The following is a 138,901-nucleotide window of genomic DNA, read 5'->3' on the forward strand; positions in this document are numbered from 1 at the left end:
GGGCAAAACACTGCAAGCGCTGTTTTTTTTGCAATAGCAGCATCCACTATTTGCTGGTCTTCCAGGGTTAGGTCATTCCAGAGCTCTGGGTCATCAAGGTGATCTTCGTCATGTACTTCATCTTCTTGTTCAATGGGGAAACACACCATTAATGCTTTTCTCATGTTGGCAGCATTGTCACTAATGATATTGTGAAATGTATCTTCAATGCTGTACTCACCACATATGGGCTCAAATTGCTCACAGATTCTTTCGGCCGTGTGTGGGCCTTTGAAGCGGTCACAGGCCAAGAGATTGGAATTGAGCTGTATCCTCTCTCCATCTTTCTCCATACAGTGCACAGTGACACCAAGGAACCCCCTCATCTTCCGGTCGGACCAAATGTCCACTGTGACTGAAACATGGTCTGTGTTGCTCAACTGAGTTTTCAGTTTTGAACATCTCTCTGTAGCGAGGTTCTCTACTTTTGATGTCCATGTTCTTTTTGATTTATTTCACCTTTATTTAACCAGGTATGCTAGTTAAGAACAAGTTCTCATTTGCAACTGCGACCTGGTCAATATAAAGCAATGCAGTTCGACACATAACAACACAGGGTAACACATGGAATAAACAAACATACAATCAATACAGTAGAAAAATCTATATACAGCATGTGCAAATGAGGTAGGAGAAGAGAGGTAAGGCAATAAATAGGCCATGGTGGCGAAGTAATTACAATAGAGCGATTAAACACTGGAATGGTAAAATGTGCAGAAGATTAATGTGCAAGTAGAGATACTGCAGTGCAAAGGAGCAAGATAAATAAATAAATACACTATGGGGGTGAGGTAGATTGGATGGGCTATTTACAGGTGCAGTGATCTCTGAGCTGCTCTGACAGCTGGTGCTTAAAGCTAGTGAGGGAGGTAAGAGTCTCCAGCTTTAGTTATTTTTGCAGTTCGTTCCAGTCATTGGCAGCAGAGAACTGGAAGGAGAGGCGGCCAAAGGAAGAATGGCTTTGGGGGTGACCATACCTGCTGGAATGCGTGCTACGGGTGGGTGCTGCTATGGTGACCAGTGAGCTGATAAGGGGGGCTTTACCTAGCAGAGACTTGTAGATGACCTGGAGCCAGTGGGTTTGGCGACGAGTATGAAGCGAGGGCCAGCCAACGAGAGCGTACAACGAGAGCGTTCTACAACACACTGGGCTGTACTCACTGTCAACCACTGACAGAAAGTGACGAAAACTCTTGTTTTCCACAATTGACAGAGGCAAGTTGCAATCGATAACCAGGTCGGACAGTATTGCATTGTTGATAGCTTTCTGCTGTGGATGATTCCTGCTGTACTGCCCTACACGGTTCTCCATGAACTGTGAGATTGGAGACTGTTGTGGTTCACTTGTGCCACTGTTGTTCATCTGGTATTGTTCAAATCTGTAAGCATATAAAATAAATATTGAGCGGGGCAGTAGCACAATCTTGCCTGGTCTCAATCTTGGGTGCAATGATCATGTTCTCGCACTGGCTGACTGCGTGAAGGCTCATTGATTTAATGTTATGTTAGCCTACATGCTATAGTAGCAAAGTTATATATAACTGTCGGCTATATTAGCCACGACTTACCGTTCTTTGTGCAGCTTCAAATGTCGAACAAAGTTGGAAGTTATTGGGCCTCCATGTGTAATTTTCTTCTCGCATGTTCTGCAAGTTGCAATCTGCCTTTTGTTGACTACAGCGTAGTCTGTATATACAAAAATAATAATTTGGGGTATCATCTTTCCAAGGGCTCAATCTGAATTCACCCGCCGACATTCCTCTGCATGGCCACACGCAACTTTTTCTCAGCTGGCACAATTTAATTGGCTGCTGTCCGATTCAAACTTTAATCCGTTAAATGAAGAGTTGATGCGCTGTACACTTTTTTTAATAGCATCATTTTTATATATTTGGGCTTGGGGAGGGTTATCAAGTCAGGTCGAGTCATAAGGCTCAAGTCCAAGTCAAGTCACAAGTCATTGGTGTCAAAGTCGAGTTGCAAGTCATCATATTTGTGACTCGATTCCAAGTCATGTGACTCGAGTCCACACCTCTGGAAATCTGTCTGATTAAGATCCTGATGAGTTGGAGCTTGTAGAAGGGTGTCATGGGAGAGACGCCAGGTGTTTTTTGCTGGTTCACCACCACAGTCATTGATGAGGGGCCAATGTGTTTTTCTACAGAGCACATAATGTACATGCTTTTAGTATGTTTGGTGAATAACCAATCCTCCTTACTTTAATTTCTCTGACTGAAATTCTGAGACTCATCTCGAACATCCCTGTTTATTTATTCATATGGATAACATCAAAATAGATTGAAGTTCAGAATATCTAAAAGACCACATCAGTATGACTCATTTCTGTTATGAAAGGCACAGTACAGGTTAGAATATGACGTGTGTTTGCATTGTGGGAACATTGCTCCCAGTTAGAAGAGGAATCTATGAAGCGCATATACACAGATGGCTAGCCATCCACTGACCATGTGGGAGAGTAATGATGATGAGTAATGATGGTAATGAGGAGATTACATGTTGTTAAATAGTGTAATGAGTCTGATGATATGTAAAGAGTCACTGATCCCTCATGGAGGCCTTATGGCTAGCTGGTGCACATCCTTCTGTCTTTCTGCTCCCAGGCCTGGGCTATAGGCTTTAACTTATATTGACATTAGTTGGTCATGCTACGCTTTATTCACTGACGTCTGGCGCACACACACAGCCTTGCATTTAAACTTTGGATGTGATATCGGCTGATCTTGTAACAGCAATATTGATCCCTAAGTCTTGAATAAGCCTCGATTCAGCTACCATACCAATACATTCACAGATTTCACAACACACTGTGTGCCCTCAGGCCCCTACTCCACCACTACCACATATCTACAGTACTAAATCCATGTGTATGTATAGTGCGTGTGTATGCGTGTCTGCCAATGTTTGTGTTGCTTCACAGTCGCCGCTGTTCCATAAGGTGTATGTTTCTGTTTTATAAATCTAATTTTACTGCTTGCATCAGTTACTTGATGTGGAATAGAGTTCTATGTAGTCATGGCTCTATGTAGTACTGTGTGCCTCCCATCTCTGTGAAGAGACCTGTTGTGGCATGTCTTGTGGGGTATGCATGGGTGTCTGAGCTGTGTGCCAGTAGTTCAGACAGACAGCTCGGTGCATTCAACATGTCAATACCTCTCATAAATAAAAGTAGTGAAGAAGTCAATCTCTCCTCCACTTTCAGCCAGGAGACATTGAAATGCATATTATTAATATTAGCTCTCTGTGTACAGCCAAAGGCCAGCCGTGCTGCCCTGTTCTGAGCCAATTGCAATTTTCCTAAGTCCTTTTTTGTGGCACCTAACCACAAGACTAAACAGTAGTCAAGGTGCGACAAATCTAGGGCCTGTGGGACCTGCCTTGTTGATACCCTGCTAGGTAAAGTCCCCCCTTATCTCAGCTCGCTGGTCACCATAGGATCACCCACCTGTAGCACGCGCTCCAGCAGGTATATCTCTCTGGTCACCCCAAAAACCAATTCTTTCTTTGGCCGCCACTCCTTCCAGTTCTCTGCTGCCAATGACTGGAACGAACTACAAAAATCTCTGAAACCGGAAACACTTATCTCCCTCACTAGCTTTAAGCACCAACTGTCAGAGCAGCTCACAGATTACTGCACCTGTACATAGCCCACCTATAATTTAGCCCAAACAACTACCTCTTTCCCTACTGTATTTATTTTATTTATTTATTTTGCTCCTTTGCACCCCATTATTTTTATTTATACTTTGCACATTCTTCCACTGCAAATCTACCATTCCAGTGTTTTACTTGCTATATTGTATTTACTTTGCCACCATGGCCTTTTTTTGCCTTTACCTCCCTTATCTCACCTCATTTGCTCACATCGTATATAGACTTGTTTATACTGTATTATTGATTGTATGTTTGTTTTACTCCATGTGTAACTCTGTGTTGTTGTATGTGTCGAACTGCTTTGCTTTATCTTGGCCAGGTCGCAATTGTAAATGAGAACTTGTTCTCAACTTGCCTACCTGGTTAAATAAAGGTGAAATAAATAAATGCAATAAATAAATAGTGTTGTTAAGAAGGCAGAGCATCGCTTTATTATAGACAGACTTCTCATCTAACAGGCTGACCACACCGCTCGCGTAGCAAAATACATTTAGAAATCTATGTTATTGGTTTACAGTTGCAGTTCCCTATAAGCATGCTGAAATTCTGTTGTCAACTCGTTTACTGTAAAATAGCATTGTATCTGGTCAAGCACAATTTTTTTCCAAAAGTTTACTAAGGGTTGGTAACAGGCTGATTGGTCAGCTATTTGAGCCAGTAAAGGGGGCTTTACTATTCTTGTGTAGCGGAATGACTTTAGCTGCCCTCCAGGCCTGAGGGAACACACTCTCTAGTAGGCTTCAATTGAAGATGTGGCAAATATGAGTGGCAATATCGTCTGCTATTATCCTCAGTAATTTTCCATCCAGATTGTCATACCCCAGTGGCTTGTCATTGTTGATAGCCAACAATTATTTTTTCACCTCTTCCACACTGACTTTATGGTATTCAAAAGTACAATACTTCTCTTTGATAATTGGCTCCGATATACTTGGATGTGTAGTGTCAGCGTTTGTTGCTGGCATGTCATCCCTAAGTTTGCTTATCTTGCCAATGAAAAAGTCATTAAAGTAGTTTATCATTGGGCTTTGGAATGAATGAGCCATCTGATTCAATGAATGAAGGTGCCCCAAACCTTTTTACTATCATTCTGTATATATATACTATCATTCTTTTTGTTTCTTTGTTTCATTTCTTTTCGTTTAGTTCAGTCACATGATTTCTTAATTTGCAGCACATTTGCCAATCAGTTGGGCTGCCAGACTTAATTGCCATTTGTTCGGTAAAGTTCATATTTATATCCAACAATCTTAGTTTACATTGGCGCGTTATGTTCAGTAATGTTTTGCTTCCAAAACATCCGGTGATTTTGCAGAGAGCCACATCAATTTACAGAAATACTCATCACAATAACTGTTGATGACAATACAAGTGTTATGCATGGAATTAAACTTCTCCTTATTAATGCAACTGCTGTGTCAGATTTCAAAAAAGCTTTACAGCGAAAGCACACCATGGAATAATCTGAGTACAGCACTCAGAGATCAAAACAAGCCATTATTGATACCCGCCATGTTGTGGAGTCAACAGAAGTCAGAAATAGCATTATAAATATTCACTTACCTTTGATGATCTTCATCGGAATGCACTCCCAGGAATCCCAGTTCCACAATAAATGTTTGTTTTGTTTGATAAAGTCCATCATTTATGTCCAAATACCTCCTTTTTGTTCGCGTGGTTAGTTCACAAATCCAAATTCGCACTAGCGTAGAAACATGTCAAACGATGTATAGAATCAATCTTTAGGATGTTTTTATCATAAATCTTCAATAATATTCAAATTCCGTTGTCTTTAGAAATGAACGGGAACGCAGCTCGCTCTCACGGCCACGCACGTGATTTAGCTCATGGCATTCTGCCAGACCCCTTAGTCAAACAGCTCTTATTCGCTCCCCCTTCACAGTAGAAGCCTGAAACAAGGTTCTAAAGACTGTTGACATCTAGTGGAAGCCTTAGGAAGTGCAATTGGACCAAATTTACACTGTATCTTGGATAGGCAAAGACTTAAACCTACAAACCTCAGATTTCCCACTTCCTGGTTGGATTTTTTCTCAGGTTTTTGCCTGCCATATGATTTCTGTTATACCCACAGACATCATACAAACAGTTTTAGAAACTTCAGAGTGTTTTCTATCCAAATAATAATTTGCATATCTTAGCTTCTGGGACTGAGTAGCAGTCAGTTTACTCTGGGCACCTTATTCATCCAAGCTACTCAATACTGCCCCCCAGCCATAAGAAGTTAAAGTCGCAGCTGAACATTCGTCTCACTTAATGATTGTACTTGATTGAGCGAAGACCACCTATATTAATGAACTTTGTCATTTTGTATCATTTAACACTAAAATATTTTAATTATTCTCCCAGATGTATTTGTGTAATTCTACATTTCTAATTAGCAACACTTCTACTCCTTGTTAAAAAATGTCAGTGTAGTGTCCTGAACTATAATAATAAATAAGCCATATCACTCAGCATTTTGTGGCAGGGCAGGCACTTTGTTGATTCTTGATGTTCAGTTGTAGAACTTATGTTTTTATCTAAATTATTTATTTTAACATAAATTGGTTAAAAGACGCTGGAATTGAGAAATATGCCCCATGACTTCTTACTAGCAATACCTTGTTTTAGAGACATTTTAAAAGCATGCTTATCCAACTTTTTGTGTGTGTAATTAGGGCAAAAATGTATATATTTTGACTGGTATATACTTGCCACAGTGGCTGGTGGACCCAAAAATGTATTTCCCACCATGCTCATACCAGATAACCAGTCAAAGATAAATTAGAGATAGAAAAATAATTGCATTATTAATATACACTGAGTGTACTAAACATTAGAAACACATTCCTAATATTTTAGGAATTCCCTCAGAGTGCCCTTTGGCCCTCAGAACAGCATCAATTCACATGGACTCTACAAGGTGTCGAAAGCGTTCCACAGGGATGCTGGCCCACAGTTGTGCCAAGTTAACTGGATGTCCTTTGGGCGGTGGACCATTCTTGATACAAATGGGGAAACTGAGCATGGAAAAACCCAGCAGCGTTGCAGTTCTTGACACATCGCCACAGTGTTCCCTCCAATATGTATTTGGAAGGCTTTTTTAGAGCATTTTTTTGTTTGTTTTAAATGTTTAGAAAAACCCAATATTACACCAGAAAAGTTGCAAGCTAGCTAGCTAGCTGTCTAGTACATCTAGTCTCTAGACTAGGCTTGTGTGGGCCTGGCGTTTTGGACAATGATGTATATGAAACCTGGATTGCTATTTACAATGTATTGGCAGTTGAGGCTTTCAAGCCACCGGTCGGCCATACTGGCACTCCCCAGTAGGAGCAGTCCTCTTTAGGAATGAATGGAATTCTACAGTATTTCCAATAAATGTTTAGATGACAAAGTAACATGGATTTAAGTATTTTTTGTTTTTGTTGTGGTGGGGACAGTAACAATAGTAATCTCAACAAAGTATATTACATTTTTTGTTTAGCTCACGTTTTTTCCAAGTATGCACTAAGATATCTGTAGTAGAATAAATGTGCCAGGGCCTCCTGGGTGGCGCAGTGCTAGCTGTGCCACCAGAGACTCTGGGTTCGCGCCCAGGCTCTGTCGCAGCCGGCCGCGCCCCGGAGGTCCATAGGCCGACGCACAATTAGTCTAGCGTCGTCTGGGTTAGGGAGGGTTTGTCCGGTAGGGATATCCCTGTCTCATCGCGCACTAGCGACTCCTGTGGCGGGCCGGGCGCAGTGCACGCTAACCAGGTCACCAGGTGCATGGTGTTTCCTCCGACACATTGGTGCTGGCTTCCGGGTTGGATGCGCGCTGTGTTAAGAAGCAGTGCAGCTTGGTTGGGTTGTGTTTCGGAGGACGCATGGCTTACGACTTTCGTCTCTCCCGAGCCCGTACGGGGGTTGTAGCGATGAGACAAGATAGTAACTACTAACAATTGGATACCACGAAATTGGGGTTAAAAAAATAAAATAAATGATAAATGTGCCAAAAACGAATGTAGAAAATAATTCATTAATTTCTATACCTTTCAAAATATTTTTTCACGTCGGTGGGGGAGTGCCAAGTTGTCAGCACGGTGGCTTCAACAAGCGCAGTTTGTTGATGTTCCCACTTGTCTGAATTTTCCTTGTTTTACTATCCTTGTGAGGACTTCTGGTGCCCACAAGGATAGTAAAACCAAACACACACACAGACTCATGTAAACTATTTTGTTTCCACTCTCAGATAGTGGATTGGTTCGTACAGAACTCTCTGACTGAAGCACATCCACAACAGGAAGATTTTGCACAGCGACATGAAAGCACAGGTATTAAACTGCTCTCATATTCAGTTAAAAGCCACATAAGCACAGATACAGCTTATAACAACTTGATCTACACTAATCATTGTTTTGTTTCTGTATTGCTTTATAGAATATATTCCTTGCCAAGAGTGGGATGAATGCCAAGCTGGGAGACTTTGGCATCGCAAGAATGTTAAACTAGTGAGTTACTATGATAGTGGCAGAAGACGCGCAGCTTGAGAAGAGACTACTGGTATTTTCCCCATGACTTTTCTCCACGATTGTTGATTACAGAGAGCTGCAACATGGTTGAGAAATGCTATTAACATTTTACAGCCTGTACAACCATACAGTTATATTGTTATAAGGTGAGAAAAGAACATCGGTGTGCAAATAATGAGTCAGGATCACTATATCACTTTTATATCTTTTTAGATTAAACTGTTGGCTAGTGAGTCCAAGTTTGTTTGATTGTGATTGGTTAGTACCATGGAGCTAGCCAGGACCTGTGTGGGAAGCCAAATTTACCTTTATCCTGAGATCTGTGAGAATAGACCGTACAACAACAAAACATATGTACTGTATCATCCTCCCCTATTTTTCTCTCTGTGTCTAGGCCTACAAAGTGAAAGCCAAAATGTCAGTGTTTTAGTGAAGTGAACTATGGAGGGTCTACCTGGCACGCCCACATGTATGCTCTAGTTGGCTGGCCCTCGCTACATATTCGTCGCCAGACCCACTGGCTCCAGGTCATCTATAAGTCTATGCTAGGTAAAGCTCCGCCTTATCTCAGCTCACTGGTCACGATAACAACACCCACCCGTAGTACGCACTCCAGCAGGTATATGTCACTGGTCATCCCCTAAGCCAACACCTACTTTGGCCGCCTTTCCTTCCAGTTCTCTGCTGCCAATGATTGGAACGAATTGCAAAAATCACTGAAGCTGGAGACCTATTTCCCTCACCAACTTTAAACATCAGCTATCTGAGCAGCTAACTGATCGCTGCAGCTGTACATAGCCCACCTGTAAATAGCCCACCCAATCTACCTACCTCATCCCCATATTGTTTTTATTTACTTTTCTGCTCTTTTGCACACCAGTATTTCTACTTGCACATCATCATTTGCTCATCTATCATTCCAGTGTTAATTTGCTAAATTGTAATTACTCCGCTACTATGGCCTATTTATTGCCTTACGTCCTCACGCCATTTGCACACACTGTATATAGACTTTTCCCCCGCTATTGTGTTATTGACTGTATGTTTGTTTATTCCATGTGTAACACTGTGTTCTTGCTTGTGTCGCACTGCTTTGCTCTATCAGGTCGCAGTTGTAAATGAGAACTTGTTCTCTAATAGGCTACCTGGTTAAATAAAGGTGAAATAAAAATAAAATGTTATTCTGTTATATGTTTAGACAACCTAAAAAGTATACGCTGTGTGTCTAAGATCAGTAGGTGGTGATATTTTACCTGATTGTTGTGTGGGCAGGAGGGACTGTAGAGCATTAGCTAGCGGTCTGATCAATCAACTATTTGGATGTAGCTACATCAAACCTTTGTTCTGCTCTCCAGGACTGGGCTGTTTTGATACTAGCTGGGGTTACAGAGTTTCACTGTCACCAACACCCACAGTGTAATGCTATGTGTTTTTTGCCATTTCCCTTCTATTAGCACATTTCTATTGGTTCATTTATTTAACTAGGCAAGTCAGTTAAGAACACATTCTTATTTACAATGGACAGACTACCGGGGAACAATGACTTCAGGGGCAGAACGACAGAGTTTTACCTAGTCAGTTCAGGGATTTGATCCAGCAACCTTTTGGTTACTGGCCCAACGTTCTAACCACTAGGCTACCTGCCGCACCATCAAATACACCACAAACATACAGTATTTTACTCCTTGTGCATTTTCATATAATACTGGTTCTTTCTGTTGCTCAGGGAGCTCTGCACCCTGACATCCAGTAAGCACTGCCACGCAAGTGTACACACAAGCACACACAGTGCCTTCAGAAAATATTCATACCCCTTGACCTAAGATAGAATAAGCCTACCACTTCACGGCTGAGCCATTGTTGCTCCTAAACGTTTCCACTTCACAATAAACACTTACAGTTGACCGAGGCAGCTCTAGCAGGGCAGAAATTTGACCAACTGTTGGAAAGGTGGCATCATTTGACAGTGCCACATTGAAAGTCACTGAGCTCTTCAGTAAGGCCATTCTACTGCTAATGTTTATCTATTGAGATTGCATGGCTGTGTGCTCAATTTTATACACCTGTCAGCAACGGGTATGGATGAAATAGCTGAATCCACTCATTTGAAGGGGTGTCCACATACTTACTTTATATGTACTGTACTTCTTGAAACCGTCTTCTCCCCTTCATCTACACTAATTGAAGTGGATTTAACAAGTGACATCAATACGGGATCATAGCTTTCACTTGAATTCACCTGGTCAGTCTAAGTCATGGAAAGAGCAGGTGTTCCTAATGTTTTCTACACTCCGTGTACTGTACATTCCATCAATCATTGATTCAGCCATGTCGTCAAGGTATGTATTGATATTTATGTTGTGGCGTATACCATTTTATTGCAATACATTTGTCTCTCATTAACCATGTAATAATAACTGAAAACACAATATATTTTTTTGACTAATTTTAGGCTCTTTGAGTTTGACACCAATCGTTTGGATGGGCTCCTGTTACTTCATCTATCTCAGAAATGAACTGTGCTTTAATTTGGTAATTTTGCACAAATGCTAAACATTTGATTCAACATGGCCAAAATATTCCATTGAAAGAAGTGTAACATTGCCATAAAATCTAAATAACCCTCAAATAATTGCGGGCCGTTGAAATACGACACTCATGGTATTTGGCTCCAGGTAGACAATTGTTTGTTTGTTTATGAGTAAGTAAGTAAGTAAGTAAGTCATACCCCTTGCCTTATTCCACATTTTGTTTTTACAGCCTGAATTCAAAATGTATTTAAAAATATAAAAAAATTCACACAACTACCCCATATTGAAAAAGTTAAAACATGTTTTTTTTTAATTGTAGGAAATTTAAATGAAAATGAAATACAGAGATGTCTAATCTACATACTGTAAGTATTCACACCCCTGAGTCAATACACGTTAGTATATTGTGAGTCTTTCGCGGTAAGTCTAAGAGATTTGCACACCTGGATTGTACAATATTTGCACATTATTCTTTTTGAAATTATTCAATCTCTGTCAAGTTGGTTGTTGCTTATTTCTTGACAGCCATTTTTAAGTCTTGCCATAGATCTTTACGGTGGTTTAAGTCAAAACTGTAACCAGTCCAATCAGGAACATTCAATGTAATCTTGAAAAGCATCTCCCGTGTATATTTGGCCTTGTGTTTTAGGTTGTTGTCCTGCTGAAATGTGAATTTCTATCCCAGTATCTGTTGGAAAACAGACTGAAAAAGGTTTTCCTCAAGGATTTTGACTGTGCTTAGCTCTATTCCGTTTATTTTTATCTGTAAAAAAACTCTGTATTCCTTGCTGCTGACAAGTATACGAAAAGTGGTACTCAGTGATGCTATTTGCCCCAAACATAACACTTTGTATTCAGGACATTAAGTTAATTTCTTTGCCACATGTTTTGCAGTTTTACTTTAGTGCCTTATAGCAAACACCATGCATGTTTTGGAATATTTTTATTCTGTACAGGCTTCCTTTTCGCGCTGTAATTTACAGTAGGTTATTATTGTGGAGTAACTACAATGTTGTTGATCCGTCCTCAGTTTTCTCCTATCAAAGCCACTAAACTCTGTTTTAAAGTGACCATTGGCCTCAGTGAAATCCCTGAGCGATTTCCTTCCTTCCTTCCTGTATCTTTGTGGCGACTGGGTGTATTGACACACCATCTAAAGAGTAATTATTAACTTTACCATGCTCAAATGGATATTCAATGTCTACTTTTCAAATGTTTTACCCATCCACCAATAGTTGCCTGTCTTTGCAAGGCATTTAGAAAAACATATTTTCACTGACATTACGGGGTATTGTATGTAGGCAAGCAACACAATCTCAATTTAATCTATCTTTAATTCAGACTGTAACAACAAAATGTGTAAAAGGTCCATACTTTCTGAATGCACTGTATCTGTGGTATTTCTCTGTTTCCTCCTCTGATAGGTAGACTCAGTGATATGAACTCATCATAAAAAGTGAGGTGACTTTCTTCTTACAGAAATTAACATTCAAATATTTTCTGGTTGAAAGAGTTAAACAAAACTTGCACAAGCCAAATGTGCTAACTCCTCACACTTTGCAGAAGTCTTGTGACTTCTTGTTAAGAACAGATATAATTAGATGCGTGTGGGTGCGTGTTCACTTCAGGGTATTGTGCTGTTTCCTCACTCTGTTCTGGATGTTTCTAGGTGATTGAGGAGGAGTTCAGCCACATGATGTTGCACAGAGAGAGCTGCTGTAGGCCCACAGGCTAGAGTGGGGGCCGCTCCAGCACAGACCCCAGATACACACACAGTAGGGACATAACGCTAAAAGATCTGTGTTCAAACCTCCCCTTATCAGAACCATTAGCTTTTATCTGCTTAGTTTCAGCCACACATTACCCAACATATAGTTTCCTTCTTGCATTCAGTAGGTTTGGCTTCACAGTAGCTGTGGGGAAATGTTGACAGTAGCACCACCTGGTGGTCAGTATCATAGCTTGCTCTCCATTATCTGAAGATCCTAATCAGATTCCATTCGCTCTAGCTTTTTGGCATCAAAACCAGTTACACCGAACTGAAATGTGAGCCCATTTCAAAGATTCCTGGGCATGAAATGTAAATTACGTCAGCCATATCTCTCAATCTCAGAGTACAATCATCAGGTGAATATCATTAGACTGTTGTCATTCTCAATGGAAGCATGCCAGTGCTGACATCTCTACTAAGTCTTCTCTACTTTTGGTGGCCTTAACTTCATGTTGTTTTGCAATTATAATATTGACACAGTTCCAGTGAAACTTTCTGCTTTTCATCGGCAGGTTTTCTTATCATAGTCCTTCATTTATAAACAATTTTTCTCCACACAGATATTATATATGGAATAAACGGGATATATTGTATAAAAATACTTCTTTGTTTTTAGAATATTGATTCTGAAATAATATCCTGTCGGTGAGCCAACTGGTAAATGCAGAGGGTCTTTTACTCAGTTATAAGGAATTTCTATCGCTTTACAAGGTCCCTGTAACACCTAAAGATTTTGCAATTGTTTTAGATGCCATTCCCTCAGGTGTTGCTATGTTATTCAGGAACGTGTCAAGACCTGACCCTCAGAGAGTACCTTCTATTGACCCTGTTGACACATCAGTAGGAAATATTTGTTTCTCTTTTGGTCCATTCAACAACAGAGCGATACAAACCCTGTTTCAGCAGGATGTTGTATCTACTATATACCTTATGTCATGCCTTATTGGAATGCATTTATTGATAATATCTGTTGGAAAAAGGTTTGGATGTTGCTACACATACCTACTTGTTAACAAAAATTAAGGAAGTTTCCTTTAAAATTATTCATAAATATTATCCTGCCAACCACTATATGAAGAAGTTTAAGGAAAACATCAACTCAAATTGCTCCTTTTGTAATGACCTCCCAGAAACAGTGTTGCATCTTTTTTGGCATTGTTCCCTCACGTGCTTTATGTATTGATTTGTTGTTAAAAAAAAAGAAGAAAAAAAGGAAAACGTGCATTTTATTAGGCTACAAATCAGCGGTGTAGCCACGGGGAGCCTGGGTCGTGGTCTACCCAGTTTGATCTCAGGCCTACCCCAAAAAAGTTCTTATTTTTCAATATACATTTTATTTGTATTTATTTTATTAAATTTTTAAAAGAAATGCATGTGATATTACTTTTGTATTGGGCAATTTTAATATCATGTAACAAAGAAAGTCCGCGACAATCAAGTTGTCGACTTTTGGTTACATTAAAAAGAAAAATCATAAAGGTGCGCTAGTTTACTGGAATTGACTCACCAGCTAAGGCAATTTAGTCGTTCTAGCAATGGCAAACCAAATGTCGATCGCTCGGTTTTTCAAAGAAAGACGTATGGAGGAAAAATAGTGTGTGCCAGAAAATAATGTGGATCAATCTACCGATAGCTTCCAGAATGAGACATTAACAGGTGGTGCCAGGATAGAAACAACCGCTAATGCCACATTGAGCCAGGCATGCTTGCCTACCCCACCGTCTCCTCTCGTTCTTGATGCTGTGGGCGGGGGTGAACTTGCAGTAGGTCCACCGACAGATTTGTCTGCCGTTGATGAACCAGCCTGTCAACCAAAGCTAGTAAAGTTCCCTTCAAGTATGATAAATGGTTAATCACGTTGCTTTTCTTCAAGGTGGTATGACCAGTACGTGTGGATTGAGTATAGTAAAGCAAAATATGCAATTTATTGTACATTTTGTGGGCACTTTCCTTGGGCAAATGTCGAATTCAGATTTGTACGAGATGGATTTAAAAACTGGATACTCACAAGAAATGTTTGCTGCAAACACGAGAATAGCAAATGACATGCTAGTGCCCTTACAAAATGTGAATCCTACAAGGCGACCCATGGGCCTAGAAGTCGTGGGAGTGTGTGGAACCAAATACATGATGATGCAAACATGGATTTTATAGAAAGAAACCGTGTACATGTTAAAGTGGTCATAGATATATTTCTAATGTGTGCAAAGCAGGATATTCCACGCAGAGGGCATAGAGCAACCAAAGAGGTCAAATACAACGGTCACTTTTTAGAAATCTCCAATTTCACCTCAAAGTATGACTCAGAAATACAAAACAGGCTTAATGAGCTACTTCGCAATGCCACTCTTATGAGCCCCGAAGTTCAGAACGAGTTGCTGGAGTGTGCAGCATCATTGTTACTGTGCAGGATAAAAGATTAAGTTCATTATGCGCCTTCCACCTATTTTGCCATACTAGCAGATGAATATAAAGAACAATCTAAACAATAACTTATTACTGTGTGCATCCAATACATTCATGCTGGACTGATTAAAGAAAGAGCTGTTGGATTTATGGAAACCACTGATTTGTCTGCATAAGGAATTTCTCAGAAAATACTTGAAGTGTTGCAACCCCTGGAGTTGGATCCCACTCTGTGTGTGGGTTTTTGTTTCGATGGAGCTTCAGTCATGTCAGGGAACAGAGGGGTGCATGTCCTACTAAAGCAAACATTTAAGCAAGCGGTATATGTGCATTGCAACTCTCACTGTTTGAATTTGGTTCTGTGTGCCACAGCAAAATTGTTGGGACATGTCAGGACTTTTTTTTACACAGTAAACCAGCTACACACTTATGAGTGGATCCCACAGACATGCTTGATTCATAGAAGTACAGAAAGAGTTGCATCCTAATAGACCATGTATCGAGCTAGAAAGATCCACAGATGTACGTTGGAGTTCAAAATCAGGGTCTGTGAGTAAAGTGCTTTTACTGATAGATGTCATTTTAGAAGTTCTTGCAGATTTTTCAGAGGCTTGTGAACAAACCAAATTAGAAGCCAATGCCCTCTTACAACAAATCCAGAACAAGAAGTTTTTATTCCTGTTAGTCACGTTTAGTAAATTGTTTGACACTAGTGATTTTGCTACAAAGGGATTACAAAGCTCTACATTATCTGTGATGGACTGTATTGGTTTAATTGAAATCCTCAAAAGCTGCTTTTTACATTCAGAGATAACTCAGCGGGAGACATTGATAAAGATCTCAAGCTAACTGAAGAGATGATTAAGCATGATATTAGTAAATGGGATGTGAGCACATCACGGCAGCGAAAACTACTTGTAAAATTGGCAGACAGTGTAGTCACAACTTCATTAGGGAAAACATCCAGCATCAAGAGTGACAGTGACCTGCGGCAATTTTGGAACAATATTCTAGACAGACAGATTACTGCGTTAAACTCAAGATTTCAAAAAGACACACATGGGATCATGCAAGCGGCAGCCTCTGTTTCCAAAGAATCCCAAACCTGCAGCCTTAAAGAGCAGCCAAAGACCACATGCGATCATTATGCAATATCAATTGAGGATGCTGAATTCACTGTTTTTATTCAGCAGTTGAGTTGCAAAATCAACATGGGAAAGAGTGATTTTTCCTCCATAATGAGTGTACTTGACAGCTGCCCTGATGATATTTTCCCTAATATAAACTCTCTGTTAATGATCATTGTCACACTTCCAATGACACCATGCAGTGTGGAGAGACTTTTCTCAACAACTAGGATTTTAAAAATCATCTTCGCACATCAATGACAAGCGCCCGGCTGAACCACTTCAGTTTGCTGTCTTTTGAGCGTGAACTGACAGAAACTTTGGGTTATGATGAAATCATCACCATATTCAACTCAAAGCCTCGACGTCTGCGCCTTGTGATGTAGGTCACGCCTTATGATACGTCTACTAAAGGTAAAGTACCTTTGTATAGTACTACTGCCTGCCGTGGTATAAATGGTAACATCAAATATAGGCTTGTTTGCCCATCGAGATTGAAGTGCACCTGAAGATGAGTTTTATGTTGTTAGCAACTGGTCTAAAGTTACTGTCTTATTTTAATATTCTGGGATAGGTCATTATTTGTATATGTAACGAGGTTGCTCCAAGTACTATGCACTAGCATAAAACTATTGTATTACAAAATAATATACAGTGTACATCGCAAAAGAAATGTAATAAACAAGTAGAAAACACCACTTATTTTAAATAAATATTGAGGGTCTGATTCTAGTGGCATGACAAACACAAATATTCTCACTCTTATCCATAATAATGTTATGTAGACTAGCCTACACGCACTGTATCTGTGAGCTGTTGGCTAGAGCGCCAGAGTCGACACATTTGCTATTTAACGCAGCAGTTTCTGTGACAAAACTATCCGTAGAGTAAAACATGCGGTGGAACCACATTGAAATTTAGATTTTTATTCGGTACATGAAAACTGAAGCATAAAAGGTACCGTTTTTGTGCACTATGCCATCACGCACTGATTTGTATCTGAAAGAAGTCAGTTTGGTGGAAACATCACTGGTGGATTTTCATTATGGTCATTATGCAGATTTTAGAATATTGGATGGAAACCTAGCTATAGTCAATATACACTGAGTGTACAAAGCATTGAGGAAACCTGCTCTTTCCATGACAGACCTGACCAGGTGAATCCAGGTGAAAGCTATGATCCCTTATTGATGTCACTTGTTAAATACACTTTTTAATTAGTGTAGATGAAGGGGAGGATACGCTTTGAGACAATTGAGACATGGATTGTGCATGTTTGTCATTCAGAGGGTGAATGGGTAAGACAAAATATTTGATTACCTTTCAATGGGGTATGTATGGCGCACCAGTTTGTGTCAAGAACTGCTAAACTGCTGTTTTTTTCACTCTTAACAGTTTCCTGTGTGGATCAAGAATGGTCCACCACCCAAAAAACATCCTGCCAACTTGACACAACTGTGGGAAGCATTGAAGTCGACATGGGCCAGCCTCCCTGTGGAACGCTTTTGACACCTTGTAGTGTTCATGCCCAAGAGGGGGAGTGGGATCAGATATGCAACTCAATATTGGGAAGGTGTTCCTAGTTTGGTATAGTCACTGTATCGACTGTGTTATGTTAACAACAGTGAGAATGGTATTATAAATGTGTAGTGGTGTTATGCAAATGAGTTACTATTAAGTATTAAATGAGTTACTTAAGTATTAAAAGTAAATGTAGTTACTAAAATATACTTAAGTATCAAAAGTAAAAGTATGAATAATTAATAAATTCATTCTATGAAGCCAATCAGACGGCACACTTTTTACATTTTTTAAAAATAGATAGCCAGGGTCACACTACAATATTCAAACATTGTTTACAAACAAAGCATTTTTGTTTTAGTGAGTCCGCCAGGCCAGAGGATGTTCTCTTGATAAGTGTATGAATTGGTCCATTTTCTGTCCTGCTAAGCATTTTAAATGTATGGAGTAAAAAGCACATCATTTTCTTTAGGAATGTAGTGAAGTAAATGTTGTCAAAAATATAAATAGTCAAGTACAGATACCCCAAAAAACAACTAAAGTAGTACTTTAAAGTATTTTTACTTAAATACTTTACAGCACTGATGCAGATATCACGTAGATGTGATAAAGAATGGTAGGGAATGGGAGAGAAACATTCATGTCAATATGTTGTCGTCTTTACCTCAGCGTCAGCTCTCTGTCATCTAATTTTAATATTGCTGTCTGATGTGCTGCAACTGCCGCAGATACTACACATATATGAACCTGAATGCCCATCCTGCCTCCTGCTCAGGCTATCGGTACCGCTCAGCGTCTGCTGTGGAGGGCCGCAGGCCCTGTGGGTCAAAAGAGGAAGGTTCAGGGGTCAGATTCACAGATTTTTAGTTACCATACATCTGCAGCATATCCAGTTTTTCTAGTATTTATCAGAAGCCAGCAAACTGCTGTTTCAGTGTAATACAGCCTGAGACTCTCCAGCTGTTTCTCTGCCATAAGCTTGTACTGGTTGGCCTCCTGTCTCCTCTGGAGGGATTCATTACGAGCAGCAGGAGCCACCCTGAAGGCCAAACATACACACACTAACAAATGCCTGCAAACCCTGTGTGCGTGAGTGCAGAGTTGGATGGTGAGACGGGCATTGCATGACGTGCAATTTTGTGTCGTTCTTATCAGAATAAAGCTACATGATTGGTGCTACATATTGGAGTTCCGTGTCGATGACTGATGTACACAACGCCAGAAGAGTACTGTTACACATGCTTTTCCACCACCATTTCTCGCATAATTAATTTGAAGAGATAAAAAGATCCCACCATGCCAAACGAACAAATTATCTGTCATTATTTATACAATTATACCCGAAACTGTTTCCATTACAGCTGTAGTGATTTGTTTTATACAGTATGACTTTGCACGCATGGAAACGTGGTTATTGATATTAACAGAACAGACATATTTTCAGCCCAGACACATAGAGCCACCAGACAGAGACACCCCAACCTGCCCAGGTAAGACCAGGGTCTTAATGCCTTACTTTCACATAGAAATGTATTGTGTAGAAAAGACATGGCATGCACAAGAAATTACCATTTCAGCTCTATATATTAGATTTCAATCTGCAACATTTAGGATATTGAAGGAACCTTGAGACAGATCATTCAGATGAACAGTCGGAAGAGGAAAGAACTACATTTACATTTACGTCATTTAGCAGACGCTCTTATCCAGAGCGACTTACAAATTGGTGCATTCACCTTATGACATCCAGTGGAACAGCCACTTTACAATAGTGCATCTAAATCTTTTAGGGGGGTGAGAAGGATTACTTATCCTATCCTAGCTATTCCTTAAAGAGGTGGGGTTTCAGGTGTCTCCGGAAGGTGGTGATTGACTCCGCTGTCCTGGCGTCGTGAGGGAGTTTGTTCCACCATTGGGGGGCCAGAGCAGCGAACAGTTTTGACTGGGCTGAGCGGGAACTGTACTTCTTTAGTGGTAGGGAGGCGAGCAGGCCAGAGGTGGATGAACGCAGTGCCCTTGTTTGGGTGTAGGGCCTGATCAGAGCCTGGAGGCTACAGAGCACAAAGACAAGAAAGGAATGGGAAGATATGTAGTCAGTTGTACAACTGAATGCATTCAACTGAAATGTGTCTTCCACCATAATTTGCAAATAAATTCATTAAAAATCCTACAATGTGATTTTCTGGCTTTTTTTTCTCATTTTGTCTGTCATAGTTGAAGTGTACCTATGATGAAAATTACAGGCCTCTCATCTTTTTAAGTGAGAGAACTTGCACAATTGGTGGCTGACTAAATACTTTTTTGCCCCACTGTATCATCCTAACCAACTTGCCCACTAAATACACCTCTGCTGTTTTCAACCAAGATCTCAGCGATCACTGCTTCATTGCCTGCATCCGTAATGGGTCAGCGGTCAAACGACCTCCACTCATCACTGTCAAACGCTCCCTGAAACACTTCAGCGAGCAGGCCTTTCTAATCCACCTGGCCTGGGTATCCTGGAAGGAGATTGAACTCATCCCGTCAGTAGAGGATGCCTGTTTTTTGTTTGTTTTTTAAACGCCTTCCTCACCATCTTAAATAAGCATGCCCCATTCAAGAAATGTAGAACCAGGAACAGATTTAGCCCTTGGTTCTCTCCAGACCCGACTGCCCTTAACCAACACAAAAACATCCTATGGCGTTCTGCATTAGCATCGAACAGCCCCCGTGATATGCAATTTTTCAGGGAAGTTAGAAACCAATATACACATGCAGTTAGAAAAGCCAAGGCTAGCTTTTTCAAGCAGGAATTTGCTTCTTGCAACACACACTCAAAAATGTTCTGGGGCACTGTAAAGTCCATGGAGAATAAGAACACCTCCTCCCAGCTGCCCACTGCACTGAGGATAGGAAACTCTGTCACCATCGATAAAATCACTATAATTGAGAATTTCAATAAGTGTTTTTCTACAGCTGGCCATGCTTTCCACCTGGCTACCCCTACCCCGGTCAACAGCACTGCACCCCCCACAGCAACTCGCCCACGCCTTCCCCATTTCTCCTTCTCCCAAATCCAGTCAGCTGAAAGAGCTTCAAAATCTGGACCCCTACAAATCAGCCAGGCTAGACAATCTGGACCCTTTCTTTCTAAAACTATCTGCCGAAATTGTTGCAACCCCGAATACTAGCTTGTTCAACCTCTCTTTTGTGTCGTCTGAGATTCCCAAAGATTGGAAAGCAGCTGCGGTCATCCCACTCTTCAAAGGGGGGGACACTCTAGTCCCAAACTGCTACAGACCTATATCTATCCTACCCTGCCTTTCTAAGGTCTTCGAAAGCCAAGTCAACAAACAGATCACCGAATATTTAGAATCCCAACTGCACATTCTCTGCTATGCAATCTGGTTTCAGAGCTGATCATGGGTGCACCTCAGCCACGCTCAAGATCCTACACGATATCTTAACCGCCATCGATAAGAAACAATACTGTGCAGCCGTATTCATTGACCTGGCCAAGGCTTTCGACTGTCAATCACCACATCCTCATCGGCAGACTCAATAGCCTTGGTTTCTCAAATGATTGCCTCGCCTGGTTTACCAACTATTTCTCTGATAGAGTTCAGTGTGTCAAATCGGAGGGCCTGTTGTCCGGGCCTCTGGCAGTCTCTATGGGGGTATCACAGGGTTAAATTCTTGGGCCGACTCTTCTCTGTATACATCAATGATGTCGCTCTTGCTGCTGGTGAGTCTCTGATCCACCTCTACGCAGACGACACAATTCTGTATACTTCTGGCCCTTCTTTGGACACTGTGTTAACAACCCTCCAGATGAGCTTCAATGCCATACAACTCTCCTTCCGTGGCTTCCAACTGCTCTTAAATACAAGTAAAACGAAATGCATGCTCATCAATCGATCGTTGCCTGCACCTGCCCGCCCGTCCAGCATCACTACTCTGGACGGTTCTGACTTAGAATATGTGAACAACTACAAATACCTAGGTGTCTGGTTAGACTGTAAACTCTCTTTCCAGACTCATATCAAACATCTCCAAATCCAAATCTAGAATAGGCTTCCTATTTCGCAAACAAAGCATCCTTCACTCATGCTGTCAAACATACCCTCGTAAAACTGACCATCCTACCGATCCTCGACTTCGGCGATGTCATTTACAAAATAGCCTCCAATACCCTACTCAATAAATTGGATGCAGTCTATCAGTGCCATCTGTTTTGTCACCAAAGCCCCATATACTACCCACCACTGCGACCTGTACACTCTCGTTGGCTGGCCCTCGCTTCATACTAGTCGCCAAACCCACTGGCTACAGGTCATCTACAAGACCCTGCTAGGTAAAGTCCCCCCTTATCTTAGCTCACTGGTCACCATAGCAGCACCCACCTGTTGCACGCGCTCCAGCAAGTATATCTCTCTGGTCACCCCCAAAACCAATTCTTCCTTTGGCCGCCTCTCCTCCCAGTTCTCTGCTGCCAATGACTGGAACAAACAAAAACCTCTGAAACTGGAAACACTTATCTCCCTCACTAGCTTTAAGCACCAGATGTCAGAGCAGCTCACAGATTACTGCACCTGTACATAGCCCATCTATAATTTAGCCCAAACAACTACCTCTTCCCCTATTGTATTTATTTTGCACCCCATTACTTCTTCTTTGCACATTCTTCCACTTCAAATCTACCATTCCAGTGTTTTACTTGCTATATTGTATTTACTTCGCCACCATGGACTTTTTTTTGCCTTTACCTCCCTTATCTCACCTCATTTGCTCACATTGTATATAGACTTATTTTTCTATTGTATTATTGACTGTATGTTTTTTTTACTCCATGTGTAACTCTGTGTTGTTGTATGTGTCGAACTGCTTTGCTTTATCTTCGCCAGGTCGCAATTGTAAATGAGAACGGTCCTTCTGTAGCTCAGTTGGTAGAGCATGGCTCTTGTAACGCCAGGGTAGTGGGTTCGATTCCCGGGACCACCCATACGTAGAATGTATGCACACATGACTGTAAGTCGCTTTGGATAAAAGCGTCTGCTAAATGGCATATATTATATTATTATATATTATTCTCAACTTGCCTACCTGGTTAAATATATTTATTTATTTTAAGTACAGATGCATCTTGCATTTTTCTAAACTGCAGGTTAAAGTTTTGACCAAGGGCTATCTATTCTTGCCACAGGTTAAAGTATAACATAAGCAAGCATTGACAAGATGTAAATTATTTGGGCATTGAAAATGTTTCGGTATCGTTGTTGCTTGGAGGGACTTTAAAGAGTAAATAAAAATTATATACAAAATACAACAAGTTTACGTTTAAGATTCAGACAAATTAACAATACATTTACTTTTTTTGTTTAAAGCAGTGTTTGTATAATATCTACAATTCTGAACCATAGTTCCATAACAGAGCAAGAAAAAAAATCACAGTGAGAAAAAAAAGCACAATGTTTGATCCCTCTGCCGTATTGGACTAGATATGAGGACCAGGTGCTTTTTGAGTGTAAACATCAATAGAATTTCCAGCAAATCCCTTCACTGGAACTCTAGCAAGACAGAGTAAGTTAGACAAGCATCCTTACTTATTCCTATGAATAAAGCCATCAAAGGTCTCATAGACCATCAGTTGCCCAGCCAATCAGGCCTGTGAGTGCAGCAGAGAGGAAGGGTTTCAGTCTGAGGGGGGAGTGATTGGTTTTCCCTCATCACTCCAGCTTTCCCATCAGAGATTCCATGGAAGACAGGAAGCTGGCGTCAAACTCCTGGTCGGAGAAACGGTCTACAGACCGTCGAGCATTGCGCCGGATCTCCAGCCGTGCCGACGGCGACAGTGCCAGGATGGTCTCCATGGCAGTAGCGTAGCTGTCCTCGCTGTCGGCCAGGAAGCCAGTCTGGCCGCCCTCATAGGGAACCACAATGTCCAGCTTGGGGCCGCCGGACTTGTGAGCCAGAATGACTGTCCCTGCAGCCATACATTCTACCACACCTGAGACAGGAGAGAGAGGATGCAGAGTAGGAACTGGGATCAGATGAATATGTTTGGAATGTATAACACTTCTCTTAAAAACAGAAGATAATAAGATGGTATAGATAAAAATGAATACCTATGCCAAAATGCTCATTCCACATGGTGTGCAGACCAATGGTGGCATCCACCAGCTCCCTCTTTAACTCATCAAAGGGAACGTTAAGTTTAAACTCAACTCTTTCTGTCACACCCAGCTCCTGGCACAACCCCCTCAGCATCAGCACTCTATCATCATCCTCCTGGTTACGGCAGCCACCAATCAACACCAGCCTCAGAGAATCCCGCCCTCCTGGACCTACCCCTTTCCTGTCCAGAAGCTTCCGGAAGGCCCTAATCTGCAGCCGGTGGTCTTTCTCTGGTCGGAACTGACCCACGGACACTATCGAATGGCACTTCCTGTCATCGAGCCCCTCCCCTTCCACCTCATCCTCCAATGGGATGTTGAGGAAGGAGCGGACGTCACAGGGAGGGTAGACCACACCGGTGCGGCTGGGTGCGCGCCACAGGGCCAGGATGTGGCCCAGTGTCCAGGTAGAGTTGACCATGACGACGTCGCTGCAGGAGCCAGCTAGGCCGTAGATCAGAGCAAAGGCACAGTAGTACATCACCTTGGCCATACTAAGAAGAGGGTTAGCAGAGATGTAGTCTGCATTGTTGAACCTGTTGGGATTATAGGAGGGAGTGTATAATCACAAATACTGCAGAGGAAAATTACAAGTTTGATAACAAAAACATCAACCAAACTATTAACGAATACATTATCTGTGTCACAATAAATAACCATATCAACATGCTTTATGCAATTAAAATAAACAGTTCCGACCTTGGGTTTCTCTCTCTCACCACAGACAGCATGTCAGTACTGACGGTGGGGTAGTGCACATAGCTGCCCACCCTGCATCCTCCCAGGTAGCGGAAGATGGGCAGAGTGAAGGCATAGCCCATGGAGTCCATATAAAGGTCTGGTACAAAGGCAGTGAGGGCCTCCCAGCCCAGGAACATTGAGCCCATGCTCTGCCCCAGCAGGGTGAAGTGGGGGTAGGAGCTAGCCTCCACCAGGAGACGGTTCTTCAGGAATATGAAAGTCACTGGATGAGGCAGCCTGACGTTGAAGCGTTGTTGGGCGCCCTCGAGGATCTGCTCCCCTGTCACCCCATGGTCACCGGTGTACACAACGAATGAAACGTTTGGGTATCTACAGGAGGGAAGACATAGAAGAGACATAACATATCAAGAAGATAGGTTATTAAGCTCCACTAATGCATTAAAATCTAACTATAGGCTCAGACTGCGTAAACCTACCTATTCTGAAGAGCTCTGAGGGCACACCAGAGCACCCGCTCCCCACCCCCTCCTGCATTGCAGTAAGGGTGGAAGAAGGCCACAGTTGGGGAACTGTTCTGAGCCAGGCGGGCTTTCCGACTCCTCTGCAGCCATATTCGGACACCCATGACGAGTAGAAACAGGAGCAGCGCCAGCACCAAGCTCAGATACACGCATGGCAACACCATGGACCATAGTAATCTGTTTTCAAGACAAAACATTTACATTTACATTTAAGTCATTTAGCAGACGCTCTTATCCAGAGCGACTTACAAATTGGTGCATGCACCTTATGACATCCAGTGGAACAGCCACTTGCATCTAAATCTTTTTTTTGGGGGGGGGGGTGAGAAGGATTACTTACCCTTACTTACCCTATCCTATCCAAAACATAATAAAGGTTATACTACTAATTATAACACCATGGTGGCTGGCTGACTGGTTCTGAGTAGCTAGCCAACTAGGAATTTAACTAGTTTTTGACAATGGTTTGTCTATACAAATTACTCCGATTGTAAAATGTCTTCTCTTCATAGATATGGCTACTAACTAACGTTAGGTAGCTATGACGGTCACTTCATTCTTTATTCATATCCAGTTTCTGTTGGCGAGAATTGTAAGGTTAGACAGGTGTCAGAAACAAAGCAGCATCGTTTATTAATGGATTATTACCTGATTAAGTCACATAAGCACAGAGACAGATGGTCACGATGATGATCATGGCCAGCCATCTTGACAACACAACACAACACAAACTTTGACACCGGAAGTGCTTGTAAAAGCTTTCTCAAAAATATGTCGTTTCATCCACCGTCATAAACTTCTACACTTTTTCTACAATTAATATTCTTAAAATGTGATTTGAAACCGAACACCAACCTTAACCACACTGCTAACCTTAAAGTAAGACCAAAAAGCAAATGTTAATTTTCAAGAATTTATACGATATAGCACATTCTTACTTTGCCGCTGTGGTAGGTAACGTTAGTGATAGCCCAAAGATGTTCGTCTTTTCCTGTAGCTGTCTGCTCCTCCTCTTCTTCTATGGTATTATGGCGGTCTGCAAACATACTCGTAAGATAGCGGTGCATGCCTGCCTACTGTTCTGGAGTGTGAATTCACTAGCTTTTTATATTTGTATTTGTCATGGATTCCTGGGGTCCAGCAAAATTAAGACTGTTATACAATTATACAAACATTACAATACATTCACAACAGATTTCACAACACATTAAGTGTGTGCCCTCAGGCCACTAATCTATTTCCACATATCTACAAAATATCTACAAAATCCATGTGTACGTGGGTGTACAGTGTGTATGTTATCGTGTGTTTGTATGCATGTGTCTGTGAATATGTTTGTGTTGCTTCACAGTCCCCGCTGTTCCATAAGGTGCATTGTTATCTGTTTTATTAAATCTAATTTTACTGCTTGCATGAGTTACTTGATGTGGAATAGAGTTCCATGTAGTCGTGGCTCTATGTAGCACTGTGCGCCTCCCATAGTCTGTTCTGGACTTAGGGACTGTGAAGAGACCTCTGGTGGCATGTCTTGTGGGGTATGCATGGGTGTCTGAGCTGTGTGCCAGTAGTTCAACATGTCAATACCTCTCACAAATACAAGTAGGGATGAAGCCAATCTCTCCTCCACTTTGAACCAGGAGAGATTTACATGCATATTATTAATGTTAGCTCTCTGTGTACATGTAAGGGCCAGCCTTGCTGTCCTGTTCTGAGCCAATTGCAATTTTCCTAAGTCCCTCTTTGTGGTACCTCACCACACGATTGAAAAGTAGTCCATGTGCGACAAAACTAGGGCCTGTAAAACGTGCCTTGCTGTTAAGAAGGCAGAGAAGTGCTTTATTATGGACAGACCTCCCTATCTTAGCTACTGTTGTATCAATATGTTTTGACCATGAACATTTATAATCCAGGGTTACTCCAAGCAGTTTAGTCACCTCAATGTGCTCAATTTCCACATTATTCATTACAAGATTTAGTTGAGGTTTAGTGAATGCTTTTAGTTTTTGATATTTAGTCATAAGACTAACTTATTCCTTGCCACCCATTCAGAAATTAACTGCAGCACTTTGTTGAGTATTGCAGTCATTTCAGTCGCTGTAGTAGCTGAGATGTATAGTGTTGAGTCATCCTCATACATAGGCACACTGGCTTTACTCAAAGTAAGTGGCATGTTGTTAGTAAAGATTTTAAAAAGTAAGGGGCCTAGACAGCTGCCCTGGGGAATTCCTGATTCTATGTGGATTATGTAGGATCGGCTTCCATTAAAGAACACCCTCTGTGTTCTGTTAGTAACTCTTTATCCAAAATATTGCAGTGGGGTGTAAGGCCATAGCACATACGTTTTTCCAACGGCAGACTATGATCGATAATGTCAAAAGCTGCACTGAATTCTAACAAGACAACCCCCACAATATTTGTATTATCAATTCCTCTCAGCCAATCATCAGTCATTTGTGTAAGCGTTGTGCTTATTGAATGTCCTTCCCTATAAGCATGCTGAAAGTCTGTTGTAAATTTGTTTACTATAAAATAGCATTGTATCTGGTCAAACACATTTTTTTTCCAAAAGTTTTCTAGGGGTTGGTAACAGGTTGGCCATTTGAGCCAGTAAAGGGGGCTTTACTATTCTTAGGTACAGGAATTACTTTTGCTTCCCTCCAGGCCTGAGGACTCACACTTTCTAGTAGGCTTAAATTGAAGACATGGTAAACAGGAGTGGTAATATGATCCGCAATAATTTTCCATCCAAATTGTCAGACCCCGGTGGCTTGTCATTGTTGATAGACAACATTTTTTTCACCTCTTCCACACTCACTTTACGGAATTCAAAACTACAATACTTGTCTCTCATAATTTGGTCAGATATACAGTGGGGCAGAAAAGTATTTAGTCAGCCACCAGTTGTGCAAGTTCTCCCACTTAAAACGATGAGAGAGGCCTATAATTTTCATCATAGGTACACTTCAACTATGACAGACAAAATGAGAAAAAAAGATCCAGAAAATCACATTGTAGGATTTTTTATGAATTTATTTGCAAATTGTGGTGGAAAATAAGTATTTGGTCAATAACAAAAGTTTATCTCAATACTTTGTTATATACCCTTTGTTGGCAATGACAGAGGTCAAACGTTTTCTGTAAGTCTCCACAAGGTTTTCACACACTGTTGCTGGTATTTTGGCCCATTCCTCCATGCAGATCTCCTCTGGAGCAGTGATGTTTTGGGGCTGTTGCTGGGCAACACGGACTTTCAACTCCCTCCAAAGATTTTCTATGGGGTTGAGATCTGGAGACTGGCTAGGCCACTCCAGGACCTTGAAATGCTTCTTACGAAGCCACTCCTTCGTTGCCCGGGCAGTGTGTTTGGGATCATTGTCATGCTGAAAGACCCAGCCATGTTTCATATTCAATGCCCTTGCTGATGGAAGGAGGTTTTCACTCAAAATCTCACGATACATGGCCCCATTCATTCTTTCCTTTACAAGGATCAGTCATCCTGGTCCCTTTGCAGAAAAACAGCCCCAAAGCATGATGTTTCCACCCCCATGCTTCACAGTAGGTATGGTGTTCTTTAGATGCAATTCAGTATTCTTTGTCCTCCAAACACTTTTTTTTACCAAAAAGTTATATTTTGGTTTCATCTGACCATATGACATTCTCCCAATCTTCTTCTGGATCCTCCAAATGCTCTCTAGCAAACTTCAGACGGGCCTGGACATGTACTGGCTTAAGCAGGGGGACACGTCTGGCACTGCAGGATTGGAGTCCCTGGCGGCGTCGTGTGTTACTGATGGTAGGCTTTGTTACTTTGGTCCCAGCTCTCTGCAGGTCATTCACTAGGTCCCCCCATGTGGTTCTGGGATTTTTGCTCACCATTCTTGTGATCATTTTGACCACGGGGTGAGATCTTGCGTGGAGCCCTAGATCGAGGGAGATTATCAGTGGTCTTGTATGTCTTCCATTTCCTAATAATTGCTCCCAGTTGATTTCTTCAAACCAAGCTGCTTACCTATTGCAGATTCAGTCTTCCCAGCCTGGTGCTGGTCTACAATTTTGTTTCTGGTGTCCTTTGACAGCTCTTTGGTCTTGGCCATAGTGGAGTTTGGAGTGTGACAGTTTGAGGTTGTGGACAGGTGTCTTTTATACTGATAACAAGTTCAAACAGGTGCCATTAATACAGGTAACGAGTGGAAGACAGAGGAGCCTCTTAAAGAAGAAATTACAGGTCTGTGAGAGCCAGAAATCTTGCTTGTTTGTAGGTGACCAAATATGTATTTTCCACTATAATTTGCAAATAAATTCATAAAAAATCCTACAATGTGATTTTCTGGATTTTTTTCCCTAATTTTGTCTGTCATAGTTGAAGTGTACCTATGATGAAAATTACAGGCCTCTCTCATCTTTTTAAGTGGGAGAACTTGCACAATTGGTGGCTGACTAAATACTTTTTTGCCCCACTGTACTTGGATGGGTAGTCAGCATTTGATGCTGGCATGTTATGCCTAAATTTGCTAATCTTGCCAATGAAGCAATTACCAGTGGGTTTTGTGATGAATGAGCCATATGATTCAATGAATGATGGAGCAGAGTTTGCCTTTTTGCCCAAAATTTCATTGAAGGTGCTCCAAAACTTTTTCCTATCATTCTTTATCATTTATCTTTGTTTCATAGTGTAGTTTCTTCTTTTTATTCAGTTTAGTCACATGACTTCTCAATTTGCAGTGTTTGTCAATCAGTTGTGCAGCCAGACTTATTTGCCATTACTTTGGCTTCATCCCTCTCAACTATACATCATTGTCACGCCTTGGTCATTGTATCTTGTGTTTTTGTTATATGTTTGGGTAGGCCAGGGTGGGACATGGGTTTATATGTTGTATTTCGTATTGGGGTTTGTATTAATTGGGAGTGTGTATTATTAGGGGTGTGTCTAGTTAGGCTTGGCTGCCTGAGGCGACTCCTAATTGGAGTCAGCTGATTCTCGTTGTCTCGGATTGGGAACCGTATTTAGGTAGCCTGAGTGCGCGTTGTATTTCGTGGGTGATTGTACCTGTCTCTGTGTTAGTCACCAGATAGGCTGTAATTAGTTTCACTCGTTTGTTGTTTTCTTCTTCAGTTATTTCATGTACCGCATTTTCTTCATTAAAAGTCATGAGTAACCTACACGCTGCATTTCGGTCTGACTCTCTTCAAACAACAGACGAAGTTCATTACAATCATCTTCTCTTTTTCTTCTAAGGTTTTATAGCATACTACAACTAATGTTGTGTTGCCGCCGCCACCACCTGGACGGGGGTAAAAAAAAACGTATTTTAAAAATGCCATTACACTACTAATAAAAAAGTTACAAAACTTCTCACTCCTTCAGTCATTCAAAAAACTAATTGTCAAGCTCTGTTGAGGTGCTGTGATTGGTCCACATTTCGTTTGTTTAAATAAGAAGTCAGGCTTAAAGCAATACACACTACTTGAGGCTGAAATAGTTAAACACAACTAGTATTCAGAAATACTTTATTTTAATTGGAGGTCAATGGAAAATTTAAAGACATTAAAAGTGCCATAATTATGGGAGTTTTCACATGCACTTGCTGTGCAAAATACATGTTTTGCAGACAACTACTCAAGGCTATATAGAGACAGTGACATCAGTAGACATTATGGTAAGGTTACAATTTGGCACAAGATTAGTAGAGCTGATGAGATAGATATTCAGAGGTCTTTGGCTATTAAGGCCAAGAGGCCTCAGTATTGGTTCCTTCATAGTCATGTTAGTTGTTCACTATTGTGAGTTGTGTCTTCTCCATACAGAAGACTGGAGAGACTCTTGGTCTGGATCTTGAAGTTCCAGTGGCATGCTGGGGTGCAGGCATAGAAGATGAAGGGCACCCTGTGTAGTCCGAAGATATTGTAGCAGGGCCGGATTACCTTGAGTCCAGGTCCGTACATAGGACCCCTACAGCAGTCACACACACCCACCCTGGGGACACAAAAAAAAACACACACCATCAATGAAACAGTCATCTCTTTTACCTTAAAACAAACATGGAGTTCATCCTTTATACTGTGTATTTATTTAGTTGAATCTGATCAGGGTCATGTAAATAGGCTACCTGCTAAGGGCCATCTGTGCCTCAGGGGGAAGGCTGGCGTAGCGCAGACAGGTGTCTGTGAGAGAGAGGGTCATAGTGGCTGAGTGTTGCAGATCCTGGGGAGAGTTCCAGCTGCAGCTCTTCCAAAAGTAGGGGTGCATGTAGTTGTTGGAGATCCTGAGCTGGGTGAGGGAGAGGCGCAGGGCCCCACAGGGCAGGCCAGGCAGCTGGTTCCCCTCCACATTCAGGTACTCCAGAGTCCTGCAGACAGAGGTGTTCTGTTATATTTAAATAATAACACAAAGTGGGTACTTTACAAAGGTGGTGGGGGTAAGTGAGTTACCCCCATACAATATAAGACCTTGGAAAAAGCTCCATATCATGGTCTTTGAAGACTTACTGCCTACTCTAGACTGTACCTGAGTTTTCTGATGTCATTTGTTAGGGATGAGAGAAGGTTGTAGGATACATCTAGAAACTGCAGGGTGGGCAGCTGGTACAGCCTGTAGGTAGGACCAACAGCACAGGACTCAGATCTGGGAGACCGACAGACTTCTAACAGCAGTGTAGGTTTATAACACTGTGGTATAACAAGTTCCCAACCCTGTAGCGCCCCCTTGTGGCTTACTCTGACGGCAGGGAGGTGATCTTGCAGAAGGAGATGACAAAGGTTTTGAGCCTGGTGAGTCTGTGGATGCCGGTTGGAATCTCCTCTATGGGGTTGTCTCTCATCTTCAGCACCTCCAACTGTGTGAGCTCATACACCTGTTTAAAGAGAGAGAGAAGAGATATTTGGAAGTTGTCTTGCCATGGAATTGCAATGACATTTTGCAACATGCTCAGAACCCCCTTTTTAGATAAATAGGCTCTAAAACAGGGTTCCCCAACTGGCGGCCTGCGGGCCTAATTTGGCCCACGGGGGATTTTATTTGGCCCCCCAACTTTTCGGAGCATTTTATTTTTTTTATTTTATTGTTGGACATAAAAGACTGTAACAACACCAGCAAATCAGCTCCACGTGATTTTAATTTTGGAAATCTGTTTCAAAGTATTCCTGAAATATAATAGAGAGATATACTGTATGTGATCGCATACAAATGTAAGCAAGGTTTGAAATTATTCGTTTTAGTCAAATATCTAGTTGATGATCACTGCTCTAAAACAACCCCAGTAAGACATGCTCATGGTTTGCCTCAGTTCATAAGGCATCTCACCTCCACTGGGAAGATAGTGAAGTCATTGAAGGACAGGTTGAGGTAGAGCAGGCTCTGGGCCAGAGGAGTCAGATCAGGAAGCAGGGCAATGAAGTGGGCCTGAGAAAACACACAGTAAATCAAACACACAGTCAAGGTTCAGAGAAAAAGGGAAGCTCTAGCTTGCATATTCCTCTTCAACTTCCTGTTATGCTAAATTTGAGACAGTCGTTTCATTTCCTTTTAATGTTAGTCAGAATAAGTGATGTCTGTGTTTCTGTCGCTCTCAGTAATGCTGCAAAGAGTCTGAGAACAAATGTTTTCAATACATAAGGAATAAATGATAAAACAATAAGAAAAGGATACATAAATAATTGGCAAAGAAGAGACTTGTAGAATTTGACACACACACACCCACACAAACACACAACACAGTAAGCAACACACAGCACCTTCAGGGTGAGTGCCTTGCCCCCCTCTGTCAGACAGTCCAGTATGGCCAGCTCAGATGGGTTGATGCCCTCTCCAGAGTGCCTGAACGGGGAGTGGGTCCGCCGAGAGCCCTGGAAGTGCTTGGTAGTCACAGAGTTCAGGATCACCTCCGTTCCTGCTCAAAGGAAAAATGTATTTATTTGCTACAAGAAAAACAGAACTTGGCTTTGTATAAACAACTCAATAGTGTTAGTTTTGTTATAGTAAGTTAGAATGCAAACATGTTCTTGCCTAGGTATAGATTTTCCTGCTTCTGAACAGCTTGTCTTTCCCCTGGGGGTACCCATATCTCCACAGACTTCTGTTCAGACCTGCAGGTCCCATCTCCCAAACAGCTCCGCCGACACATCATCTGAGTTTGCACCTCCATACGGATCAATGCTGCCAGCTCTTATCAGATAACACAACAAATGCTAACAACACACACAATACGCATGAAGAAACAGTACACCTCTGTAACTTACACAAGCAAGCATCCTTGTCACACAATACACACTAAATAATACACTAGTACTGGTGCATAATGAACACACCACAATCTGGATTATAGCCTACTACAATGGTAGGTAATCTTTTAACATATTATATGCAGTATGTACCGCATATGATTTGCTTCTGTGGGATCCTGCTCTTGGCCTCTGGCAATTTCTCAGTGGACATCAGCTGCTTGGACACCTCAGTCTGCTGCCCTTTGTGCAGCTCCATCAGGAAAAGCCCAACCAGCTTCCTGTAGTTGCAGCGAGACAGTGCCACTTTCTTCAGGCCCTCTAGTGACTGAGCCCCACAGCCGCCATTAGGGTCCCGCAGAAAGTCATTGAAGCTAAAACTAGGGGGAAAGGGGATGTATCTGGGGTCTGTCTTGAGGAGGTCGAGGAGGGGGATTTTGGGGAGAGTGCGTGGAGGTTTACAGGGGAATCCCTCAATTATTTCAGGTATTAGCATGGATGGGACCGAGGTCAGAGGAGTGGGAGCCACCCTAAAGGCTGCAGGGTCATAGTCCCAAAGAGGAAGCATGTGGCAGCTTGACTCACTCCGCCCGGTGGCACTGTCCTTCAGATCCCTTCTCTCTGTTGAGGGCAATGAGTCTATGATTGTACCTGGAAGAAACAAATGCAAGTTTCCCATGGCACTTTAACAGTTGGATCAAACGTAGATAGTGCTGACCAACATTTTTGTTATTTTTCATTTTTTAAACAACTAATTGACCAACAATTCAATTATTTGAATTCCATTTCATTCATTTTTATTCTGTGAGCTCAATGCACACATTGCAGTCTCTCTAGAGATAAATCAGATCCAGCCTGAACTGTGTGATGTTGTACGGAGTTGTAGTTTCGAACAGGCCAATATTCTCCATAGCTTAGCTCATAAAACGTGGTAATTAACTACAATTACCATAATCCATTGTGCATCTGCTTGTCCAGTCTGTGTTTCTTTTACAAATGCACAATTGTGAGGGGATATTGAGAGCAGTAGTTGTTCGCAAGGTATCTCTACCTGAAAATACATGATCTAAGTGATTAATAGTTGGTATTCAGCAGACATAAAAGTATGCCTTACTTACTTTGAAGAACTACAAAATAGTGATTTTGTCAGAAAGCACAGGCAGCAGTGAAAACATGTGATTTACACAACTGAAATATTTTATTAACATAAAGTAATGTGAACAAATGGGTAATAAATTCTAAGCAGTCATTTTACATGCATAAGTGTCATATATTGCCTTCCTTTCACCTACACATTGGGGAGAAATAAGAAAGATCAGTTCCGTAATTCTTTGTATTTTGGTTGTTCTCAGAGGAGGCTCAATTTGCCCGACTGACATAAATTGTCTGCCTTTTGGAATGTTCTTGCAATTGTCTCATAAAACGTGTCTAGAACATTAATATTGTATATTCTGAGAACATGGCAACCATGTCCTGTGTATGTTTGGTGGGACGTTGATGAAATATTCTTCTACCCTGAAAAAAACTGGGCACATGAATGTTCTTGCAACGTTCCATAAAAGGCATCAAGAACATTAATGTTGTATACTGAACAAATATATAAATAAACAAATATATAAACGCAACATGTAAAGTGTTGGTACCATGTTTCATGGGCTGAAATAAAGGATCCCAGAAATGTTCCACACGCACAAAAAGCAAATTTCTCTTAAATGTTGTGCTGGGGACAATAAAAGGCGACTCTAAAATGTGAGGTGACTGCAGGAATGTCCACTAGAGCTGTTAACAGATAATTTAATGTTTATTTCTCTCGCATAAGCCGCCTACAATGTCATTTTAGAGAATTTGGCAGCACATCCAACAGGCGTCAACCGCAGACCATGTGTAACCACGCCAACCCAGGACCTCTACATCCGGCTTCTTCACCTGCGGGATCATCTGAGACCAGCCACCGGACAGCTGATGAAACTGTGGAATTGCACAACCGAAGAATGTCTGCACAAACTGTCAGAAACCGTCTCAGGGAAGCTCATCTGCGTGCTTGTCATCCTCACCAGGGTCTTTACCTGACTGCAGTTGGGCGTCGTAACCGACTTCAGTGGGCAAATGCTCACCTTCGATGGCCTCTGGCACGCTGGAGAAGTGTGCTCTTCATGGATTAATCTCGGTTTCAACTGTACTGGGCAGTTGTGTGGGCGAGCGGTTTTCTGATGTCAACGTCGTGAACAGAGTGCCCCATGGTGGCGGTGGGGTTATTGTATGGGCAGGCATAAGCTACGGACAACGAACACAATTGCATTTTATTGATGGCAATTTCAATGCACAGAGATACCATCAAAAGATCCTGAGGGCCATTGTCATGCCATTCATCCACCACAATTACCTCATGTTTCAGCATGATAATACACAGCCCCATGTCGCAAGGATCTGTACACAATTCCTGGTAGCTGAAAATGTCCCAGTTCTTCCATGGCCTGCATACTCACCAGACATATCACCCATTGAGCATGTTTGTGATGCTCTGGATCGACGTGTATGACAGCGTGTTCCAGTTCTGCCCATATTCAACAAATTCGCATAGACATTGAAGAGAAGTGGGACAACATTCCACAGGCCACAATCAACAGCCTGATCAACTCTATGCGAAGGAAATGTGTTGCGCTGCATGAGGCAAATCGTGGTCACACCAGATACTGACTGGTTTTCTGATCAAAAGTATCGGTGACCAACACATACATATCCGTATTCCCAAGCATATGAAATCCCTAGATTAGGGGCGTATATGAACTCTAACTCAGTAAAATCTGAACTTGTTGCATGTTGCTTTTAGATTTTTGTTCATTGTATATTCTGAGAACATTGTCACCAAGTTCTAGATAAGTTCTGCTTGACATTAAAGGAACATTCTCCTAACACCAAAACATTCTAAAAAGGTTCTAAGAAGTTTTTTGCTAACATAGATAGAATGCTGTTCCCCTAACTAACAGAAAACTGGACACTCAAACATTAGGGGAACATTGGGGGTAACATTACAAATACGTTCCCTCTCCCTAGAATTGTCAACTGGGCAGAAAGATCCGTTTTAAGCTGCTGGAATGACTTTTCAGTTTCACTTTTTTGTATCGTCCAATGGGGCAACCCCCGAGCAAACTGAACTTGCGGGACTGCTCAAATCACTTGTCCCAGGCAATAGGGCAATCCCTGTATTACAATCCCTGTAACCTACCTGAAAGTATAGGCGAAGGAAGTGATTTCACAATGGGGGGATTCTTTTTAGGGGGCAAAGGCCTCCGAAGAAGCCGTGCACGTTCTGATGGCATAGCGACTCCACGGTGAAAGCTTCTATTTCCTGGCAAAAAAGTACAGTAGCTAAGTTTACTGTATACATTTACAGTTGCATAAATGTCTGACAATGACATTGATTTTCATGAGGAGGCTGCAGGCTAATCAGAGGGAGCAAAACTGGCAAGCCTAGTTGTTGGCAACATTAAGAAATCAGAGAGCTAAGCTAACCAACCACAAACAACCAGTCATATAATAATAGCAACCAGTAGCCATGAATCTACCAAATAATGACATTTGAAACACGTTCAATATAAACATCACATTCTTAATTTCACATTTAGTTAACTAGCTCGTTTAGCTACATCATATTGTCCCTTTTTGGAGGCAAACTTACCGCTGAGATTTCCCTGGCCTCTATGTAAGTGGTGGAGAGTCGACCTCCCGATTCAGCAGAGCCCTTGGCAACCGCCATAACAACCGTCAAACAAATCAAGAGTCTGAGTCAAAAAACATTTAAAGAAGATTTTTTTTGTTTTAAATAGTCTGAGTCAAATTGGGTGCGTGCATATAATTCCGTTAAGAATGAAAATAGTAATGTAATATGATCTATATGTATGCTTGATTGTCTACTACACTAGTGTATGCAAGGTAGAGTAGGTTACTTTCTAAATGTTATCCGTTACAGTTACTACTTACCTGTCCAAAATTGTAATCAGTAACGTAATTTTTGGATTACCCAAACTCAGTAATGTAATCGGATTATATTCAGTTACTTTTTAAATTACTTTCCCCTTAAGAAGAAGACAACTGTAACGGTTTTCAGTAGGAAGGATCGGACCAATATGCAGCGTGGTACGTGTGCATGTTAATATTTATTTAAACTGAACACAAAACCAAAATAACAAGCGAAAACGAACGAAAACGAAACAGTTTTGTCTGGTGCAGACACAGAGACAGAAAACAACTACCCATAGTGGGAAAACAGGCTGCCTATGTATGGTTCTCAATCAGAGACAAAGCTAAACAGCTGCCTCTGATTGGGAACCATACCAGACCAAACACTAATTCAAAAACATAGAACAACACATAGAATGCCAACCCCAACTCACGCCCTGACCAAACTAAAATAGAGACGGAAAAAGGAACTAAGGTCAGGACGTGACAACAACAATGCATGTTACCAATTGAACGACATCTACTGCAGGATAAATCTATGTTAAAGTTTACATAGCTGGCAGTATATGGATGTTATATTTTACTTTATGGTTATGTAGGCTTCTTCTAACCCATCGCTTTTTACTAAATTTAATAATATGATTAAATTGTAATTTTACATTAAAAACAAAAGTCTATCAGAATTCCAGTCATTCCAAAAAATATGATACCCCTTGATCTTCAAGAATAGGACTTGGAAATATGAAAGTATAGATGAGCCAAATTGTTTTACCTGAGCATAACCAGAAAACTAAGGACTTATTAGCCAGCCCTACTCTGTTGTTTATGATTTTGTTGTCATGGAGGACAGATTGGGCTCATTGATTCGGGTTGAAAAATAAATGCTGTGCTCATGGAATGGCATGCTTTGAGCACTACTGAAAAGTGCTATTTACATGTGAAAAATTAATGCCATGTGCTGTATTTGCTATAGGCCTATTGTTGACCTTTTTGTTGGTGACACTTTGATATCTTGCGGGCAGCTGTTTAAGTGGCAAATCTACAGATGAAACAATAACAAAACGGTCGCCCCGCCTGGTTTAGTAAAAAGCTGAGGGATGGGCCTGGAGAAATGTAACCAATAAAAGCCTCACTTTTATTCTATATGCTGGGATCCGCACTATGCATTTGTTGCAAGAGCGCATATTTCACTGGCTGTCCACTGGTTTCAAAAACTATGATTGATAGGCAGCTTAAACTTCTTGAATTCAATCATTATTGGATTCAAATACACATTTAGATTTGTGAACAGTCATCCACAACAACCCAAATCCGTAAGGCGCAAATAGCTAAATCAAATAAATGTTTATTTGTCACATGCACTGAATACAACAGGTGTATGTGGACGAATGTGGCAGGGTCTACAGACAATCACGGACTACAAAAAGAAACCAGGCACATCACAGACACAGACGTCTTGCTTCCAGACTAACTAAACACCTTCTTTGCCTGCTTTGAGGATAATACAGTGCCACCGACGTCACCCACTACCAAGGACTGTGGGCTCTCCTTCTCTGTGGCCGACATGAGTAAGACATTTAAATGTGTTAACCCTTGCAAGGCTACAGCCCAGACGGCATCCCTAGCCGCGTACTCAGACCATGCACAGACCAGCTGGCTGGTGTGTTTACGGACATATTCAATCACTCCCTATCCCATTCTGCTGTCCCCACACGCTTCAAGATGGCCACCATTTTTCCTGTTCCCAAGAAGGAAAAGGTAACTGAACTAAATGACTATCGCCTCGTAGCAGTCACTTTTATCATCATGAAGTGCTTTGAGAGACTAGTCAAGGATCATATCACCTCTATCTTACCTGTCACCCTAGACCCACTGTAATTTTCATACCGCCCCAATAGGTCCACAGACAATGCAATCGACATCACACTGCACACTGCCCTTTCCCGTCAGGAGGCTGAAGAAATGTGGCTTGTCACCTAGAACCCTCACAAACTTTTACAGATGCACAATTGAGAGCATCCTGTCGGGCTGTATCACTGCCTGGTATGACAACTGCACCGCCCGCAACCGCAGGCCTCTCCAGAGGATTTTGCAGTCTGCACAACACATCACCAGGGGCAAACTACCTGCCCTCCAGCACACCTACACCACCCGATGTCACAGGAAGACCAAAAAGATCATCAAGGACAACAACCACCCGAGCCACTGCCTGTTCAGAAGGCGAGGTCAGTACAGAGGCATAAAATCTGGGACCGAGAGACTGAAAAATAGCTTCTATCTCAAGGCCATCAGACTGTTAAACAGCCATCACTAACACAGAGAGGCTTCTGCCTACACACAGACTTGAAATAGTTAGCTACTTTAATAAATGGATCACTAGTTACTTTAATAATGCTACTTTAATAATGTTTACATATCTTGCATTACTCATCCCATATGTAATGCCGCTCGGTCATTGATCATCCATATATTTATATGTACATATTCTTATTCCATCACTTTACTTGTTTTGTGTGGATTAGGTAGTTGTTGTGGAATTGTTAGATTACTTGTTAGATATTGCAGCACTGTCGGAACTAGAAGCACAAGCATTTCACTACACTCGCAATAACATCTGCTAACCATGTGTATGTGACCAATAAAATTGTATTTTATTTGATTTGTGGATACCTTACCATGAAATGTTTACTTACAAGCCCTTAACCAACAATTCAGTTCAAGAAATAGAGTTAATAAAATATTTACTAAATAAACTAAAGTAAAAAAATCGAATCAATCAATAGGCAACACACTAAATGTACATAACATTAACAAGACTATATAAAGGGGGTACGGGTACCGAGTCAATGTGCTGGGTTCAGGTTAATGGAGGTCATTTGTAAAGTGACTATGCATAGATAATAAACAGCGAGTAGCATTAATGTAAATAGTCCGTATGGCCACTTGATTAGTTTAGTTGTTCAACAGAGAACAGTCCATGACTTGGGAACAGTCTATGACGGGAGTTTTTGACAATTTTTCTGGCTTTTCTCTAACACCGCCTAGTATATAGATCCTGGATGTCAGGAAGCTTGGCCCCAGTGATGTACTGGGCCGTACGCACTACCCTCTGTAGCGCCTTCCGGTCAGATGCAGAGTAGTTGCCATACCAGGCGGTATTGCAACCAGTCGGGATGCTCTCGATGGTGCAGCTGTAGAACGTTTTGAGGATCTGAGGACCCATGCCAAATCTTTTCAGTCTCCTGAGGGGGAAAAGGTGTTGTTGTGCCCTCTTCACAACTGTCTTGGTGTGTTTGGACCATGATAGTTTGTTGGTGATGTGGACACTAAGGAACTTGAAACTCTCGACCCGCGCCACTTCAGTCCTGTCGATGTTAATGGTGGCCTGTATGGCCCTACGTTTCCAATAGTCCATGATCAGCTCCTTTGTCTTGCTCACATTGAGAGAGAGGTTGTTGTCCTGGCACAACACTGCCAGGTCTCTGACCTCCTCCCTGTAGGCTGTCTCATCGTTGTTAGGGATCAGGTCTACGACTGTTGTGTCGTCAGCAAACTTAATGGTATTGTAGTCGTGCTTGGCCACACAGTCGTGGGTGAACAGGGAGTACAGGAAGGGACTAAGCACGCACCCCTGAGGGGCCCCAGTGTTGAGGATCAGCGGGGCAGATGTGTTGTTGCCTACCCTTACCACCTGGGGGTGGCCTGTCAGGAAGTCCAGGATCCAGTTGCAGCGGGAGGTGTTTAGTCCCAGGGTCCTTAGCTTAGTGATGAGCTTTGTGGGAACTAGGGTGTTGAACGCTGAGCTGTAGTCAATGAGCACCCTTCTCACATAGTGTTCCTTTTCTCCAGGTGGGATAGGGCAGTGTGGAGTGCGATTGAGATCATCTGTGGATATGTTGGGGTGGTATGTGAATTGGAGTGGATCTAGGGTTTCTGGCATGATGTTGATGTGAGAGCAGAGGTGTGATTCACATCAATGCGCTATGTAGATATCAATAACAGGTGATATCCGTATCGCCATTGACTACACTGCTTGTCACGCTCGTCGAAAGGAATGGACCTAGGCGCAGCGTTGTGAGCGTACATTTTACTTTATTTATAATGTTGCCAACAAAACAAGAAATAACAAACATAAAGCTACATAGTGCTCGCAGGCCACTATACATAGACAACTACCCACAATCACAGGTGGGTAAAAATGGCTGCCTAAGTATGATCCCCAATCAGAGACAACGATAGACAGCTGACTCTGATTGGGAACCACACTCGTCCAGAAACAAAGAAATAAAGAACATAGAATGCCCACCCAAACCACACCCTGACCAAACAAATAGAAACATAAACAAGCTCTCTAAGGTCAGGGTGTGACACTGCTGTCATCCTTACCTCCAAGCGTTTATTCAAGTTGGATAATCTTTGGATGCCGACAGCAGTTGCACCATTGGAAGCCATAGCTTGGACTGTAGCCTACAAAAGCCTATTCCTGCTCTTTTCCCGCGATCCATCGAACACATTTGGTGTGTCATCATAGTGGTCTCTGACTTGTGGTCAGACTCATTCAGGTGGAACAAACTTAAACTTGCCCTTTTTCTCAATGCTGATATGAATGTCTTTAAGAAAACCGAGAAGTGTCAAAGATTTTTTTCGCAAACATTCTTTCTGAATTTAAAAGTAATCCTCAAAGTAATCATATAGTTTTTCAAAAGTTTCTGTAATCTGATTACAATATTTTTGCTGGTAATGTAACGGATTACAGTTACTGTTTTTTGTAAACATGTACATGTAATCCATTACTCCCCAACCCTGAGAGCATGCCAATGCAAATATGGCAGAAAAGGTATGTATGACAATGTTACATGAAGTGTGAAAAATAAGTATTGTCTTTTATCAGTAAAATATATTCTCAGCTCAACTTGCCCGACAAAGGCTGAAGAACATATACACATCCAGGTACATTTTTGCAGGTGCTGGAGTTGCTCGCCCGACTGCCATAAATGCCATAATTTGTCATTTTTTCACTTAAACAATGGGGAGGAACCAGAAAGATCAGTTTTAGGTAGTTATGAGTCAAATAAATTCTCAGAGCAGGCTCAACTTGCACGACTGCCATAAATGCCATAAATTGTCTATCTTTCACATAAGCAATGTGGAGGAACCAAAAAAAATCAGTTTTAGGCTACTGGAATATTTTGCCGTTTCTTTTTTTCATTGGGGCAACCTCAGAGCAGGCCCAACTTGCTCCCACCTTGATAACTCCGTGGCAGGCAGCATATTGCCATATAAAGACACAACGTCTTTCATTTCTCTTAGTGAAGTTGTCCTGGGTTGCATGTCACTTCCTTCCAAGTACATTCGTTGTCAGTTGATTCTGAGGGGGAGACAGTGCACTGCCTGTCAAGCAGTGAGAGCAGCCGACACACTGAAGGAAGGAGAGTGAGTCAGAGACCACACAGACAGGACTTCCAGTCAACTCACCTCCCTAAGGTAATTCAATCTCCTGACCTTGGGGCCTCTCTGTGTCCGTGTCTGTGTGTGCCTCTGCATGTGTCAGTATTTCATTGAATCTACTGGGAGTATGGTCTGTGACTGCATGTTGATTTTGATGAGGATGAAGATGAATGATGATGATAAGGATGATGAGTTTCTGTTGCTTTAACAGTCCACAAGTGTTCATAGATGGTGTCTTCCTGGATCTGAGGGCACCATCTGTAGTTTGTGTTGATTTACAGTAGCCTAACAGTATCCTCTTGCTACTTTATCATCCAAGGACTGTTGTTACACAGTCACATAATACATTGATACAGTATTACCAAAATTGTTATATAGCCCTAAGTGAATTCTGATGTTCACAGGAGAAGCATTGCCATGTCATGACTTTAGTTTTAGTATCAGCATGGTGGCAGGGAGGAGAATTAGTGTAAATCATAGCATAGTGTTTAAACAGGAAGTTAGTTGGGTTGTGGTTAGCCTTGCTGCAACTGCTGAAAATTCTAACATGTGAAGCCAATAGTAACTTAGTGAAACATTTACATTTTCTAAAAGTTTCCAACATATCATCACTATTCATCCAATAACGTTAAGCATGTAGAATTTGCTGGCACATACACATCTGTAATCTTCAACTCACCACTGCTGTAGTCATTTAGAAATGATGAACAATAAATAACACATACTATATGTTGTCTTTCAATAGTGCTTGAATAGTTAATAACACACTACACTTAAAGGGGCAGTGCAGTTAACTTAATTTTCCTTTTTTTAATGATTTTAACAAAATATGAGGTCGAAAATAACACTCTTAAATTGTGCAAAAGATGATAATGCCATTTTTGTGTAAGAGCTGTTTTTTAAAAAAAAGCCTGAAATTTCAGCCTGTTTAGGTGGTGCAAATCTTTTGGCCCACATCGTGATTATAATAGATCAGTGAGTGTTCATCTGGGTAAGGTGGTGGGCTCTAGACCATCCTATCAGCCAATCAGGGCTGTGCATGTAAATATCTTAAAATGTGTTTCCTAACATCCACATGATCAGACTGAGCATTTCAAGGGCCAAAGGAGGCTCAGGGAAATAAATGATAACAAATATATTTGGCCGTTATTTTCATTAAATAAACAGTCATGATTTACAAATAAAATTACAAAGACTGCATGGGGGCTTTAAAGGAGTGGGCTTTTTCATACAGAACAAATGAGAGAAACTGAGTGAGCACAATTAATTGATGTATGGAGATTCATTTGAGTGACAGACAGATTGGCTTTGATAAATGTCCACATCATAATATTGTTCCAATAAATCTCTATTTCTCTAACTAATCCATGCAAACGTACCTTTTCATTTGATTATTTTCTTAGTACGTAATGAATAACCTGTCTGTTTATTAAAAGAGACCAAGATTTGCATGTGAAATCCGCGGTACCATGACTGATGTTTGTGGGTATTGCAGTTTTACTTCCGTAAAGGCCCTTGATGATTTTAGTGGCTGAGACCATAGGGAATCCTTGATGATTGATGATGGTTTTAAGGATTTCAAATCAAGGAACTGGATTTGCTTGATGAAAGATAACACCCCTCATGATCAAATTGCAAAGACACATTTACTTCATCATCTAAAAGGCAGGTGGCCTAGTGGTTAGGCCAGTAACTGAAAGGTTGCTGGATCGAATCTCTGTAGTTCTGCCCCTTAGCAAGGCAGTTAACCTACTGTTCCCCGGTAGGCCATCATTGTAAATAAGAATTTGTTCTTAGCTGACTTGCCTAGTTAAATAAAGGTTCACTATTATTATTATTTTTTTAAAGTAAAGCCTGGGTAAAGGTCAGCCTTAAAAAGGCAGTAATATCATATTGTTAGATTAGTGAACATTACACTGTGCCATCCAGTGTGTGGTTAATTGAATAATCATAGAGTGTTTCAGTGCTGATTGGAATGTAGTGCTTACAAAGTTACAAAGCTGGTCATTCTGAACCATGGTGTGTAAAGACATCAGTTTCACTTCTGTTTCTGACCTCTATAGCTATGGTGTGAGAAAGGGAACAAAACCCCGATTTCCTTGTTTTGACTTATTTGAGCATTCAAAACTGTGCTACTACATACCCACTGGGCAAAACGTGGTTGAATCAACTTTTTTCCACATAATTTCAACAAAAATTTGTAATGTTATGATGTTGAATCAACGTGGAAAACTAATTGGATTTGCAAAAAGTCACCCCAACTTTGAACCTAAATCCAATGGCATGATGACATTTTTGTTGATTTCACATTGAAGTCACAGAAACTCAACTGAAATTAAATCAAAACTAGACATTGAAATGATGTCTGTGTCCAGTGGGTACATTGTTGAATATAAATGAATAATGGTCTCTAGACCCTTCTCCACACTATATGTTTAGAAAACCATCGATACAATCTCTAGGAGCCAAGCTGATTTGTCTTGGGTGACAATGGAAAGAGAAACATGTGTCACTCATCTCCAAACTTCACACCTCTGAGGCAAGCAGAGCAGACCTAGTTTGAAGTAGGTCTCTGTCTCTAACATGACCTTTTATCTCTCGCTGTATCTGTGGTATACAGCTTTAGCAGCCTCATTGAAACCGCACAGTGAATGGCAGCCATTCTTCCTGTCTGTTATCACTACAGCTACATCTACTCCCCTCTCAACTCAGACTGGGGCCTGAAATGTATACTCAGTCCTAAGATAGATGAAATAAAGACATGAATAAAGATATGAATCGTGTAAATGACCTCACCACTTTAGCAGAAGTAGGAAGGAAGTAGCTTGCTAGAAGCAGGATGTTTCACAAAGAAATAGACATCAGAGCCCAGAACCTCTGGGTAGAGCACATTTTTTGGAAATTATCACAATGACAAAATGCTAAAATTGAATATTTATTCTAGTTCCTCCCTGTTGAGTATGTTCAGTACCGTATGGTTTAGTGAAAAAAAGGTGAAGTTATGTGTAACTGGTTTCAGATTCCACAAGATGGCTGCTCCAGCACAGATCTCTCAGGATGAGTTGGAGGAACTGAGAGAAGCCTTTGCTAAGATCGGTGAGAGCCTGACAGGGAAATTCATTGTAGACTCACTTCACTCTCTCACTCTTATCCTGGGTCCCTGATTATTTTTGCATTCAACAAGGCTACATTCTATGTGACCTTTGACCTATATTTCTTATTCCAGATGTTGATTCTCACGGCCACATTGGCACAGATGAGCTCAATGACCTGTTCAAAGCTGCCAACCTGCCATTGCCAGGATACAGAGTCAGAGAGATCATCCAGGATCTTACCAAGACAGGAGACCTGCATGACGGCAAAGTCACCTTCAACGAGTTTGCCAATGTAAGCTCAGAGGTCAATAGGTCAAAATAAATGACAGTTTCAGAAAGTCAATGTCAAAGAAGAGCAGACCACACCTTGAGACATCTTGACATGACACCAGAGATACATGGTCTCATCTCTTCTCGTTCACTAAGGTGGTCCATGGACTGAAGAGCACAGAGGTGGCTAAAACCTTCAAGAAAGCTATCAACAAGAAGGAGGGCATCTATGCTGTAGCAGGAACCTCAGAGCAGTCCAGCTCAGGCACACAGCACTCCTACTCAGGTGACTGTCCCTACTTGTTTCACTGGCTGAGAATACCCCCAAGATATCTACTTCAGTCTGTCTAGATACATCTGTAGCCAACATCACACAGAAAGCACGTATCATTCAAATGAGGCATACAGAACCACATCTATCTCTATATGTGGAAAAATCCATTAGTACAACAAGACTTCCTGGTCTGTGAAGTTACACATCTATACGTCTCTAATTGGCCAATGTATACAAATATTTCTCCATAAATACAAATACTCCTACATGTTTAATGTTGTGCATTCCCCCCATGCCCACACATTTCTCCACTGACAGAGGAGGAGAAGGTGGCTTTTGTGAACTGGGTGAATAAGGCATTGGAGAAAGACCCAGACTGCAAGCATGTCCTCCCCATGGACCCCACTACTAACGACCTGTTCACTGCTGTCGGAGATGGGATCGTTCTATGGTACTTTCTAACTGGTCTCATGGACTTACTTTAGAGTATGTGCAACCTTGATGATATAAATCAATCCCTACGGAAATATTCCATTGGTATCAACCTATGCACCTCTCCTTCACCTGGTAGTAAGATGATCAATCAGTCTGTTCCGGACACCATCGATGAGAGAACCATCAACAAGAAGAAGCTCACACCCTTCACCATCCAGGTAACCTTTTACAGACTGTTCAACACCAGCTGACTCAGAGGACTGCAGCTTTGTATGACCCATTGACAGCCATTTCTTTGTCATTATATACAGTATATACTGTATGCCATGCACAGGTATCTATACTGTTTTGTGTGCTCTAACAGGAGAATCTGAACCTGGCTCTTAACTCTGCGTCGGCCATCGGCTGCCACGTGGTAAACATCGGAGCAGAGGACCTGAAGGAAGGCAGGCAGCATCTGGTCCTAGGCCTGCTCTGGCAGGTCATCAAGATCGGCTTGTTCGCAGACATTGAGATCAGCAGAAACGAAGGTGTGTGTGTTAAATGTTTATTTGAATATGGATTTTCAATGTTTTGGTGTGTTTTATAACTTTATAACATGTGAGTGTGTATGTATATCTACAGTACTGTACATCACTTGATCTCTGTAGCTATGTATGTTAAAGAGTGTGTTATTTCAATGATGTGTGTGTGCAGCTCTGATAGCCCTGCTGAGGGATGGGGAGAGCCTGGAGGACCTGATGAAGCTTTCCCCAGAGGAGCTGCTGCTGCGTTGGGCCAACTACCACCTGGAGGAGGCCGGCTGCTCCAAGATCAACAACTTCAGCTCTGACATCAAGGTGGGTCATACGCACCATGTCTATCCTGGATCGTCATATGACTGTCAGTCCTGAATCGTCATTTGACTGTGTTGGTACTGGATTGTCATATGACTGTGTCGGTCCGGGATCTTTTTGTGCATTTGTGATTGTATACATTTTTTGTTTTGCATAACAGGATTCCAAGGCCTACTACAACATCCTGAACCAAGTGGCCCCTAAGGGAGATGAGGAGGGAATCCCTCTGATTGCCATCGACATTTCAGGGATAAGGGTACATGGTCATCCCACCCTATAAAACATCATCCATTACGATTCCATTTTAGGCAATCTGGTCAACAGACAGTGCTGTTCTTCTTTTTTGGTTAAAAGTGCCTTCTAAATTGACCGTATTATCAATGAGTGATGCATCATAGATACAGTAGATGTTGCTGTTAAATCTCTCCCTACCGCCCCCTGCAGGAGAAAGAGGACATAAAGAGAGCAGAGTGCATGTTGGAGCAGGCTGACCGTCTTGGCTGCCGACAGTTTGTTACAGCAACCGATGTAGTCCGCGGCAACCCCAAGCTGAACTTGGCGTACATTGCCAACCTGTTTAATAAGTATCCTGCCCTGAAGAAGCCAGAGAACCAGGACATTGACTGGAGCTCCATCGAGGGTCAGTGTTGGGACCATCCCAAACCATAACCTAGTTCCTGAGCATCCCCTCTTCCTGATAAAATAATATAAACCATATATACAGTACAAGGCCTGAATCGGTGTGTAATGTTATGTCACTTACAGGTGAGACCAGAGAGGAGCGCACCTTCAGGAACTGGATGAACTCCCTGGGGGTCAACCCTCGTGTCAACCACCTCTATGTGTAAGTATAGTACAGGTCACTCCATCTTATTATACACCATTTCCAACCATTTCCAATCATTTGGAAACCACACGAATGTCATGTGTGTGCATGTTTTACAGGGACATAGATGATGCTTTGGTCATCTTCCAGCTCTATGAGAAGATCAATGTGCCAGTGGATTGGGACAGAGTAAACAAACCCCCTTACTCCAAACTGGGCAGCAACATGAAGAAGGTGAGACTATGAACAATAAGTGTTCGCCCACAGTGAGATCATGATTAAACTGATCAATTGATTGAATTATTATTCATTGATTTATTATGCATTTGTCTGTGCCAGTTGGAGAACTGTAACTATGCAGTGGAGCTGGGGAAGAATGAGGCTAAGTTCTCCCTGGTAGGAATTGCTGGACAGGACCTGAACGAGGGCAACCGAAAACTCACCCAGGCCCTGCTGTGGCAGCTGATGAGGAGGTAATGCAACAGAACATTCTTAAAAATGCTTTAGATATTTTTTCCCCTGTTCAGGTCATGTGATCAGGAAAAACTCATAAGCAGGCTCAGTGCCTACTCCATAATTCCACATTTAGAAGGATCCATCTCTTTCTCTCAGGTACACGCTGAACATTCTGGAGGAGCTTGGTGACGGGCAGAAGGTGAATGACGACACCATCATCACCTGGGTCAACGACACACTCACACAGGCTGGCAAAGGCACCATCTCTGGATTCAAGGTAGGCTGTAACTCTGCTGTTTAACATTTTCTGACCATGGTACCTTTTTTGAAGTACTAGACTTCATTCTACTTTTCCAAGTAGAATAAGTAAAAAAATAAAGCATCCACCACAGCAATAGCTCAGTGTGTGTGTGTACCTCTGTAGGATGGGTCCATAGCCACCAGTATGCCAGTCCTGGACCTGATTGATGCCATCCAGCCAGGCTCCATCCGCTATGACCTAATCAAGGTGGAGGACCTGACTGAGGAAGAGAAGCTCAATAACGCCAAGTACGTACCATATGATGACAACATTTGAGTACTAGCTTGATGAAAGAGATGACATGTTCAGGACAACAGCTAAGATGTCCCCTAAATCCTGCCTGTCGTCAGGTATGCCATCTCCATGGCCAGGAAGATCGGAGCGCGGGTGTACGCCCTGCCTGAAGACCTAGTGGAGGTGAAACCTAAGATGGTGATGACAGTGTTCGCCTGCCTGATGGCCCGGGGCATGAAGAGGGTGTAGGGGTCACAACCCCACAGAACACATCACATGAAGAGGTGATCAGTATAACAACCATAATCAGGTTATAGAAGATATTAGCTCACTAGGTCAATACTAATTCAGTAATGTAGCTAGTATGTCTGGAAATCAGTGATTCAAAACTCAGGGCTAATAATGAAGAGCAGAAAACAAATAATAATACTGTACCTGGAGTTATACTGGAAATATACAAAATATATTTTTTAAATGTAGCATCTTATTTTGATATAAGATTTAGCTCTTTTTTAACATAGAAACTTCTTTACTTGATGCTATTCATTTGAAATTGTGACCATTTTGCTTTCAGACTAACATTTGTGAAAATATATCAGGGAAACAGATTTTTATATAAATAATTGAAAACGAATGTTGTGTGTCTTGGTTTTGTTCACATGTATTATAATGCTCTACACCTGTATGAGCAGTTCCCTTACAAATAGTTATTATGCCTTGAGAACCTATTCATGTCATAAATCATCTAGTTCCCCCATTCAAAACAGAATCCAACATTCCTGTATCTGCATGTACTGTATGTCTCACCATGTTCAGCAGAAAATACAATCCAACAACCCAGATGGTTCATTACATATCCATTTAATGAAACAAAACCAACAAGCATCAATCTATGGAGGGAAAAAAACAGTTTCAAAATCTATTTTCAAAATATGTCCATCTTTGTCCAGAAAAGAGAGACGAAAAACAGTAACTGAGTTCAAAGCTGGACTCCAAGCAGGTATTGGTGAGATCGTGAGGATTGTCTGGGTGGTTATACAGCCTTGGTCAGTTTCTCTTGGTTGGGGCGCTATTTAGCGGGTTGTGCCTCTGTGGGCTTACTACCTGGGGGGTGTTATTTGGCACAACAGGCTACTGCCACGTTCTATGTACTATGAAAGCGTTATTTGGCAGGTTTGACCTCTGGGGGGATTTCTCCTGTATCCAGGGTTTTGAGGAGGCGGAAGAGGCCAGCTGCTTCCCGTATGCGGCTGAACTCAATGCAAAAGGCCTGCACCTCGATGAACAGGTCCTGTACGTTTATGATCTTGTTCCGGATCAGAGACTGAAGGAACACACACACCAGGCGCACCAGGCGGTTCTGCAAATGGAAACAGAGGTTTTACATAAACATCTGGACCACTGACTAACACAGTGGAGCACTGACTAACGTTAGTAAAAGAAACAGTCATCTTGAGCAGGGACAACCCACAAATGAACTTCCTGTTACAAATGTCTGTGAAAGAAAGTGGCATGCATCCTCTGGTAAGACAAGCATTTCAATGTTACTGAAAGGCCTAACAGTAAGCTACAGGCTCTTGTCAAGGCCCTTCCACAGTCCTCCTTACCTGCATGTACTTGTCTTTGATCTGTTCACATGTGGAGATACAGTTGGAGATGTACAGGTGAATGAACTCTGGAGGGAGGTCCACAGCAGTTGTCAGCCTGTGCACACAAAGAATAACCTCACATAAATAAACAGAAAAATAAACACATTTTAAAACGGATTGTAGACAACTGAATTGTATAAATCAAATTATATCCAAAGTCCACACCTATTGACCACCTCCATGGAGTGCAGAGACATGTCCATGTTGACCAGGACGGAGAAGTACTCCGTGATCTGGCTGGACTGCATCAGTTTGAGAAGCATCTCGATGGCCACCAGAGGGTTGTTTTCCACCAAGTCAGGCAGCTTGGCCGGGGTCAGACCGATATGGTACACCAGCTTCGGATCCTTCTCCAGCTCACTCAGGAGCTATAGGGAGAGAGCAATATTTAGAGAGACATTCAGGTTGAACTCCCAAGCGAAGGTCATGTTTGAAATATATAAAATACAGTTGAGTAGACAGTGTACCTGTCTACTCACCTGTGACTGCTGCTGGGCAGACAGTGGGCTCTTGAAGGCCTTGGCCATGATGCGTTTGATCTCCACACCCGTGCTGTTCTTCACGCACATAGAGCGGTCCCACTGCACACGGTGGTCGGGCTCCGTGGGGTTTAGCCAAGCCAGCTCATCCTCACACACGTGCAAGGGAGGAGGCGGCCGGATGAACTCTGGACGAAAGTGACCTGGGGGAGGTAGGGTCACAGGGAGATATTACAGGCTGGCTATGTGGCTTGTCTTAAGTGATACTTGGGACATGGTATATACTTCATAGTATCATTCCTGTGTCATTACAATACCAAGCTAATGAAGAGACATACCCCACATGACCAGAAGTATGTGGACACCTGTTCGTTGAGCATCTCATTCCAAAATCATGGGCATTAATATGGAGTTGGTCCCCTCCCTTTGCTACGACAAGAGGAGGCATTGTCATGCTGAAACAGGAAAGGGCTTTCCCCAAACTATTGCCACAAAGTTGAAAGCACAGAATTGTCTAAAATGTCATTGTATGTAGCATTAAGATTTCCATTCACTGGAACTCAGGGGCCTATTTCTCCTCCACCAAACTTCACAGTTGGCTCTATGCATTCGAGCAGGTAGCATTCTCCTGGCAGCTGCCAAAGCCAGATTTGTCCATCGGACTGCCAAATGGTGAAGCGTGATTCTTCACTCCAGAGAACGCATTTCCATTGCTCCATCCATCCGCCGCTTGACATTGCACATGATGATCTTAGGCTTGTGTGCGGCTGCTCAGCCATGGAAACCCATTTCATGAAGCTCCCAACAAACAGTTACTGTGCTGACGTTGCGTCCAGAGGCAGTTTGGAACTCGGTAGTGAGTGTTGCAACAGAGGACAGACAATTTTTATGCGCTACGTGCTTCAGCACATGGCAGTCCCGTTCTATTAGTTTGTGTGGCCTACCACTTCACGGCTGAGTTGTTGCTGCTCCTAGACGTTTCCACTTCACAACAACAGCACTTACAGTTGAAGGGGGCAGCTCTAGCAAGGCAGACATTTGTCTAACTGACTTGATGGAATGGTGACATCCTATGCCACATTGAAAGTCACAGATCTTCAGTAAGGCCATTCTACTGCCAATGTTTGTCTATGGAGATCGCATGGCCGTGTGCTCAATTTTATACACCTGTCAGCAATGAGTGTTCATGATATAGCCAAATCCACTCATGTGAAGCGGTGTTCACACACTTTTGTCTACAGTTGAAGTCGGAAGTTTACATACACCTTAGCCAAATACATTTAAACTCAGTTTTTCACTTCCTGACATTTAATCCTAGTAAAACTTCCCTGTCTTAGGTCAGTTAGGATCACCATTTGATTTTAAGAATGGGAAATGTCAGAATAATAGTAGAGAGAATGATTTATTTCAGCTTTTTTTTCTTTAATCACATTCCCAGTGGGTCAGAAGTTTACATACCAAGTAGTAATTGAGTGTATCATTGCCTTTAAATTGTTTAACTTGGGTCAAACGTTTCAGGTAGCCTTCCACAAGCTTCCCACAATAAATTGGGTGAATTGTGGCCCATTTCTCCTGACAGAGCTGGTGTAACTGAGTCAGGTTTGTAGGCCTCCTTGCTCGCACACGCTTTTTCAGTTTTGCCCACAAATGTACTATGGGATTGAGGTCAGGGCTTTGTGATGGCCACTCCAATACCTTGACTTTGTTGTCCTTAAGCCATTTTGCCACAACTTTGGAAGTATGCTTGGGGTCATTGTCCATTTGGAAGACCCATTTGCGACCAAGCTTTAACTTCCTGACTGATGTCTTGAGATGTTGCTTCAATATATCCACATAATTTTCCTACCTCATGATGCCATCTATTTTGTGAAGTGCACCAGTCCCTCCTGCAGCAAAGCACCCCCACAACATGATGCATCACGGTTGGTATGATGTTCTTCAGCTTGCAAGCCTCCCCCTTTTCCTCCAAACATAACGATGGTCATTATGGCCAAACAGTTCTATTTTTGTTTCATCAGACCAGGGGACATTTCTCCAAAAAGTACAACCTTTGTCCCCATGTGCAGTTGCAAACCGTAGTCTGGCGTTTTTGCAGCGATTTTGGACCAGTTGCTTCTTCCTTGCTGAGTGGCCTTTCAGGTTATGTCGATATAGGACTCGTTTTACTTTGGATATAGGTACTTTTGTACCTGTTTCCGCCAACATCTTCACAAGGTCCTTTGCTGTTGTTCTGGAATTGATTTGCACTTTTCGCACCAAAGTACATTCATCTCTAGGAGACAGAACGTGTCTCCTTCCTGAGCAGTATTATGGCTGCGTGGTCCCATGGTGTTTATACTTGTGTACTATTGTTTGTACAGATGAACGTGGTACCTTCAGGCGTTTGGAAATTGCTCCCAAGGATGAACCAGACTTGTGGAAGTCTAAAAAAAAATCAATTCTGAGGTCTTGGCTCATTTTGATTTGCCCATGATGTCAAGAAAAGAGGCACAGAGTTTAAAGGTAGGCCTTGAAATACATCCGCAGGTACACCTACTCCAATATACCCAAAAGATACCAATTAGCCTATCAGAAGCTTCTAAAGCCATGACATAATTTTCTGGAAATTTCCAAGCTGTTTAAAAGCACAGTCAATTTAGTGCATGTAAACCTCTGACAATACTGGAATTGTGACACAGAGATTATTTCACGTATAATTCAGTCTGTAAACAATTGTTGGAAAAATTGCACAAAGTAGATGTCCTAACCGACTTGCCAAAACTATAGCTTGTTATTAACAATAAATTTGTGGAGTGTTTGAAAAACGAGTTTTAATGACTCCAACCTAAGTGTATGTAAACTTCCTACTTCAACTGCATATAGTGTATGTTTTTGTGTCAACATACACTTTACTTATGTCATCCATAAACATAACAGACAGCCTAATACCAAACTGAATGATGAAATGCTCCACTTACTCTCCAGTGGAGGTCGAGGCCCAGTGACCAGAGACTCTGTGATCTGATTGGCCACTGAGCTGTCGAACCCAGAGTTGGAAGAATCTGGATCCGGGTCGTTGAGGATGCTGGGGAAGCTGGCCTTACTCTGGGTGGGTAGTTCTGACTGGCGCTCTGCAGGTTAAAGGGGAGAGAGAGGAATAAGAGAGTTTATATATGAAGCGTTAGAATTGCTGCATAGTAAAGTGTAAAGAACTGTCTGTTGTACTACAGTAAGGATATGAGAGGTTTTATGTCTCAACACAAGCAAATCTCAATAGGTGGATTCCTAACCAAGAAATATACAATTCCCCATCATACGTAACTATTTTTGAGTTGTCTAAAATTCTTGAGATTCAATAACCATCCTCCATACAAGATACATGCGAAGTGCATACATTCAGGTACTGTACCTGCCAATGCCAACTGCAGCCCACTAATGTCTATGGACTGTGGCATGTTCCCCACGTCCATGCAGGACACCTGTCTGGGGGTCTTCTTGAAGAGTTCCCTTGGAGGCGCCAGCATTAGCTGGGAGAGGAAGAACTTCTCGGGCTGTGTAATGGGTGGCAGGAATCCTACGAACAGTCACATGATCAGGATATACTTGAGTTGATATGATGACAGCAACACACTGCTGTTAAAAACTTTGGACAATACTTCTTACTATCCAAATGGGATACATTTGATATTTTAGCAGACACTCACCAGACAGTTGTTTCTCCTGCTCATCCCCAACTGGGGAGGGGTTCAGCAGGTGCGCAAAGACAGCGGCAAAGGGATTGGCGGCCAGTGGCTCTGTGCGGTACATCTCCCAGAGGAGGTAGAGGGCAGTCAGGCGCTGTGCAGAGCTTGGCAGAAGGTCCGGCTGTTGCAGTAGCATCACCAAAACCGATCCTACTCGGAAATGTTCGGCCTTCGCGAAGTAATGATGAAAAGCGGATGATAGACTTTCGAAAGTGTTGGTGCAAGCTTCCTCTGAGATGATTCCCAAGAGGTTTGAGAGCTCCTTCGGGGCAAGTGTCATTGTACCTATGTTGTTGATAGCTAGCTTTTAGCTATGTGACCAAAATGATAAATCACTGCTTGCAAGGAGTATTTTATAATTGTACGTAGGTCGCGTTATTCAGTTCATACTTAAAACGAAGCTAGATACATTTCCACAAACTCCACAGGAGTGCAGATATGGGCAGCTAGATAAATTAGAAAATGCTAGTTAGCTTACTAGCTAGCTTGTCACCAACGTCATTGTAAAAGTAAGTTATACAGCTAAACAAATTCGACCTTGATCAACTAAAAAAATGCATACCAGACTTACTGGTCGTAAAAGCATGAATGTAATTATTATCAAATGTTTAATAAGAAGTAAGTTAGCTTTTCTCAGCTGTTCTTCCATCAGTTTCCACTTCGTTCACAACATTGCAGCGTTGAGTTTTGACCTTTGACTCGACCCCGGTAACACCGTGCATTTCGGGAGATGTAGTAAAGAAGATGATGTGTTTATTTCTGCTTGCTCTGGTATTCTCGTGGACACAAAAAACATTTTCTACAAATTACAGATAACACATTACTTAAAAATGTGGTGTAATTGATTTATTGTTTTGGAAAAGCACTGCAAAAAATAATTTCGTGTCAGAGACGGAAGAGGAAGCGAGACATCCCACTCGCTGTTTTATTTCTGGTTCACATACAAGTCGATAAACAAAGCAGACCAGACCCAGTTTCTATCGCATTGGTTTCTACGGGAGAGCCACCGTCAAGTAGACCGGAACTGACCATGTTTTAAACGGCCTGAACAAAGAGAGAGGAAGAGGCGTCCATGTGAGGGAAGCCTTTTTTTGTATGGAGGTCTATGAGAGAGTGTCGAATTACGTGAGGCTGATTTGATCGACTATACGTTTTGTAATGCTTAGACTGTTACAAATGTGCTGATAAGTGGATGCATGCATGTGGCATTCTGTCAACTTTGAGAAAAACTACTTGGTGCCTGTTGTGCGCACGCGTATCATTGGTTTGAATGGTCCTACCTGATCTTCCCTGCTTTCAATCATTGAAAATCAAATCAAATGTATTTGTCACATACACATGTTTAGCAGATGTTAATGCGAGTGTAGCGAAATGCTTGTGCTTCTAGTTCCGACAATGCAGTAATTACCAATGAATAATCTAACCTAACAATTCCAAAACTACTACCTTATACACACACAAGAGTAAAGGGATTAAGAATATGTACATAAAGATATATGAATGAGTGATGGTGCAGAACAGCATAGGCAAGATGTAGTAGATGGTATCGAGTACAGTATATACATATGAGATGAGTAATGTAGGGTATGTAAACAAAGTGGCATAGTTTAGTGGCTAGTGATACATGTATTACATAAAGATGCAGTAGATGATATAGAGTACAGTATATACATATACATATGAGATGAGTAATGTAGGGTATGTAAACATTATATTAAGTAGCATTGTTTAAAGTGGCTAGTGATATATTTTACATCAGTTTCCATCAATTCCCATTATTAAAGTGGCTGGAGTTGTCAGTGTGTTGGCAGCAGCCATTCAATGTTAGTGGTGGCTGTTTAACAGTCTGATGGCCTTGAGATAGAAGCTGTTTTTCAGTCTCTCGGTCCCTGCTTTAATGCACCTGTACTGACCTCGGCTTCTGGATGATAGCGGGGTGAACAGGCAGTGGCTCGGGTGGTTGTTGTCCTTGATGATCTTTATGGCCTTCCTGTGACATCGGGTGGTGTAGGTGTCCTGGAGGGCAGGTAGTTTGCCCCCGGTGATGCGTTGTGCAGACCTCACTACCCTCTGGAGAGCCTTACGGTTGTAGGCGGAGCAGTTGCCGTATCAGGCGGTGATACAGCCCAACAGGATACTCTCGATTGTGCATCTGTAGAAGTTTGTGAGTGCTTTTGGTGACAAGCTGAATTTCTTCAGCCTCCTGAGGTTGAAGAGGTGCTGCTGTGCCTTCTTCACGATGCTGTCTGTGTGGGTGGACCAATCCAGTGTGTACGTGATGTGTTTTGAGGACATGTATTAACGGTTGTATTTACATTGTTAGAGCGGTCACTCCCCTATCTTGTCAATATAATAGATATTATTTGCCTGAGTAAACTCAGAGAGGAAGAGGAACCGAGAGGCCCAACTTGGCGGAAAATCTGTTGCCCTCCAGTAGGTGGCGGTTTTTGTTGCCCCGATTAAGCAATGATTTTTTTGTATGGATGTTAAGGAGTGTCGAATTTGGTCACCCAAAAAAATGAATGGCTTGTTTGCTACGTGGGTTTTATTTTGATCAAATGGACATTTCTTGATGCTGAAGTTATAAAAAGTATACTGGTAGAAGTAGTGACATCCTGGCAAGTTTGAGAAAAAACACTTTATATCGTAGTCATAGTCTTGAGATGGCTATGCATATTCATGTCTGAGGCTAGTAGCATAACGTCTCTTTCCATTAAATACAGGTGGTTGACGTCAACAACCCTCATCGAATATTCAAGAAAGGATTACAATAATGAGATGTATCTTCTGTGTACAACATAAAACACCAAATAATCTATGCAGAGCAGAATTAGGACGATATCCGCTAATTATCAAAATCCATAAAATAATTGTTAAATTATACAACCACACAAAAGGAAGCAATTCCCAAAACTTCCATTACAAAGCCATCACCCACAGAGAAATGAACCTGGAGAAGAACCCACGAAGCAAACTGGTCCTGGGGCTCTGTTCACAAACAGACCCCACAGAGCCCCAGGACAGCAAGACAAATAGACCCAACCAAATCATGAGAAAACAAAAAGATAATTACTTGACACATTGGAAAGAATTGACAAAAAAACAAGCAAACTAGAATGCTATTTGGCCCTAAACGGAGAGTACTCAGTGGCAGCATACCTGACCACTGTGACTGACCCAAAATTAAGGAAATCTTTGACTATGTACAGACTCAGTGAGTATAGCCTTGCTACACAATTGTAAATACAACCTATATTTATGTTATTTATTTTCCCTTTTGTACATTAACTATTTGTACATCATTACAACACTGTACATTTGTACATTCTGTACATACATTTGAAACGTCTTTATTATTTTGTAAGTGTAATGTTTACAGTTAATTTTGTATTGTTTATTTCACTAAGTGTTTATCTATTTATCTTGCTTTGGCAATGTAAACATATGTTTCCCATACCAATAAAGCCTTTAAATTGAAATTGTATCCACCAATATTTCTTTCGTGCGTTTAGAACGACCCGGATGTGAACCATTTTCCGTTGCCTTTTAGTACCCACAAGTCTTTGCAACTTCCTTTCCGACATTTCTCGGGTAGAGTGAGTACTGCTTTCACAAATGCGTGTTATTTATCTAACGTCATCCTTACCGTGTGTTAATATAGTCCAATGTTTTAATTACGTAATTGCAAGAGGAAACACTGATCTCCCTAAACGATTCAATTGTGGTTGAATATTCCCAAATGATCAATTGTGCGTTTTTAAATAGAAACGTAACGTTAGTCACTAAGCAGTCTCTGCTAACGCACGTCTACAACCAGTAGTCAGCTAAACGGAGCTATTGTGTCAAATGTCTCGGTTGTAAAGCGTATTAGTCCTTTGTTTAGGTCTGTCTGGGATCCCCAATTTCTGTTTCACAACATTCCATTGTTACTGATGTAAAGTTAGTCAGAAACCAATTGTTGTTGCTCGCTAGTTAAACTAGCAATCCAGATCTATACCATTGTCATTAGCTAGCCGGCTATATTGCCTGGCGTCAGCAGCCAGATGTATGCCAAATGATGTATACATTGTTTATGCCCCACAAACATGTATCCAGATAGCGAAAGTTAATGGCATTGTAAACCCATGAAATTTATTTTCTACAACGTTCTAATGTATCACTAATGAAACTTCACGTGGGATTGTTTACGTTCATGTCAATGAAAGAAGGCTTTAAGTGGAACTGACAGCCTTCTAACTATTTTGCCGATATAAAACAGACAATCATATCATTCAACTATCAAATTAACAGTTTGTTACAAAACCAACTTTATAAGAGGTTTTAAAAATAGATTATATTTGACTTAACATTTCATGACGTCACGTACACGAAGGCATTGTTTGTTTAATATACTTACGCAGTTAAACTCATGATTAATATAATTCGCCAATACATTTATTGGTGGATCAAAGAAATATCGGGTTGTAAATCACAGATGGCCTGGTAAATTGTTTGCTGCTTCCATTCGGGATGCACTGTTTCAGTTTCAATTACTCTTATTTTGGACCAAAATGAACGAATGTAACTAAGGCTGTAATTGTCAATCCAATCAAACTAGCAGGGCAATAATCACATCTGCCAAATGAATTTGTATTTGTCACATGCGCTGAATACAACCGGTGAAGACCTTACAGTGAAATGCTTACTTAACAAGCCCTTAACCAACAATGTAGTTTGAAGAAAATACCTCAAATGAGACAAGATTAGTAACAAATAATTAAAGAGCAGCAGTAAATACCGGTATTGAGGTAATATGTACATGTAGGTAGAGTTATTAAAGTGGCTATGCATAAATAACACAATAGTAGCAGCAGCGTGGGGGGGTGCAAATAGTATGGGTAGTCATTTGATTGGGCTAGAGTATCATTCGCGAGCTGCTAGGAGGATGTCATGTCATTGGAGGAGTAGGTGCGTGACTGACTTTTTCCCTCATTTTTCAGTGGCAGGTGTAATTTGGTTATCTAGCAAGAACGTGAACGACTGTTGTACGGTTTGCATAGCTCTTGCGTTCACAAATTCACTCTGGCTAATTACTCTGATTTCAGATCACTCTCCTCCGAGTGTGCCAGAGCTAGGCTGGACAATAGAACGAGTAAACGTTCACCCAAGGCTGAAAAGAGCGTTGGCTAAACTGGAGCGCTAGCCCATGGCAAATGAATGGAATCGAACGTTAGCAGAGCCTGTTTTGGCTGGAGTGATGCTTAGAATTTCATTTGGAACAAAAAATATATAACTTTTTTACTTTTACCACAATCTGTTCCTCTGACGAAACTGGGGGGGAAAAACTACTCGTGTAGAAAGTGAACATCCACACCTCGATTGTGCGTGTAATGAGAAAGTAAAGAAAAAATGAGAACTTCTGATTATTTCTGGTTTAGTGCTCGATGACAAACGAGCTCGCTACCCAGACTTACATAATTACAAAGAGATTCTCCTGATTTAAAATGGTGCCCGACTTGAAAAAATCTAAATATACACATTGTGAGATATTTGGTGAAATAGACAGACATGTCTATATTTCCCCTATAGGAATCAATGGGACGACCTCAAGAATTGTTAAATAAATAAAAATGTATTATTTTAACTAGGCGGGTCAGTTAAGAACAATTTCTTATTTACAATGACGGCCTCGGAACAGTGCCTAGTTAACTGCCTTGTTCAGGGGCCGAAAGACAGATTTCTACTTCGTCGGTTCGGGGATTCGATCTGGCAACCTTTCGGTTACTGGCCCAACGCTCTAAGCTACCTGCCACCCCAGGTTTCATGAGTAATTTTTTGTTTACACTTTAACTATAAATGACGTGAGCAGGTCTCATAGACAAAATAAGCTGGGAATAGAACATTCGGAAGGCAAGTTGGTGCCACGGTGCTCAATAGAAGTAAAATTAGGCCTGCTTTTTCGTGATTACTTTTAAATGACGGCAAGCAGCTGGGAAATATGGTCATATTATGAAACTGGATTCCAGAGCGGATGCAATGAACTAGGTTTTTTCATATATAAAAAAGCATTGTTAAAAATGTAATGTGTCCAGTCTACCAGAGCGTAGAATAACTGATGAATTTACTGAAGGCACAACACCGGCTGAATATGACTGGTGTCGGTAAACGTAGGCAAAACATTTTTATAGTTAGTCATGAATGCTCTGGATAACATGTAAACAGACTAGCTAACCAGCTCTGCTAGGGCGAGTAAGATGGTCAGTGCGGTGTTCTCAAATTTAATTTGTGCCTGGAAGTAGCTAGCAAGCCAACTTGATGAATTTAACTTGGGTGCTTGTTTGTAGGCAAGCTGCAGAATGATTTATTTATTTTACCTTTATTTAACTAGGCAAGTCAGTTAGGTTGTCAGGATGTAGTGTATCAGTGCAATTTTTAGGGCCAACTAGTTTAAAGTTTGAGAGGTTTTGTCTAATGTTCGGTTGTTGGGTTTTTAGCTCATCTGGCTCTGGCTAGCATTAGTTGTTGATGTGCAGAACTGAGGGAGGGAGCATACCTTTTCAGGGTTGTTTGATAAATAAGACTAAAGTTCCCATATGTAAGAGGACATATTTGCAGAACTCCATTCAGGTGTATTTTTTGGCGAGTGCGTTCTAATGACTTAAAGTCACACTGTTGTAACGGCTGGTAAACACACAGTCTAGTTCAACGTGAATGATGTACAAAATGCCTACTGTATCTCTGGTTGTCCATGGTGAACCACTCTGCGTAGACTCTGGCCCTGGACTAGACAGTTTTTACAATTTTATTTATTTATTTACAATGGTCTATATGAACAGATTTAATGTTGCTAAAATGTTGTCAGTTCCATTTTAAGCTCAGTGCTGACTTTGTAGGGGGCCACTCTCCTTTTAACTGAATAAACAGTGGACACTTGAGGATTGCATGTCTTGTCTCTGGTTATGAGCTAAAGGTTAGTCAATGTTTTATGTGATGTCTTTTCTTAGATGGCGCCAAACAAGAAGGGCGGTGAGAAAAAGAAGGGGCGTTCTGCCATCAACGAGGTTGTGACCAGGGAGTACACCGTCAACATCCACAAGCGCATACATGGCGTGTGAGTACACTGTCTGGGGGCATGGCACTGAGTTTGCTGCTATAGAGTTATGGATGTGTGCGATCTACACACTGTTTCAAATCAAATGGATTTATATAGCCCTTCTTACATCAGCTGATATCTCAGTGCTGTACAGAAACCCAGCCTAAAACCCCAAACAGCAAGCAATGCAGGTGTAGAAGCACAGTGGCTGGGAAAAACTCCCTAGAAAGGCCAAAACCTAGGAAGAAACCTAGAGGGGAATCAGGCTGAGGGGTGGCCAGTCCTCTTCTGGCTGTGCTGGGTGGAGATTATAACAGAACATGGCCAAGATGTTCATAAATTACCAGCATGGTCAAATAATAATAATCACAGTAATTGTCGGGTGCAGCAAGTCAGCACCTCAGGAGTAAATGTCAGTTGGCTTTTCATAGCTGATCATTAAGATTATCTCTACCGCTCCTGCTCTCTAGAGAGTTGAAAACAGCAGTTGTGGGACAGGTAGCACGTCCGGTGAACAGGCAGGCAGAACAGTTGAAACTGGAGCAGCAGCACACGGCCAGGTGGTCTGGGGACAGCAAGGAGTCATCATGCCAGGTAGTCCTGAGGCATGATCCTAGGGCTCAGGTCCTCAGAAAGAGAGAATTAGAGAGAGCATACTTAAATTCACACAGGACACTAGATAAGACAGGAGGAGTACTCCAGATATAACAAACTGACCCTAGCCCCCCGACACATAAACTACTGCAGCATAAATACTGGAGGCTGATGCAGGAGGGGTCAGGAGACACTGTGGCCCCATCCGATGATACCCTTGGACAGGGCCAAACAGGAAGGATATAACCCCACCCACTTCGCCAAAGCACAGCCACCACCACTAGAGGGATATCTTCAACCACCAACTTACCATCCTGAGACAAGGCCGAGTATAGCCCGCAAAGATCTCCGCCATGGCACAACCCAGGGGGGCAGCCCAGACAGGAAGATCACGTCAGTGACTGAACCCACTCCAGTGAGGCACCTCTCCTAGGGACGGCATGGAAGAGCACCAGTAAGCCATTGACTCAGCCCTTGTAATAGGGTTAGAGGCAGAGAATCCCAGTGGAGAGAGGGGAACCAGCCAAGCAGAGACAGCAAGGGCGGTTCGTTGCTCCAGAGCCTTTCCGTTCACCTTCACACTCCTGGGCCAGACTACACTCAATCATATGACCCACTGAAGAGATGAGTCTTCAGTAAAGACATAAAGGTTGAGACCTAGTCTGCATCTCTCACATGGGTAGGCAGACCATTCCATAAAAATGGAGCTCTATAGGAGAAAGCCCTGCCTCCAGCTGTTTGCTTAGAAATTCTAGGGACAATTAGGAGGCCTGCGTCTTGTGACCGTAGCATACGTGTAGGTATGTACGGCAGGACCAAATCAGAAGCCCATGTAATGCTTTGTAGGTTAGCAGTAAAACCTTGAAATCAGCCCTTTCCTTTGAAGGAAGAATTCTGTTTATTTTCTTTTTTTTTAACCTTTATTTAACTAGGCAAGTCCGTTAAGAACAAATTTTTATTTTCAATGACTGCCTAGGAACAGTGGGTTAACTGCCTGTTCAGGGGCAGAACGACAGATTTGTACCCTGTCAGCTCGGGGGTTTGACCTTGCAACCTTGCGGTTACTAGTCCAACGCTCTACCCTGCCGCCCCTATGCTCTTTGTTACTTTGATGGCTGGTCTAAGGTAATTTGGTGGGCTATCCCACTGAAGTGGATTAAAGGGAATGGTGGAGGTAAAATTATCAGAGGCAGTTGACACTTTCGATTTTGTACATGCTGAATGTTGGAAGTGTGCTGTTGCTTATGGGAAAGAATGTGAGGTGCCAGTGTGACTGGGCTTAGGCTACGTTGTGACTATTTTTCTTTCTAAGGTCGTCATAGGTGGATAAGCAGCTGGTGCTGTGTAGTGTTGTCCATTGCTGGATGCTTATTTTGGAACTGCAATAAGGGTCCTTTTCACAAGGGCTTCCGTTGTTATATTGCTTAGAAAAACAGACATGGCTTGCTCTGACAAATGTGATTTTATCAACCTCTGATAATCCTGTGCATGTAATTAACGTTGCTTCTTGCTCTATCCTGTCAGGTCCTTCAAGAGGAGGGCACCTCGTGCTCTCAAGGAGATCCGCAAGTTCGCCATGAAGGAGATGGGAACCCCTGATGTACGCATCGACACTCGCCTGAACAAGGCTGTATGGACCAAGGGTGTGAGGTAAGCAAACGCTTGTGTTTCTTGCGACAGAGGCCGTAGCCTGCTGGTCACTGGTACAGAAAAGGTTATGAGCTTATCTTGATTGACTGATATATTTCAAAACTGATACTTGAAACTGTCATCCGTGCAAATCTGAGTGACACTGAGTTGAGGGTACAGTATACTACAGGTTAATGCTTTAAGTGAAATAAGTTTTGGGATGATATGCACTTAATCGTAGTATGAACTGGACTATATTGAATTCCACATTTCCTGTGCAGCCTTGTCAAATTCAGTGCTTCCTCTGCAATGGACTGCACTGGCCAAAATGGCTGCCATAGTGAAACTAGTTCATGGGCCTCGCATTCATTTTCCATGAATGTTGGGGATAAATTTGTGCTAATGACAATTGATAGTTGATTTCAGTGATGCACATTGTATGTCCATTACGCCTAATTGAATTGAAAGTTGAAAATCAGATTCTCTCCCAGTCTCTATTTCATCTCTATTTTTCCCTCTTCCCCCCATCCCTCTCTCAGTAGAAAAAAACACACTCGCCCCTGTCCTATCTGCTTCATACAGTGTTGTTCTGATATCAAGGAGTAGAGGCTAGTTAGCCCGGGCGGATATCCACTTTGACCGAGCCAGCGTCAGTGCTGGCTTCAGAGCGAAGTAATATCCTGTTATGCTTGGCGATGGGTGTAGAGTTGGTGCAATTAATACAAGTTGAGGCGTGTAAAGTTTTCCACAATGCCATGCACTAAAACTGAGCACATTTCTCCATGTTAACTGATATTTTGTATGTTATTTCAGGAATGTCCCATACCGTATGCGCGTGCGCCTGTCAAGGAAACGCAATGAAGACGAGGACTCTCCCAACAAACTGTACACCCTCGTCACATACGTTCCTGTCACAACATACAAAGGTAAGTCCAACATTTGCTTGGCTGTGTGCTGTGCTCACTGCTGAATAGTATCCACAAGTGTACTTGCATTCCTGAGGTTGGTGATCTGGCGTATATGAAATGAGCAATACTTGTATGTCACCCACTGGGTGCAAAATACCCCCGTGGATGACCTTAATGAACAAATTGTGGCAGGCTTATTTTCAGATCAGCTGCATGCAAATGGTAATACAAAGTGGAGGACCTGTAAATGCTCCAACCCAAGCTCAGAGCTAGTCCTGTGCTGTTCCTCAATTGCCTGTTGAAGATGTCACTGATTCTGATTGTTTTCTTTTCTCTACAGGTCTGCAGACGGTCAATGTGGATGAGAACTAATTATTCACTGGTGTTGAAATAAATGTATAAGAAACTACAGTATTGGATATTATTTTCAATCTGAGTTTATGCACCCACTACTTTGGATTATTGGTGGAGCAATTGCATTAAATTATATATATATATTTTAATCTAGAGCAAGTGTCTGATTAGTGTAAGGATATAAAAGCATGTTTTATATATTTTTTTACCTTTTTTATTTAACTAGGCATGTCAGTTAAGAACAAATTCTTATTTTCAATGACTGCCTTCCCCGACCAAACCCTAACCCGGACGATGCTGGGCCAATTGTGCGCTGCCCTATGGGACACCTGCATTGCATGTGCTTTTGAGGGTCTTCAAATCTCCTTGGTGAATCAGTCTATGCCAGGTATTCCCAAACTGGCGTATGGGGGTACGCCAAATAAAAATGCGATTTAACATAAATAAATAAAAACATATGTATATATATATATATATATATATATACACACATACACACACACACACACAGTTGAAGTCGGAAGTTTTAGCCAAATACATTTAAATTAATTTTCACAATTCCTGACATTTAATCCTAGTAAAAAATACCCTGTTTTAGGTCAGTTATGATCACTTTATTTTAAGAATGTGAAATGTCAGAATAATAGTAGAGTGATTTATTTCAGCTTGTATTTCTTTCATTACATTCCCAGTGGTTCAGAAGTTTGCATAAACTCAATTAGTATTTGGTAGCATTGCCTTTAAATTGTTTAACTTGGGTCAAACGTTTCGGGTAGCCTTCCGCAAGCTTCCCGCAATAAGTTGGGTGAATTTTGGCCCATTCCTCCTGACAGAGCTAGTGTAACTGAGTCAGGTGTGTAGGCCTCCCTGCTCGCACACACTTTTTCAGTTCTGCCCACACATTTTCTATAGGATTGAGGTCAGAGCTTTGTGATGGCCACTCCAATACCTTGACTTTGTTGTTCTTAAGCCATTTTGCCACAACTTGGGTAGAGGTCGACCGATTGTGATTTTTTTTTTTTTGGAGGACAAAAGCCGATACCGATTAATCGGCTGATTTTAAATAAAAAATGTATTTGTAACAATGACAATTGCAACAATACTGAATGAACACTTATTTTAACTTAATATAATAAATCAATTTAGCCTCATGTAGATAATGAAACATGTTCAATTTGGTTTAAATAATGCAAAAACAGTGTTGGAGAAGAACGTAAAAGTGCAATATGTGCTATGTAAGAAAGCTAACGTTTCAGTTCCTTGCTCAGAACATGAGAACATAGGAAAGCTGGTGGTTCCTTTTAACATGAGTCTTCAATATTCCCAGGTAAGAAGTTTTAGGTTGTAGTTATAGGAATTATAGGACCGTTTCCCTCTATACCATTTGTATTTCATTAACCTTTGACTATTGGATGTTCTTATAGGCACTTTAGTATTGCCAGTGTAACAGTATCCTCCGTCCCTCTCCTCGCACCTCCCTGGGCTCGAACAAGCAACACAACAGCCACCACATCGAAGCAGTGTTACCCATGGAGAGCAAGGGGAACAACCACTCCAAGGCTCAGAGCAGTGACGTTTGAAACGCTATTAGAGCGCATGAACTAGCCAGCCATTTCACTTCGGTCACACCAGCCTCATCTTGGGAGTTGATATGTTTGAAGTTATAAACTGCAATGCTTGAGGCACAACGAAGAGCTGCTGGCAAAACTCACGAAAGTGCTGTTTGAATGAATGTTTACACGCCTGCTTCTGCCTACCACCACTCAGTTAGATACTTAGATGCTTGTATGCTCAGTCAGATTATATGCAACACAGGACACGCTAGATAATATCATCAACCATGTGTAGTTAACTAGTGATTATGATTGTTTTTTATAAGATAAGTTTAATGCTAGCTAGCAACTTACCTTGGCTTACTGCATTTGTTTTAACAGGCAGTCTCCTTGTGGAGTGCATCGAGAGAGAGGCAGGTTGTTATTGCTTTGGACTAGTTAACTGTAAGGATGCAAGATAGGATCCCCCGAGCTGACAAGGTGAAAATCTGTCTTTCTGCCCCTGAACGAGGCAGTTAACCCACCGTTCCTAGGCCGTCATTGAAAGTAATGTGTGCTTAACTGACTTGCCTAGTTAAATAAGGTGTAAAAAATAAACATACTGATTTCCGATTGTTATGAAAACTTGAAATCGGCCCTAATTAAATCGGCCATTCCGATTAATCGGTCGACCTCTAAACTTTGGGTCATTGTCAATTTGGAAGACTCATTTGCGACCAAGCTTTAACTTCCCGACTCATGTCTTGAGATGTTGCTTCAATATATCCACATAATTTTCCATCCTCATGAAGCCATCTATTTTGTGAAGTGCACCAGTCCCTCCTGCAGTAAAGCACCCCCACAACATGATGCTGCCACCCCATGCTTCACAGTTGGGATGGTGTTCTTCGGCTTGCAAACATCCCCCCTTTTCCTCCAACCATAATGATGGTCATTATGGCCAAACAGTTCTATTTTTGTTTCATCAGACCAGAGGACATTTCTCCAAAAAGTATGATATTTTGTCCCCGTGTGCAGTTGCAAACTGTAGTCTAGCTTTTTATAGCAGTTTTTGAGCAGTGGCTTCTTCCTTGCTGAGCGGCCTTTCAGGTGATGTCGATATAGGACTCGTTTTACTGTGGATATAATACTTTTGTACCTGTTTCCTCCAGCATCTTCACAAGGGCCTTTGCTGCTGTTCTGGGATTGATTTGCACTTTTCATACCAAAGTACGTTCATCTTTAGGCGACAGAACGAGTCTCCTTCCTGAGCAGTATGACAGCTGCGTGGTCTCACGGTGTTTATACTTGCGTACTATTGTTTGTATAGATGAATGTGGTACCTTAAGGCGTTTGGAAATTGCTCCCGAGGATGAACCAGACTTTTGTAGGTCTACAATTTTTTTGGGGGGTCTTGGCTGATTTTTTTGGTATTTATTTTCCCATGATGTCAAGCAAAGAGGCATTGAGTTTGAAGGTAGGCCTTGAAATACATCCACAGGTACACCTCCAATTGACTCAAATGATGTCAATTAGCCTATCAGAAGCTTCAAAAGCCATGAGATCATTTTCTGGAATTTTCCAAGCTGTTTAAAGGCACAGTCAACTTAGTGTATGTAAACTTCTGACCCACTGGAATTGTGATACAGTGAATAAGTGAAATAATCTGTAAACAATTGTTGGAAAACTTACTTGTGTCATGCACAAAGTAGATGTCCTAACCGACTTGCCAAAACTATAGTTTGTTAACAATAAATTTGTGTTATTTAATTAGTTATTGATTTATACTGCTTTAAATGACATTTTATGTATTTCTATAAAATCCAAACTGGAATCTTTCCTCAAAAGAAAGGTTGTAAAAGTATGCTAGACATTTATAGAATAAATCATACCTAGTTTGATGATTCCGTCATAATCAGTGGAAAACGTTATTGATTTATATAGCTTTAAATGGCATTTTATAGATATGTTTTTCTCTAAAATCAAAACTGGAATCTTTCCTCAAAACAAATGTTGTAAAAGTATGCTAGACATTTATAGAATAAATCATACCTAGTCTGTTGAATGGCCGAATGTGTGAATATAAAAGCAACTTTACCTCAGTGAATGTTTGAAGGGATAAAGGACTATAAAACGTTTGGGAACCACTGGTCTATGCAATACATTGAATAAGACAAGGATGCAACATTGTTTTTAATGATTTACAAAGAAACCATGTCCGATATTTTGCAGCAGACACGTTAAAGAAGTGATAAATGGCCTGATTTGTGATAATGCACATCAAGTGAACTTGTGAGTGTGCACTATGAATAACATCAAGGTGCATCTGTAGGCAATTAGAAGGCATCAGACTGGTTCTGGAATAACCAAAACCTCAATTTAACACCACTACTGATTTGAAATGGAAAAATCAAGTTCTCTATATAGAAGACTTATTCAACTAAATCTGAGGCACAGCAGTTCCGTTTGTTTAGTATCAACTGATTTTAAGAAAGTGTGTAGGACTTTAGTCTATAACATAATACCGGTCACTTAGACTTAAGGCTTGAATGAAGAAATATGCTTGGTAGAATAATAAGGCTCAAACAGTTTTAGAACACCTAAAATAAGACTTCTTAAAGAACAAAATAATTCAATCAATACAGGATAAACACTATTGATTAATGTACCGCATTGTTGAGGAGCTAGCACAAGTATTTCACTGCACCTTTTATACTTGCTGTAAACCGTGACGAATGTGATTTGACAAAATATATAGGTGCACATTTTTAATGTGTCGCACATAAAAGCAAGATTCCAATGTCCATTATTGTATGACAAACATTTGGCAGTTAATAGTTCTTGACTCCTTGGGCTACATATAAAAAAAGGAAAATGAAAAAGCTTGCCAAAATGATACCCTGCAGGCGTACACGCATAACATATTTGGGCAGAAAAGAAAACTTGTCTGCTCTACTTGATTGGACAATATGGCAAACAAGTGTGTCACCAACCAGGCAGCCAATGTTAAGTCAAGTAATATGTCACTAAAACTGGGCACATTTGAGTTTGTTCCCATTTCATAGACCGGATGAAGCAGAATGAAAACGTGTGTATAAATACTGAGCAACGAAAAATAACCCTTTTCATGGTGCTATGTGTAGTGCATGGTGTGTGACGTTCTCACAGTAGTATATATGATTATGACTGATGCATCATGTAGTCTCTTGATTATCATGCATGTCTTGGTTTTGGTTAACCTGCTTTCAGACAGTTGTTGATCCCAAAAGACAAGGCCACCTTTCTTCACGGCTAAATCAGGAGAGGAAGACCTACACATCTACATTACTTCTCCTTTGTGCTCGACCAACGACTCAATATAGGCACATACGGACTCTTGGTACCCACTCATCCTTTTAAGACGGAGGACACAGACAACACTTATTGGGGACAAAGGTGCCTGGACAGCTAGATAAGAAACTAGATTGGAAGCCCAGTATTGGGTCACACTGTGGTTCTCACATCAAGGTTCTGTTGGTCATGTTGAATTCAGCTGGTCCCTTGCTGGAGCATAAGCAGACCAGCCCTTTCATGGTACTGTTTCACTTTTGCCTCAGCCACCTTTGCTGACAGGTCCATTGGTTTCTCAAAGAAGTTGACTAGCTGCTGTTCTGTGAGGAGAGAAGCCAGGATCTGAGCGTAGCTGACCGCCCACTCGCTCTGACTCTCAGACCCTGAACTCTTGCTGGTCCCCTCCTTTCTCTCTCCTTCTTCTTCTTCTTCTTCAGTGCTGAAGACAGGATGGTCTTCTTGACTCCCCTCCCTGTGATCGTCCTCTACCTCGTCCCCACCCTCGCTGCTGACCTCTGACCCTGAACAGCGGCTGCGGTGCCCGACCTCGCCGATCTGCAGCACCAGGCTGGTCACTGTAGCGATGGCCTGAAAGAGCTCATTCTCGTCTGGGTTGCCATGGAACATGCTGTAGAGGGTCTTACAGAACTGGATGAACTCCCTCTGTAGAAAACAATAATACAAGGTTATTGTGACTTACTTGGTACCTTTCAATGACTCTTTGTTTAATAGATCCCTGATTGAATTAAATGTTTTATTGTATGTACCTGGTTCATTGGAGGTACAGGTTGCTCCACATCCTTCTCCTTCTCTTTAGCCAGGTCTTTCAACATCTGTTTCAACTGTTCCTGAAAGTCTCTCATCTCCCCTTCAACATGAACACACACATCAGGAGCTACAATCAACGTGATAATCTAAACAGACCTGCGCTGTAAATGTGAATCTGGAACAGTGTGTGAATACTTACCATTGGGCAGCTCTACATGGAGTGGTCTGGTAGTGGACAGCTGAGGGCTCTTCAGTGGAGATGGGTCATCCTCACTCTCAGTCAGAGCTACAGGAAACAGTCCCATTATGAAGAATGTTCATCTCTAGTTAATTCATCAATCAAATATATTTTATAAGGTCCTTTTTACATCAGCAGTTATCATAAAGTGCACATGATATTTAAAGATAATAGCATGTCCAACTAAAGTACATGAAAGAGAAGCACAACACCACAGGAAGGATATGTGACCCACCTGGAGGTATGTGCAAACGATACAGTAGTCTGACCTTTTCATTCAGTTCCTCAAAGTATAGTGTATCTGAAACGGAGAGACAAACACACAGAAATGTCATTGGCCTTAAATCACAATGTGTGTCAATAAATGAAAGGTTAGTGCTTATACTGTCAGTAAATTCTAGGTTAGTGTTTATTCTGAATGATAGAGGGCCACAGAGGGAGCCCTTCAGATGTGTGAGTTTAAGAGGTGAATTTACATCATCTTGATCTTCCTCAACTTCAGTGGTTCTCACTGTACTGTACACAACATCTACTCCTAAAAGCCTTGGCTGGATATTGATTCCCATAAAAGCTTTGTGGGCTGAATTCCAGATGCCCATAAAAGCATAGTGGGCAGGTTTCCAATGTTCATGACTTATATGCCTTACAAGGGAATTTGAATGTGAGATAGCCTGGTGTTTGTTTTCTTGGTTTTTGTATATACTCGCAGGTACAGTCACGCACACAAACTCATATTACACACAGTCTCTCTTCAAGCACTCACTTACTCTCCCTCCCTTTAGACAAACACCCTCCCTCTCTTTCTCTTTCTCTTTCACACACAAACACTCGCTCACATACCCAGCCACCCAGCGAACTCTCTGAAGGTGATGAGTGAGTCTCTGTCCTGGTCCAGTAGCGTGAAGGTCCGGTGGGCAACGGTGTCAGTATGAAAGCCACAAAGCCAGGGAACCAGCAGCATGTACAGGCTCTTAAACTGGACCCGGTCCACTCTGTACTGCTCTACATAGGGCCGGCCTGGGTCATGGTGCTGGAGGGCCAATGTGGTGCCCCCATCGCCCCAGTACAGGTTGATGAAGTGCTCTGTCTATAAGACAAACAGAAACAGAAGTGTTGTTGTACAGTTGGACTATAAGCAGAGGATGTTATTATTGTGTTCTGGCAATGCCTTTCTTAGTGGTCCTGGGGAGATAAATGAAGGTGTATTGAATTGAACTGAAGTACCTTGAAGAGGTCGTAGACATCAGCCAGGTTTTCAGGGGAGAGAGAGACATCTGGGGTCACCACCCTGAGCTAAATACACAGAGAGGGAGGGGCAAGGTCAGAGAAGTTTGGAGAGGAAAAGCATAAGGTTTGTGACTGTTTATGTGAAATGAGAGAACCACCGCATTCTCCTTGGTGGTGTCCTCGTGTGCTTGGAGAACCTGGATCCGGTGTCTGCATCGCAACTTCTCTATTTGTCTCACCGTCAGGTCTCCAAATTTCTGACAAGACAGAACACACAACGAGAACAAAGATCAGCTCCACACTGTCACTACAACCCTCTGGTGGTGTGGAGGGAGTATTGCAGTGCTGTCTTACCTCATAGGAGTCAGCGATGAGGTCAGTGATCAGGGTGTGTTGTTTAACAGGCGGTCTGCCCTCCTCTTCCCCACTCTGAGACGAGAGAGGGTGAGGGGTAGGGGTAGGGGGAGATGGATCCTCATCGTACTTCACCTGGTCCAGAAAACTGTAGACAGAGCCAAGAGTAAAAATAAAAGGCATGATTAACTATTAACATCCCACACATCAGGGTTGGCCAATCTTGTCTACAGAGTGCCTGTGTGTGCAGGCTTTTGTTTCCGTCAAGCATTACCCAGTGAGGATCATGAGTGCCTGGCTGTCATCTGCACTAGCACACAGTGCCGTAGCATTAGCATCCAGCACAGCTAGCCCCAGCTGGAAGATGGCTTTGATGCCGTGAAAGAAGAAGCAGTCTACCACACAGACAGCGCTGCGGAAGGGAAGCACGCTGAGGAAGAGGGTGAGAAACCAGGACAGGGAGATGGAAGAGAGGGGGGAGAGGTCGGGAATGTGCTCGGCCAGCTCGGGAAGACGATCCCGGATCAGCTCTTCAAACACTGACTGGTCCACCTGAGCACCTGCAAACTCAAACACAAGTGGAAATCTACAATATTCTAGATAAACACACACATAGAAGCATAAAATAAAACATATTTTTTTATCCCATCGAAGGAAATGTTTTTTTTCTCATGGAAATACTATGGGTGCATACTCATGATGTATACTCACTGTGAAATATCCCAGATAAGTTATATTTTAAAGACTATTTGAGCCAGGAAGTTGCCTGGAGATTAACAATCTATTTTCTAAGGAGAATAAGTAAACAACTGTCCTTTCAAAGCAGAACAGGCCAGACACTCATTCAGACAGAACAGTTAAAGGAAGAGGAAATGACTTTGAACGCATTTCATATGCGCCATAAATAAATAGCAACACAAAGCAGAGGAAATTAGCTTGTGTTTCAGCACACGCTTCACATGGCTAAAGAAAGCCTTTGGATATTGTTGGCTCAAATGGCAGTCGGGGCAGAAAAACAGCCCTAACAGAATAAACATGCCACAAGGAAACCATATTCAAATCACCTAAACACCAGAACAGCTCTACAGGAAAATGCATGTGTACTAATAGTCTCTCTGCTGTGTCTTTGATAGTACTTCTCTAATGTACAATACTAGCTGAAGTAAACAAACCATCGCTGTAGTAAAAGTACTGTAGTAGCAGTAGCAGTGGTAAACCTATACAGGTCAGTTTGACATCTCACCTATGACTCTGCGGTTGAAGTAGTCAGGTAGCATTCTCTCACACACAGCCACTAGCAGTGAGAAGGCCTCCTCCTCTTTAGTGTACAGCAGCAGCACAGATGCCAGGATATTCATCGACTAAAAAGACAGACAGGCAGACAGTCAGTTATATTGTCTGTAACTGTATGGTTATGGACACTGGACACACTATACAGTTGACTGTACACATGTGCACACACTGTGACATACTGTATGGTGGTGGGTACCTTACCTGGCAGTAGCCAATCTTGGGGTTGCGGTGGGCATATGCGGTGAGGACACGGCGCAACGCGGCAATGCCTTTGACGTTCTGGAAGGCAGGGTGGTCTGGCAGAGAGCGGTGCAGGTCTCTCTCGATCTCCTCCGTGGCCAGACTGCTTTGCCCCATAGACTCTGTCACCAGCCCCGAGTAGTAGCCTGGGTGGGATGCCAACTCTGATGAAGCATCTGCGTTTCCAGGGGGAAAGGTATCAGTGTTACACAGCAACAGCATATAACTACATATATGAAGGCCTGGTCAAACAACATCCCCTTTCCCTTTCCTTTCCATCTAAAAGGAATGGATAAATCACCTTTCCGGTTCTTTCAGATCTGCAAACACCAAAAAGGTAGGGATTACTTTGGGATTACGCAAGACTTTAGTTCTGGGTTAACCGAGATGACTTTGGGACAAGGCTTGTTTTTTTTTAAACTAGCTCTTTCCCTTTGTTGACTCCCCCTCTAGGATGTGAAAGGATGCTTTCAGATCATTGAGAGGGAGTAAACATGGACCTAGGATAGTTTGATATGGGGCCAAATAAAACAGTCTGTTCAGTTCTATCCCAGTGAGTGGTGAAGCCACAATCGGTTGCCTGTCTGTTTCTGGTGCAGTGTGTGCAGAGTGCTCACAGGCCTAATTGCTTGTTTCCATTGGAGATGTGGTCACAAGTTATTTGTATGCCCACTAAATCCTGCTGCTCTGGATTCCATATTACATTCAATTTGATGCTAACAGTTATGGCAAAGTAGGGTCCCAGAGAATGGACTCTACAATGTTCTAAAAAAGGGAACTGCTTGCCTGGTAAAAGCCACTCCACAAACTTTAAGATAAAATGGCACATACTAGAATTGCTAGGTATGGTACAGTACACAGGAAAGGAACGGAAAGTAGGCAGTAGAACAGAACAGCACTCTCTCTCTCTCCCTCCTGGAAGCAACGTCAGCATAAGAACTGTTCGTCGGGAGCTTCATGAAAAGGGTTTCCATGGCCGAGCAGCCGAGCAGCCGCACACATGCCTAAGAACATCATGCACAATGCCAAGCGTTGGCTGGAGTGGTGTAAAGCTTGCCGCCTATGGACTCTGGAGCAGTGGAAACGCGTTCTCTGGAGTGATGAATCGCGCTTCACCGTCTGGCAGTCCGATGGACGAATCTGGGTTTGGCGAATGCCAGGATGACACTACCGAACCGAATGCATATTGCCAACTGTAAAGTTTGGTGGAGGAGGAATAATAGGGCTGCTTTTCATGGCCCCTTAGTTCCAGTGAAGAGAAATCTTAACGTTACAGCATACAATGACATTCTAGACAATTCTGTGAATACAGATTTGTAGCAACAGTTTGGTGAAGGCCCTTTCCTTTTTCAGCATGACAATGCCCTCAAGCACAAAGCAAGGTCCATACAGAAATGGCTTGTCAAGATCGGTGTTGAAGAACTTGACTTGCCTGCACAGAGCCCTGACTTCAACCCCATTTAACACCTTTGGGATGAATTGGAATGCCGACTGCCAGCCAGGCCTAATCACCCAACATCAGTGCCCGACCTCACTAATGCTTATGGCTGAATGGAAGCAAGTCTCCGCAGCAATGTTACAATATCTAGTGGAAAGCCTTCCCAGAATAATGGAGGCTGTTATAGCAGCAAAGGGGTGGACCAACTTATTAATGCCCATGATTTTGGAATGAGATGTTCAACGAGCAAGTGTCCTAATACTTTTAGTCATGTAGTGTATGTGGCCTGTTGATATAGTAACCAATAACCTCAGACTCCTCCGTCCCTCACCAGAGAAGGTCATCCATAGCTCTCCCCGTAGCGACTCTGGTATCCCCATGGCAACCAGCTTCTGGATCTTCTCTGTGCGGAACATGTGGACGCCTCGACCGTACTCCGGGAAGTGGTCCTCCCATAGACGCTCTTTCACCTGCTCCATGGTCTACAGGACACACACATAACCTTCAGCAAATTGAATATAGTACTGTAAGCACATTCTTAGCACTATTAACCGCAATAGCCGTGGCCTGTATTAGGAGGTCAAGTTACCCATGATGCCAGCCAGGGGAGAACAGGGATCAATATGTGTAAATAATAAAAGAGATGTACAGAGTCACAACTTGATCCCAGACCTGCCACTTTATCACATTTAGCATACCCTGGTTTCCAGTCTGTTTCTGATTCGTTCTACTACATTTTTGGTATGACAACAACAAAGGAGTTGCTGTGTCGTTCTTGAATTACGTTGGCATTAGTTTTTTATGTATGCGGGTACATCTACCCATCCTGAATCTACGAATATGGTAGCTTAATGACTTTAAATAATTTTGTGCGACCATTAGGAGTGAATCATGAATCATGGTAACACCAATGAGACAATTTAGGTAAATTAGTATTTTATGAAATTAATGCCACAAAAGTTCCTCAATTCTTTAAAAATAATTTACTAAACCGATATGATTCATAATTTTGCTCACAATGTTATTTACCTTAATTTAAATTGACTAACACCAATACACTTTGGAACAAATAAATCAATCATGTACACTGTTTAGCAGTGTTATATGTGTTATATGTTATATGTGCAACCAGAGGGAAAAACATTCTATAGACCACCTTTCCTCCACACACAGAAACACGTACAAAGCTCTCCCTCGCCCTCCATTTGGCATATCTGACCATAATTCTATCCTCCTGATTCCTGCTTACAAGCAAAAATTTAAGCAGGAAGCACCAGTGACTCGATCTATAAAAAAGTGGTCAGATGAAACAGATGCTAAACTACAAAATTGTTTTGCTAGCACAGACTGGAATATGTTCCAGGATTCTTCCGATGACATTTAGGAATAAACCACATCAGTCACTGGCTTTATCAATAAGTGCATCGAGGACGTCGTCCCCACAGTGACTGTACGTACAGTTGAAGTCGGAAATGTACATACACTTAGTTTAGAGTCATTAAAACTTGTTTTAAACCACAAAACAAATTTCTTGTTAACAAACTATATTTTTGGCAAGTCGGTTAGGACATCTAATTTGTGCAATGACACAAGTAATTTTTCCAACAATTGTTTACAGACAGATTATTTCACTTATAATTCCCTGTATCACAATTCCAGTGGGTCAAAAGTTTACATACACTAAATTGACTGTCGCTTTAGAAGCTTCTGATAGGCAAATTGAAATTATTTGAGTATATTGGAGGTGTACCTGTGGGTGTATTTCAAGGCCTACCTTCAAACTCAGTGCCTCTTTGCTTGACATCATGGGAAAATCCAAATAAATCAGCCAAGGCCTCGGAAAAAAAAATCTCAGAAAAAAAATTGTAGACCTCCACAAGTCTGATTCATCCTTGGGAGCAATTTCCAAACGCCTGAAGGTACCACGTTCATCTGTACAAACAATAGTACGCAAATATAACCACGATGGAACCATGCAGCCGTTATACCGCTCTCTGTCTACTAGAGATGGACGTACTTTGGTGCGAAAAGTGCAAATCAATCCCAGAACAGTAAAATACCTTGTGAACGTACCAAGCCTCCCCAGCTTCCCCTTCACCCAAATCCAGACAGCAGATGTTCTGAAAGAGCTGCAAAACCTGGACCCGTACAAATCAGCTGGGCTAGACAACCTGGACCCTCTCTTTCTAAAACTATCTGCCGCCATTGTTGCAACCCCTATTACCAGCCTGTTCAACCTCTCTTTCGTATCGTCCGAGATCCCTAAAGATTGGAAAGCTGCCGCGGTCATCCCCCTCTTCAAAGGGGTGACACCCTAGACCCAAACTGTTACAGACCTATATCCATCCTGCCCTGCCTATCTAAAGTCTTCGAAAGCCAAGTTAATAAACAGATCACTGATAATTTCGAATCCCACCGTACCTTCTCCATTGTGCAATCCGGCTTCCGAGCCGGTCACGGGTGCACCTCAGCCACGCTCAAGGTACTAAACGATATCATAACCGCCATCGATAAAAGACAGTACTGTGCAGCCGTCTTTATCTACCTGGCCATGGCTTTTGACTCTGTCAATCACCGTATTCTTATCGGCAGACTCAATAGCCTTGGTTTTTCTAATGACTGCCTCGCCTGGTTCACCAACTACTTTGCAGACAGAGTTTAGTGTGTCAAATCGGAGGGCATGTTGTCCGGACCTCTGGCAGTCAGGGTTCAAGCCTTCCTTTTCCCTGTATATATCAATGATGTCGCTCTTGCTGCGGGCGATTTCCTGAACCACCTCTACGCAGACGACACCATTTTGTATACTTCTGGCCCTTGCTTGGACACTGTACTAACTAACCTCCAATCTAGCTTCAATGCCATACAACACTCCTTCCGTGGCCTCCAACTGCTCTTAAAAGCTAGTAAAACCAAATGCATGCTTTTCAACCGTTCGCTGCCCGCACCCGCCCGCCCGACTCGCATCACCACCCTGGACGGTTCCGACCTAGAATATGTGGAAAACTATAAATACCTAGGGTGTCTGGCTAGACTGTAAACTCTCCTTCCAGACTCATATTAAACATCTCCAATCAAAAATAAAATCTAGAATCTGCTTTCTATTTCGCAACAAAGCCTCCTTCACTCACGCCACCAAACTTACCCTAGTAAAACTGACTATCCTACCGATCCTCGACTTCGGCGATGTCATCTACAAAATAGCTTCCAACACTCTACTCAGCAAACTGGATGCAGTCTATCACAGTGCCATTCGTTTTGTTAACAAATCACCTTATACCACCCACCACTGCGACCTGTATGCTCTAGTCGGCTGGCCCTCGGTACATATTCGTCGCCAGAACCACTGGCTCCAGGTTATCTATAAGTCTATGCTAGGTAAAGCTCCGCCTTATCTCAGTTCCCTAGTCACGATAACAACACACACCCATAGCACACATTCCAGCAGGTATATCTCACTGATCATCCCCAAAGCCAACACCTCATTTGGCCGCCTCTCCTTCTCGTTCTCTGCTGCCAGTGACTGGAACGAATTGCAAAAATTGCTGAAGTTGGAGACTTCTATTTCCCTTACCAACTTTAAACATAAACTATCTGAGCAGCTAACCGATCGCTGCAGCTGTACATAGTCCATCTGTAAATAGCCCCCCCCCCAATCTATCTACCTCATCCCCATACTGTTTTTATTTGATTTACTTTTCTGATATTTTGCACACCACTATCTCTACTTGCACATCATCATCTGCTCATTTATCACTCCAGTGTTAATCTGCTAAATTGTAACTATTCACTCCTATGGCCTATTATTGCCTACCTCCTCATGCCTTTTGCACACACTGTATATAGACTATATTTTTTCTACTGTGTCATTGATTTGTTTATTGTGTTATTGGCAAGGAAGGAAGAAGCCACGGCTCCAAAACTGCCATAAAAAAGCCAGACTACGGTTTGTAACTGCACATGGGGACAAAGATCGTACTTTTTGGAGAAATGTCCTCTGGTCTGATGAAGCTGTTTGGCAATAATAACCATTGTTATGTTTGGAGGAAAAAGGGGGAGGCTTGCAAGCCGAAGAACACCATCCCAACCATGACGCACGGGGGTGGCAGCATCATGTTGTGGGTGTGCTTCGCTGCAAGAGGGACTGGTGCACTTCACAAAATAGATTGCATCATAAGGCTGGAAAATGACGTGGATATTTTGAAGCAACATCTCAAGACACCAGTCAGAAAGTTAAATCTTGGTCACAAATGGTCTTCCAAATGGACAATGACCCCAAGCATACTTCCATAGTTGTGGCAAAATGGCTTAAGGACAACAAAGTCAAGGAATTGGAGTGGCCATCACAAAGCCCTGACCTTAATCCTATAGAACATTTGTGGGCAGAACTGAAAAAGTGTGTGCGAGCAAGGAGGCCAACAAACCTGACTCAGTTACACCAACTCTGTCAGGAGGAATGGGCAAAAATTCACCCAACTTATTGTGGGAAGCTTGTGGAAGGCTACTCGAAATGTTTGACCCAAGTTAAACAATTTAAAGGCAATGCTACCAAATAGTAATTGAGTGTATGTACATTTCTGACTCACTGGGAATGTGATGAAAGAAATAAAAGCTGAAGTGAATAATTCTCTCTACAATTATTCTGACATTTCACATTCTTAAAATAAGTGGTGATCCTAACTTGTTTTATTTTACTAGGCAAGTCAGTTAAGAACAAACTCTTATTTTCAATGACGTTCTAGGAACAGTGGGTTAACTGCTTTGTTCAGAGAGAACAGATTTTTTACCTTGTCAGCTCTGGGATTTGATCTTGCAACCTTCCAGTTACTAGTCCAATGCTCTAACCACAAGGCTACCTGCTGTCCCGACCTAAGACAGGGAAGTTTTACTAGGATTACATGTCAGGAATTGTGAAAACCTGAATTTAAATGTATTTGGCTAAGGTGTACAACCTCCCACTTCAACTGTACATACCCCAACCAGAAGCCATGGATTACAGGCAACATTCAAACAGAGCTAAAGGGGAGAGCTGCCGCTTCCAAGGAGCGGGACTCTAACCCGGAAGCTTATAAGAAATCCCGCTATGCCCTCCGACGAACCATCAAACAGGCAAAGTGTCAATACAGGACTAAATCGAATCGTACTACACCAGCTCCGACGCTCGTCGGATGTGTCAGGGCTTGCAAACTATTACAGACTACAAAGAGAAGCACAACCGAGAGCTGCCCAGTGACATGAGCCTACCAGACAAGCTAAATAACTTCTATGCTCGCTTTGAGGCAAATAACACTGAAACCTGCATGAGAGCACCAGCTGGTCCGGATGACTGTGTGATCACGCTCTCCTTAGCCGATGTGAGTAAGACCTTTAAACAGGTCAACATTCACAAGGCCGCAGGGCCAGAAAGATTACCAGGACGTGTACTCCGAGCATGCGCTGACAAAGTGTCTTCACTGACATTTTCAACCTCTCCCTGTCTGAGTCTGTAATACCAACATGTTTCAAGCAGACCACCATAGTCCCTGTGCCCAAGAACACTAAGGTGACCTGCCTAAATGACTACCGACCCGTAGCACTCACGTCTGTAGCCATGAAATGCTTTGAAAGGTTGGTCATGGCTCACATTAACACCATTATCCCAGAAACCCTAGACCCACTCCAATTTGCATACCGCATCAACAGATCCACAGATGATGCAATCTCTATTGCACTCCACACTGCTCTTTCACACCTGGACAAAAGGAACACCTGTGTGAGAATGCTATTCATTGACTATAGCTCAGCGTTCAACACCATAAGCTAAGGACCATGGGACTAAACACCTCCCTCTGCAACTGGATCCTGGACTTCCTGACGTGCCGCCCCCAGGTGGTAAGGGTAGGTAACAACACATCCGCCATGCTGATCCTCAACACGGGGGCCCCTCAGGGGTGCGTGCTCATTCCCCTCCTGTACTGCCTGTTCACTCATGACTGCATGTCCAGGCACGACTCCAACACCATCATTAAGTTTGCTGATGACAACAGTGGTAGGCCTGATCACTAGCAACAATGAGACAGCCTATAGGGAGGAGGTCAGAGACCTGACCGTGTGGTGCAAGGACAACAACCTCTCCCTCAACGTGACCAAGACAAGGCAGATGATTGTGGACTACAAGAAAAGGAGGACCGAGCACGCCCCCATTGTAATCGACGGGGCTGTAGTGGAGCAAGTTCAGAGCTTCAAGTTCCTTGGCGTCCACATCACCAACAAACTAACATGGTCCAAGCACACCAAGACAGTCGTGAAGAGGGCACAACAAAACCTATTCCCCCTCAGGAGACTGGAAAGATTTAAAATGGGTTCTCAGATCCTCGAAAGTTTTTACAGCTGCAGCATCGAGAGCATCCTGACAGGTTGCATAACTGCCTGCGGCCTCCGACCGCAAGGCACTACAGAGGGTAGTGTATACGGCCCAGTACATCCCCAGGGCTAAGCTTCCCGCCATCCAGGACCTCTATACCAGGCAGGGTCAGAGGAAGGCCCTAAAAATTGTCAAAGACTCCAGCCACTCTAGCCATAGACTGTTCTCTCTGCTACCGCACGGCAAGCGGTACCGGAGCGCCAAGTCTAGGTCCAAGAGAATTCTAACTAGCTTCTACCCCCAAGCCATAAGACTCCTGAACAGCTAATCAAATAGCTAACCAACACATCCTCCGAGAGCAACTTCTCCCAAACATCCAGGAACAGTTTGGTGACAAACAATGCCTTTTCCAGTATGATGGAGCACCTTGCCATAAGGCAAAAGTGATAACTAAGTGTCTCGGGGAACAAAATATTAATATTTTGGGTCCATGGCCCGGAAACTCCCCAGATCTTAATCCCATAGAGAACTTGTGGTCAATCCTCAAGAAGCGGGTAGACAAATAAAACCCCACAAATTTTGACAAACTCCAAGCATTGATTACGCAAGAATGGGCTGCCATCAGTCAGGATGTGGCCCAGAAGTTAATTGACAGCATGCCAGGGCGGATTGCAGAGGTCTTGAAAAAGAAGGGTCAACACTGGATATATTGACTCTTTGCATCAACTTCGTGTAATTGTAAATAAAATCCTTTGATACTTATGAAATGCTTGTAATTATACTTCAGTATACCATAGTAACATCTGACAAAAAGATCTAATATCTAAACTTTGAACATTTATATTTGTGTCATTCTCAAAACTTTTGGCCACGACTGTACATATTACCTGGACACCGGTGCCCCCACACATTGACACATTGACTCTGTACCGGTACTCCCTGTCTATAGCCCAGCTATTGTTATTTACTGCTGTTCTTTCATTATTTAAAGAGCAGCAGTAAATAAGGTGGTAACACCAATGACATAAAACTGAGTGACACACATTATACTGGTAAAAATAGGGTATTTTAATAGCCTTATTTGTTTTTGTTGATCTATACAATATATTAAATACTTTTGTTCACTGTCTAGGATTCAAAATAGTAGATAGATATCTCTAAATCCCCAAAACATTTCACTATACCTCTCTGTACATATCACCAGTGGGACAAGACAATTTGCTTGCCTCCAGTAGTTTTTTACAATGAATACAAATAAATGTTTTGCAGTATAAAGGACTTACATATGCTCTTATTAAATAACAGTCAAATAAATAGAACATTTATTTGTAATGTTTTTGTAATTTTAAAGTGTTTTTACATGGTGCCAAAATCAAGGGACAGCATTTACCACCGGAATCCAAGAATCACCCTATTTCAACTAGAAACTGGAAACCAAGCGAAACCTTAAACCAGTCCTAATTCACAATGCTAAACATCAAGCCTATGTAACAGTATAACTTTATACCGTCCTCTCATCCATACCCGGGAGCGAACCAGGGACCCTCTGCACACATCAAAAACAGTCACCCATGAAGCATCGTTACCCATTGCTCCACAAAAGCCGCAGCCCTTGCAGAGCAAGGGGAACCACTACTTCAAGGTCACAGAGCAAGTGACGTCACCGATTGAAACACTATTTAGCGAGCAGCACCGCTAACTAAGCTAGCCGTTTCACATCTGTTACACCTAGACTGAAAACACATTGGCCAATGTAGTCCTGATATGGCTGCAGACACCATTATTATGGTATCTGCTATCTAAACACCATAATAATAGAGGCCCTATTCATATCAGGGCTACAGCCTATGGTGCGCCAGTTTCCATACTCACAGCCGTGCTGTTGTTGGGGTCAGGTTGAGAGTGATGGTAGCATGCCATCAGAGCCTCTGTGTTCACTGTTTGACGTAGTGCTCTCTCCTCGATATCCTCCCCGTCACAGTACATGGTGTCATAGCAGAAGGTGTAGTAGGGAGACGAGGAGGTCTGGAGCAGCCAAACACCAGAATTAGTCAAATATACACAATTAATATGCAGCAATTCTGCTTTGTGGACTAGGCCTGTTGGGCATCACCATGAGATGTGATGTGTGTAATTGACAACAGACATTTAGCAGTTAGTAGTGTTGCTGTAGCATACCAGAGATTTCTTGCTGCGGAACATGGAGTGTTTCCACTGGAGGGCTCTGAGGCGTGATGTCAGGCCGTCCACCAGGCTGTCTCTGTCCTGCAGCTCGATCAGCTGGAAGGCTTTCTTACTCCTCACGCTGACGATCACTGGGTTCGGCAGCAGGCTGGTGCTCTCCGCCTTCTCTATGGAGATCACCTGACAATAAAACAGGAGGAGACAGGGGTCAGAGGTGAACAGCCAAAGAAATAACTGTAGCGCTATTTACTTGTAAAACAGTAATAACACAGTAATAAACTATGAATAGCTTTTATGTATAGCAGAGCCATACATACATTTATATATAGCTTCATGTATGACTGACTGGTATATAATGTAGATAACCATGGTAAAGCTAAAGGTGTAAACTCTAACACTTCCAACAACACTGTGTAAACAGCAGTAGCCACATTCCACCTACGTTACACTTTAACCAGCAGAGAAGCAGGGTCAACATAGTATGTAGCCAAAATACACCACCGCTCCAAAATACACTACCTCTAGCACAAAATACACTGCAGTACACTGATAAAGGCTCTCCTCTGGGAAGGCTGGATTAACCTTAAGAGCTTAGCTAGGGGAACTAGTGAGGGATTTTTGTGTGAGACCTTTCTATAAATCAAATAGGGAGGCACTGCAATATGGTACAATGGGTACCTCTGAGAGAGGGATAAGCAGGCTGCAGTGGCCCTCCTCTCGGCTGGCGAAGCATAGGTAGCTGTCGGTGGTGAAGAGTGTTCCTGTCGTGTGACAGCGGGCATGGGGCGTCCACACTGAACACAGCGCCACCTCCTGAAGACGTTCGCCCCGTGGTAGCCGAAATAGAGCCAGGACATACGTCCTTAACGCCTGCTCCTCCAGAACCCTGAGGGGGAAGAGTTAGAGGGACACTCAGAAAGAGATACTTAGCTGGCAGGGGGGAAACAGATACAGTGAAACGTTCTGTTGCAAATGAGTGACAGCTAGGAATTCAACCTCCAGGATAGAGAGAAGGAGACAAACGTAAATGATAGATTGTGGGTGAATCCTCAAGGCCTTGTTGCCTTTAGTGACCTAGACATTTCTGACAGAGAGTCAGGAAAACTTGAATGGTAATTCCACCCATTTTCAATCTCATATTCATTATCTCCAGCACAATACAAGTGTCTACATATGTGGAAATGGCGTATTTCTACATTTACTTCTACTCAATGACATCATCAAAAGTTTAAACATTTAAAAAACATTGATTTTCAAACACTATGAGATTCACGGTGACGTGGGGAGCAGGAAAATACCATCCTTATGGCTAGAAACTCATTGCAGGTTTTAAAAATCACAGTTTCTTTACTTTTAATCGTACCCTGGTGGTTTAGGACATTTTGTTCTTATCTTTTTAACCAATGATCATAGAATCGCGTTTTCAAATCAAATCTTATTTGTCACATGCGCCGAATACAACCTTACCAACTGGAGCCTCGCGAGTGGCGCAGTGGTCTAAGGCATTGCATTGCAGTGCTTGAGGCGTCACTACAGATCCAGGTTCGACCCCAGGCTGTGTCACATCTGGCCGTGACCGGGGGTCCCATAGGGCGGCACACAATTAGCCCAGCGTAATCCGGGTTAGGGGAGGGTTTGGCTAGGGGGGGCTTTACTTGGCTCATCGTGTTCTAGTGACGCCTTGTGGCGGGCCGGGCACCCGCAGGCTGATTTCGATCGTCAGTTGAATGGTGTTTCCTCGACACATTGGTGCAGCTGGCTTCCAGGTTAAGTGGGCGGGTGTTAAGGAGAGCAGTTTAGCGAGTCATGTTTCGGTGGATGCATGACTCGACCTTCGTCGCTCCCAAGCCCATTTGGGAGTTGCAGCAATGAGACAAGATCGTAACTGGATCACAATTTGATTTTTCGAAAATGGTGGAGAAATAGATGGACAAAAAAATTAAATAATAATAATTTACTAATTAAACTAAATGAAAAATAGTAACACAATAAATTAACAATAATGAGGCTATTTACAAGGGATACCAGTACTGAGTCAATGTACGGGGTAGTCGAGGTAATTGAATACCCCGTACCGGTCAAACATTTTAGAACACCTACTCACACAAGGATTTTTCTTTATTTTGACTATAATAATAGTGAAGACATCAAACTATGAAATAACACGTGTCACACCCTGATCTGTTTCAACTGTCTTTGTGATTTGTCTCCACCCCCCTCCAGGTGTCGCCCATCTTCCCCATTATCCCCTGTGTATTTATACCTGTGTTCTCTGTTTGTCTGTTGCCAATTTGTCTTGCTTTTTCCAGTCTCTCTTTTATCACCCTCCTGGTTTTGACCCTTGCCTGTCCTGACTCTGAGCCCGCCTACCTGACCACTATGCCTGCCCCTGACCCTGAGACTGCCTGCCGACCTGTCCCTTTGCCCCCCTCTGGATCACCGACCTCTGCCTTACCCTGAGCCTGCCTGCCGTCCGGTACTGTTGCCCCTCATCTGGTTTACTGAACCCTGTCTGCCTTGACCTGTCTACCGCCTGCCCCTGTTGAAATATGTTTATTCGACGTGGTCTGCATCTGGGTCTTACCTTCATACCTGATAATATGGAATCATGTAGTTACCGATTATTTATTTTTTTAACAAATCTAAATATATTTTACATTTCGGATTCTTCACAGTAGCCACCCATTGCATTTATGACAGCTTTGCACACTCTTGGCATTCTCTCAACCAGCTTCACCTGGAATCCTTTTCCAACAGTCTTGAAGAAGTTCCCACATATGCTGAGCTCTTGTTGGCTGCTTTTCCATCACTCTGTGGTCAGACTCATCCCAAACCATCTCAATTTGGTTGAGGTTGGGGGATTGTGGAGGCCAGGTCATCTGATGCAGCACTCCATCACTCTCCTACTTGGTCAAATAGCCATTACACAACCTGGAGGTGTGTTGGGTCATTTTCCTGTTGAAAAACAAATGATAGTCCGACTAAGTGCAAAGCAGATGGGATGGCGTATCGCTGCAGAATGCTGTGGTAGCCACAGTGGTTAAGTGTGCTTTGAATTCTAAATGAATCACAGAGTGCCACCAGTAAAGCATCCCCACACCATAACACCTCCTCATCCATGCTTTACGATGGGAAATGCACATGCAGATATCATCCGTTCTCCCACACCGCGTCTCACAAAGACACGGCAGTTGGAACCAAAAATCTCAAATTTGGACTCCAGAGGAAAGGACAAATTTCCACCGGTCTAATGTCCATTGGTCGTGTTTCTTGGCCCAAGCAAGTCCCTTCTTCCTATTGGTGTCCATTAGTAGGGGGTTTCTTTGTAGCAATTCGACCATTAAGGCCTGATTCACAGTCTCCTGTGAACAGTTGATGTTGAGATGAGTCTGTTACTTGAACTCATTTATTTGGGCTGCAATTTCTGAGGCGTGTAACTCTAATGAAGTTATCCTCTACAGTAGAGGTAACTCTGGGTCTTCCTTTCCTGTGGTGGTCCTCATGAGAGCCAGTTGCATCATAGCGCTTGATGGCTTTTGCAACTGCATTTGAAGAAACTTTCAAAGTTCTTGAAATGTTCCATATTGACTGACCTTCATGTCTGAAAGTGATGATGGACTGTAGTTTTTCTTTGCTTATTTGAGCTGTTCTTGCCATTATATGGACTTGGTATTTTACCAAATAGGGCTGTCTTCTGTATACCCCCTTAAGATGGAAAGAAATTCCACAAATTAACTTTTAAGAAGACACACCTGTTAATTGAATTGCATTCCAGATGACTACCACATTAAGCTGGCTGAGGGAATGCCAAGAGTGTGCAAAGCTGTCATCAAAGAAAAGGGTGACTATTTGAAGAATCTCAAATATAAAATATATTTTGATTTGTTTGACACTTTTTTGGTTACTACATGATCCATATGTGTTATTTCATAGTTTTGATGTCTTCACTATTATTCTACAATGTAGAACATAGTCAAAATAAAGAAAACCCTTGAATGAGTAGGTGTTCTAAAACTTTTGACCAGTAGTGTACATGTAGGTAAGGATAAAGTGACGGAATAGATAATAAACAGAGAGTAGCAGCAGCATATGTGAAGAGTGTGAAAGATTGTGAATGTATATCTGCAGTGGTGGAAAAAGTACCCAACTGTCATACTTGAGTAAAAATACCTTAATAGAAAATGACTCAAGTAAAAGCAAAATTATTATTGAGTATGAGTCTAAAAGTATTTGTTTTAAAATATACACAAGTATCAAAAGTAAAAGTATAAATAATTCAACTTTTCTGATGTTAAAAAACCTGATGACACTATTTTCTTGTTTTGTTTTTTTTCATTTAGGGAAAGCCACGGACACAGTAGAGATGACCAGGGATGTTCAGTTGATAAGTGCTTGGATTTCACAATTTTCCTGTCCTGCTGTAAGGTTCTGCTTTTCTTTTCTTAAGTCAACCTTGTGTTCTTTTTCTTGTGTTCTTGAACATAGCCCTGTTTATTTGTGTTCTGGAACGTAGCCCTGTCTTTCATTTTTGGTCATTGATTTCACCTGTGTTTGTTTCTCACTAGCTCCTTATTTAGTTAATTTATTTCTGTTTGTATGGTTGTGAGGTATTGTTTGTTTTTGACTGCCTACCTGTGTTTGACCATTGCCTGTGACCACGATTCCTGACTTCTGCGAAGTATTAATAAACATCTGTGTGTGAATCTACACCTTTTTCTACCTGAGGATTCATTACACCTGCTAAGCATTCAAAATTTAACGTGTACTTTCTGGTGTCAAGGAAAATGTATGGAGTAAAAAGTACTATATTTTCTTAAGCAATGTAGTGAAGTAAAAGTAGTTAAAAATATAAATAGTAAAGTACAGGTATCCCCCAAAAAAGACTTAAGTAGTACTTTAAAGTATTTTTACGTTAGTAGTTTACACTACTGTATGTGTGTGTGTTGGAATGTCAGTGTAGTATGTGTGAGTGTGTGGCTAGAGTTCAGTGAGTGTACCTCAAGCCTGTGCAAGAGAAAAATTAGAAAGGAGTCATGTAGACACTGTTTTGGTGCTGGAGATAATGAATACGAGGTTAAAAAGAGTTGCTCTTGAAATAATCCACATGTACCCACAGACAATTAGATAAAGGCAGACTATTTTGGTCACTACAATTTAGGTCAGGTAATTTTTCACTTCCTGTTATGGTATTGTGATGAGGAATTTACATAAAGTCACTAGTTTGAATGATGGGGAGGGACAAAAAGATCACTCATTTGAGAAGGGCTGAATGTGAGGAAGTTACCAAATGAATGATTAAACAGTCTGTTACACCCATAGAGAGAGAACTAAATGCTCTAGCCTAGCTCAAGTACAATGTTTACCACCGTAAGCTGTCATTTTACACACAAAATCTGAAACTGAAAGTGTTATGGTGAATGTACTACAGGTGGAACTGAGACACACACACACGTACACACACATGTACACACACATGTACACACACACAGAACTAAGACTGAATGAAGAACAGGGGTGTATTTATGAGCTACCTCTCCAAGCGAAGGTATAATTTCCCACAGGATATAGCTGAAGTGCCTTCCAGTCACACTGAGACAAACACTGATTTATAACGTATGGTGCAGTGCTGTGCCGTGGAATGCAGCCCATCAATCACTTCACAACTGTTCTGAGACCAGCCGGAACCCAATACACAGGCAGTGGAAGGAAGGAACATTGTAAAAAAATATATATTTTCCCACAGACTAACACGATACGCTGTATTCCTGTTATGGCTGAAACACCTAGGGGCAAAGTCTAGGGATTTACAAGTCTTTATGAGCTCATCAGCCTATAATGTCTGTCTGAAGAACATGACTGAACGTCCCTCTCGGCTCAAAGGAAGATCAGTTGCACTATGATGCTATGGTTATACAAAGGATGGTCGGAAACTAAAGGGAAGTAAATCAGTTAAGATATGAGGGGTTTTCAGGAAGCGCTTGATGAAGTCTCTTTTGACCAAAACAGATAAGAATGAGAACCTTATTAAATTACTGTTTATCAAACTGATTAATCAGGCAAGCAACTGTTCTAATCCTCTCAGATGATGTGAATCTGAACAAAGCGAATGATACAACCACACAAAATCCACTGCCCTCCTTTACACTACAATATGATACAACTTTAACTTTTTCTGCGTTGCCTGCTGACCTCTTGGTGATGTTGGAGGACTGCTGGAGGACTCGGTCCAGCTCCAGGCCTTCACTGTCCAGCAGGCGTCGCAGGGCGATGTCAGCCAGCTGACCAATGACCCCAAATGCTTCATCCAGGCTCAGGAACATGGAGAAGTCCAACTGGCACCGCCGCGTCATCACACGCACCATGTCCGTCATGAGACCCGTAGAGACCCGCTCCAGCCTCGTCACCTCCGCCCACGGGATCACAAACTTCACTGAGGGAGAGAGAAGCGGTCAAACATTCAAAGTTCACAACCAGTTCACAACCAGTAATACTGGGGGCTATTCTGTGTGCTAATGAAAGGAAGAGCATTTAAGGGGACTGACCTTCCTTTCCCAACAGGAAGGAGTAGAAGGCCATGTGGTTGATGCTGAGGTAGAGCCAGCCCTGCCGGGGGACCCGCCCCTTCCAGCAGCAGCAGGAGTAGGTGGTGACCAGCTTCTCTGAGGAGGGCAGGCCGAAACATAGCTCAAACTTCAGCAGCGCCTCCCGGAACTTCTCAGGCTCCTCCTCCTGAGCCGCCTGCCTCCCCCTTACCTCCTCCGCTATCAGACCCTGGAGGAGGAGGAGAAATAAATGAGAGAAAGAGAAAATAAAAGGAGAGCAAGAGACACAAATAGAAAAGAAAGTCAGGAGGAGAGAGATCAACAGTTGAGATTAGGTTGAATACTGTGATTTTCGATAGTAGGCCTACAAAGTATTTACAGCGTATCACAGGTCTATAGTAGGTCTTATTCTAATAGTACAGTACCTTGACTTTCCCTTTTACGAAGCTGGCGACATCCTCCTTGTTCTCAAACACTGAGAGAGAGTGGAGTAGGTTCTGGACCAGCCAGTCCCAATGTCTGTTCATCTCTCCGACAGCAGCACCTGTATAACAACACACACACATACAACACCCATCAGAGAGATAGATACACAGAGAGAGAAAGAGAGAGAGCTAGAGAGAGACAGACAAATATGAGAATCAGAGAGATAGAAAGCAAAGGAGAGAAATGTCAGAGAGCTTACCACAAGCTATTGTCCAGCTGACCTGTGACCCAGGCATCTGTAGTAGGATACGGAACGGTGTGACCCGGGCATTGGAGTCCAGCACTGAGTCCAGAGCTCCCACCAGTAGACCTGGACAGACCAGAGCAGTCAGACACAGAAAGAGACCAGAAAATACTGAGAAATACCATCTGACAACAGATACATGTCAATGAGCTCATTGACATATGGGAGAGAGAGGCCACATTATACCAACCCATATAAACTGAAATCACATTTTCAAAGGATAAGACAATTGTATTAAGCTCATAAGGCATTAATAAGATATACTCTAACATAAATAATCAATGGTTAGCATTAGTGGAATGACTTTTGAACAGCAGGAAGTTTACAGATTGTGCCTTTAAGCAGATGGGACACAAAGGTACCTATTACACATAACGCCAGAAGGCTAAAGTCATTACCACGTCTATCACAGACCAAGACATTCCACAGTGAGGTGCCAAGCAGAAGAAGATTGGCACTGGATAGGACATAAACTGGTACAACTTACGGTCACTAACAGTCTCATAATGGCCACATTATGTGAGAGCATAACATAGGCTTACAAGCTATTGAGAGACTCGACACAAGTATTGCTGTTCTCTGTTTGTCACTATATTGGTTCACTAGAACCAATGGCTAATAGTATTGGATTGGAGACCCCCCCATATGAAGCCCCAAAGCCATGGTCTAAAAAATACAAACTTAATATAGAGCCCCTAACATCCCATCCAATATGGTTGACAGTGACACCCCAGTTGACGTTCAAGAGAAACTGCACTACTCTACCCCAAGCTTTCAATTTTCATCCAGACCTAACTAATTTGTACCTATTAGGCATTGCGAAGGCTACATTAACCCTGGAACCAGCATTTAGGGAGAACTTACACATCCAGTCATCCCCACCAGTCATCAGCCTAATGGAACCAGATAGGCTCACGAATACCCTGAGGTAACAGAGCCTACACTCATCATCATAGTATCTCTTTAACTCCACTGCTATTCATGGTCATGCTTTTCCACGGAGGCCAAAAGCACCAAACACTAGTCCCTCTTGTCTAGTTTTCATTCTGGGTTTTCTTTGCCATTTTCAACAGAATGGAGCATTTAAGGAGCACTAGTAAAAACAGTCCTAATAGAAACACATTACATCCCTCAACTACAATAAAAAATCAAGTTAGCAAGAACAGTCTGTTAATGATTTGGCCAATCAAATGTGTAATAAGCACACAGCAGGCAAGACAAGGCTTACTACGTTCAATAGGCTACAGACTAGTCTGTATGAGATCACTATCTAGTGTTTGGCATTCTCACTCCCGCCCAACCGCCCGCCACAAAAGAGGAGAGGGACGGAAGACAAACTGAACTCCTGACAAATAACCCTCTCCTAGAGCACTGCCCATTCCAGACCACACCACATCTATAAGCTCTGCCCATCTGCCGCTCTGAACCATGACACCCTGGCAACACAAACGTATTTGTCACCAAACCGCTTACATTATAAGTCCCAACTTAAACTACTGTAAATCATGTATTGTGTTCTGCTTATATAGTTCACTGAGTTTGTATGGCTGTGGACAATGGACATGTAGAGTGTGCTCAGATGTAGAGAGAAAATAAACCCTATGTATATAAATAACTAAAAATTCCCTTGTAGCAAAGTGCTCTTTGTGAAATAGGAAGCAGAAGATACTTTAGCTAGTGACACAAAATTATAGAGGTTGCAGATGTTTTTATGTTCTATCTTAATCAAATAATAGATTTCTTCTTCCAATTGATATTGTACTTGTTATTCTCTTCATATAACAAAACATACTATGGTGTGGTTTTGTAAGAAGAGCCAACCCCAATACAGCTAGGGCTTTGTCTTACCTTTCACCATGGTGACAAACAAATACTGTAAATCATAACCAATTGCCGGGCTGTTTTTATATTGTTCCTTTTATGAGATGTCTACTCTCTATCCTCCTGTCCTTGATGTGTTCAGTTAAGTATGAAAGTACCAGTGGTGATTAAACAAAAACAAGACCAGGTGGCACCTTATCAAAGTTAATCATCAGGCAAACACTGTATCGAACTTAAAGAAATCAAGGAAGACCTGGAACAAAATAAATGTCTAAATACTATATGCAAAAAAGTTGCCTGTTATTGCTCCAAGGTGTTGACGACACCGAATATGGAGAAAACACTTGTTTCCCAAGTAATGCTGTGTAAAAATCCTGAGCCTATTTAAAGTGATACATTGTTGCCCCGATTATGGCAAGTTGCAAAATTGTTTATAAATTATTTGTTACTGTGTTGCAAGTGTATTCCGTAGATTGGTGTATCCACATAGGCTGCCATAGCTGCTGAAATCAGACGACAGACAGTGAGATGAAGATGGGAGGGGGCGTATTACCTGTAAATTTCCCCCCTGTGTCCCCATGCCCTCTTCTGCGCTGCAAAAGGAAGAATTCGTTAGATTTTTCGGTAACCCAAAGCTTCAATGCATTTTTCAGCAAAACTTCCTCCGGATTCAACCACATGCTTTCAAAACAAGATATTTACAAAGAGAATGGACGAAAACAAAACAAAGCCGATTGTAGTTTTTGTTGTGCTATTGATAGAATGCACACTTCTTCAGCAGTTCCACGCGTCGGAGAAAATTAGGTGATTTCATAATCATACATGACTGATCTCAAGCGCTGTCCGAGATAGCAGGCGTCTTGTGCTCATATTTTCTCTCACACCGGTTGCAAATGTAGCCTACACAGCGAGCGTCTTATTTCCGCATTTAACCCAACCTTTCCTTCCCAACATCCTTCCCATAGTTCCGGCGAAAGCGAGGAAGTTTAATTTCACTGTCCCTTTGCTTTGTGAATAGTTATTATGTAGTAGTAGCCTATTCATTGAACATCATACAAAACTAAACCTGGGAATATAATTGGATTGTAAACACATTGTTTGCCCATAGTAAAGGGGTTTAGTCATGTGCCATATGCTGTCTGATGTGTGCAAAAAATACGTCAGTAGATGAGGTACAGTACCTATTATATCAATGCTGCATTATGCTTACAATGACAGAATATTTGTCATAGTCTTTGATCATACCACATATTAATTTAATGACATAAATGCCATGTCGGTGACCTATAGAGTCTAGACAATATAACAATTTACATAATGTTCTATATGGACGTATATACCTATCCCTATAGCCTACTTCTGTGGTAAAATAGAGGTTGCAACATGCATGCTTGACATGTAATCAACAAATAACAAATACAGGATTTCATTATGATGTCTGTTTTAAACTATGGTTGATTTGATTAGAATAAACACACGAGGTCAGAGTTGTCAAAGGCCCCTATCATAAAATACTTGATTCAAATCAAATGTTATTTGTCACATGCTTCATAAACAACAGGTGTAGAGTAACACTGAAATTAAGGAAATTATCATATTTTAGAGCAACAATCTTATTGAGTTTCACAAGATCAAGACTGACATAAAGATTTCTAACCATACCCATAATAAAGGATTTGAAAATATATTTGCACAGTAGAAAATGTATCTAAGTATATGATTCATAAATGCGTTGTCTATACGTGCTATAGTCATCATAACTACATTGAAAATAAACAAATACAGTATAAGGATATCATATTGAAGCACATTTACACACCAAAAAACAAGCCAACAATTTTCAGAGATGTTTGGACCTCTATGCAACCCCCATAAATCTATGGTCAACCCAGACACTGACAGCACAGCAGTGTGATTTTCAGGTGCAGCTGTTGTCTCAATCAGATGCCACACATGGAATGTAGTACAGCTTTCCCACTCCTAATATAGACATACAGGACCTAAACCGGATATTGGTGCAACCTTTATTATTGTCCCTTGAATGTCTTGCCCTAGCCAGGTTTATGATAATAATACATATAAAACAGGTGATAAAATAGATTTGTCCTCAGAAATAAATTATTTTGTAACGATTCTATATTTGAGATATCTGACAAGTATTTAAGTTTTGTCACATTAAAGATCTTGTTTTACTCCGGAATAAATATGGGTGAGGTCCTTCTATTTCCGTGTCTGGGAAGAGCAGTGTTCTTTTCAGCGTCTGTTTTGAACGATTAAAAAAAATGCAGGTTGGTAAACTTCGATAACTTTTTCTAGCTATAACTCTGATCGTAGTTATGAAGGACATATCCGATGTTTCGATTAATATGATTATCTGTTCGCAAGCCACCTCGATTGGCACATAACGTTATTTAACCATTGATCATGACTCCCAGTTCCACTATAACGTTACATAAGTAATTGTTGGAGGAAGGTGTCTTCTGTACAGTGGCGTTTTGTTAAGAGTCCCAACGCTCAAACTGAACATTAACACGCGTCTCTTGCGGTACGGTTTTGGATGCATATCATATCAGCGATAATTAATTTTCTAAAAACCAAAATGTTACATGAATACATACACTGTTACTGTTCCCACGTGGCGATATATCCATGTTGCAGCGCTTGTTTACAATCACGGACCATATGTGATAATTAGTGATCTAGCGTGCTCGAACACCTGTATGTAAGCTAACTCGGGAAATGTAGTTTCGTCTGATGGAGGCATCTCTAGCAGTATGGATCTGTGAAAAAAAATGATACACTTTTACTGTAGCAGTTTATCAGAATTATTTTTTTTCTCGCTAATTAAAGATAAGGGACATGGTTCGAAAGCTATATCGCCACTTGATGATTTACGTTTTTAATAGTTAAAACAGTGTCCTGATTGTAGTTCACATGAGCCAGTCGGGAGCAAAACTAATGACTAAACTGTAGGGAGAAGGCAGAATGCTTAGAGTTTGAGAGCTAAATGTTGGCTAACTAGATGGCTAAACACTAGGTAATGTTCGCTAGCAGTAATACTGTGTTTTTAACTCTGTGGTGGTACAGAATGTCAAACAGCCAAGTTACAATAAAATTCCAACATGATCTCTTATTTCTCAGGACCCTAATGCAGATACAGAGTGGAATGACATCCTGAGAAAGAAGGGGGTCCTTCCTCCCAAGGAGAGAACTCAGGATGAGGTTGAGGAGGAAGCTCTAGAGAAGCAGATAGTTCTTGAGCAGTCATCTGTCGGTAAGAGATGGCGAGTTCTAGTTGGCTACTTCGATGGGACTAAGTTTCTACTGAACTGATCTAGGGCAAACAAATTCTAATGTTATTCTTAACTAACAGGACATGGTTTAGGAAGGCTGATTCTTGGCCAACATTTAAGAGCAACATATGTTAGTAGTTTTAATAGCTTAAATTGTACTTTTTAAAAACTTGTGACGCATATGGTGTTTTGTGACCAGTGAAAACCTATGAGAGCATGACTCTGGACGAGCTGGATGAGAACGAGGATGACTTCAGTGAAGAGGACGAGGCCGCCATCGAGATGTACAGGTCAGTGATCTCTTTAAAGCATCACTTAGATGGTACGTACAACAGGGGTTGATAAGAATGAACGGCTGCCCTATTGCCTGGGGCATGTGAGCTGAGCAATCGGGTAAGTTGACCCTGTTCTGTGATTGTTTGCCCCATTGGGCAGATGTTTTTCAGCACCCTAAAACTGATCTTTCTGATTAGCCTACCGTTCTTTACACCCTCTGCATTTCCCTCTTACCAGACAGAAGAGGCTTGCAGAATGGAAAGCCACCCAGATAAAGAATTGCTTCGGTGAAGTAGTGGAGATATCTGGGCAGGACTACATCAAGGAGGTGAACAAAGCTGGAGAGGGAATCTGGGTTGTGCTCCATCTCTACAAACAGGGGTGAGTCTTCTGCCATTCTCTACCCTCAAAGGATTGCAGTTGAGCACACCAATTCATGCTCTCAAAAAGTGATGTTTGATTTTTGACAAGATCTGATAAACCAGAAAATTGTGAAAACATTGATGACCAAGACCTTATTTGAAAGTCATGATTCAAGGTTTTCATTTAGCCTAAGCCTGATCTACAGTGGTCTGTTTTAATTTTCTCTGAATAGACCTATCTACCAAAATATCTGATTTAACTCATTGTGACATCTGTTCTCTCTATGTCCTGTTCTAATCTTCTGTCCTCCCAGAGTACCTCTGTGTACCCTGATAAACCAGCATCTATCAGAGCTGGCCAGGAAGTTCCCCCAGACCAAGTTCCTCAAGTCCATCTCCACCACCTGCATCCCCAACTACCCCGACCGCAACCTGCCCACAATCTTTGTCTACCACGAGGGAGAGATGAAGGCACAGTACATCGGGCCTCTGGTCTTCGGAGGCATGAACCTCAAAGTTGAAGGTAAGCTATACTCTCTCAAGAAGGACTTTTTATTTATACTAAGTTAGGATGGTTTTAGTTACATGATATGAAATCTAGCATAACACCCTCAGTTTTATTAGTGACAATCTTTTAGATATTAAACTATCCTATCATCCTCAGAGCTGGAGTGGAGGTTATCGGAATCTGGCGCTGTCAAGACAGACCTGGAAGAAAACCCCAAGAAGCAGATTGAAGACAAGCTAATGTCGTCAATTCGATCCACTCTCCCCACACGGAAAGACAGTGACTCAGAAGAGAACTAGCCCCCTAACCTCCAAATAACATGAATCTAATGCTCCACGGTCTCTGAATGGGGATGGTTTCTCCTGTGGTGATGAATTAAAATGCACACCTCTTCCTATGCTTACCGCAGAGAGGCTCCGTCGGTTCTATGCCTTCCCGGTTAAAGGATCTCTTGTGATCATTCTCCTAAATCAGACTCTTCAATAGGGTTTCTACAGAACCTTTGGTTGAATATTGTCCTTTTTTGCATATACGTTTTATAATATGACAATCTAAATGTATACATCTAATTGTAAAATTAAATTTAAGTAGCCATTCACCCATGCCATAATCACAGTTGACAGCTTTTTAAAATAAAGTGTTCGCTGTGATCTGTGTAACCATCACATGAAGGCCTGCTTTGGCTATATTTGACTCTTGTGTATGTTCACTGTTCTGATAGCGATGTACTTAATAATGCCTGTATGTCTAATTGCCACCTAATTTTAAATCACAACATATTTATGGTAATCAGGAAGAAGACACTTTACATTCTGCAATGCAGTCACATTTATCTTAATTTATTTTTCAAAAATATCAAGTCCAGCGAGAGCTGAGAATGCTGCTTCTGTCTGTCCACCATTTTGTGTTCAGGGGTATGCAGCTTGCTGGTGTCTGCCTTCAAGTTATTCCACAGTCGGAATTTTACATCACACCTTCAGGGAGATCCCGGAGCTTCTGTGTAATAGGGAAGAGTGAAAGCCTCAGTTATAGTTTTGGTACATTTGAATTGTCTTCCTTAAAATAATGGTTCTAACACCGGTCTGAGGTTCCATATACTGCATGTCTTAAATACATTCATGTATGCCTTGATTGAGCCTTACTGACTGGCCTCACCCACTGCAAAAACTGGTTGAATCAATGTGGAAAACTAATTGGATTTGCAAAATGTAATGGAGTTCTCTTTCACCAAACTGTTAACCTAAATCCAATGACATGGTGAAATGTTTTGTTGTTCACATTGAAATCATGTTATTTGATAACTCTACAAACTAAATAACTAGATGTTGAACTGATGTCTGTGCCCAGTGGGCAGGCTGTGGTCCTCTGCATCGCTGATAGGGAAAAACACTGTCTCAAAGGAACTTTTTCAGTTTCCTAAACTTGAGCTTGAATAATATTATTCTGCTAACCATTCAAGTTGAAAAGGTACAGGATTCTTACCAAAAGCAGGAGCTGCTTCTTTCTCCTCTGAGACAGTTTTGGTGACAGGCGCATCAATGGGTGCACTGAATGGGACTAGAGAGGGAAAGGCCTGTTTAGACCAATCACATATCAATCAATTGCATAATGTTGCAATATTATAATCTAAAGATGCAGTGCATTTGGAAAATATTCAGACCCCTTCACTTTTTACACATTGTTAAGTTAGCCTTATTCTAAAATATGTTCCTCCCCCCTCAATCTACACACAATACCCCATAATGACAAAGCAAAAACAGGTTTTTAGAAATGTTTGCAAATATAAAAAAATGGAAATATTACATTTACATAAGTATTCAGTACTTTGTTGATGCACCTTTGGCAGCAATTACAGCATTGAGTCGTCTTGGGTATGACGCTACAAGCTTGGCACACCTGTATTTGGTGAGTTTCTCCCATTCTTCTCTGTAGATCCTCAAGCTCTATCAGGTTGGATGAGGAGCGTCGCTGCATGGCCATTTTCAGGTCTCTCCAGAGATGTTCGATCGAGATCAAGTCCGGGCTCTGGCTGGGCCACTCAAGGATATTCAGAGAAATCCCAAAGCCACTCCTATGTTGTTTTGGCTGTGTGTGTAACAGTATAGCTTCCGTCCCTCTCCTCGGCCCAACCTGGGTTTGAACCAGGTGCCCTCTGCACACATCAACCACAGTAACTCACAAAGCATCGTTACCCATCGCGCCACAAAAGCCGCAGCCACTATTTCAAGGTCTCGGAGCGAGTGACGTCACCGATCAAAACGCTATTAGCGCGCACCACCGCTAACTAGCTAGCCATTTCACATTGGTCACATGTGCTTAGGGTTGTTGTCCTGTTGGAAGGTGAACCTTCGCCCCAGTCTGAGGTCCTGAGCGCTCTGGAGCAGGTTTTCATCAAGGATCTCTATGTACTTTGCTCTGTTCCTCTTTCCCTAGATCCTGACTAGTCTCCCAGTCTCTGCCACTGAAAAACATCCCCACAGCCTGATGCTCCCACCTCCATGCTTCATGGAGGGATGGTGCCAGGTTAACCCCAGAGAAGACGCTTGGCATTCAGGCCAAATAATTCAATCTTGGTTTCATCAGACCAGAGAATCTTGTTTCTCATGGTCAGAGTCCTTTAATTCCAAGTGGGCTGTCATGTGCCTTTTACTGAGGAGTGGCTTCTGTCTGGCAACTAGCATGAAGGTCTGATTGGTGGAGTGCTGCAGAGATAGTTGTTCTTCTGGAAGGTTCTCCCATCTCCACAGAGCAACTCTGGAGCTCCGTCAGAGTGACCATCGGGTTCTTGGTCACCTCCCTGACCAAGTTTGGCTATGCGGCCAGCTCTAGGAAAAGTCTTAGTGGTTCCAAAGTTCCTCCATTTGAGAATGATGGAGGCCACTGTGTTCTTAAATCAATCAATCAAATGTATTTATAAAGCCCTTTTTACATCTGCAGATGTCACAAAGTGCTATACAGAAACCCAGCCTAAAACCCCAAACAGCAAGCAATGCAGATGTAGAAGCACAGTGGCTAGGAAAACCTCCACAGGAAGAAACCTAGAGAGGAACCAGGCTCTGAGGGGTGGCCAGTCCTCTTCTGGCTGTGCCGGGTGGAGATTATAATAGTACATGGCCATTTAAGGCCAGATTGTTCTTCAAGATGTTCAAACGTTCATAGATGACCAGCAGGGTCAAAAAATAATCACAGTGGTTGTAGAGAGGGCAACAGGTCAGCACCTCAGGAGTAAATGTCATTTTTGTCATTGCCAAGCTTTCAGAAGGGTCCTTCAATGCCAGAGAAATGCTTTGGTACACTTCCCCAGATCTCTGCCTCGACACAATCCTGTCTCGGAGCTCTATGGACAATTCCTTCGACCTCATGGCTTGGTTTGCTCTGACATTCACTGTCAATGTCACGATCGTTTGTCGAAAAGGACCAAGGCACAGCGGATGTTGAGTTCCACATAATTCTAATTCCATAATAATAATAATTCCACATAAAACTTTAAACAAAACAAGAAACGGACAACAAACCGTGACTACAGAGGTGCTACATACACTTACTCAAAATACAAAATTCAATATCCCACTAAACACAGGTGGGAACAACACTACTTAAATATAATCCCCAATTAGAGACAAGCATTACCAGCTTCCTCTAATTGGGAATCATACAAATCACCAACATATAAAATTAAACCTAGAACCCCACATAGAAATAATAAACTAGAACACCCCCCAGTCAAGCCCTGACCTACTCCACCATAGAAAATAAAGGCAGGACGTGACAGTCAACTGTGGAACCTTATATAGACAGGTGTGTGCCTTTCCAAATCAATCAATTGAATTGACCACAGTTGGGCTCCCATCAAGTTATAGAAACATCTCAAGGATGATCAATGGAATCAGGATGCACCTGAGGTCAATTTCGAGTATAAAAGCAAAGGGTCTGAATACTTACACAAATAAGGTATCTTTTTTTATTTTTAATACATTTGCAAACATTTCTAAAAACCTGTTTTCCCTTTGTCATTATGGGGTATTATGTGTAGATTGAAGAGGATTTTTTTGACTGAATCCATGTTAGAAGAAGGCTTTAACGTAACAAAATGTGGAAAAAGTCAAGGGGTCTGAATATGTTCCGAAAGCACTGCAAGTTGCCAATTTGTATAGTGAGGAGTCTTCCTTTACTTACCGCATGCTGTATAGAGCCTACTGAGTTTGCCTTTGAATAGTGGAACAGGAACTGACAAAAAGAGAATATACGAAGTAAACGCACTGTTCCAAAGAGTGTATTGCCTTTTTGAAGGATACGGTATATATGTATAGGGTAGGAATAACATTTTTATATTGTTGAGGAACTTACTCTTTTGAATACATTCTGAACTTGCTGCTGTGAGGGAAGAGGGAAACGGAGAGAGTAAGCATCCTGACAGAACTGATATTATAAATTATTTGTGATAAGATTGAGTCATGCAGTTACTTAGCCTTACCTCATTCTGATCTCTCCACATATCTCCCACATCAGTCTGGATCCCAGGACCCTGCAGCAGGCAAACCAATGGCGATCAAACATAAGTCTATAAGACATCACTAAACCCAAGAAAACCTTAAATCTGTTGGACATGAATCCATTATGTACTATACTATACAGGTTGCAAAGTAATAATCATGTCTCTGTAACCTGTGTATCCAGCTGATGAGAGCAGGTTAAAGTCAAATGTTCTTATGCCCCTCATGTCTCATCCCCCACCAGTCTATAATTCAAGTTACAGTGTGACTCACTTCTGTGTTCTCTACCCCCTCAACACATCTACCCTGCCCCAGCCACCACAAGAAAACCATTTAATTTTAATATATTTTAATCCATTTTGAATGGAATTACCTGCAGACCACCTACTCAGACGCAGAATAGATTTTTCTAGAGGTGTGCAACTAAAGCAACCCATGATGTTTAAACAGTGAGAGGCTGCGTTTACACAGGTAGCCCAATTCTGATATTTTGCCCAATTATTGGCCAAAATATTGTCAAAAGATCTGATCTGATTGGTCAAAAGACCAATTAGTGGCAAAATATCAGAATTGGGCTGCCTGTGTAAAGACAACTGAAGATACAGACCGAAAGCCAATTTATGCTTGATCTGGCATTGTGGTCAGAGGCTCCGTAGGCATGCTGAGGCCAAATTGAGTTCCGTACTGCAATGCCATGTGCCTCCCAATTTTTGTAGCAATGCAGAGTGCTCCGTATAGCTCTGTATAGCTCCGCATTGACATGATTGGTTGACGGTAGGTGGTGTATAAACACAAACTCACTTCCTTGACAACTTACTTCACAGCTCAACTCGACAGCTCTGTGCTGCTTCGTGAAGCGCAAAAGTAATGAATGCCCTGACATCTGCAGAGGTCGTATCAATGTAAATGATTCACGGCCAATGCAGCGTCTTTAAGGCCGCCCATAGACAGGGAGGCCAATTTCTGATATTTTTTCCACTAATTGGTCTTTTGACGAATCCCAGATCTTTTCACATCAGATCTTTTTCAGAGTTGATTGATGAAAATACCAATTAGTGAAAAAAACATCAGAATTGGGCTGCCTGTCTAAACACAGCCAGAGTGATTCGCATTCAAGGCACATATTGATAGTTTTGTGTCTAGTACACCTTCAAAATGTTGACTCTGGTATCAAATAAGGGAATGTAATGGTAATAAATTAATAATTATTTGTTTGAAAACTAATTTCACAATAATCTATTTGTTTTAAAAACTAATTTCACAATGTCCAATTCTGATTTTTATTTTCACTAATTAGTCTTTTGACCAATCACATCAGATCTTTTTCTCAGTTGATCTGATTGGTTTAATAGACCAATTAGCGGGAAATAATCAGAATCGGGCTGCCTGTGTAAATGTAGCCTTTTTCCCATACCTTTGTCAAAACAATTCCATGTTCACACTCTTTTCTGGGATTAGCTTCTAAAAATAGATAGAAAATTGTCAGTTTAAAAAGCATATATTTATAATGTTATTCATCTATAATCAACATCAACATTAACAAAATGAATGTAATTGTCAACTATTATCAACAATATCAATGAATAGCTAAACCAAAAGAGAAATCAATTGAATGTTGAAAAACATTTTTAGAAGACTTACAATTAAATGATTAGTTTAAAATAAATTATATTGAAATATTGAAGTTAAATTATATAAATAATATTCTCTCACCTGTCACTTTCCAACATCCAAGGCACCAGACCAAATGAAGGAGGCAAAGTTGTCGCAGATACGTTGCGCTCATCTCGAGCTATCAGATTCTCATGCGCTTTGGTGAGAGTATAGATAGCTTCTCTGTGTGTGGTTTGGTGCTGCAGGAGTAAGTCTTGTTATATCGCAAAATCAGGTCCTAGAACTGAACACTAATGACTTTCTCAACCGAGAGAATTATATAGGCTATAACTTTGATGGGAGAAGCATCATCTCCCACGTAGAAGTGACCAATCAACGTCCCACTGGTCTCCTTGATCATCATCTGAGTCTTAGAGCGCAGGTGTCCTCTCTCTTGCCTGTCAGACAATAACAACTTGTGTAAGTCAATTTTGATAATGGTTTTTAGACACATTTAGATCGGAAACTAAATAAAATAAATTAATCAAAAACAGGATGCCACTGAATATAAAATCAAAATTGAGTTTATAAAATTGGTCTCCCTTTTTTTCCCAGTGCACTTGATTAAAGGAAATTATCTTTGGATGACCAGATGATGCTCATGTTCAGTCAGTCAAAACCATGAAGTAGGCTACCAAATAAATGTATTATGTAGGCCTAACTGTGTTAACAACCTTTTTACTCTGTGATCCTGTGGAAGTGACACAGAGTTGAAATGTCAACATTTATTATCATATAATTTGTCTCCTCTAATCTCACTACATCAATTTATCAGTGTTGTGTACATTTACTGATACATTAGTATTTTTCATTAGATTGACTACAGAGAGTTATTGTGACTGCTGGGACCCGGTTTCCCTGTGTAAGCATGAAAGTTGAATGTGTGGGTCAGTGGATCGCGTTTCTCCTGGATGAATCTGAAACAATATTCCAGAGAGACTGTGGATTAGCTGTACCTGCCCGGTGGTCCTTGGATGGAAAATAGCGTAGAACACTCAAGAGGGAGACCCAGACCCCCACCCTCGAACATATAACGTCTCTATTCTGGGTCAGTTCAGTTTGTGTTAATTAGTAGTTATGGTTGCATATAACATGGTTATGAATGCTTATGAAATCCTATAGTCACTTCGCTCTATGATGGAACCAATAGAAAAACAAGAGCTTTTGCAGTTACACTTCAGCTCAACATATTGATCATTACATTTAGAACGGGTCTTTACTGTATGTTTGTCTTTGTTATAGGTCCCCTGAGCAGTGATTGTATGTTATATCAACCATATTGGAAAGGACTCTTCAGTTCATTTTAGAGACGAGCCTCACAGACAGGTGGGGGAGATTTATACCGTTAATAAGCCATTGTATCGATTTGCCAGCACTTTCATCTGGACTGAGGGACCAACTACAGCCAACCCAGAGACATGATGGACACCCTTGTGTGTGTTTTGTATGTGTGTCTATCTTTCCTCAGTTTTTTATTTGAATGACATTCATTGTGGAGAAATATTTTGTGTTCTTGTGTTTGCCTCATGGAAACTTCCAATCAACAATCAGATGCTGTCCCAATCACCACCACACTAGTAAAACAGCACACGTCACACAAAAGCATTTGAGACAGCAATCATCCCCACAATCATCCCACAGCCACACACACAGACTGACATACAAACACAAACAAAATAGCATACACTCAAGCAAACACATTAATGCACAAACAGAAAGGGGTGTACTGTCTGAGATGACTTGACCCTCGGCATTGATCAGCCCCCTGCATTTAATTAATTAGTCCAACTGATTCTAATCACCGCTAGTCATCAACAGGAACCTTTCCTGTTCAACTCTATTAATGGCTTCCACTGTTCCCACAGGAAACTCCAGAGAGATTTCACACATAAAGCTAAAACCTCACGAGAGTGATAGAGGGGGAGATGCAGAGAAAGAAATGCCAAAAAGGAGAGAGGTGGAATGAGAGAGAGTGCAGCCGACTGATAGCCTATGCTCATATTCCCCGTCAAGGGTGAACCTTGTTTTGTATGTGCAGCGCTGAGACTGCCTCAGGGTCTGAAGAGTCCTCTAGAGGGCCACCATCTCCCTCAAACGGCCTCTTCATCACTAGATTCCTGTTTTTGCTGTTGCTGTTATTTTCAGGGCAATCACTGCATGACTATTGAGTGTTACATTGACGCCAGTGTTCACGTCACAGAACTCATTGCTCCTCTGTTTGATGATAGCACACGAAGCGTTTCATTCAAAAACGTTATATATCCATGTTCATAAATGTTGGTAAATGAGCTTTTATTGTTTAAAGAAATTATGAAAAATATTGGTGTGTTTTTTCATTATCTAATCATGGCATGGGGTTGTTCAATGGCAGACATGTATTTGTTTGAAATTTTGATGGTTTAATATCGGAGAGACAAATAATCACGTTTTTTTTTGCTAAATGCTATATGTTTATCTGCTTCACTTCCAGATAAATAGTTCTGCTAGGTACCTCAATTCATTACAGTAATATGAGATCTGTATGTACAGTGCCTTGCGAAAGTATTCGGCCCCCTTGAACTTTGCGACCTTTTGCCACATTTCAAACATAAAGATATAAAACTGTATTTTTTGTGAAGAATCAACAACAAGTGGGACACAATCATGAAGTGGAACGACATTTATTGGATATTTCAAACTTTTTTAACAAATCAAAAACTGAAAAATTGGGCGTGCAAAATTATTCAGCCCCCTTAAGTTAATACTTTGTAGCGCCACCTTTTGCTACGATTACAGCTGTAAGTCGCTTGGGGTATGTCTCTATCAGTTTTGCACATCGAGAGACTGACATTTTTTCCCATTCCTCCTTGCAAAACAGCTCGAGCTCAGTGAGGTTGGATGGAGAGCATTTGTGAACAGCAGTTTTCAGTTCTTTCCACAGATTCTCGATTGGATTCAGGTCTGGACTTTGACTTGGCCATTCTAACACCTGGATATGTTTTAAATTTGAGTCATTTAGCAGATGCTCTTATCCAGAGCGACTTACAGTAAGTGCATTCATCCTAAGATTGCTAGGTGAGACAACCCCATATCACAGTCAAATATATAGGATACGAACATTGCATTTCAGCTAAACAATGAATATGCACTGAGTGTACAAAACATTGTGAACACCTGCTCTTTCCATGACATAGAATGACCAGGTGAATCCAGGTGAAAGCTATGATTCCCCTATTAATTTTACTTGTTAAATCCATTTCAATCAGTGCAGATGAAGGGGAGGAGACAGGTTAAAGACCTTGAGACAGTTGAGACATGGATTGTGTATGTGTGCCATTCAGATGGTGAATGGCTTAAGTGCCTTTGAACGGGGTATGGTAGTAGGTGCCAGGTGTACCGGTTTGTCATGAACTGCAATGCTGCTGGGTTTTTCCACGCTCAACAGTTTCCTGTATCTATCAACAACGGCCACCACTCAAAGGACATCCAGCCAACTTGACGCAACTGTAGGAAGCATTGGCGTCAACATGGGCCAGCATCCCTGTGGAATGCTTTTAACACCTTGTGCATGACCCGATGAATTAAGGCTGTTCTAAGTATAGAGTTTTGCAAAAAATCTCATTTTCATACACATCTAAAATCTATGATTTATTCAATCTGAGAACATGAATATCTTACACACACATGAAGGTACCGATAAGCAATAATTTCTGATGAAACATTGGTGGATATAATGTTTTGGAAATAAACTCTTCACTTGCTCCTTCGTAAATATCAGAATACAGAACACCAATTAAACCTGTTGTTTTTTGCATTCTAGTCATTTTGCCATCGGGCAGAGGGACATTTTTGCAGCTTTAAAGCTAATTTCTTGCAATTCTACACATTTTGCCATGCATTATGCCATGTTAATGATATGAGTGAGAGTGTCTAACAAAATCAATGGGGGCCCCCTTTTGGTCCGGGCCCATGGACACGTATCCGGTCGGTATTCGGCCATGATTAAACTTTAGATAACTAGCTAGACTAACTTCTAGCTAGTCTAGAAAAAGAACAAAATTTGCGAGCTGACATGGCTAAATGAGTGACTGTCAGTGACTGACAAAACAAGAGAAAACCTGCTGATGCACAGCAAAATGTTGAACTTGCACCTTGCATATTCTACTATTTTAACTCTCAACAGTAAGCTGAGACCACGACTGAGTTCCCAGCGGCCGGGGGCCCTAAGCGACCGCTTATGTCGCTTATTCCTGGAGCCGGCCCTACGTGTGTATGTGTGTGTGTGTGTGTGTTACATTGAGTGAGAGAGAGTGTGTGTATTTGTGTCCTTGAAAGGATCTGTTTGTGTTGTGTGGGTATTGTGCTCTCTAGTAAGGATTAAGTAAGCCCTCCCTTGGTCAGACCTGTCAAACAGCGAGCAAACAACAGCTGGGGGAGAGATGGATGCACAACAATAAGACACAAAGTGATGACCTAACCCATTTCAGTGAAGGACTCAAAGGACAGTGATGCACCTCTCCCACAGTGCAGCAATCCAACACACTAGTGTTAGGGTGCATCTAGTCTCTGATTTGCCATTGGCCTTCATGGGACTATGGGGATGGCTGAGGAAGAAGATTTGCCTCAGGCACTGCACTTCAATGGAATCTCCCATGATTCATCCATTTCAGTTTAATTTTACACAAGTATTTGATGTGATTTGATCCTGATCTCCTACACACACTCAGCTGAGTAGTAAAAGTTAACATCACACAAATTGTTTCCTTAATTATATAGTAGTTATTTGCTCCCAATCCTTCCTGTGTTTTAGACCTGTCGGTAAATGTTACAATATCCACCTCACTCTCCCTGCCATTGCTCGGTATTAACCTCTGAGGGAGTAGAGAGTGTTAACGCCTAATTGAGTGAAGGTGTGAGTCATTCAGCAGTGTGTCAATTAGCCTCACAGAGAGACATGGCTATAACGGAGTATGACATTAGCACATAGCAACATGACCAGTTCCAGGGACAGGGCACAAATGAGTCAAATGTCAGGGGAACCCTAGGAGTCAAATCACCTGTCCCTGTTCTTTCACACAGTGAATATTGTTTTATTGACTAAATGACTCCAAACACCACTGTCTCACAGCTGAAAATGAATGTTGTCTTGCCTTAAAGGCCCAGTGCATTTCATGTGTTTTATTTATATTTCCACACTATGCGGTTGGAATAACACTGAAACTGTAGGGGGTGCGTACTGGGGGCAGAGAAGTCAGGCGCAGGAAAGCAAAAACTGATTTACAACGGCGCAGTTTAATTAACAAAACCACCGTAAACAGAACACTAACTCAATGGGTAAACAAAACACGTTACACACCAGCATAACGTGCACAAGCACTACAATAAACAAATCTGGACAAGGACATGGGGGGAACAGAGGGTTAAATACACAACATGTAATGATGGAATTGAAACCAGGTGTGTGGGAAGACAAGACAAAACAAATGGAAAGTGAAAGGTGGATCGGTGATGGCAAGAAGACCGGCCCAAACAAGGAGAGGGACCGACTTCGGCGGAAGTCGTGACAGTACCCCCCCCCCCCCTTGACACGCGGCTCCAACAGCGCGCCACACTGGCCTCCGGGACGACCCGGAGGGCGAGGCGCAGGGCGATCTGGACGAAGACGGTGGAACTCCTGCAGCATTGAAGGGTCCAACATGTCCTTGACCGGCACCGAGCACCTTTCCTCCGGACCGTACCTCTCCCACTCCACGAGATACTGAAGGCCCCTCGCCCGACGCCTCGAATCCAGAATGGAGCGAACAGAGTACGCCGGGGTCCCCTCAATGTCCAGAGGGGGCGGAGGAACCTCCCGCACCTCAGACTCCTGGAGCGGACCAGCCACTACCGGCCTGAGGAGAGACATATGGAACGAGGGGTTAATACGGTAATCTGGGGGAAGCTGTAACCTATAACAAACCTCAATCACTCTCCTCAGGACTTTAAATGGCCCGACAAACCGCGGACCTAGCTTCCGGCAGGGCAGGCGGAGGGGCAGGTTTCGGGTCGAGAGCCAGGTGCGAACACCGGGGCCTCACTGTGGTGACGGTCTGCGTTCTCTTTTTGGCGCAGTACGGCCCGCTGAAGGTGAACACGGGCAGCTTCCCATGTCTCCTCCATGCGCCTGAACCAGTCGTCCACCGTAGGAGTCTCGGCTTGACTCTGATGCCAAGACGCCAGAATCGGCTGGTACCCCAGTACGCACTGGAAGGGAGAGAGGTTAGTGAAGGAGTGGCGAAGCGAGTTCTGTGCCATCTCGGCCCAGGGCACGAACGCCGGCCACTCCCCCGGCCCGTCCTGGCAATAGAACCGCAGAAACCTGCCCACATCCTGGTTTACTCTCTCCACCTGCCCATTACATTCTGGGTGAAACCCTGAAGTAAGGCTGATCGAGACCCCCAGACGTTCCATGAACGCATTCCAGACCCTAGACGTGGACTGGGGACTTCGATCAGACACTATATCCCCAGGCACCCCGTAGTGCCGGAAGACGTGCGTAAACAAGGCCTCCGCAGTCTGTAGGGCCATAGGGAGACCGGGGCAGAGGGCGGAGACTACAGGATTTAGAGAAACGATCCACAACGACCAGGATGGCGGTGTTACCCTGTGAGGGGGGAAGATCGGTAAGAAAATCCACCGACAGGTGCGATCAAGGCCGTTGTGGAACGGGTAAGGGGTGTAGCTTCCCTCTGGGCAGGTGTCTAGGAGCATTACACTGGGCACACAACGAGGAAACGTAAACCCTCACGTCCTTAGCCAAGGTAGGCAACCAGTACCTCCCGCTCAAACAGCGCACTGTCTGACCGATCCCAGGATGACTAGAGGAGGGTGACGTGTGGGCCCAATAGATCAACCGGTCACGAACAGCAGACAGGACGTACAGATGCCCAGCGGGACACTGGACGGGAGCGGGCTCTGCACGTAACGCCTGCTCAATGTCTGCGTCCAGCTCCCACACTACCGGCGCCACCAGGCAGGAGGCGTGGAGTATGGTAGTGGGATCCATGGGCCGCTCCTCTGTGTCATACAGCCGGGACAATGAGTCTGCCTTCACGTTCTGGGAGCCTGGTCTATAGGAAAGAGTGAACACAAAATGGGTGAAAAACATGGCCCACCTTGCCTGGTGAGGGTTCAGTCTCCTCGCTGCCTGGATGTACTCCAGATTGCGGTGGTCAGTCCAGATGAGAAAAGGGTTTTTAGCCCCCTCAAGCCAATGTCTCCATGCCTTCAAGGCCTTGACGACAGCAAACAGCTCCCGGTCCCCCACGTCTTAGTTTCACTCTGCCGAGCTGAGCTTCTTTGAGAAGAAGGCACAGGGGCGGAGCTTCGATGGCATACCCGAGCGTTGAGAGAGCACAGCTCCTTTCTCAGCCTCAGGCGTGTCCACCTCCACTATGAACGCCAAATAGGGATCCGGAAGGGCCAGCACGGGAGCAGAGGTAAACAGAGCCCTCAGGTGACTAAAAGCCTCAGCCGACCACAGCCGACCACCGCCTTCAGCAGTGAGGTAATGGGAGCCACCACCTGACCAAAACTCCGGATAAACCTCTGGTGGTAGTTGGCAATCCCTAAGAACTGCTGCACCTCCTTTACTGTGGTGGGAGTCGGCCAATTACACACGGCTGAAATGGGGTCACTCTCCATCTCCACCCCTGAGGTGGGAATGCGATACCCAAGGAAGGAGATGGACTGCTGGAAGAACAGGCATTTCTCAACCTTGACGTATAGGTCATGCTCCAACAGGTGACCAAGCACCCTGCACACCAGGGACACATGCTCGGCGCGTGTAGCAGAGTATATCCGAATGTCATCAATATACACCATTACACCCTGTCCATGCAGGTCCCTGAAAATCTCGTCTACAAAGGCTTGGAAGACTGATGGCGCATTCATCAACCCGTACGTCATGACGAGGTACTCATAGTGCCCTGAGGTGGTACTGAAAGCCGTCTTCCACTCGTCTCCCTCCCGGATGCGCACCAGGTTGTATCGCTCCTGTGATCTAGTTTGGTGAAGAAGCGCACCCCGTGCATTGACTCAATCGCTATGGCTATGAGCGGTAGCGAGTAACTATACCTCACCGTGATCTGGTTCAGACCCCGATAGTCAATACACAGGCGCAGACCCTATCCTTCTTCACAAAAAGAAACTCGAGGAGGTGGGTGAAGTGGAGGACCGAATGTACCCCTGACACAGGGATTCGGAGACATATGTTTCCATAGCCTCCGTCTCCACCTGTGAGAGGGGATACATGTGACTCCTGGGAAGTATAGCGTCTACCAGGAGATTTATCGCACAATCGCCCCGTCGATGGGGTGGTAATTGAGTCGCCTTCTTGTTGGAGAAGGCGAGAGTCAAATTGGCATATTCAGGGGGAATGCGCACGGTGGAGACCTGGTCTGGACTTTCCACCGTAGTACCACCAATGGAAACCCCTAAACACCTCCCCGAGCACTCCTGCGACCACCCCGTGAGAGCCCTCTGTGGCCAAAAAACAGTGGGGTCATGACAAGCTAACCAGGGTAGGCCTAGCACCACGGAAAATGCAGGAGAGTCAATAAGGAAGAGACTAATTCTCTCCTTTTGACCCCCCTGCGTCACCATACCCAGAGGAGCGGTGGCCTCCCTAATCAATCCTGACCCTAATGGTCGACTATCTAAAGCGTGAACGGGGAAGGGCACAACCACGGGAACAATGGGGATCCCTAAACTATGGGTGAACGATCTATCTATAAAGTTCCCAGCTGCGCCTGACTCTACTAGAGCCTTATGCTGGGAATGCAGGGAAAACTCAGGAAAAGTGACATACACAAACATATGTGCAACAGAGGGCTCTGGGTGAGAAAGGTGCCGGATCACCTGGGGTGACGCATGAGCGCCCTGCCTGCTGCCTCGATACCCAGAGGAACCAACCCGGTACCGACCGGCAGTGTGACCTCTGCGGCCACAGATGGTGCACAAGCTGGAACCCCCTCCGGTCTCCCTGCGCACCGATCCTCCCAGCTCCATGGGTATCGGAGAGGGGGTGCGGGGGGATGGAACCAACAGACCCCGATCTGAACGTCCGCAGGTAGCCAGCAGGTTATCCAGCCGATGGATGGACAGGTCCACCAGCTGGTCGAACGTGAGGGTGGTGTCTCTGCAGGCCAACTCCCGACGGACGTCCTCGCGCAGACTGCAGCGATAATGGTCGATCAGGGCCCTGTTGTTCCATCCCGCGCCGGCAGCCAGGGTCCGAAACTACAGGGCGAACTCCTGGGCGCTCCTCGTCCCCTGCCTCAGATGGAAGAGGCGTTCACCTGCCGCTCTACCCTTGGGCGGGTGGACAAAGACTGCCCGGAAGCAGCCGGTGAACTCCTCAAACTGGTCCAACGCCACATCTCCCTCTCTCCACACGGCGTTGGCCCACTCCAGGGCTTTCCCGTTAAGGCACGAGACGAGGGCGAACACCCTCTCACGGCCTGAAGGAGCCGGGTGGACAGTTGCCAGGTATAATTCCAGCTGCAACAGGAACCCCAGGCAGTTCACAGCCGTCCCATCGTATTCCTGGGGAAGGGAGAGACGAATCCCACTGGGTCCAGGAGAAAGAGGGGAAAGATAGTCCCCCAAAATAATCTATAAGAAGTTTGTTCTGAAGTGTCTGTCCTATATCTGAGAGACATAAGAAAGATCAGAAAACATTTGTTATTTATATATATATATTTACATGTATTTAATCACTTATTTTTGGTACTGGAAACTCATATCTCCCTCACTTGCTTTAAGCACCAGCCGTCAGAGCAGCTCACAGATCACTGCACCTGTACATAGCCCATCTCTAAATAGCCCATCCAAGTACCTCATCCCCATACTGTATTTATTTGTTTATCTTGCTCCTTTGCACCCCGGTATCTCTACTTGCACATTCATCTTCTGCACATCTACCATTCCAGTGTTTAATTGCTATATTGTAATTACTTCGCCACCATGGCCTATTTATTGCCTTACCTCCCTTATCCTACCTCATTTGCACATGCTGTATATAGACTTTTTCTACTGTATTATTGACTGTATGTTTGTTTATTCCATGTGTAACTCTGTGTTGTTGTATGTGTCGAACTGCTTCCCTTTATCTTGACCAGGTCGCAGTTGCAAATGAGAACTTGTTCTCAACTCGCCTAGCTGGTTAAATAAAGGTGAAATAAATAAAAAACTAAACAAACAATCTCCTGCTGAGGGCTGGGACTAAAAACAAGCAAAAGATAACTAATGTAAAATACACTGTGTCCGTAAAATGTACATGTAAGTATTGCTGTCCATTGTTCACTCCAATTAGGGGAGGTGTGGTAGGGTTACAGGAAAATAATAAAGAAAGAAAATATATTAAAAACATATATATATATATTTAAAATTAAAAAATGTATATCTGGGACTGGAAATGATGGAGACAATTACATTGATAGAAGCCACAATCTACAAAATTAAAGCTGATCTGTGAGGCATGTCCTAGAACAAAATAACCGACATGTAAGTGTTTATGAGAGTCTCACCTTTCCACAGAGGGGTCATATTAGTGGGTAGCCCAAACTGTTCGAGCGCTACTGTCAGGAGTTGACAGATTGGTCTGTAGTCGGTACAGCCAGTCCCAAGACACTTGTGGGGAGTCTCATCTTTCCATAGAGGGGTCCTAACTGTCCAGGCGCTACAGACGATTTCTTGTGATAAGAACGATTTTCGGGAAGTGTCATGGTCTGACAAACAACAGTCTAGCTCTGTCACCTTTCATCTCAGATGCGGAAGTGCGACATCGGAGGATGCGGTGGATTGAGACAGATATCGCTAGTTTAAACAGACAGATTGTTATGGTGATTTTTGTATTATGCTAATTAAATTTCCGCAGGGGCGGTGACATCGACTCTAGTTTAAAAAAAATGTTTGTCTAGTCAGCCATGTAAACTTCCATTGGTCACATAACCACCTCTGTTGCCAAGTCTCCATGACAATATATTTTATGTACAACATTAACTAGGGGTGAGTCAGTCCAGACAGGGAAGAGCAAAATCTAGATATGATCCAGTTGATTGATGGTCATAAAACTTCCTTCCAGGAATTTGACACTGTGATGCTGTCATCATGAGTCTGTTAAACTGTATATAGATTGACTGTGGTCCTTCTGTAGCACAGTTGGTAGAGCATGGCGCTTGTAACACCAGGGTAGTGGGTTCGATTCCCGGGACCACCCATACGTAGAATGTATGCACACATGACTGTAAGTCGCTTTAGATAAAAGCGTCTGCTAAATGGCATATATTATTATTATTATTATTATTATCCTTGCCCAATCAATGACAGAACACTTCTCTCTTCAACAAAGGTCATATTCTCAGTTTATGCTAGGCTGGAACCTTGACTAAATGGTTTATTGTCTTACATCCAACGGTATAAAAGGGTTTAAAATGTAAAATGAAAACAAAACTGGAATAAGGAAGTAAAGGACATGGTGCCATCTTGTGGTGTAAAATGGTGGCAGACAAACCTCTTCTGTTTAGAATCAGATAATGGATATGTTAAGAGGTTAAAGAGCTCTTGGCAAAAGTCCTATACAAGCACTAGTGTCTGCTTGAGCTCTGGCGAGATTTGTCATCTATCTCATCAAAGACTAATTTATTTCATATGAGGGACATAACAGTCTAATGAACTATGTGACTGAAATATTACTGACTCAAAAACATGACAGTCTCCGTGGTCCATGTCCCATGACACTACATACACTACATGATCAAAAGCATGTGGAAACCTGCTCTTCTAACATCTCATTCCAAAATCATGGGCAAAAACATGGAGTTGGTTCCCCCTTTGCTGCTATAACAGCCTACACTCTTCTGGGAAGGCTTTCCACTAGATGTTGGAACGTTGTGTTATTGACTCTACGTTTGTTTATCCCATGTGTAACTCTGTGTTGTTGTTTTTGTCGCACTGCTTTGCGTTATCTTGGCCAGGTCGTAGTTGTAAATGAGAACATGTTCTCAACTGTCCTACCTGGTTAAATAAAGGTGAAATATATATATATATATATATATTTTTAAATTGCTGCAGGGACTTGCTTCCATTCAGCCACAAGAGCATTAGTGAGGTCAGGCACTGATGTTGGGCAATTAGGCCTGGCTCGCAGTCAGAGTTCCAATTGATCCCAAAGGTGTTCGTTGGGGTTGAGGTCAGGGCTCTGTGTAGGGCGATCAAGTTCTTCCACACCGATTTCGACACATAATTTCTGTATGGACCTTGCTTTGTCCACAGGGGCATTGTCATGCTGAAACAGGAAAGGGCCTTCTCCAAACTGTTGCAACAAAGTTGGAAGCACAGAATCATCTAGAATGTATGACAGCGTTAATATTTCCCTTCTCTGGAACTAAGGAGCCCAAACCATGAAAAACAGCCCCAGACCATTATTCCTCCTCCACCAAACTTTATAGTTGGCACTATGCGCGATTCATTACTCCAAAGAACGCTTTTCCACTGCTTCAGAGTTCAGTGTCGGTGAGCTTTACACCACTCCAGCCGACGCTTGGCATTGTGCATGGTGATCTTAGAATTGTGTGCGGCTGCTCGGCCAAGGAAACCAATTTCATGAAGCTCCCGACAAACAGTTCTTGTGCTAAAATTGCTTCAAGAGGCAGGTTGGAATTCAATAGTGAGTGATGCAACCGAGGACAGGCGATTTTTTACGCACTATGCACTTCAGCACTCCCGTTCTGTGAGCTTGTGTGGCCTAACACTTCAGGGCTGAGCCGTTGTTGCTCTTAGACGTTTCCACTTCACAATAACAGCACTTACAGTTGATTGGGGGAGCTCTAGCAGGACAGAAATTTGACAAACTGACCTGTTGGAAAGGTGGCATCCTATGACGGTGCCACGTTGAAAGTCACTAAGCTCTTCAGTCAGGCCATTCTACTGCCAATGTTTGTCTATGGAGATCGCATGACGGTGTGCTCGATTTTATATACCTGTCAGCAACGGGTGTGGCTGAAATAGCCGAATCCACAAATTTGAAGGGGTCTCCACATAAATGTATATTTATAGTGTAAGAAGAGACTATAGGCAATACATAGTGTGAATCATTGATGAACCTATTTCAGACTACGTCATCCACACATGACAACAGGAAAACTGAGCTTTAAATGAATTTAGATTTGACAGAGACTATATCAAAATGGACCATGCTATTTTGCTCTGAGGAGGTTAAGATAGTCAACACCAGTACAAAACATGTAGCCTATAGACACAAACATACGTCACAGTTTATAGTGATTGCTTTAGGCAGGAAATACAATTACCTCTAAATGCTCAAGGGAATGGAAAAAGGGTTTGTAAAATTGATGAGCATTTGATGTGTCATTCTCAAGGATAATGTGTTGCTATTTTACCTGGATAGAATACGGCATAATATAAAATTAGGTTTATTTTTGACACCTGCTACACTGGGGATCAACTGAACACTGCTGCCATAGCAACAACACCATGAGCTCTCTAAATCCCCTGACTGCAGCTGTGTGTATGTGTGCCTGCGTGAGTGTGAGAGAGAAGAACTCATTAAACAATCATCCCACTCAGCAGTGGGATAGATGGTTGTTGTGGATGCTTTGCTGTTGCGTTTTCTTTCATAACCTCAGTGAAACACAGGCAGTAGGACTGGGAGGCTGTGTTCTTTAATGATACCCTGACTGCCACGTGCTGTGCTGCACATGGTGGAGGTGAGGAGACCGTGCTGCAGGTGGGAGAGAATCTGACAGGTGGTCATAGAGAGAGAACAGGGACATGCGGGGCGGTTACCTCGTCCAGCTGGGACTGCATGTGGTGAAACGGACTGGGGATATGGACAACCGTAAAAGAACATTGTATGTATTCACTCCCTCAATTGAGTGAATTACAGAAGAAAAAAATGGTATTCTGCCCAAAAACAAATATGGGTTGTTGTTGAATTGCGTAGGCATTTGCATCTCCCTCTTTTTCAACCCTGAAAAACATTTTAAAATGTAAAATAGTCACACATCATACATGTTTTTGTTAATATTGAACCGTTGATGATAAAACATAATGCAAGTCCATTATTGTGCAAAACTTGGTGTTTATGCATAGTTTAAAGTTCTGAAGGTAAGCAAATTGGCTTGTTCCCGTAGATATCTATTATCTTGAATGCTACAATGTAAACAATAATATTTAATATATTGTAGATCAATAAAAACAAAGAAGGCTATTAAACTACTTTTTAATATTTTTACAAATGTATGTGTCTCTAAGTGTTTGAGCATCTGTGGCCTCCATTCAAGAAAATTAAATCCTAAATGACCTACAATTTCATCATTGGTGTTACTTACACCTATTACTGGTGGCCCAATGTTATCATAATTGTAAAAAAAAGCTTAAAATTAAGCTGCCATATTAGTTGACTTAGTATGGGAAGATGTACCCAAATACATTGAAATATATATATACAGTACCAGTCAAAAGTTTGTACACACCTACTCATTCAAGGGATTTTCTTTATTTTTACTATTTTCTACACTGTAAAGTAATAGTGAAGACATCAATACTATGAATTAACACATTTGGAATCCCGTAGTAAGCAAAAAGTGTTAAACAAATCAAAATATGTTTTAGATTTTAGATTATTCAAGGTGGCCACACTTCGCCTTGATGACAGCTCTGCACAATCTTGGCATTCTCTCAACCAGCTTCATCTGGAATGCTTTTCCAACAGTCTTGAAGGTGTTCCCACATATGCTGAGCACTTGTTGGCTGCTTTTCCTTCACTTTGCGGTCCAACTCAACCCAAACCATCTCAATTGGGTTGAGGTTAAGTGATTGTGGAGGCCAGGTCATCTGATGCAGCACTCCATCACTCTCCTTCTTGGTCAAACAGCTCTTACACAACGTGGAGCTGTGTTGGGTCATTGTCCTGTTGAAAAACAAATGATAGTCCCACTAAGCGCAAACCAGATGGGATGGCGTATCGCTGCAGAATGCTGTGGTAGTCATGTTAGTTAAGTGTACCTTGAATTCGAAATAAATCACAGACAGTGTCCCCAGCAAAGCACCCCCACACCATCACACCTCCTCCATGCTTCACGGTGGGAACCACACATGCGGAGATCATCCGTTCACCTACTCTGTGTCTCACAAAGATACGACGGTTGGAAGCAAAAATCCTCTGAACAGTTGATGTTGAGATGTGTCTGTTACTTGAACTCTGTGAAGCATTTATTTGGGCTGCATTCTGAGGTGCAGTTAACTCTAATGAACTTATCCTCTGCAGCAGAGGAAACTCTGGGTCTTCCTTTCCTGTGGCGGTCCTCATGAGAGCCAGCGCTTGAGGGTTTTTGTGACTGCGCTTGACGAAACTTTCAAAGTTCTTAACATTTTCCGGATTGACTGACCTTCATGTCTTAAAGTAATAATGAACTGTCGTTTCTCTTTGCTTCTTTTTTTAAATTATTTTTTTAACCTTTATTTAACCAGGCAAGTCAGTTAAGAACATATTCTTATTTTCAATGACGGCCTGGGAACAGTGGGTTAACTTGTACCTTGTCAGCTCGGGGGTTTGAACTCGCAACCTTCCGGTTACTAGTCCAACGCTCTAACCAGTAGGCTACGCTGCCGCCCCAGCGGCAAGCTGTTCTTGCCATAATATGGACTTGGTCTTTTACCAAATAGGGCTATCTTCTGTATACAGTACCACCCCTACCTTGTCACAACACAGCTGATTGGCTCAAACGCATTAAGAAAGAAAGAAATTCCACAAATGAACAAGGCACACCTGTTAATAGAAATGCACTCCAGGTGACTTCCTCATGAAGCTGGTTGAGAGAATGCCAAGAGTGTGTAAAGCTGTCAACAAGGCAAAAGGTGGCTACTTTGAAGAATGTCAAATATAAAATATATTTTGATTTGTTTAACACTTTTTGGTTACAGCATGATTCCATGTGTGTTATTGTAGAAAATAGTCCAAATAAAGAAAATCCTGGAATGAATAGGTTTATCCAAACTTGTGGCTGGTACTGTATATATTTTTAAATTAAGTTGATTTCCCCCAAACTGCCATGCCCAAATGCCACCGCAACCCCCAAAAAAACCATTCACATTAGTAGTGACAAGCAATAACAGTAATAAAAGGAGATGGAAGAAATTATGTTTAAAATAAAATATATAAATATCATATGTAGTGTCAATTCAATTACATTGCATTCAATGACAATCAAAACAATAACTATGCCAATGGCATTCCACAAATCCAAATAAATCTAGCAATGAAATAGGCATAGCCTTGATTAGAGGGGATTACATGGGGCCAGCCCAATGCACTAGTGGCTAAGCCTTCACTTCCTGAGTGAGTGAGTGAGTGAGTGAGTGAGAAAGAGAGAGTGAGAGAATGAGAGTGAGAGAGTGAGAGATTGTATTCTGGAAGTATAGTATCTACCTGTGAGGGTAAAATCAGTCATTTTATTTGACAATGGGAAAAATAGCTAATGGGCAAATACTGGAGTACAGGTTTGATTGAACTAAGCCTTTAGAGGAACTATAGCTATCTTCAGCCTCAAGTTTCTGTCAGCCTAGTTACCAGACCTGACCGTCACGTGTAGCCACTGAAGGCATATCCCAACCCTGGCTAATCACCTCATCAAGTGGTTACATCACGTGTAGCCACTGAAGGCATATTCCAACCCTGGCTAATCACCTCATCAAGTGGTCACACCACGTGTAGCCACTGAAGGCATATTCCAACCCTGGCTAATCACCTCATCAAGTGGTCACGGCTGGCAATTTGAGGCTAAAGAAGTGCAAAACCAACATGACTGTTGTTCTCCCATAGCCCTGTTTGCCTCTTAAGCTCAACAAAAAGCCCCTAGTTATAAACATTATATCTTCAGGGGGAGGTGGTGATTGTATCTCTCACGGAACTAAACAAATGAGAGATTGTCTGGGAACAGCTTTATCAAAAGCCATGCGGATGAGGCCTCAACCCTTTCCTTTCAGATTTGCCCTGTTCTTTCTTTGTTTCGGACTATTACCAAAACCATTGATGTATGATAATGTTGCCTATAACACAGACTATAGTACAGCAGTCTTTGAAGCTGTCAGAGGATTCATCAGCAATTGTTAGTGGACACAGACTGTCCAGTATCTGAAGCTCTTTTCCAGCACACCTTGTATCACACCATTACTTTTTAAATCTGATCATGAGACTTCTCAATTTCAGTCCAATGGCAACATACTAAAACCAAACACAGGGAACCCATTATACTCTAAATTATTTTGTGAATTCATTTTATCCATTTGCAGGCTAGTTTAATACATACATGGTCTGTCTGTGTACCTTTTTATTATATGTTAATGTTTCCGTTTTTAACATTGTGTCAGTATAAAGTGTCGATAGAAAGGGGGCTTTTTATTTACTTTTACCCCTCAGAATTACAGCTGTGGATCTATGATGATCTAGAATCATTTTTACCTTTTTAAATCATAGTGAATAAGATTGTGGACAGATCCTGGATCAGCACTCCTACTCTGATGCTTTGTGGATACGGGCCCTGATCTCCACAGGTTAGCATTGTGTAGAATAACTGATTGATTCAATGGTCTAGCCTGTTATGATGGACTGTATAAACCTCAGACTTGTTCTATGACTATTTCTAATGATATTACATGTTAAATGTATTTTACTGGTATTTCAAGATGGGCAATATAAACCAGTGACTTGTCACTGCCTTAGGTTTCTACATCTATAAATATGTATTCTAAAGGATGTGTTTTCTTATTGTCATGAAATATCATTTGGAAGTTTGATGTAAGTGTTTGTAGTAAATTCAAATGGTAAAAAGGTTGTGATTAGTTTGACTTATGACTTAAAACAATTGCCAGCAGCATACCACCCTTGCCCTGTATAGGGTGCAGTCTTTTGGATGGGATGTTAAATGGTTGTGCTAAAACTCTGGGCATTAAAAATGGCACTTATCTTAAGAGTATGGGTGTTAACCCTGGTGTCCTGGCTAAATTCCCAACCTCGCCCAATTCCATCAAGGCCACCTAATCCTCCCACTCCTTTCTAATTGGCATATCACTCCTCACCTGATGGGTGATGAGCGTTGTGTCACAAAAATGGTCGCCATGCATCACCCAGGTTGGTGGTGCACATTGAAGGTGGGTGAGGTGATTTCCCCTCGTACTATGTAAAGTGCTTTGAGTACCTCAGTTGGTAGAAAAGCGTTATATAAATCTAATATATACAGTATAATATGTCATCCACACAACATAGGTGATGAACCTTGCATAGAGTGTTAGGGAATGGCAAATTAGTTAGTATTGCATTATCACTGTTTTACCCAAACAGGTATGCCAAGCGAACAACTTTCCTGTCTGATGCTCCAGATTGTTTTTTAGTTCTAGGTAAGTGGCACCTGGGACTTTTCCCAAATTAATTGTTAATTTTTTCTTAATATTTTGAAAAAAGGGCTACAAAGGGGTTTTTCAGCTGTCCCACAGGAGAATCCTTTTTGGTTCCAGGTATAATTTATTTGGGTTCATTCTACCTGGAACCAAAAAGGGTTTATTCAAATGGCTATCTTATTGGGACAGCCGAATAACCCCTTTAGGTTCTAGATAGCACCGTTTCCCCCCCTAAGAGTGTAGGCAAAAACATCCTACATTATCCTGATAATGTCAAAACCTGTTCTGTGCTTGTGGTCTCCAAATACCAGTAAATGATATGGTCAATAACCCCAACTGTATTACTGGCTCAAATCTGCCATTTTTCTCAAACAAGTTCAGCACCTTTTGGCATTATTTTATGCCAAATATTATGAAATCTAACTCTTATGTCAGCATCTTATAACATTACTACAGTAGTCATGGTGACTCATGAGATACTGTGTAAATACTCATTACTTAACTGTGATGAATGTGGTGAAATGCATATAATAGTGAGTTTCTTCCTTATGGGAAACCTACGGACTACTCTTCTTAACCAGAATCTCAGGTTGGCCCTGGATTATTGTGCTACGGGGATGAAATGGTTCTTCTAGCGGAGGTTTGGGTTTCCCTTCACCTCTCTGACTTCTGCATGCGGAGACCCTAAGGGCCTGTTCTGCTTTTGCCTGAGTTAAAACTGTTATACATTGTTATACAGTGCATAACATGAAAATAACCCTAAGTATTTAATCAGAAGTGAGCAATGGATCTCCTTAACAGAGAACACTGTGTTCCTTCCTATGACGGATGGGTTATATCATAGACTAGACAGGTCATACAAAATGAGAGAAATAATGAGTTTACCCTGAGGAGTGCAACATCGGTGTTATGTAACCTTAAAACAAAACATGTTTTCTTAAAGATAAAGGATTTATCTTCCCTGTGATTGTTAATGTTCAAATTTCTATTTTCTTTGTTAAGTTTAGACCATTCCCTCATTAAGATTGGTACAGCAGCAGCATCATCATAAGTGTGTGAAATGTTGGAAGATGTGAGTCATCATAAAAGCAGAGGTCATCCTTATGCAACTTTGAAATGACATTAACATTGTTACCTGGCTGAGAGTTGGAGAGAGGAAGAGATAGTTAGGGAGAGTCATCCACAGCAATTACACATTGACTCTGAGATATGATGATTTGTGTTCTTATTTGTAGCTACTTAGTAGTAGCCTGCTACCTGAGGTGGACATATTCTTGTCATCGTATTTATCATATTGAATAATGGCTAAAGTTTCTGTTTTGACAATGGCTAAATGTTCTGACATCCACCAGTAATTCTGCCCACATTTTCAAATGATAGGATTACACTCAGTATGATAGACATTGAACATTAAAAAAAATACAAATCCAGTATAAGAATGACAAAGCTTTTTTGAACCACAACAAAATAGATTGCACAAATTATTCAACATATTATTTATAGTATACAAATAGCCTGCTGCCTAAATTATATTTGATAGGTACTGTATATCATTTTGGACATCATTTTCTTTATCTAAAGCAATAACCTTTAGCTGTTTTCTGTGTCTTTTAAATCACTGCAATACGTTTTGGCAGTGTTCTGAAAAACAAATGTAAGGGTAATTCTAGCTCTGCTTCTTATATAAAGGATTACATAAAACAATGCACCCCTCCCCCTCAGAACAGTGATATAACCAGTGCAATTCTAATGAAGATGAAACAACTAGGTCTAGGTAGTCTATTACCATACCTGGATAGTCTCTCTAGGCAGATATATTTCTCTAAAACATAGTGTAACGATGATAAATGTCAGGTTGTTACATGAACTGAGTGCCCGGCGATCTACACTGACTTTAAGTGGTTATGCAATGTTGATATGTTATACAAGTGAGCCATTTAATGGACCAATAACGTTTCACACTTACCATCACGTGCTTCCCTGCGCTTCGTTCGGCGAATCATCATAGCTGGATTTGAAGTAGCTAACTGAGCAACAGTATGGAGTACAGCGAGGACCAGATACTTTCATTTTAATAGTATTTTGGCATCAATTGTTATAACCGAACAAGAAAAGTTTGAATGTCAAGACCTGGGCAGAGAAACTAACTAAGCTTTCCAGCTACAGTGAGCGCGAGAGGTTAGCCAGCTAGGGAAAATAATTGGGTTGTTTCGGTTCTTACATAAAAACAGGTAATGTGAAATTGCATTCGGAACTTTGCTCCACAGAACGTTACTCCCAGGAAACCGTCCTTTTGCCTTCTAATGACTTAAAGCCTGCCAACCTCCGATGAAGGATTTGAGTTGCCAACAATGTTTAGCTGACTAGAAGTACATACCTAGCGTTACTTGCTGTTATTTGGGGAGGCGTAACGCCGTTGTCAGCCAAACAAGAGGATTGACTCGACGTTTAACGTTACTTCCTCAGTTCGTGAATTACTGTGCTGGTTTATTCAGCAAAGCTTGGTAGGTAAATAGGCATTACAGTGCTGTAACACAGAGTCCGAATATATCGGGTTTGAAAAACGGGAAGTCTACATGCAAACTAATTTGACATTTTAGCAAATGATTGGTGCGTATTCTATTCGGCTGTCGTGTAATGAGGCCTCTTAACCAGCTCTTCTCTTGGAAAACGACACGAATCGTTCACTATGGCACATGCAACGTTATAGTCTGACATATTTGGGAAGTCTACATACAAACTATTTTGACATTTTAGGAGTCACCAGTTTGGTGCATATTCAATTCGGCTATCGCGGAACGAGGCCTATCCAGCTCTTCTCTTGGAAGACGACAGGAGCCTTTCACGATGGCACATGTAACCTTAACGTTAGTTTGACGACGTTTTGTGAGAAGGAGTGTTTTTGAACACAGTTTGCTATGTGTAATATTCCAAGATGAACATGGACACGGTAATCCAATCTCATAAATCGGCGCAGTTTGTCCACCCGGTATACGACCCTGGAGCAGCGGGTATATGCCCTGAAATGCTCGAGGTGGCAGAGGAAGCAAATCGGGCAGGTGACTACGACCTTGCTGCGGAGATCTATAGTTCTCAGCTGGCGGACCTCCAGCATCCAGACCGGGGCCTCTGTTTGCGCAAAGCTGACGCTTTGGCCCAGACCGGGCGGATAGCAGAGGCGCTTGACTCGTACTGCACCGCGGCCAACATTGGCGAACTTCGGCCAGGCGAATTGCAGCTTCTGGTTGAAAACATAGCACGGACTCTTCGCGAGAAGGAGCTAACGTTAAACATTAATTCGAAGGCAACGAGTTGTCATAATAGTGGGAATGGAAACGATGGGGTTGAGGCCGATGGGACGTTTGAGGAAGAACCCTTGGACTTGTTTTCATGCCGCCTTTGTAGGTGTTTACTGTCAGAACCAACCACATTGGAGTGCGGCCATACGTTTTGCAAACATTGTTTAGAAGAAGAAACTGTCAAAGATTGCATACAATGCAAACATAAACTGAACAAAAAAGACGGACAGATCCTGTCCATTGGGTTTAGAGGAAATGTCATTCTCAGTAGTTTGTTGGATAAATGTTTCGACTCTGAAAGTAAAGCCAGGAGACATTGGATAGAAGGTGAGGGCTCACGAAAGAAGCACGATTACACTGATGCCCTGGACAAATACAACAAAGCCGTAGAACTGGGTAAGATAATGTAACATTTACAGTGAGTTTGAATGAGCAATTGTTGAATTCAAATGTTTTAGAACAGATTGTGTATTTTATGTTTCCCTTTTACCTATTTAAAACCAAATATCTGGGAGTCTAGATTACCTACTTTTCACTACTCCGCATTGTGACTTGCCTAGTTAAATAAAGGTTACATTGTGTCACCGATAGTGGGTGACACTGTACCATTTCAGTTCTCGAAGAAATCCTTTCATAAACCCTGTACCCCCCTTTAGTACCAAACCCACATTTCTACCCTGGGTCACATACCCCATGGATTTATTTAATAATGTTCACACTGGTTATGCTGTTAAATTAAAATTAACTGGACTGCGTGTTGTCTTTTCCTCACTGGCTATGTAGAATAAGTAGGCCTTTTATTGGGACATATTACATTATTGGATGTAAGCATGTTGGCATTTGTCATGAATCTTGACCTGGAGGCAGCTCTGCAGAGTGGTCACTAGCTAGCATTTTGCACCTTTTTAAAGCCAAAAAGCAAATGGTTGTTTTCTAGAATTTCTATGATATAGCTCATTTTGACTTAGCAGCTGGCCCATCTAGTGAAAATTGCTCTGCCTCCAGAGCAAGATTCATGACAATAAATGTCAACCTGCCTTAGGCAACATGGTCTCTGGAGCAGAGGCCATGGCAGCCTAAATAAGTGGCACATCCTCTACATCTACATAGGTTATCTTTAAAATCAGCATTGCGGTGTTTCTCAGTTTCAACCATGGCAGTAGAAAATTGAGTTTGAAAAACATTATGCATCTGCAACAATTAACTAATTTTGAAGACTAAGATGCCTAGTTTGACACAGTGTCTTATTTTAAATACATTTGACATTTTGCCAGAATTTTGTGAATTTTCACCCAAAATTCTCGTTACAGAAATGCGTCTGAATGAAATTCTCTGGTTATTTTACACAATTTTACTTTACAAAAACCACATTTATTTGCGTAAAACACAATGTTGTTGCAGTTTCTTCCGTAACAGTGATATGATTTATACTAGTTGAGGCATACATGAAACTATAATATGTATTATCTAAAGAAATGGGACATGCTTCTCATTACGTAACACTTAAAAAAAAAAGTTGCTGTAAAAACTACATTTTTTAAAAACAGTTTTATTCACCCATGATGCATCATCTATTCTGAACAAAAATATAATTGCAACATGTAAAGTGTTGATGAAACTGGGTTTGCACAACCAAATAATTTCTGCATAAACTGTCAGAAACCGTCTCGGTTAAGGTCATCTGCGTGCTTGTCATCCTCACCAGGATCGTAACCAACTTCAGTTGCTGGAGAAGTATGCTCTTCACAGATGAACACCTGTTTCAACTGTACCGGACAGATGGTGTGTGGGAGGGCGGTTAGCTGGGGTTATGGTATGGGCAGGAATAGGCTACGGACAACTAACACAATTGCATTTTATCGATGGCAAGTTGAATGCACAGAGATACTGTGACAAGATCCTGAGGCCCATTGTTGTGCCATTCTTCTGCCACCTCATGGTTCAGCATGGTAATGCACAGCCTCGTGTCACAAGGATCTGTACACAATTCCTGGAAACTGAAAATATTCCAGTTTTTCCATGGCCTGCATACTCACCAGACATGTCACCCATTGAGCATGTTTGGGATGCTCTGGATCGACGTGTACGACAGGGTTTTCCAGTTCCCGTCAATATCCAGCAACTTCGCACAGTCATTGAAGAGGAATGGGGCAACATTCCACAGGCCCCAATCAACAGCCTGATCAACTGTGAAGGAGATGTGTCATGCTGCATGAGGCAAATGGTGGTCACACCAGATACGGATTGGTTTTCTGATCCTCATCCTTACTTTTTTTAAGGTATCTGTGACCAATATATTAATATTTCTACTCCCAGTCATGTGAAATCCATAGATTTAGATCTTAATGAAAATATTTCAATTGATAGATTTCCTTACACTGTATGAAGTGTAACTCAGTAAAATCTTAGAAATTGTTGAATGTTGCATTTTTTAATATTTTTGTTCAGTGTCATTTTTGGCGATAGGTTGAAACACATGAAACATTCATGGACATTTAGCTAGCATGCTGATGAAATGATTGAATAACATGTATGTGTAAATGTATTTTGCAAGTCTCACGCAGGCAGTGTGATCAGCATGTTACATGCTGACTAGACCCGGCACGAGCATATGGACTTTGTCCATCCACACTAGGAGGAAAACTCGTAACCAACTATATCAAGTTGGGGACAGGTCGAAAAACATTAAACATTTAGCAAGCTAGCTTGCTGTTGGTAGCTAATTTGTCTTTGGGTATAAACATTGGGTTGTTATTTTAACTGAAATGCACAAGGTCCTTTTTTTCTGGATCTTTTGTAGAATTTTCACCCATTTTGAGTCACACAATTGTGTGTTATCTACTCCAACAATTAGTCCTCAGCTAAAAGGGGAAACCTAATTAGTTTATAGTAATCTCTCGTCCTTCAGTCTTATTATTCTGTGGACTTTATATGGTGGTTGGCAACCAACTCTGACTGGAATGTGTAACACCAGTTCAAATTTCAATCACCCACGTGGGTATATGCTCCAAAAAAACAATAACGAGATGGGAGAGGTCGGACTTTCAGGGCATCAAGTGTCAAATGGAACCACGTTCTATTTTTGTGCCTGGCTACGCAAACGCTCTCTAGCAGTTTGGATGAAATGATTGAATAACATGTATGTGTAAATTTATATGGCAACACGGGCAGTGTGGTCAGCGTGTACGCTAGCCTGGCAGACACATGACCCACGTTTCTACACAGCCAGCTGCAAGGACGTAGAGAGGCTGGTGTTAGCAAGACTACAGTTACTCTCTGTTAAGCGCCCTTTTTACACCAGGTCAAAGAAAGTCCAGCATATGATTTCTAAGATAATATAATGCTGCTATAGAAAGATACCTGTTTTTTTTTAAACATTCATTTAGTTTTGCATTTATTGCTGATTTGAAATGTAACCTTATTTCAAACCACGTACAAGTCCATTAGTATATTGGCGTTTGGTAATTGTAGAATATTATTGGCTCCAAACACAATCAAAATGCAATGTTGTAAGTTATGGCATCTGTTATTTCATTCCATCGGTGAGATTGTGTTGCATAGGGAGTTGTGTGTGTGCAAGCAATTCCGTAATGGATTCTTGCCTTGGCTTTGTTTTCTCTTGTGATGGCGCTTGTTGGCCTCTTCCTAAGTCTTCGGCATTCATCCGTCATGCTGTATTACATACCTGTGTTTCAAATGGTGGAATAAGTTGCTTGTATTTCCTCGAGTCGCATCACCTGCAATATGGCCATTATTTAACCCAGTAAAGACAAGTCCTCATTTGCAACTCCTGATGTAAGTTGGACTCTTATGAAAGCTTTACCATGACAATTAATGCATTACCCTGATCTCTCTAAAATACACTACATTTTAAATTAAAGGGTAGTCCACTACTGCTATTTTTTTTATTATTCCTAAGTTATGTTAAGGTATTATTCATATAGGTTTTCAAATTCACTCTCCTTTTGAATGGTAAAACAGTATAAACCACAGACAGGCCCCAGTTAGGTTTATTTTCTCCAACATGCTCCACGTGTTTCTCATTTTAGGCAAGTTGCAGGCATGCAGGTCACTCCTAAAATATACTTGTTAGATTTTACTGCATGGTCGGAACTAGAAGCACAAGCATTTCGCTACACTCTCATTAACATCTGCTAACCATGTGTATGTGACCAATAAAATTTGATTTGATTTAAAGTTGAAACACCAGGTCAGCCCTGGACAGTTCACTCCATATAGATGGCCAGGAGTTGTTTTCCCCAACCTTGTGACCTGAGTTTTACCAGGATAATCTTGGGCCTGTAATTAGCCTCACTCCCTAGAAAAAACTCCTGTGCTGACCCTTACTACAGAGAGAGCTTTTAGGCATAGTCAGGAATGAGAGCGAGCCAGCATCAGAGGCCCTTTGGTGCTTCAGTAGAGGCCGGCCCAACAGCATAGCACAGAAGCTCTGACTGACCCCATTCTTTTTGCTTTAATGTCGGCTACTGACCTGCTTATTTAAGTCAGGAGGGGGGGTGACGCAGACTGTTTTTACCCACAGAGGCGGCATATCATCCACTGAGCCAAAGATTCATAAACTTTTACATGTTAAAATACCGCCTTTTTTCTCCCCAATTTCGTGATATCCAATTACAATCTTGTCTCATCGCTGAAACTCCCCAACGAGCTTGGGAGAGGCTAAGGTTGAGTCATGCGTCCTCCAAAACATGACCCACCAAACCGCACTTCTTAACACCCGCCTGCTTAACACGGAAGCCAGCCGCACCAATGTGTCGGAGGAAACACCGTTCAACTTACGACTGAAGTCAGCCTGCAGGCGCCCGGCCCACCACAAGGAGTTGCTAGAGTGCGATGGGCCAAGGACATCCCCTAACCCGGATGACGCTGGGCCAATTGTGTGCTGCCCTATGGGACTCTATGGGACACAGCCTGGGATCGAACCTGGGTGTGTAGTGACGCCTTAGACCGCCACGCTACTCGGGAGGCCTCAACTTTTTACATTTGAGTAATTTACCAGATGTTCTTATCCAGAGTGGCTTATAGTAGTGAGTGCAAACGCCATGCTCTAGCAACTGAGCCACACAGGACAGAATCATTCATCAGAATAGAATGTTGACCCTCTCTTCTCTCCCCTCCCCTTCTCACTAGCCAGAAGGTTGTTGCATGTCATTGTAGACCTATTCTTGGCAAAGACTGCATGGTCGACTATGGTGCAGTATTTTGGTTCAAGGGAAATGCTCCGGTTTGGTCCAGTGTTCCCTACTCATACTGTGTGGGGTGAATAACATCCAATGTCGAATTACATTTCTGCAGAAAAGACACATTAAATAAGTTGACATATTGTTGCATAGTAACTGATACTGTTCTTTGTGGTATTGTATACACGGACAACATTGTACCTGTGTGGAAAGGTGTAAATAACATTTTGTCATTCTTCCTGTGTTCTCTCTGTTCTACAGCGCCATCTATAGGTAGGCTACTGGGACAGCGTGCTGAGCTGCACATGGACAGTAGGAACTACAGCCAGGCCATCCAGGACGCAGAGAGCTTGTGCAGACTCAAACCTCTCTGTCCAAAGGTGAGAGAAATTGATATGTAACTCAATCTACCTAACCCAGCAGAGTATAGACTTAGACCACCAGATGGTGTCTGTATATCTGGGCCTTGGCTTAACCTGTCTCTAGTCGTGTCATGAACTACCCATCACATCTTCACAACCAGTCTGACCCAGTCAGCACCCAATACATACAGTCCTGAGCATGTATAGTGTATGTGTGAAAATATTATTGGATGCTGCCAAGTCTGTTCGTAAGTGAGGTTGGATGCTACAAGCTTGTGTATGTTAATATGTAAATTATAGCAGCTGATAGACATGCAAAATAGATCATATAGACCTGAAAACCAGGCACTAGTGTCAATAGGGAAGAGCTTATGTTGACCAGGTTGAAGAGCCCCTGGAAATAGAACATAGGGGTTATGACAAGAATGACCTTATATTCCCATGTTTCCTCTGTTTTTAAATGGTTATCTCTCTTAGGTCGTTTAGGGCGCTCACTGAAACAATATTCAGATTATAGATTATCAGTGTTTTGAATATACTTTAGAGGTATAGTTGAAATGCCATCAGAGTATTTCCTACTCACTTCGGTGTTTCCCTACTCAAAACACCCTCTTGTCTGTGTTTTTTCCCAGGCCCACTACATCAAGGCCTCAGCCCTGAGTAAAGCCAACTACAATGATGAGGCCTTAAAGGAGTACTTCATGTGTGTAGCGCTCAAGCCTGATTGGATGATGGTGAAGCTGGAAGCTCAGAAGGTAATACACAAGTTAAAAAAAACTTTTGTCCATTTACTTCAATTACACAGACTTAACCACAAATGTAATACCCCTTAATGTCACATCACAATTATATAAAAATGCAGTATTACTATGTACTATATGACAGTGTAAATCTGTCTCCATGCTTACCAGACCGGATTAGTTTTGTTTTAAATCCTGCTCTGCTCCACACTAGGGGATGACGCAATGCCCCCATTCCAGCTGTCTTAGCTGGGGAGCTATTCCAGGCCTATCCCCTGCTGTCACTGTGGCCTGTTTTAGTACCTCCACTGCTGTTACATATTCACTGCAATATGTACTGTCCGGTGGTGTAAAGTAAAAATACTACTTAAGTCGTGTTTGTGGTATCTGTACTCTATTTATATATTTTTAAAACTTTTACTTCACTACATTTTCCCTAAAACCCCAAAGTACTCATTACATTTTGAATGCGTAGCAGGACAGGAAAATGTTCCAATTCTCACACTTATTAACATCCCCTACTGCCTCTAATCTGGCGGACTCACTAAACACGCATGCTTCGTTTGTATATTACGTTTTACTTTGATACTTTAAAACCAAATACTTTTACTCAAGTAGTAATTTACTGGGTGACTTTCACTTCTACTTGAGTCATTTTCTATTAAGATATCTTTACTTTTACTCAAGTATGACAATTGGGTACTTTTTCCACCACTAGTACTGTAACTATGTCAAGACGGTCTGTCCAGTTTGAGCCATTGTCCTGTATTTCCACCATATTCCCTTTTAAACTCTGGGTACTAGTTATAAGCTACTTATGAATGCTGTGACATTGTATGAGCGTGTTGACTGACAGTGTGTGTTTCTGTAGCTGCTTAGTGAGCTGTTCTCGTCAGCGTTTGAAAAGGATGGTCAGCCCACTCCTCTACATCCCCTACAAGGTGGTCCCTCCACTCGCCGCCTCAAGCCCCCCGCCCTGCTCAGCTCTCTACACCCCCTCACCACCCGACAGAGGCCTGGCTGCTCCTCTCAGGTCGGCACGCACACACACACACACACACACACACACACACACACACACACACACACACACACACACACACACACACACACACACACACCTCCCCACACATCTACTTCTCATAGTAACTCCACTCTTCTCCTCTCCAGGACCCAGTGTTTATTGCAAGTAAGAGTTCTCCTCGCGAGGGTCCCTCCTACTCCTCCAAACACCCCCTGTCCCCCAGCAGTGAAGCTGAGAAGCCGCTGCTAGAAGACGCCAAGAGCCTGGCCAGTGTCCTGGCTGCCCTGCCTGCCCCCCCAGGAGGCCTCAAGAGGAGACATAGTGGGGACAGCCCAGCCTTCAACACCCCCTCCAAACTGCCCAGACCAGATGAAGCCTATTCCTCCTCTCACCCTCCTGCTGCTTCCCCTATGAGGAGGACAGTGGCTGCAGACCTGCTCGACAGTAGAGATATGGAGTGCTCCCTCTGTATGAGGTAAGAGGACCACCAACCACCACACAATTATGCATTTATGATTAGCCACTCAGTGTTTGATTTTCAGTCCATACTGACAATTACTTCAACTGATAAAGCCTATGTTATTGTGTTTCCTCCAGGCTGTTCTATGAGCCCGTCACCACCCCCTGTGGACACACCTTCTGCCTCAAGTGTCTGGAGCGCTGTCTGGACCACAACCCCAATTGCCCTCTTTGCAAAGAGAACCTCTCAGAGGTAAACACACACACAGGAAGTAGCTGTACTCTATATGTGGATAGATGGCTTAAGGCAGACCTGGTGATTATGAAAAATGATGGCTTAGGGCTGTCTGTAATACAATATAATCTCTGTTCTGTGTTGAGTGTCTGAGGGATGGTTTAGCGTGACCCAAAAAGTTAGCACAAAGCTTCCTCCGACACAGGGAGTGAAGTAGTATATTGGGACAATATATAATTAAAGGATAATTCACCAAAGACATGGATGATCCAGTAGAATGTGAATGTAACATCCTATTCCTCTGTGTTCTGTATAATACCAGTATCTGGCCACTAGAGGGTACAACAAGACTCTGCTGATGGAGGAGGTGCTGCAGCGTTACCTTGGAGACGAGCTGGCGGAGAGGAAGAAGATCCACGAGGAGGAGATGAAGGAACTGTCGAAGTGAGTCTCACACTCAAACGCATTAGCACACAAACACAGATTTGATCACTTTACATAGCTATTGATTTTATGGTAAATGAATCATGTAGTAGCATCGTCAGTGAGTTAACTGCACTTCAACAGTCCTGCTTTTTCAGCTAATTGCTAACCAATCTCGTATCCCTCCTTACACCCTAGCTTGAAGCTGGAAGTGCCAATCTTTGTCTGCACCATGGCCTTCCCCACCATCCCCTGTCCACTGCACGTCTTCGAACCATGCTACCGCCTCATGATCCGCCGCTCCATGGAGACCGGAACCAAGCGGTTTGGCATGTGCATCGCTGACGAGTTGAAGGGTTTCGCTGACTATGGCTGCATGCTGGAGGTCCGGGATGTCAAGTTCTTCCCCGATGGGAGGTCCGTGGTCGACACCATTGGAGTGTCCCGCTTCAAAGTGCTGAGCCACGGTCAGAGAGACGGATACAACACGGCCAAGATCGAGTACCTGGAGGATAAGAAGGTGTGTGTGTTGGTGTGTACTGGCTAATGCTGTGTGTGAGGAAGGTTTTGCATGCATGTGGATACAAAGAGTGCATTAGAGGTATTTGGATAGATCTTGATAGATATTCATATCCTCACTTTTGTAAGTTTTGTGTGTGTGTTTGATATGTGTATGATTGGAGTGTGTATGTGATCCTCAGTCTTCCATCCCAACCGTGTGTGTTCCATTGTGTGTGTACTTTGTGTGCTAACTGCATTATATATTTTGTGGTCAGGTGGAGGGCCAGGAACTAGCAGAGATGCAGAAGCTTTATGTCTCTGTGTACGACCAGGCCAGTGGCTGGTTCACCTCCCTCAAAGATAACATGAAGAGCCAGATAATCAGCCACTTTGGACACTTGCCTGGGAAGGACCCTGACCCACAGGTAACCTAACCATTACACACACACACACCTGGTGAGAATCACACTTGTATGCCATATAGGGATTGAATGGGCTGCATTTATCCCTCCCTCCCTCCAGAGTAATCCCAGTGGTCCAGCGTGGGCTTGGTGGCTGTTGGCTGTGCTGCCTCTGGACAACCGTGCCCAGCTCACCATCCTGGCCATGCCCTCCCTCAAGGACCGCCTCATTGCCATCCGCAGGGTCCTTATCTTCGTCACGCGCAAGAGACCCCGATGACCGCTCAGCTGCCACCACAACTGCTAGGACCATGCATGGTCATTCACTTGTTCATTAAACCCACTCATCAGACTTGATATGAGGGCAATGTCTTTGACTCCCTTAGACATTAGGGTTGACTGAATTATGTCACGCTATCTCTCAGCTTCCTCTGTCCCCTCTCTTAGGGAGGGAATAAGAGGTCAAGATAATATAACTGGTGACTTTCATGATGCACCAGAACTAAGCTGACCACATAACTGTGTCAAGTCCATGATGGTGTGACTTATCTAATTTTCTTAATATTGCACATTTAGTATAAAAACAAATATTTAAAAAAGACCTGTCACGTACCAAAAAATAATTTGTATGACTGAAAAATAATACAATACCGATTGTATTGGGTTGTCTTTAGTTTGGATGTTATGTTTCTGTTCAATCCCTGCTGACTATGGTGAGAGACACATGTAAGACCCAGAGAGATAGAAACCACAGAATGGAGTAGAAGGTCTACATATGAGAATGTGCTCCTGTTTAAATGGCTTTTCTGCACTCATATCTACATGACTAGGGAAGTAGATGCAGAACCTTAAGCCTGCGTCTTGCCCAGTCATGGGCCTCAATAGAGTGGTGAAGAAGTAGTGCATCTGAAAGAAATTCAAGAGTCCTGAAATTGGTATGTATGTAGATGTAAGTGATTTGGGGTTAAACTCACTTATTGGTAGACATAATCTAAATGTAACTTTTTTTTTTAAATGTATTTTTTACTTTCAGTAAAATTAAGACATTAAAACAATTTGCCTACTGTAACTTGACATGGTTTATGAACATGTAATCAAGCTATGATAATCTAAATGATAGTCCAAAACAACAATGGTAATGTATAAGAGACAATGTAAGTGTCTCTGGGAAGGAAATGGGGTTAAACTATTCTGTTTCATGTCTTGTTTCTCTTCTGCTATGTATATGATGTATGGTCAATGTGAATTGGATGATTTAACTGTGATTATCAATGTTAACTCTGAGGCCTTTACAATGTCTTATTTAAGTGTAATTATTTAGTTGTTTCTCCTGATCTGTATGACATGTGTAGCTCCTCTTTTGGCTGGTGTTATGACTTGTTTATTTATAAAAGAAGATATAGCATTTTTTTTCTGGAATAAGAGATGCCTGAGATGTATTTGGTTTCTGATTGTTTTCCTTGAAGTGTTCAGAAAGAAAGATTTAGCTATCGTCATTTCATTGCGATGTGACATTAAATGACCAAAAGTATGTGGACACCTTGTTGAACATCTCATTCTAAAATCATGGGCATTAATATGGAGTTGGAGCCCCCCTGCTGCCATAATAGCTTCTACTCTTCTGGGAAGGCTTTCGCAGCAATGTTCCAACATCTAGTGGGTGACTTGCTTCCGTTCAGCCACAAGCATTAGTGAGGTCAGCACTAATGTTTAGCGATCAGGCCTGGCTTGCAGTCTGCGTTCCAATTAATCCCCAAAGGTGTTCGATGGGGTTGTGGTCAGGGCTTTGTGCAGGCCAGTCAAGTTCTTCCACACCGTTCTTGACAAACCATTTCTATATGGACCTCGATTTGTGCACAAGGGGTATTGTCATGCTGAAACAGGAAAGGGCTTTCCCCAAACTGTTGCCGCAAAGTTGGAAGCACAGAATGTCGTTGTATTCACTGAAATTAAGGGGCTTCACTCAAACCATGAAAAATGGCCCCAGACCATTATTCCTCCTCCACCAAACTTTATAGTTGGCACTATGCATTCGGGTAGGTAGTGTTCTCCTGGCATCCGCCAAACCCAGATTCATCCGTTGGACTATCAGATGGTGAGCATGATTCATCACTCGAGAGAACGCGTTTCCACTGCTCCAGAGTTCCGATGATGGCGAGCTTTACACCACTCCAGCCGATGCTGGGCGTTGCGATCTTAGGCTTTTTGGCAGCTGCTCGGCCATGGAAACCCATTTCATGAAGCTCTCAACGAACAGTTCTTATGCCAATGTTGCTTCCAGAGGCTGTTTGGAAATCTGTAGTGAGTGTTGAAACCGAGGACAGACAGTTTTTACGCGATTCAGCTCTCAGTGGTCCTGTTCTGTTAGCTTGTGTGACCTACCAATTCGGGGCTGAGCCGTTGATGCTCCTACACGTTTCCACTTCACAATAACCGCACTTACAGTTGTTGACCAGGGCAGAAACTTTAACTGACTTGTTGGCGTCTTATGACGGTGGCACGTTGAAAGTCACTGAGCACTTCAGTAAGGCCTTTCTAATGCCATTGTTTGTCTATGGGGATTGCATGGCTGTGTGCTAGATAAAAAAAAAATATATATATACACCTGTCAGCAACCGGTGTGGTTAAAATAGCCGAATACACTAATTTGAAAGGGTGTCCACATACTTTTGTATATATATATAGTGTCTCTGAAGAGGAAGCTGAACCAACTTAAGCCACAGTACAAAATGGATTAAGAGCATGTTGAGGAGACCGAGAACGTTACATGCAAATGACTCATCGAGGAAGATAAATCTCAAGTATTTATTTAAAACTTTGTAGAATACCCCAAGACGTGTCTACAGCGAGATGTTTTGAGTCCTTTTCTTAGTGTTGTCTCTACTATCAACCTGGTAAGTATGGGATAGATTAAATAGGAAATATTCTGGGACTATAGTTCTTGCAGCTCCATTTGCCTTGTTTTACTTAAATGTCTTGTTTTATAACCTGTTTACTTGCTGTTGTCTGTTTATCCTGGAAGGGTTTGTGGAATGTTACTCTCTGGCCTTGATGTGGACGCTCTGCTTATGTAACTTCACAGGGACTGTTTCACTTCAGGCAGTGTCTGTTAGATTTATAAACCAGCCATAACAGACTGGGTCTCAATCAGTCCATACAAATCTCAGCCCTTGGTTAGAAAAATACACAACTATAGATTGACTCCCAATTATGTTTGCCCAATGATGATTTAGGGTCAGGAGTTTTTCATCTTCAGTAATAGCTCCAGAACCAAACTGAAGGGCAGTCTAACACTGGAGTTAGGCCTGCTCAGGTTAAAGGGCCACCACCTACATGGCTATAGGTAGAAAGACTACACTATTGTTAGTTCTCACACAAAGGAAGAGGATCATTCATTTTCCAAGACATTGAGATTTAGTTTGGGTCACCCTTCTGTTTTTGGGTACAGTTTATATGAGCAGCTCAGGGGGAATGACAGAATTTTA

The 138,901-nt window shown here is 42.3% G+C and overlaps 9 protein-coding genes, 1 long non-coding RNA gene and 1 other non-coding gene across 26 annotated transcripts; 6 read left to right on the forward strand and 5 right to left on the reverse strand.

Moving 5' to 3' along the window:
- Positions 1-22,658: 22,658 nt before the first annotated feature.
- On the reverse strand, positions 22,659-26,024 carry LOC118366847 (GDP-Man:Man(3)GlcNAc(2)-PP-Dol alpha-1,2-mannosyltransferase-like). Of its 2 annotated transcripts, XM_035749597.1 has the most exons (6): positions 25,891-26,018; positions 25,601-25,659; positions 24,908-25,129; positions 24,429-24,800; positions 23,682-24,265; positions 22,659-23,563 (listed from the first exon to the last, which is right to left on the reverse strand). In XM_035749597.1, exons 1-6 carry the CDS (start codon positions 25,996-25,998, stop codon positions 23,283-23,285), a joined length of 1,626 nt encoding a protein of 541 aa, XP_035605490.1. In that variant the 5' UTR covers positions 25,999-26,018; the 3' UTR covers positions 22,659-23,282. The 2 variants fall into 2 exon arrangements, with proteins under 2 accessions (XP_035605490.1, XP_035605491.1); XM_035749598.1 differs by lacking the exon at positions 25,601-25,659 and having other exon boundaries at positions 25,891-26,024.
- A 4,405-nt stretch (positions 26,025-30,429) lies between these two features.
- Positions 30,430-37,421, reverse strand: LOC118366848 (leucine-rich repeat-containing protein 63). 4 transcript variants are annotated; one of them, XM_035749603.2, is made up of 11 exons: positions 37,151-37,421; positions 36,849-36,951; positions 36,396-36,511; positions 33,323-33,820; positions 32,955-33,113; positions 32,684-32,838; positions 32,253-32,351; positions 31,667-31,803; positions 31,458-31,541; positions 31,060-31,299; positions 30,430-30,926 (listed from the first exon to the last, which is right to left on the reverse strand). In XM_035749603.2, exons 3-11 carry the CDS (start codon positions 36,487-36,489, stop codon positions 30,713-30,715), a joined length of 1,680 nt encoding a protein of 559 aa, XP_035605496.1. In that variant the 5' UTR covers positions 36,490-36,511; positions 36,849-36,951; positions 37,151-37,421; the 3' UTR covers positions 30,430-30,712. The 4 variants fall into 4 exon arrangements, with proteins under 4 accessions (XP_035605496.1, XP_035605495.1, XP_035605492.1 ...); XM_035749602.2 differs by having other exon boundaries at positions 36,396-36,518; positions 36,849-36,911; positions 37,151-37,420; XM_035749599.2 differs by having other exon boundaries at positions 36,396-36,518; positions 37,151-37,420.
- Positions 37,422-42,446: 5,025 nt separating this feature from the next.
- Positions 42,447-49,938, forward strand: lcp1 (lymphocyte cytosolic protein 1 (L-plastin)). Its single transcript, XM_035749605.2, has 16 exons — positions 42,447-42,613; positions 45,597-45,673; positions 45,804-45,964; positions 46,099-46,228; positions 46,535-46,667; positions 46,788-46,869; positions 47,016-47,181; positions 47,348-47,490; positions 47,648-47,743; positions 47,932-48,127; positions 48,253-48,331; positions 48,433-48,547; positions 48,653-48,786; positions 48,926-49,046; positions 49,194-49,318; positions 49,421-49,938. The coding sequence occupies exons 2-16, from the start codon at positions 45,607-45,609 to the stop codon at positions 49,551-49,553; spliced, it is 1,881 nt and encodes a 626-aa protein (XP_035605498.1). The 5' UTR covers positions 42,447-42,613; positions 45,597-45,606; the 3' UTR covers positions 49,554-49,938.
- Positions 49,939-50,149: 211 nt separating this feature from the next.
- On the reverse strand, positions 50,150-55,865 carry LOC118366850 (CCR4-NOT transcription complex subunit 11-like). 2 transcript variants are annotated; one of them, XM_035749606.2, is made up of 7 exons: positions 55,116-55,865; positions 54,821-54,985; positions 54,390-54,542; positions 51,421-51,635; positions 51,119-51,321; positions 50,912-51,008; positions 50,150-50,664 (listed from the first exon to the last, which is right to left on the reverse strand). In XM_035749606.2, the coding sequence occupies exons 1-7, from the start codon at positions 55,432-55,434 to the stop codon at positions 50,467-50,469; spliced, it is 1,350 nt and encodes a 449-aa protein (XP_035605499.1). In that variant the 5' UTR covers positions 55,435-55,865; the 3' UTR covers positions 50,150-50,466. The 2 variants fall into 2 exon arrangements, with proteins under 2 accessions (XP_035605499.1, XP_035605500.1); XM_035749607.2 differs by having other exon boundaries at positions 51,433-51,635; positions 55,116-55,864.
- A 273-nt stretch (positions 55,866-56,138) lies between these two features.
- LOC118366851 (60S ribosomal protein L31) lies at positions 56,139-65,759 on the forward strand. Of its 2 annotated transcripts, none has more exons than XM_035749609.2 (5): positions 56,139-56,228; positions 62,138-62,244; positions 64,345-64,470; positions 65,263-65,375; positions 65,698-65,759. In XM_035749609.2, the coding sequence occupies exons 2-5, from the start codon at positions 62,138-62,140 to the stop codon at positions 65,727-65,729; spliced, it is 378 nt and encodes a 125-aa protein (XP_035605502.1). In that variant the 5' UTR covers positions 56,139-56,228; the 3' UTR covers positions 65,730-65,759. The 2 variants fall into 2 exon arrangements, with proteins under 2 accessions (XP_035605502.1, XP_035605501.1); XM_035749608.2 differs by lacking the exon at positions 56,139-56,228 and adding an exon at positions 58,670-58,750.
- Positions 64,726-64,860, forward strand: LOC118367954 (small nucleolar RNA SNORA5). The gene has a single exon (XR_004822218.1). It is a non-coding gene; the product is annotated as a small nucleolar RNA SNORA5 (small nucleolar RNA).
- Positions 65,760-69,423: 3,664 nt separating the features above from the next.
- Positions 69,424-96,436, reverse strand: LOC118366852 (TBC1 domain family member 8-like). Of its 5 annotated transcripts, none has more exons than XM_035749614.2 (21): positions 96,367-96,436; positions 94,302-94,341; positions 91,883-91,993; positions 91,623-91,741; positions 91,198-91,426; positions 90,845-91,085; positions 85,334-85,541; positions 84,650-84,835; positions 84,344-84,496; positions 76,463-76,613; positions 74,655-74,869; positions 74,404-74,521; positions 73,435-73,720; positions 73,161-73,308; positions 72,965-73,063; positions 72,804-72,872; positions 72,420-72,666; positions 71,815-71,880; positions 71,541-71,627; positions 71,341-71,468; positions 69,424-71,236 (listed from the first exon to the last, which is right to left on the reverse strand). In XM_035749614.2, exons 1-21 carry the CDS (start codon positions 96,397-96,399, stop codon positions 70,772-70,774), a joined length of 3,399 nt encoding a protein of 1,132 aa, XP_035605507.2. In that variant the 5' UTR covers positions 96,400-96,436; the 3' UTR covers positions 69,424-70,771. The 5 variants fall into 5 exon arrangements, with proteins under 5 accessions (XP_035605507.2, XP_035605508.2, XP_035605506.2 ...); XM_035749615.2 differs by lacking the exon at positions 96,367-96,436 and adding an exon at positions 94,451-94,686; XM_035749613.2 differs by lacking the exon at positions 96,367-96,436 and adding an exon at positions 94,571-94,677.
- Positions 74,876-89,305, forward strand: LOC127915071 (uncharacterized). The gene is made up of 3 exons (XR_008090136.1): positions 74,876-75,030; positions 86,965-87,131; positions 88,996-89,305. It is a non-coding gene; the product is annotated as an uncharacterized LOC127915071 (long non-coding RNA).
- LOC118366853 (phosducin-like protein 3) lies at positions 95,869-98,852 on the forward strand. Its single transcript, XM_035749616.2, has 6 exons — positions 95,869-96,036; positions 96,890-97,022; positions 97,241-97,331; positions 97,555-97,698; positions 97,994-98,202; positions 98,344-98,852. Exons 1-6 carry the CDS (start codon positions 96,031-96,033, stop codon positions 98,484-98,486), a joined length of 726 nt encoding a protein of 241 aa, XP_035605509.1. The 5' UTR covers positions 95,869-96,030; the 3' UTR covers positions 98,487-98,852.
- A 153-nt stretch (positions 98,853-99,005) lies between these two features.
- Positions 99,006-104,716, reverse strand: LOC118366854 (neuromedin-U-like). Of its 4 annotated transcripts, none has more exons than XM_035749618.2 (7): positions 104,394-104,716; positions 104,095-104,141; positions 102,662-102,712; positions 102,535-102,561; positions 102,364-102,414; positions 99,670-99,744; positions 99,006-99,183 (listed from the first exon to the last, which is right to left on the reverse strand). In XM_035749618.2, the coding sequence occupies exons 1-7, from the start codon at positions 104,464-104,466 to the stop codon at positions 99,151-99,153; spliced, it is 357 nt and encodes a 118-aa protein (XP_035605511.1). In that variant the 5' UTR covers positions 104,467-104,716; the 3' UTR covers positions 99,006-99,150. The 4 variants fall into 4 exon arrangements, with proteins under 4 accessions (XP_035605511.1, XP_035605510.1, XP_052349456.1 ...); XM_035749617.2 differs by having other exon boundaries at positions 99,670-99,760; XM_052493496.1 differs by lacking the exons at positions 104,095-104,141; positions 104,394-104,716 and adding an exon at positions 103,498-103,591.
- Positions 104,717-124,761: 20,045 nt separating this feature from the next.
- LOC118366856 (LON peptidase N-terminal domain and RING finger protein 2-like) lies at positions 124,762-136,953 on the forward strand. Of its 3 annotated transcripts, none has more exons than XM_035749622.2 (10): positions 124,762-126,466; positions 131,533-131,651; positions 132,266-132,388; positions 133,245-133,406; positions 133,544-133,872; positions 133,995-134,109; positions 134,414-134,535; positions 134,713-135,034; positions 135,291-135,440; positions 135,538-136,953. In XM_035749622.2, the coding sequence occupies exons 1-10, from the start codon at positions 125,707-125,709 to the stop codon at positions 135,694-135,696; spliced, it is 2,361 nt and encodes a 786-aa protein (XP_035605515.1). In that variant the 5' UTR covers positions 124,762-125,706; the 3' UTR covers positions 135,697-136,953. The 3 variants fall into 3 exon arrangements, with proteins under 3 accessions (XP_035605515.1, XP_035605516.1, XP_035605517.1); XM_035749623.2 differs by having other exon boundaries at positions 124,765-125,275; XM_035749624.2 differs by having other exon boundaries at positions 124,765-125,002.
- Positions 136,954-138,901: the final 1,948 nt, after the last annotated feature.

This window comes from Oncorhynchus keta, chromosome 34 (assembly GCF_023373465.1).
Source record: "Oncorhynchus keta strain PuntledgeMale-10-30-2019 chromosome 34, Oket_V2, whole genome shotgun sequence".
NCBI lineage: Eukaryota > Metazoa > Chordata > Actinopteri > Salmoniformes > Salmonidae > Oncorhynchus > Oncorhynchus keta.

Excerpts from the sequence above, each read along its gene's own strand:
- LOC118366847 (XM_035749597.1), bottom strand. The coding sequence starts at position 25,998 with ATGTTTGCAGACCGCCATAATACCATAGAAGAAGAGGAGGAGCAGACA. Across the intron at positions 25,130-25,600 it reads TGCTTATGTGACTTAATCAG|ATTACTATGGTCCATGGTGT; the intron begins GTAATAATCCAT and ends TCTTGAAAACAG. Across the intron at positions 23,564-23,681 it reads GAATGAGCATTTTGGCATAG|GTGTGGTAGAATGTATGGCT; the intron begins GTATTCATTTTT and ends CTCCTGTCTCAG.
- LOC118366848 (XM_035749603.2), bottom strand. The coding sequence starts at position 36,489 with ATGCCATCAGAACGTGCACGGCTTCTTCGGAGGCCTTTGCCCCCTAAA. Across the intron at positions 33,821-36,395 it reads TCCTTCGCCTATACTTTCAG|GTACAATCATAGACTCATTG; the intron begins GTAGGTTACAGG and ends TGTTTCTTCCAG. Across the intron at positions 32,352-32,683 it reads GCAAGGCACTCACCCTGAAG|GCCCACTTCATTGCCCTGCT; the intron begins GTGCTGTGTGTT and ends GTGTTTTCTCAG.
- lcp1 (XM_035749605.2), top strand. The coding sequence starts at position 45,607 with ATGGCTGCTCCAGCACAGATCTCTCAGGATGAGTTGGAGGAACTGAGA. Across the intron at positions 45,674-45,803 it reads AGAAGCCTTTGCTAAGATCG|ATGTTGATTCTCACGGCCAC; the intron begins GTGAGAGCCTGA and ends TTCTTATTCCAG. Across the intron at positions 47,744-47,931 it reads TCGACATTTCAGGGATAAGG|GAGAAAGAGGACATAAAGAG; the intron begins GTACATGGTCAT and ends CGCCCCCTGCAG.
- LOC118366850 (XM_035749606.2), bottom strand. The coding sequence starts at position 55,434 with ATGACACTTGCCCCGAAGGAGCTCTCAAACCTCTTGGGAATCATCTCA. Across the intron at positions 54,543-54,820 it reads GCTGCAGTTGGCATTGGCAG|AGCGCCAGTCAGAACTACCC; the intron begins GTACAGTACCTG and ends TTTAACCTGCAG. Across the intron at positions 51,636-54,389 it reads GCCTCGACCTCCACTGGAGA|GTCACTTTCGTCCAGAGTTC; the intron begins GTAAGTGGAGCA and ends TACCTCCCCCAG.
- LOC118366851 (XM_035749609.2), top strand. The coding sequence starts at position 62,138 with ATGGCGCCAAACAAGAAGGGCGGTGAGAAAAAGAAGGGGCGTTCTGCC. Across the intron at positions 62,245-64,344 it reads CACAAGCGCATACATGGCGT|GTCCTTCAAGAGGAGGGCAC; the intron begins GTGAGTACACTG and ends CTATCCTGTCAG. Across the intron at positions 64,471-65,262 it reads GTATGGACCAAGGGTGTGAG|GAATGTCCCATACCGTATGC; the intron begins GTAAGCAAACGC and ends ATGTTATTTCAG.
- LOC118366852 (XM_035749611.2), bottom strand. The coding sequence starts at position 94,428 with ATGTGGTTGAATCCGGAGGAAGTTTTGCTGAAAAATGCATTGAAGCTT. Across the intron at positions 73,064-73,160 it reads TCATCGCTGACTCCTATGAG|AAATTTGGAGACCTGACGGT; the intron begins GTAAGACAGCAC and ends CTGTCTTGTCAG. Across the intron at positions 72,873-72,964 it reads ACACCACCAAGGAGAATGCG|CTCAGGGTGGTGACCCCAGA; the intron begins GTGGTTCTCTCA and ends CTGTGTATTTAG.
- LOC118366853 (XM_035749616.2), top strand. Across the intron at positions 97,332-97,554 it reads GCCGCCATCGAGATGTACAG|ACAGAAGAGGCTTGCAGAAT; the intron begins GTCAGTGATCTC and ends CCCTCTTACCAG. Across the intron at positions 98,203-98,343 it reads CATGAACCTCAAAGTTGAAG|AGCTGGAGTGGAGGTTATCG; the intron begins GTAAGCTATACT and ends TATCATCCTCAG.
- LOC118366854 (XM_035749617.2), bottom strand. The coding sequence starts at position 104,466 with ATGAGCGCAACGTATCTGCGACAACTTTGCCTCCTTCATTTGGTCTGG. Across the intron at positions 102,713-104,094 it reads ATGGAATTGTTTTGACAAAG|GGTCCTGGGATCCAGACTGA; the intron begins GTATGGGAAAAA and ends TGCCTGCTGCAG. Across the intron at positions 102,562-102,661 it reads TGTGGAGAGATCAGAATGAG|CAGCAAGTTCAGAATGTATT; the intron begins GTAAGGCTAAGT and ends CTTCCCTCACAG.
- LOC118366856 (XM_035749622.2), top strand. The coding sequence starts at position 125,707 with ATGAACATGGACACGGTAATCCAATCTCATAAATCGGCGCAGTTTGTC. Across the intron at positions 131,652-132,265 it reads TCAAACCTCTCTGTCCAAAG|GCCCACTACATCAAGGCCTC; the intron begins GTGAGAGAAATT and ends GTTTTTTCCCAG. Across the intron at positions 135,441-135,537 it reads GGAAGGACCCTGACCCACAG|AGTAATCCCAGTGGTCCAGC; the intron begins GTAACCTAACCA and ends CCCTCCCTCCAG.